This window comes from Salarias fasciatus, chromosome 16 (assembly GCF_902148845.1).
Source record: "Salarias fasciatus chromosome 16, fSalaFa1.1, whole genome shotgun sequence".
NCBI lineage: Eukaryota > Metazoa > Chordata > Actinopteri > Blenniiformes > Blenniidae > Salarias > Salarias fasciatus.
This window is the reverse complement of record NC_043760.1, coordinates 4,244,632-4,384,316: the sequence shown is the minus strand read 5'-3', so window position 1 is coordinate 4,384,316 and position 139,685 is coordinate 4,244,632. Positions and strand designations below refer to the sequence as shown.

Below are 139,685 nucleotides of genomic sequence, written 5' to 3'. Positions count from 1 at the left end.
GTGAGAGCTCCCGGCCGTCCCGGTGCTCCAGTGTGTGAACCAGGTGCAGTTTGTCCAACACGTGACCCCTGTGTGTGTGTTTGTGTGTGTGTGCTGTTTTTTGGCCCGGCAGTACCGAGGCTCCTACAGATTGCGTATCTACGAGAAGCCCGACTTCAGCGGCCACATGATGGAGTTCATGGATGACTGTCCCTGTGTGTCCGACCGTTTCCACCACCGACACATCTACTCCTCCAATGTAATGAACGGCTTCTGGATCTTCTACGAATACCCAAACTACCGGGGCAGACAGTACTTCCTGCGGCCCGGGGAGTACCGGAGGTACCGCGACTGGTGCGCCACCTGTGCCATCGTCGGCTCCTTCAGGAGGGTCACTGAATTTTAGCCATCAAGTGAAATCTTGCTGTAAATATCAAGCACTTTGTTTATTAAAAATGTTGAATTTTTACATGGCTTCGTGGACGTGCTTTCATTCACTTGTTGCTCTCACTGAAATCTTGGTGTGTGTCGTCTGGTCCAGAATTACCACTGAAAGCAAGAAACATGTTTTCTGTTTCTTTAGGGTGAATTTTCCCCTTTCCAGACTAACAGTGACGCCTTGTTCACTCAGAAGCAGGTAATCTCAGCTGAAGTCTTCCTCCTTCTGTAGAAGTTAAATTGATTTGACTCACGTGGTGCTTTTCCACCACTTCATACTGTCGATCACGTTCACACATGAGTAGGTGTAGTGTCCTGCTCAAAGACACCTCGGCAGGGGAGATGGGGGACTCAAACCTGCAGCCTTCAGCCCGAGGGCCGACCACTCCAGCGACAGAGCCACTGTGTGAACAAAAGTAAATGTGCCAGCGATCGGTAGCACGTCTTTCTGCATTGTTGGATCTCGCAGCGTTCTGGTAAACGCCGGCCCTCTTTTCATACGGATCACAGCACTGAACACAAAAGTCACCCGCGGTCCCCACAAGAGGCCAAAGTTCTCTTCAATGCAGCGGTTTCTGCTGGGTTCTTTACACTTTTGGACCTCTGTCAGATTCCAGAGTCGTTGTTTGTTTGCAACATAACAGCAGGTTCAAAAGCGATGAACGGGTTATTATTGAGATGAAGCCGGACAAAAGACTTTGGCTGATAATCAATCAGCACTTTGATAATCAATTTACAACACTTTGTCGCATCTGATTCATTTTTAAAGTGCCTTATGAATAAAGATGAGGTGATGTAGGGTCGACGGAGGCTGGGTGGTGGCGGTTCAGTCAGCTGCCACTGCACACAAAAAGAACAAACTGAAAACACCACAAACACCACAACTCAAATAATAAGAAATAGCACTGGATTAATATTTGACAGTGAACAGTTCATGAAATATGAGGGAGAACTGAACTCAGCTTTTCTGTAGATGAAATCTGGTCCCATATTTCTGTTTCATTCTTCAGCAAAAGGTTCTTCAGAAACACTGGCTGTATGTTTGAGTCACTTCTCTCCTGTAGGACACATTTTGAGCCAATCAGATGCCTTTATTATGCATGTTTATGATATCTGACAAGACAGTGAAGCCTGGTGAACCACGACGCTCCCGCCTGCTTCACTATGGGATCTGAGGAAGAACCTGAGCTCTGTTTAGAGCATCATGGGAAAGACAGTGAATACTTCTAAATATAGCGTTTCCTTGTTTTTTAATTTTTAATCAAAAAATTTTAAAAACATTAAAAACAACAAAACCACAGCAACAGAAAGAAAAACATTTACACATAGCTTTTATTGGATGCTGGAATTAAAGTAACAGTAAAATGTGGCAAGAGTGCAGTGAAGACACAGCGGCTGGACTGCAAATGATAAGTCAGTTCATCATATAAGATTTTTTTAAAAAAAGCATCATCCTGAAAACAAATATACTAAACTACATTAAACATGATGGTGAAATGGCAGTTTTTTCTGATGACTGTGGTCTCTCTCTCTCTCTCTCTCTCTCTCTCTCTCTCTCTCTCTCTCTCTCTCTCTCTCTCTCTCTCTCTCTCTTATTTCAATGACTTGTGAAAAAAATGTTTAATCTGAAAACCAAAGTGCACAACTATGTTGATGTGCACCAACGTTATTTGGTTACCTCTCTTATTTGAAATGCAAAAACCTTGATTACTTAGTTCTGATAATTCAGATTGAGTATTGATGTTTGATAATTGACCAAATGTTTTTCCAATATTAATTCTTTGTCGACTGTGCACCATCGCCAAAATAATACATTTACATATGATATCTTTCAAGATTTTTCCTTGTAGTTGTAACCCTGCTCCCAAACCACAACAGTGTGCAACAGAGTACAGTTAATGGGATTTCAATTTCCTGAAGAGGAGAGACTATGTACTCTGTGTGATTTAAATGGGGTGGAGGATGAGTTTCATTTTGTTCTGTATTGTCCTCTTTACTCTGATTTACGGGAGATTTTGTTCAGACAGGTGAAACATAAGAACCCAGATATATTCTGGTTTTCAAATTATAAAATGTTGAGTCAGCTTTTTGAAAAGCGTGTTTTTGCTTTAAGTCATTATATCTGTAAAGCCTGGGATCGAAGACAAATTAAGTTGTATCCTCCTGTGTGATGTGGATATTGTTATGTTATGATGGATGGTACAGTTTCTGTGAATTTATGTCGGCAGCCATCTGAATATTGTTTTGTGAAATGTGTCTTGTAAGCCCATGAGGGCTGGGCACTTATGTGCAAGACACTATAATCAAATCATATCAAATCAAATCAAATCAAATCAAATCAAATCAAATCAATCAAATCAGGTTTCTGTTGTTTTTCATGAGGCTTCATGCAGCCTATGGAGAGACGTGATGTTTGGTTTTGGGCAGTTTGATCAGATGGAGCTGCTTACAGGGACAGTTATTCCCCCCCACCTTCTATATACAGTCTATGCATCCTACCCCCGTTTTTCCCCTTTTTTTCTTTTTTTCCCCTCCGTTTTTTCTTTTTCTTTTTTTTTTTTTTTTTATCCTTTTTACCCTTGGAGGAACCTTCTTCCACTGGAACCTTCATTCACACGGTCACAGCCGGACAATTTACCTGTTACACCACCTGCAGATCCTGCGAAGCAAAGACAACAACAATAATAATTCCTGGTAAGATGCAATTACAATATAATATCTGAGCCTTTCCGCACATTGAGTGATACTAAATATCCATTAACTGAGGAGTGTAATATATCTATCTGACGGTATTTGTCTTCTTGTGGTATCTGTTAGCCTCGGCTAACTTGTTTAGCACACAAGCTACGCTCAAGTTTTTTTTATAACCCAACTATGAAAACGTCTTTCGGGCGAATTATTGTTTAATAAAGTAATTAAATATCTTCTGCAATCAACTAATTTGGCATAAACTGATGATGAGCTTTATATCACATCACATTACATGATGTAATGAGGAATACAGTCTCCGGTGTTACGAACTAACTGGTTCCCCAGTTAACTGGTGACCGAGTCCCGTAGCGTCAGTTGTTGTTTCTTGTATTGACTTTATTCTGCTTCGTTCACTTTCTGTTCTCCAACAACCTTGAGCTCCTTTGACTTTCAATCATGTACAGAGCTCTTACATTCCTCTTTATTTCACTTTATGTTGCCTTATTTCCTCTCATCTTCATTATTTTTTACCTTCTCCTTTGGTACCTCTTGTACAACTATTGACCTGTAACTACATCTTCCAAAATGATTCCATCAGATTAATAATAATCATTAAATAAAAAAAAACCCTTTCAGTTCCCTGCTATTTTTGCATTTTGTCTTTTAACTTCCTCTGAGGGATAAAATAGCGCCCGGTAAACGGCAGATTACTGTATTTTAAATCATCTTTGAAGCTACAGTGAAACATGGCAGACGATGCTGCTGCAGGTACTTTCAAGTTTGAAGTCACAAGAAAAAAACCCAAAACTGAGTAGGGATGCTCGGACGGCATCATATCGCGTCGTTATTCCTAATTTTGACACGGGAGGCCAACTCAAAGAAGTGAGCAACTGTTAGAGACCGACTTTGGAGAACTATGAACGTATGAACAGAGCAGACAGGTGGGTGATGTGCTGCCATACAGAGGCGCAGAATTCACCTTCTTCAGCTGGGACCACCAGGGACTGGTGTGGATGCTGCGTCTGTTCCTGCACTGCTGTTTTGGCACTTCTGATGCAGCCTCTGTATTCTGGAAGGTAAAACTCTTCAATCACAGTATGAATTACTAGCAGTGGAGGGAGAGGAGTGGTCCTTCACTTAGTTAGAAATCTGAATTTTGAAGGAAGTAACGTGACATTCTGAGTGCATTAAATGGTTCTGTATGTAAAATGTAACTGAGTCAAATGTCGTGAAGCACCATCAAGTGTTTCCATTACTCATTATATAACTTCTACTTAAGATTTTATAGCAGTTAATATCTCTTCTTTTGTTCATAATATTATGTTGCAGGTATAAACTGAAGTATATTAACATGTTTATGGACACACAGATACCTGCCTGTCATCTGTCTGTATTAATTTATGTAATATTTCGGGTTTCAGGGTGAAGATGCGGTTTCCTGTGGCTGATCAGCAGCGGTGGTGGGATGTGGGGATGTCAGAGGAATCGTGGACCAAAACGATGAACAGACGTTTCCTCCTCTGTCCACCGAGCCAGTGATGAGTCGCTGATGCCCAAGGTAATGGCCAGTCAGTGCGTGACTGCAGCTCCATGGTTCTCTAAACAGCATGAGGGAAAACATTCACCTGCCCATCGAGGCTCCTGCAGTATTGTAATGCTGCATGACGCGACGGAGAGACGGAACAGTCTTCATCCTCACACTTTAGGCAGGACAGTCTTGATCCTCACCTCGTGCTGTCCGGTTGTCAGGTTGACTCATTAGTTGTTTCAGTTGATTCTGCTGCACAATGAAAGTAGATCCCAAATAAGTAAAACAGACGAACATGCACTGCTAGACTGAGCTGGTTCTCCACGGATCGCCAGTTCACTCAAAGCAACACGCTTCCCATGACTGATGGTAATGTCAGCTGTAACCTAGGGACTGATATGAAAAGTTTGACCGAGACTGATATCCAGTGTTATTATTGTGGTTTTAGCCAATAGCTGATATTTACAGAGATCAATATTAGTATAAAAACAAGTTTCACTGATGATTTTATATCCTGAAAACCATGCAAAGACTGAATTTGAAAAAAATCATTAATTTTTATTTCTTCTAACTTATGTTGTGAAGCACTTTGTGGCTCTTCGCCTGTGAAAGGTGCTATATAAATGAAAATTGCTTACTAACTTACTTACTACTTGCTTTAAATAAAAAATACAAAACAACTCCGTTTTATCGTTTTATTAATTTATCCATTTTAATAAATTTCATGATAACTTTAAAACCTATTGCAAGTTCCTCCATGAAAGTTCAGTTTTACAAAATTTTTAATCATAAATGAAAATACCTCCACAAGGTTTCATTAGTTAAATTAGTTTCAGCTGAAATCAGCTAAATAGTCTAAATCAGAAATATCAAATATCCCACTTAAATTGTGAAGTTAAAGTTCAAACACTGAAACAAATGTTTTGATGAAGCGATCAGTAAAAAAAACAAAAAAAAAAAAAACGTATATTAGTTTAGTTTTTATTTTTGCAAAGGGCAAACCAATAAAGTCGTCGAGTCACATCTGTCAAAATTGCTAAATCAAAACTATCAGAATCACGACTGAACTACGGCTTGTTGTTGCTCATTGCTCAACTTAAAGCAACTCAAACCCTCACATAACAGTAACTGGATGGAAATTAATATTTTCTGTTTATATCAGAGCAGTTTTAATTTTCTGATCGATACTGATATGTTAAAAAATGACCGATGTCGGCCGGTACTAACATCAGTATCAGTGCTGATGTATTGTGCATCTCTGCTATAAACAACAATCTGCCTCATGAAGCACAGACCCTGCATTCCAGAGCCATCTTTAAAACTGTAATCCAATATAAACTGATCTGATGTTCAGAGTGAGCTGCAATACAAAACCACACTTCTGTAGGATGACAAAACAACGCAACATGGCAGAGCACCTGTTTCAGCAGGAAATACAGTAGATGCTCAATGCATGAACGGATGGGTAAAAAAACAAACAGAATGAGGTCAGGCAGCAGATGGGAGCCGGCAGAAATGAAATAGTTTGTAGATTTTAGCTGATTGAATGATTGACGTGAAGCCGTTCGACCTGCAGGTTTACTGATGCACATAATGAACACATGAATTGATGTGATCCCCTGGAAACACTGAACATCTGATCAGTCTGATCAATTCGCTTGTTTGACATCACTCATAGAAATCTATTATCTCCTATCCCTCGTCTCATTTTTGAAGCAGTTTGAAGGTCTTGATCATTAAATTAAATGAGTCTTTGAAGCAATATTTTTACTTCTTATTGGTTTTTGAACAGACAGGACAGACTGGATGTTTTCCTGAGAACACTGCAGGGTGATGGGCTGAGAAACTTGGAACCGTCCTGGCACAGAGTTCACTGTGGCTGCAGGACTGAGATCCAGGACTCAGGCTGTCATACATGCAGGTGCTCTCTGTGTTCTCATGACTGATGTGCATTTATGAAAGCCACGTCAAATGAAAATGTTTTTGCAGTATAAAAACAACCTTTCTGCAACACTTCCTTGTCTTTTTGTTTAAAACAAATCTGTATGTTGTTTAAATATATTTGTTGTCCGTTCTGCTCATACAGTTGATTGTTTTCCAGTGAGAGACATTTTAGTTATCGTGCTGATTTATGTGCCACCCCAAAAGAAGCACATGTATGAGTGGTTCCTGGTCCTGAGCCGGTCAGAGATGTGGCCTGATGCTACTGTCTGCCCATCGCTGATGATCTGACTGTATGCGGAGAAGCTTCTGTCTGAGCATGGAGCGCACACAAAGCTAATGCCCATAATAGACAATGCCGATGACCGCTGCCAGAAATGTATGGATGGCGATCTATTGTTACACATTTATCGGCCCCGTTCAGCAAAAGTCATCCTGCTAATTCATCAGCTTTGCACATTTGAATAACAACACATCATGGCCCCTGGGATTCTGTATAAAAGGGCCCTGGAATCATGGAGTTGGCAGAGCAAGTTGAACCATCCACTGGGAACAACCTAAACCACCATCATGGGCAAGGTAACCTGATCCCCTCCTGACGTGTTCGGTCGGTTCGGACACGCAGAGCGACGCCAGTCTGACCTGTAATGGCTTCTGTTTCAGATCGTCTTCTACGAGGAGAGGAACTTCCAGGGTCGCTCCTATGAGTGCATGAGCGACTGCTCCGACATGTCCTCCTACCTGAGCAGGTGCCAGTCCTGCAGGGTGGAGAGCGGCTGCTTCATGGTCTACGAGAGGCCCAACTTCATGGGCATGCAGTTCTTCCTGAGGAGGGGCGAGTACCACGACATGCAGCGCATGATGAGCATGGGAATGATGTTCGACTCCATCAGGTCCTGCAGGATGATCCCCTTCGTAAGTGACACGGTGACAGCGGGAGATTCGGGGGGGGTTTGTTCTCCAGCTGTACTCACAAGTTTCCCGGTTTACGCCTACAGCACAGAGGACAGTTCAGGATGAAGATCTACGAGAGGGAGAACTTCGGAGGTCAGATGAACGAGCTGATGGACGACTGTGACAACATCATGGACCGTTACCGCATGTCCGACTGCATGTCCTGCAACGTGATGGACGGCCACTGGCTGATGTACGAGCAGCCCCACTTCAGAGGCAGGATGATGTACCTGAGGCCCGGAGAGTACCGCAGCTTCAGGGACATGGGAATGAGCGGCATGAGGTTCATGAGCATGAGGCGCATCACCGACATGTGTTAGACTTCTGTCCCTGAAATAAACATCTCTTGTAATTCATAACCACAATTGTCTGCGAGTGATTTGATCTGTAAAAGATGAAATATGAAGTTTAAAATGCTGCATGCACAAGAGACTTAAACAAAACTGCCTGTACCTTAGGAGTCAGTACAAGAAACTGTAGAGAGGCACTAGAACTTCAGACTGAAGGTGAGATGTTGCCCACAGCTGACATTGTCTTCTCATTGAAGGGCGACTTCAATGTTCCAGGAGTACAGAGAAAAATTAAGACTCGAAAATCCTTGTTTTAGCTCAAACACTATCATATTGCAAAGCTGGGGTGGCACAGTGGTTAACACTGAAGGTCAAGCTTCCATACACTGGTGGACTGTTTTAGGTAAAACACATCATTTTCACATTTTAGTTTGAGAAAGATTTCACACTTACAACATTCTATTTTTTACTGTGAGAAGTGCTGGAGGGGAAAATGGACTGCTTAACGGAGCGCTTATATCAGAGCTTTAAGATGCAATCCGATAAAATCCGAAACTCGTTTTTTGGCTGATATCGGACCGATATCCGATGTCAATATCGGATCGGGACACCCCTAGAAACAAACACTCTCTTCTGGTCATTTCCATGACAGCACTTACAGGTTTATATTTTCCTCAAGGACAACAAGAAAGCCAAAGTTTTCACATCAGTTTCATCTCCTACTTGTTCATCCCTTATAACAACTGATTCTTCTTCAGTTACTGGTTGTTTTGGTTTTGTGCTTTATTGCATAACTCTTGAGAATAAATAAGAATAAAATAAATCAAAATTTTGACTGAAAGGATGTTATATATGGTGATAGCAATATCATCCTTAAACTTCGGTCCTCGACCAGAGCTCTAAGAGCAGTGGTGGGCGCAGTCCGCTAATCAGCTAACGCTAATTAGCGAAGTTAACATTTTCATTAGCGGATTAGCTGTTCAGCTAACTTTGAAAAACATTAGCGGACAAATTAGCTTCTGCTAAATTTACACATTAGCGTAGTGGTAGCTCTGGGAACCAATGTAGACTGACTCTAGTTTCCGAGGGTACTTGAACGCCTCTCATATGTATTTCCCTTACTGTGCAAAGTAATGAAAAATCTTTTCTCTGCGGTTAAAAAACGCCGAAAATTGCTTCATAAAAACATGGATTTTGTAATACATATAACTCCCGAGCCGTTTGTCTGATTGAAACGATTGGAAAAACTGCTAGAAAGCCCTGGAACTCAAGATTCCGGGGGTATTTGAACAACTAGCGAACGTGCTTGCATCATGGCACGACGTCAACAAATGTCACACGTGCGCATTTGATGTGCGGTCTCGTCAATGGAGTCCTGAGTGCTAACTCGTCAGTTTACTGAGTCCATAGACAGAGTCTACAAGTCACTCATATAATAAAAGTTTGCGGTTAGCGGTTATTGTTAGCTTCACCTGAATCTTTTTAGCAGTTTATTAGTTTAGCGTTATCAAAGCTAACTTTTCAGTTAGCGGAAGAATGGTGATCGAAGCTAACTTTTTGGTTAGCTGTGCCCACCACTGTCTAAGAGCTTGAAGTTCTCTACCAGAGCTCTGGAGTTTGAAGTCTGCTGCCAGAGGTCCGGGAGTTTGAAGTTCTCTACCAGAGCTCTGGAGTTTGATGTCCTCTACCAGAAGTCTGGAAGTTTGAAGTCCTCTACCAGAGGTTTGTGGTCCTCTACCAGAGGTCTGGGAGTTTGTGGTCCTCTACCAGAGGTCTTGTTGTTTGAAGTCCTCCAGTTGTGCCCTGGAGTTTGAAGTCCTCTACCAGAGGTCCGGGAGGTTGAAGTACTCTACAGGCACTTTTCTACTAGTCCCCGCTTGGCCCTATTCTGCACGGTTCACTTTGGCCTCGTTTTCCATTATACAGAGTACCGGCTTGGTGCGGATGGTGTCGTCATAGCAACGCGACATGAAACTCAAGTTTTTATGATAAACAGAAAGTTTCTCCACCAGTGTATTTGCTCGCCTGTCGGCAGCAGCAAGTGGCTAAACTAGTGGCTAGTGGCTTTCCGGTACAGTGTCCTGGTGCAGTGCGGTCGGTGTAGCTCCTGCTGAATCCTCTCCTCAGCATGTAGTGCACATGTCTGCACCTCGTGACTCCTCCGATGGGTCACTTTTTGAGCATTTTACCAGATTGCTGTTGCGAGTTTTTAAGAATGGCGGGTGTGAGTCTGACCACAGTCACTGTCACAGCTCTACTGCAGATGTCACACTCTGGTCAGTCAGTGGACGGCCTGAGTCCTCTACCAGTTTGAAGTCCTCTACCAGAGGGCCCAAAAGTTAAATATATTCCACCAGAACTCTTCACTTGAAGGTCCTCTACCAGAGCTCTGGAGTTTAAGGGCCTTTAGCAGAGGTCTGACAGGTTGAAGCATTGATTGTATATGGATAAAACTTGTATGATGTCATCCGTAGTGTTCTGAATCCTGTTTTGTTGATTTGAGCGGGACGTCTCCATATCGAACATATGAGAGCGGATGTAAATGTGATTGGGCCAGCCTGTCACATGACCACGTCACATGGACAGAGGAGGAGCTGTGATAGGGTGATTTATGCAAAACTGTAACTCATAAAATCAACATATTGATTTATATGAAAATCAGACTCTGGTCAACCAACATGGTTGTGGAAAGAGACCAAAGCCTGTTCTGAAACTGGATGCTTTATATATTTATTTGCAAATTTGGGTTCCAATGAGACTCAGGCTCTTTTTGAAACCAGCATCATCGCCCCCTGCTGGAATTTACCCAGAATGACAGCTTCTCTGCATTATCTTCGCTTTTCCCAGTGGTGCATGGTGCTTGGCTTGAAGTCCTCTATCAGAGGTCTGAGAGTTTGAGGGTTCGGTCCAGTATCTGACGCGTTTGATTTTCTTCCTGGGATCTACAGCAGATACTGTCCTTGTGTGGGGGTCACTGTGTGATCCTACTGCAATCGGGACCACATTAGCTTAAATCCTCCTTATCTGCTCTAGCTTTTCTTTCAGCGTTTTCCCGTTTGTTCTTTCTTCAATCCTCCCAACCAGTGATGATCCACCACTCATTTGGGGAGCCAGTTATTGCTACTGTATTTGCACTAGTGTGGTATTGAAGCGCTAGCATGTATAACATGCTAAAAACATTAGCTTCAGTATTTTCTTGTCGTGGTGTATTTAAGTGTATATTTTGGCACTGTTTACACGATGTTTCGAGTGAAAATTCAACATGTTTCTGTTTTCCTTTCAGAGAAGTTTCACATTTACACGGCAAAGTTCTGAAAATGATTTCTGTTTCCCCAGAAACAGCAGGAACATTGAACATGTTGTAGTTTCCCTTTTTTTCATGGTGGTCCTTTAGTTGTGCTGTTGTTTGTTTTTGTAATAAAACCACACACATGCTGCATATGGATGTAATGCCAAGTTGGACTGTTATTACAGTGACTTTCAGTTCAGGAGGATATTGGCTGGGACTAGGACCAAGAGAATCTGGACTGAGTGTCATGACACTTTGGAGGAAAGCATTGTTCTGAATGTACTCCATCTACTGAGTGTATGCTGAATTAGGGCTGAACGATTTTGGAAAATAATCTAATTGTGATATTTTTTTTCTTGAATATTGCGATTGTGCAATATTGTGCAAATTTGCGATTATTGTTTCTTGGGCCTCTTCTTCTGTAAATGTTAATAAACAGCCAATAAATCAGTCTGTTAATAAACAGTATTAGATTTATTTAAAGTGCAAATTGCAACAACATAGAAAACAAAACTGTGGCTTGACCCATTCAACATGTCAAAATTCTTCACGTGCTATGAAACGTGATATGTAATAAGTAATTAAAAAAAATTCAATTATAATGATTTTAAAGACGAGCGAGTACAAGTCACTATATTCCCTCCAGTACTGAAAAGAAGCTCTGACTGAGCACTTGTGGCAGTGAGACAGAGATACTTGTGGGCCATATTGCATAGTTGTGGAAAGTTGATCTGGTGCACCTTCCACCACGCTAATGGGTCCTCCTCTCCATCAATGTCAGGGGTCATGAGGTCGCTGTTTAACTCTGCTTCAGCGACATCTTCAAGTTGCATTGGAGGTGCTGGAGAGGCCTCAGGAGTCTTGAAGAAGCTGCCAAGAGATTTCTTTACTTCTTCGCCACAGGGCTGTGCACTGTGAAGCACTGGAGTGGCTTCAGTCCGAGTTCTCTTCTCCTACTAGATGAAAAAGTAAGTTAGAATACAAATAAACATACAGTGTGTTTGTGATGTCTGACCTACATCATTTTATTAACCTGGTTCGGCGCACGCCTTGCTGATCCGGCATTTCAGTTCTGAGTCGATCTAATGGCAGGAATGTTGTTTGCAGTGATGTACTGGGTTTTGAACCTGGGGTCCAGGAAGGATGCAACATCCAACAGCTCCTTGATGCTGTGGTCGTTGTACTTATCCTTGAGGTAATCCAAGATCGTGGTTTTGATTGACCTGGTCAGGTCAGTGTCCTCTTAGTCTTCAGCCAGGACGGATGTGGTCAGAAGGTTAAGAAGTGGTTTGAGGGAAGAGATACTCACATACTTCTCTCCAGAGAGAGCATCTTTAAATTCTAGGAGAGGATGCAGTGCTCTGTGGACAGACTCCAAAACCTCAACATCCTGCCAGGTAGGGATGAGGGCGCGTGCATATCGGTCACCTGACAACACATGAGTAATGGCTTTGAGCTGCTCTCGCACCCTGGCGACAATCGTTTCTTTAGATCCCCATCTTGTTGGGCATTCAGTGATGAGGCTCTGCTCAGGAAGTTTGAGCTCTCTTTGTGCTTCAGTCATTGCTGCCTTCTTCTTCCAACTGTGGGAGAAGTGTCCCACCACCTTTTTGCACAGTCCTATGGCCCTTGACACCCTGTCATCTTTGACTACATGTCCTGTCATAAAAAAATACAGGACCAGATATTATTATTATTAATGAGTATAAAACAGCAGCAATGTGTACAATTTGACTTGTGTGTTCAAAGTGATCGACTGCAATAAATACACACATTTGTATTCTCTCTCTTCACCTTACATTGTCACACACACACACACGCAGTCTCTCTCTACTCACACGCTCACACTCATATGCGGACATATACGCAATGATGCTAATTTACATACCAATGGCAAGATGTAATTGGTGTCCAAAACACTGAAGCCGGATGGAAGATGGAAGTCTTTGTCGATGTAATGCACAGTTAGACTCTGGTATGGTTCCGTTGTACGGCTTGACCACAGATCTGTTGTCGTGGAAAAAAACTCCACTGTTTTCAGCTCCGCTGCCACTTTCTGTCTGCACTGTTTGTGTAGCTCAGGTATGGCTAAAGTATGTGCCTGAGGGTAGTCTGTACTGTTTGTCCATTTTGTTCACCATAGCAGTAAACCCAGGCCCGGTCACTGTAGCAGTGTTTCCCCTAGAATTGGCCCCTTGGGGACGGGGGCGGGGGTGGGGGGGCACACTGGTTTCGCGTCGGTCATTGTCGCCGTCGTACAAAAACTCCAAATAAGGAATTTGAGTCATATGTTCTTCTTTTTTCATTTCTGATTAGAGCTGGCCAACGATTACATTTCTTAATCGCGATTAATTGCACCCCAATCCTGGAGTTAATCGCAATTAAAATGGCTCATTTGAAGTCTGCCGATTCCATTCAAAATGTGTGTGTTACATAAATAATTTTACAATTGATCAAATATGATTTATAATGCCTTAAAATACAAAGTCTTTACCAAGATTGCCCTCCAACACACACACACACACACACACACACACACACCAATAGCAGAGCAGATGAAAAATGGAAGTTTCTTATGAGCGCTCACTTCCTCAAACTTCATTCTATCTCCAAGGCAGCCTAAATTCAGTCACGCCGAATTTTGCCTCATCCTTACCTTTATTAAGCCTGATTGTGTGCTGAAGGAAAATGTACTTTATTTTGTGTGTTTTCAGCGCCTGAAAAACGTCCAGCTGGCCGAAACGCTGCACCGACAAAACTTGCGATTTAAGTTTCACTTTCATTTTCGTCATATTTGCGCTTGTTATTTCAGTTTGTGCCTCATACCAGCATTTTCCTCGTGATTTTTCTGATAATTCGACCGAGTTCAATATGGCAAATAATGAGGAATGGACCGTGTTTCACCGCTAAAAGCGCATGTGTGTGTTTTTTTTACGCTCAGCTGGAGCGCAGTGAAGCTCTCCTACTCGGGGCGCAGGACAGGTTCGGCTAGCGGCCCCCCTTGCGCGTTGTGTGCGGCAGTCAGATGGGTTAATATGGGAGGCGAGAAACTCCGTGCGCAGCGCTTCCGCGTTCGGTGCGTTGCCCCCGTACGGTACTCGCTGCAGCACTCCACTGTGTCTACTCCCCCCGTGTCACACTGCCCCCCTCACCCCCACAGTCACCACACACACAAACACTAGTTCGCAGTGGCGCGTCTCGTGGAGCGGCCTTTATGCAGGAAAACTAAAGTTTGCGTGTAAAAAAAGTAACAATTATTTTAATTTAACTTGACCTTCTGGGGGGGCGGGGCGCCCCCCTAATATAACGATAGGGGAAACACTGCTGTAGTAATGGGCATCATGTCTTTCACTATGAACTCTGTTACTGCCTGAGTTAATTCCGTGTGCCGTTTTAAATTAAGTTCATATGGAGTAACACTTTCAAACAGCTCAGTCAGTGATCCCTGTCGACTGGGACTTCCTTTATCTGAAGTTGAAGCACTCGTTGTTGGCATTCTTGCCATGCAACTCTAATACAAGACTTTGTAATGATTTTTCAAGGCCTGATATAGATTGGTAGTGTTACCACGTCAGGTAGCAACAGCGGCAAGGCAGGTTCGGCACAATACCCGAGTTGGCCCAACATCTTTTTTTAAAGCCAAAATAATTTTACACAACTGACTTGCTGCCTGTCTTTGGTACCAAGCTTTGGCCTGGGTCAGCTCCTGTTGAGCCTGATGCCATCGCGCAACAGATTAGCGCATCGCCAGTCTCTTGTCCTTCGTTGGAATTAACGATTGCCAGCACCGGCGGTTGGCAGCTAAATCTTAGAGCAATACTGCCACCTACTTTTCCGGAATAGGTTACACAATAAAGCGCTCTACTGTGTCAGCTCGCTCACAAGTCTCACCAAATCACGTGATCAAAACATCCGTCAGATCAAATTGCAGCCTTTGCGGTAAGCAAATCTCGTTTTGTCATGTCGCGATATTATCGCAAATGCAATTAATCATTCAGACCGATGCAGAACTACTGTTTAGTATGGCCATGGAGCACAGGAGCAGAGTTTCAGCACCAGTAGAAGGACGAGGACCAAGAGGACGCTCAGGAGCATAGGTTCAGGACAAAGAGTAGGGTTTCAGGACCAGGAGTACAGTTTCAGGAGCAGGACTAAGACCAGGACCAGGAATAGAGTGCAGGACCAGCAGCAGAATTTCAGGCTCAACAGCAGGTCCACAAGCAGGGGGAGGACCAGGAGCAGAGTTTCAGGACCATGAGCAGCGCCTCTGCCCAAGTCACTCAGAAAATCTCTTTTCTCCTGTTTCCATGGAGATGGAAACATTTTCACAAAGCTCCATCTTGATGGCCGTTTTCTTGAAGTTGTGTTTTCAGTGACTTTGAGCTCCATTTTCATGTAAATTGACCCCACAGGTCCTTACTGTTTTGTAAAAGTTAGTGAGAACGATCAAAAACTCTGTTGTAGTATTTCCTAAACGGCCTGGTCACAATCTTCCTGTGAAATGTATTGTGTGTTGTTATTGTCTTCTAATGTGGTGTAGGCTAGTGTTTGAATGCATTTGAGAGTGTGTTTGGACAGCCAATGGCTTACTGAAACAACAACATGCATTTATTTCTGCATGTTTCATTGATCATCTTCGCCAAGACGATTTGATGTAAGGTTTTTTGTAGGAAAAAGGGCGTTATATCTGGTCAAAACAAGATTGTTTGAATTTTAGGAGCTTCATTTTCAAGGGAAATCAGAAATATATTGAAATACTGTGATGTTTTTTGATAATGGATGTGATTACTTTTATTTTGCAGGTTGTTTCGCGCAAATTCGAGCTGTGGGGGCCGAGCTGTGTTCCGCAAAGCTGGAAGCTCAACTCGTTATATATTTCTCTATTTCAGCTGATTTTTGACTTAATGGAGAGTTATTTTTTTAAATAAGCACAATATAAGCCAAGGCCATGTCTAAAATATATCTATTATGGTATTGGATCAGTTTCTGACCAAAAATAGCATCAGCAATATACTATCTATGAAGTTACAAAGGCTGAACTAATATAGTATCTCCATGTCCACAATTTCCGGTAGTGTCCGTACCCCTATCCAGTTCCTCATTCCTACTATGTATTTGGCTTGAGCTGAATGTTCTATTTTATATACCTGGGTAGCACTATTTGAATGATGATATGTTGTGGATATAGTGCACACAATTAATATTACAACAGTTGCAAATGGGATCTGTTGTTTGCAATTGTAGTGTCCGTACCCCATGTAGTGTCCATACCCTCGCATTTTGTTATTCCACTTAGAAGTTGAAATTCTTGATATTATTGGAACATGTGAGCATGTTGAAAAGCGGTGTATTTATCTACAACTCTCAAGACAACATATTTTCCTAAAAGTACATCTTTTACCCACAGAAAACTAACGCAGAGAATCGAAGCAAGGACTTTGAATTCCAAAATTCCTCTTTTTGAATAACTCGCATAATGCTACGGGAAAATTCTCATTTGGTAAATTTGGTAATGGTAATTGCCAGATAATTTAAACAACAATTTCAGTGACTTTATGTTATTTCACTGCACTACCAGTTAGAGGTCGGCCGATTCATCGGATTGGCCGATTCATCGGCCCGATAGGACGTTTTACAAACTTCTGAGTGTCAAGATTTCAGAAATAATGCAGTTGTTGTTCATTTGATACAAATCAGTTAAGAAACATAAATTACAGGAATCCAGCAATGTGCAAATTGTATGTGCAGACATTTATATTAAGTTTGCAGAAAAGATAATTTATTTTCCACATATTTCATCACATTTGCACGTTATAGAGTCTTTTGTGGTCATTTGATGGGCAATAAAGCAGAGTTCTGTTCATATATTTTACTAAATTAAACAAACAACTGAGTTTATTAAGTTGTAGTGATGCTCTTCATCTGTTTTAAGTCTTGTTATGCTATCCAAGTCATGCTAATGTAGAGTCCATACCCCATTTTACCTCGACATCTTTAACTGATCACCATTTTACTACCAAATAAGATTACTGGATGAATTTTTTTGTATCTGATTGCTCGAAAACTGTAGTATAGTGAAAATAAAAATTGGCACAGTTTGTTGAGGCTGAATTTTTTAGTCTGCTGTCCACCTGGAGTCAATGTTGATTGTGACCAGGCCGTAAATCTTTCAGAGTTGAATAATTTTGTCTCAGATGAAAACGGGTGTTTTGAGACAGGTACGTTATTAGAATGATAAACTGAAAATGCCAATCAACCACATGAGATTACAGCTGGAAGTAATCAACCTCTTTCTGCCTCCTCAGTATATTTGACTTGACAAGTGAACTTTCTACAGTCACACCAGTACAAACATCAGTTTCTCAATGTTTCCAAACATAGAAAGGAGGTAGAAAACTCCCGTTGCTCCCGGAGCATCACTCCGCTCAGCATCGTTGGACAAAAGACTACGAGCAAAAACAACGTGCGGTACCTTTCCCATTGTGTCTGCTCGCCGTCGTTCATTGTCAGGTCAAACAAGTGTAGTGGTGGGTCAGCATGTTCGAACACCGGAGAGCAGAATCATTCAGGACGAGTGAAAACACGAATAATCTCTGATAACCGAGCTCAGTGTGGATTTTCATCGATTGCCATGTAGATTTATTTTGATCCCCTGTTAACACACCGATACCTGTAAATGTGTAAATATCCTTGGGCAAGGCACTGAACTCCAAACTGCTGGTGGTGGACGGACTGAGCGCTGTGCGCGGCAGCCGCCTCCACTGGTATGTGAATGTGTGAATGTGATGAACGATATAAAGCCGCTTGGAGCTGCTCAAGTATTGTAAGTGAAATCCATTTACAGTTTATATGTGTTACCAGACACATACCTATAAATATACATGTTTGCATAGAGAGAAATACAGAAAGAGGCATGAATTTGTTTGTGTGCATCATGTTTTTTAAATAGTGAAAATTTTCTTAAGAAATTGGCTCTAATAAGTTTTAAATAATATGCGAAATGGTTTATGAAATCAGAAGTCATGTTGCTCACTGTTTCTTTGAACTCTTTTAACATTATACCAAATAAATAAACACGTGTTTTATTGTCATTATCATCTCTGTGAGATGCTTTAATTTCCCATCATGTGACATTTCACTTGAGCCTCTGCTTGTTGTTTGTTGAGCTGTTTATTGCATTCTACCTATTTGTGCTGAGTACAGTGGTTGAAATGTTCCCACCTCATGGTCCTCAGTGAGTTTACTCCTTCAAAACTAGAAACAGTAGTTTCAGGTGAAATTTAAAAACCTCTGAAATGGTGTGAGTGTCATGTTGGCTTCAAACAATTGACGGATGAAATCATTTAAAAGATTAAAACTAGAGTTTTATTTAAAATTGTGCTTTTGGTTTGACATGGCTGCTCTAATAACAGGAATCCATGATGCGCCTCATGCTCATGAACCTCGTGCCGCTCATTCCCATGTCCCTGAAGCTGCGGTACTCTCCGGGCCTCAGGTACATCATCCTGCCTCTGTAGTGGGGCTGCTCGTACATCAGCCAGTGGCCGTCCATCACATTGCAGGACATGCAGTCGGACATGCGGTAGCGGTCCATCATGTTGTCACAGTCGTCCATCAGCTCGTTCATCTGACCGCCGAAGTTCTCCCTCTCGTAGATCCTCATCCTGAACTGGCCTCTGTGCTGTAGGTGGAAACACAGGCAGAGTGAATCACTGGGATCTCTCTTCAAATGCTGGATGCATTTCACATGTTGACAGTGAGAAGTGAAGGTACTCTACCATGGGGATCATCCTGCAGGACCTGATGCAGTCGCTCATGCCCATGCGCTGGTAGTCAGAGTACTCGCCCCTCCTGACGAAGAACTGGTTTCCCATGTAGTTGGTGCGGTCGTAGACCATGAAGCAGCCGCTCTCCACCCTGCAGGAGTGACACCTGCTCAGGTAGGAGGACATGTCAGCGCAATCGCTGCTGGTCTCATAGGAACGTCCCTGGAAGTTCCTGTCCTCGTAGAAGATGATCTGAAAAGTGAAGAGGAGAGGTGGTTATGACGGGTCCCTGCGGGTGACGGACCGAAAGCGCTCGCCGGCTCTCACCTTGCCCATGGTCATGGCTACAGTTGACACCGTGTCGGCTCAGAAGGACTGCACGCTTTCCTCCACGTCCCGCCGGCGCTTTTATACCTGACCTCCTACCCAAAGGAATCATGACCCCATTGTGCAAATTCCTGACAGGGCAACATGGAGCAGAGGCCCCGCGGACAGCTGGATTCACACGGACCTTCAGCCACTGCCGATTTGCGGGGGTTGCATTTGTTGAGAAGAGGCCCCACTTTGCATTGTCTTTGCCGGTGAATAACACAGAGCCTGTTTTCCACCGACACTCCCTCTGTGGAACGCCTCAGTGGAAATGTGACCACTCCTGTTTCAGAATGAAAACAGGTAATATGATTTAGATGTTGTTTGGAAAACCTGAAGGGATACACAACTAATAAACTGAAAGAAGTTGTGGGCTCATTGCATCGATGATATGCATCAATGAAAAGGTTATTTGTGTGATTAAAGGAGATAAAATCCACTAAATTTTCACCGTGATTTGCTGGCAGTTTGACGAGCTGTGGACACACTCAACGAGGCCACAGAGGTTCCTTTACACACAAGCTGTATTTTCTTATGTAAAAGACATTGTTCGTTCGGAGATTCTTTAGTATTCATGAGAATGAAAAAAAAGTTAGACTGTAAATTGTGTTCTGATAAAATATCAAAAGGAGGGGGGATAGTTGTTACAACACCAGCAGCTTCATTAGCAGCTTAATCAGCCAGTTAATCAGCAGACACTTGGAGCGGAGTTTGAACCGTGTCACCAGGTAAACCGTTCAGTGCAGATGTGCTACATGCTAACGAGTTTCAGGGCTCACACACCAGTGATGCTACATGTTAAATATCATTCAAGTCTCACTTATGCACCATTTAAAATGTTCCTTTTCTGTTTGAATTGCAGGTTTTCTTTGACGTAAACATGAATAAAATCTCACCACATGCTTTAGTTAAAAGAAAAAAAGAATTAGCCCATAGCTCCAAATATATTTCCCTTTAGAAGATTAAAATAGCAGTATTCTGTGTTTTAAATGTCAGCAAAAGAAAAAGAGAAGTCACCCATTCTTGTTTTATTTGGACTAAAGTATGGATATTAATAATGACTTAAAATTCAAGAAGAAGAAAATAAGAGGCAGTGTGTACTTCATGTTACTTCTTCGGTTCTCCTGGTCTTCCTCCTCTGTCCATATTTTCCTGCCGAGTTGATCTTCCCCTCCTTCTTTTGTAACTGACACATCTATGCAGCTTTCAGTACACGTTGCTTCCCACTGGTCAGAAACACCACCTAAAGAGGGGATTGTTTTAATGCAGAATGTTGTGTATGCTGTCAGAGCATGGGGGCGCACTGCAAAGGATTATGGGACATCGCGTCCCGGGATTTTATTTCTAAATTTAGCGAGTTGTGTGCTTCTCTTATTTTATCACCATCTGTTTTTGTTTCATCTTCATTATTGTCTTATTCCATCCTGTTTTGTGTTAACTGTGCGACACCGTGAGTGAGAGCGATGTTACGGTCAACCACCCCCCTCTGTGTTCAAGTCCTTTAAATACACCCCAATAGAATTTCGTGTCTGAGTTGTACATACTGGCAGTGCTCCAGTAATGACCTGTGGAACACATTGAATGAAATCTGGGCATTTTACCTAATTGTATAAAATCCCCCGGACACAGAGGAGGACGTGTCCTGGAAACAGAGGACATATGGTCACCCGATGAGACACTGATCATCAGCGAGCTTGGTCCCTCGTTCTGCAGTACGTACAGCACAGTACAGAGCTGCTGTAGACTGTAAGGCTGTTGGAGGTTTGCATAGCATCGACTCAGAGGCTGTGTGGAGGTGGTTAGCAGCAATGCATTGCCTTCCGCATATCTTTTGCATATGGAGTCTCACTAAGACTTAATGACATTAAGTCTTCATATTGGTACTCAGTATCTGGAAGGAGCTAAAGTCTAGTTCTACTTCAACAAATGGTGTCGAAACATTCCCACTGAGAACCATATTTTGTTTATTTTCCTCATGAAATGCTGCTGAAAGAGCTTAAAGTTTAAAGTTTATTAATGGAATGCCCCTTGAGATGTAGCATCTGGTTTTCGAGGGGGTCCATAGACACATAAACACAATTTACAAAAACATACATAAATGCACATACCCACACACACACACACACAGGACAGACATGCTCCTTTGTTCCCTCACCCCCCAATCCTCCATGAGTTCTAAAACAGGTGATACATCATTGACAGAAGTTCAAAAGGAAAAAAAAAAAAAAAAAACTAAAAACATAAGCAGGAAGCTTTAAGGTGTAAAAATAATAAGGATTGGAATTGACCCAAAGATGTTACATCGCGAATGGATAAAGGTAACCTATTCCAATCATATGGAGCCCTGTACTGGAAGGCTCTGCGACCAATCTCTTTGTTTGAACGTGGAACAGTAAAAGTTAGACTATGAGTGCTTCTTAAAGAATATACAGAAGTAACTGGAACCAAAAATCACTTAAGATACAGAGGACAATAAAAAGAAATACATTTGAAAATGAATAGTATCCAGTGATATTGTTGCCTTTCATATCGTTGCAACTAGTTCAGCTTCTCAAACAAAATACAGTGATGACTTCTATAAGGGCATTAAAGTATGAATCGACATAGAGAATTGAAGAGAACATTTAAAGGCTTGAGATACAAGTCATGAGTGTTTTGATAGATTGTGTCAGCATAATCAACAATAGGGAGGACAAGTTGAGTAATTATTTGCTTCCTGACTTCTTGTGTAAAACAGTTTGCAGACCAATAAAGAGGAGTTACAGTAGCATATTTTCGTCTTATGATGTAATCTACGTGAGGTTTGAAGCGAAAGTTCAACTTTACAATCAAACTGAATCATCAAAGCTTCAGAAGCAAACTGAAAATGAAAGACAGATGAATTACAAAAGAAAAAGAGAATTGCTCTTTGGACCAGACACTCCTCAGCTCAGCTGGATGTCTCCAGATGTCTCCTGTGACCCTAGACCTGTGCTGTCTGGGCTCAAACACAATCTATTGTGTTTTATTCAATTCAACTTTATTTATGTCGCACTGAATACAACAGAGTCCTTTCTCAGAACTTTTACAGAGAAAAGCCAACGATTCCTCTGACAGAGCAATTCTGGCTCAGAGACCCTCAGGGTCAGTGTTTGACCTCCCTGCATGACTTCAGTTGTTTACAGAGGTTCTGTTGCCTTAAAGTGTTCACTGGTTCTGGTCCTGGTGTTGAGTTTAAGGTCCCATTGGTTCTTAGGTTCTGGTCCTGGTGTTGGACTAAAAATCCTCTTTGTTCCGTGGTTCTGATCTTAATGTTGGGTCCCCTTTGTCCACTGGTTCTGGTCCTGATGGGTGGTTAAAGCTCCTCCCTCTGTTCTGTGGTTCCGGAATTGATTTGATGATCCGCTTTGTTCTCTGGTTCTGGTGTTGGGTTGGAGATCCTCTTTGTTCTCAGGTTCTGGTCCTGGTGTTGGACTCAAAGTCCTCTTTGTTCCCTGGTTCTGATCTTGATGTTGGGTTGAAGGACCCCTTTGTTCTCTGGTTCTGGTTTTGTGTTGGAGATCCTCTTTTATTTCAAGTTCTGGTTCTTGTGTTGAGTTGAAGGTGCTCTTTGTTCTCTGGTTTGTGTGGTTTCATTACAAAAACCAACAACAGCTCCAACTAGTGGACCAACGTGAAGCGAAAACACAAAGGATGAGTTTTTACTTGAATCATTATGGCGTAAATCTGGCCTTGATCCATCATTTACATTTCATTTTCTTCCATAAATATGGAGATGCATTTATTTGTGACTTTCAGAGCTGGTTTTTGATGAGTGTACGGGCAGTTTTTGAATATCTTTAAAGTTGAATTATCATTATTTGACATATTTTTCTGGAAACCGATGCCACAACGCACCATTGGCGTCAGAGTGAAATGGTTAAATGGGAAACAGATTTCACTTTTAAAGGCGTCCTTCCACTACTTGTGGGTCTCCAAAGCAGTTCACACCGTCAGTCACACTCATGCACCAATGGAGGCGGCTGACATGCTCAGTCCATCCATTGGGAGCAGTTTGGGGCTCAACGACACTTGGACATGAAGACAGATGAGGAATTCAACCTGCAACCTTTTCATTTACAAACTACCAATGGAACTACTGTTTTTTCTTCAATTAATATGCATTTGAATATTGTATTTTGATTCGTTAACATAATCCTTGTTTGGAATGAAATATTTTACTGTTATCAGCTGCCGGAGTGGATGTTATTGTTCCCATGCATCCATCTTTTCTGCCACTTCACCTACTTTATTCCAGACAACACAACAGCATGACCAACAGGAGGATCGTTTGATACAGTAGAGAGAAGACATGACAAATAGTCCCAGGGCTTGTGGAGTTTTTAGTTTTTAATTTTTATTAGGAAATGAAAAGATCTAGCACATGTCGGTGATGCGCCTCATGCTCATGAACCTCATGCCGCTCATTCCCATGTCCCTGAAGCTGCGGTACTCTCCGGGCCTCAGGTACATCATCCTGCCTCTGAAGTGGGGCTGCTCGTACAGCAGCCAGTGGCCGTCCATCACGTTGCAGGACATGCAGTCGGACATGCGGTAGCGGTCCATGATGTTGTCGCAGTCGTCCATCAGCTCGTTCATCTGACCTCCGAAGTTCTCCCTCTCGTAGATCCTCATCCTGAACTGGCCTCTGTGCTGTAGGTTGAAAGACGACACAGTTTGAGTAGGCTGCTCTGTCTTGGGATCAGGTTGGACTGATGGTTTGTACCTACCATGGGGATCATCCTGCAGGACCTGATTCCGCTGCTCATGCCCATCATGCTCATGTAGTCGGCGTACTCGCCCCTCCTCATGAAGTACTGGTTGCCCATGAAGTTGGGCCTCTCGTAGACCATGAAGCAGCCGCTCTCCACCCTGCAGGACTGGCACCTGCTCAGGTAGGAGGACATGTCGGAGCAGTCGCTCATGCACTCATAGGAACGACCCTGGAAGTTCCTGTCCTCGTAGAAGATGATCTGAAACAAACAGGTAGGCTGTCAGCAAGGACTCCAACACACCTGATTCAGGTGAACTGCTGGTCTGTGGAGTCAGACATGAGCGTTTGAGCTGAACCAGGTGAGTTGGAGCTCCTGCTGCTCTATCAGGCTCTGGGTCTTCTGGATCTTACCTTGCCCATGCTCATATCAGTGGTGGACATGCTTGTAGGTGAGCTGCTGCTGATGTGACTGCTACTGCTGCACTGCTGCCCTGTTGGATTTAACCCTGGCTTTTATACCTGCCCGAACCCCGGCTCGGTCAGAGGGCCCCCTTTGTCTAAAGCCCTGACCCAGCACATGGTATAGAGCACTGTACCGCGGCGCTGTGGTACTGTGTCGTATCATCACATGATCAGGCCCTCGAAGACTTTAGAAATCTGATACTTTGACAAAGTGACAAAGCGTCCACCGTGTCCATTCAGGCCCGTTCAGCACAGCAGAGCTAATGCAAATTACATCACAACGGGCAGACTTCTAACATCAGTAACTGTATTAATGTACTTTGAATCTCTCAAGTTGATCATTACATGTAATATTTTTGAGTGGAAGACAGTTATGTTTAATAAGAATTACTTTTCCTCGAAGTGCTGCATACAGCTTTTGTTTTCTAAAGTTTTTCGGTTCAGTGTCTCACCTGACTTCACATTTTTTGTAGCCAGTTAAAACGAAAACCTTCAAACTGCACGCTTCCATCCAGGTTCACAGTCTGCTCTAAACCAGATTTGCTTCATGCAGCTGTTCTCCAGCTTTGCATCTCTTCAACGTTTTTCTAGTGAAAACACTGAATTTTGAGTGTTTCGTATGTATTTACATGACAAAGATGCTCAAAGCCACTGAAAACACAACTTTTTCAACACATCCAAGGTGGAAGTTTTTGAAAACACACTTCGAAAACAAGACTTTTTTGAATGTCTCGGGCTCTCTTCCAAGTAGACGTCACAAACTCTACTCCATCTCCTGAGACTCTGCTTCCTCTCCTTAAACTTTGCACCTTCTCCTGGAACTCTGTTCCTGGTCCTGAAGCTCAGCTCTTGGTCCTGCTCCTGATGCAAAATGCAAAAACGATGCATGCTCACTTGAAAATCATTGAAATGGGAGATCATGTTAAAACTATAATCCTGCATTTTACCTCCAGTTTGAACACTGTGAAGGCCTGAAGTATGACCAGTATTAGACCACTCTGAAAGTCTTTGCAATTTAAAGTCTTCCTGTGGTTGTGTACGGCCCCTCCACTGGAATACTGGATGGAACAGGAACTCTTGTCTATCTCTGTACCATCAGTCCACAGGCCGGACCAGACCCACTCAGAGTTTGTGGATGTGGATAAGCATCTATTTGGACTTGCTGTGAAGGCTTGCAATTGAGAAAAGCCAACCAACAAAACACTTGATCTAATTGGAAATTGAAGGAGCTCTCTTTCCTGGTTGTAGCAGAAACAACATTTCAAGTTTGAGCCTTATTTGATTAAAATGGTGTTTGAATGTCTCTGACAGTTTTCACATATGAAGCAAATGTCTGTTGAAGTCAGTCCAAGCACACAACTGTCAGTGAACAGTTCAAATGAAATACTTTAAATACATTAAAAGCAGATATTTTGTTCCTCTTTAACAAGCGTGACTCTCATGTTTTTGAGATCCAGTTTCACCTCAGGTTTTCTCTCAGCTCCATAAAGACTGCCAAGTTGGATTGTTATTATGGTGACTGTCAACTCTACAGCTACCAAGTTCAGGGGAATATGGACTGAGACCAGGATCAGGAAAATATGGACTGGGAGTCATGACACTCTGGAGGAAAACATTGTTCTTATTCATGTCCTGATCATGTGCAGAATTACTGTTTACTATGACTGTGGAGTGCAGGACCACGAACAGGACCAGGAGGAGGAGCAGAATTTCAGAAAAGAGTCTCATAGAGACAGAGTCTGAGGGTTTTTGAAACATTCCACTTCGCAAGCTTTTTTCAAGAAGCTGTATATCCACCGTTGTGTGAACAGACTCTCAAAACCTGAGGACGGTTTAGTCTTTTTACTTGAAAAGTGCTCCTGAGTGCAGAGTGCTCTCTGCCTCTCACTGGCTGCCATCCATGATGTTTGAGATATGGGAGTATATCAGGATATAGGTAGATCGGTGGTGAGCCAGTCATTTGAAGGGAGCTAGAGCTTGGACTGAACATTCATATATATTACTCAAATATGCATGAATGAAGATAAATAATGCCTTAAATGAAGTTTTTATGAAGCAGTTGCACATGAACAATGTGTGTTAAAAAAAGTTCATAAGTCTTGGAAATAATGAATAGAGCGTAGACGGAAGAACGGAAATGCGAACCTTTAAAACCTGTAGCATCAAAGTTAATCGAGAAAGAAAGAAAGAAAGAGAAAAAAAACACAGAAACCGGATTCTGTTTACTTGCGGTAGATGTAAATACATCCCTTTTTCCCACTGTCCAATCAGAACCCTTCCCAACCCCCAAAGTTAAAGCGGAATTAAACAGAGGCGAATAAATGTGCTTCCTATTCAAACCTTAATGGGAATACTATTCCCATGGAAACACGAAACAGAATACTTTAATTATTTAATCTGGAATAATTAATTGAGAATGAATAAAACATCATGCAACCGTGGCCACTGATATTTTACCTGACATTTGAACCAAAATATCAACATATCAAATCTGTTCAAGAAGTTTTTCCTGTATTGAAAAGTCCCAGTGTCAGAGTAGATGTTTTTAGTAAATGTCTATAGTTTATATGATGACAATTTAAATATATTGCTGTTGTATGACTCTGGCTAACACCTCTTACTGATACGATCCTGCCTGAGTCTCAGCTGATGTTCCTCCATCAGTCATATATCTTTTGTTACATTACAGATGTACAGAATCAGATCAGTTGTTGTTTCACAGTTTTTCATTAAGAAGTAATGGAGATAAAACTGTCCTGAAAAAAGATTCAGTTCAGATTTTGGCTGTCAACATCTTTCGGGTTTTTTTCCACTGATTTTATTTGTCGGTGTATCAAAAAGTTTGACAAAACACTGAAGTAGTTCAGAGAGGTTTTATTGGAAAGGTGTTCAGTTGCAGGAATCCATGATGCGCCTCATGCTCATGAACCTCATGCCGCTCATTCCCATCTCCCTGAAGCTGCGGTACTCTCCGGGCCTCAGGTACATCATCCTGCCTCTGAAGTGGGGCTGCTCGTACATCAGCCAGTGGCCGTCCATCACGTTGCAGGACATGCAGTCGGACATGCGGTAACGGTCCATGATGTTCTCGCAGTCCTCCATCAGCTCGTTCATCTGACCTCCGAAGTTCTCCCTCTCGTAGATCCTCATCCTGAACTGGCCTCTGTGCTGTAGGTTGAAACACAGACGTTATTTTAGGACCACAGAGCTCCACACCGGCTGTGATGGACAGCAGAAGCTGGTTCCTACCATGGGGATCATCCTGCAGGACCTGATGCACTCCCTCATGCCCATCATGCTCATGTAGTCGGCGTACTCGCCCCTCCTCATGAAGTACTGGTTGCCCATGAAGTTGGAGCGGTCGTAGACCATGAAGCAGCCGCTCTCCACCCTGCAGGAGTGGCACCTGCTCAGGTAGGAGGACATGTCGGAGCAGTCGCTGCTGCACTCATAGGAACGTCCCTGGAAGTTCCTGTCCTCGTAGAAGATGATCTGAAACAGAGACCGTGACAGCAGGTTGGCTAAAGGCCACATGTATTCCTCACACGACAGAAGTTGGATGGTTTGAGATGCTTTGGTACCTTTCCCCTCATGTTCATGCCGGTGTTGGTCATGATGGCTGTGCGTGAGTTGATGCTCTTCCTACCTGGGTTAACCCTTTCCTTTTATACCTGACCAAACGTGATAACCGTGGACCCCTCCCACCGCAGAGCGCCTTGCTCAGCACTTCACCGTGGAGGCCCACTGGGCTCACATCACATCCATTTTTTTCACTCACTGCGGTCTTTAGTCACGGCTTTTCTCTCAGAACACAGAGCATTTCCAACAGCGCTCGTAATACGTGAATAGACCGAACCACCTGACCGTTAAAAAAACACTGTATGCCACACATGGTGGCAATGTTTGAGGGCATAATCAGAGACGGCATACAGACCTGTTCATAAGATGATCTTTTGAAACGTGTCAGGAACACTGGATCAGGTTGGAAGCCATGGATCTATTCATCTTTTCATGTGTGCTTCCAGAATTCACCCAGACTGGCTGATTTGGAAAAAAAAAAAGAAAAGAAAAAACATGAAGAATAGAAAACGTGGGAAAAATTAGGAAGATCAGTTGTTGCCAGAACCTTTTCTTGACTCGTTTTAGATTATGATCAAACAACATTATTTCATGTACAAACATATCGTTTTTGTGTTTTATTGCAGAAAGGTTTAGTATTTAGACAACATCGTTGTTAAAACACGAAAATGGCAGAAAAACTTAAAGCTGTGTGGTTTTAATGTCAAACCATTTACAGTGCTGTAGAGAACAATACAGTATGAGCATTACCAATGGGAGTTCACGGACATTCGTGTGGACAGTTTTCAGAGGCTCTGATTACGGGTGTCGTGCAAAAGGACACCCAACGTTCAACAAGTTTTGTGTTATCACTTGAGAGCATTGGCATGTAAACAGGCCCTTGATTGACTGATGAATAAGTCTACGTATATTTTACTTACTTCAGTATTATTTAAGATGGCTTTGTTTTAATTCTTATGAGCTGCTTGTCATTCACAGCCTTTGAAAAAGTTTTATTTCAGGACAAACATATCTGTTTGTCTTACAGAAACCTGCTTTCCTGATGAAATAATCCAAATCATTTGTCATCTTTGTAGTTTGAAACATGAACTCCTGTTTTGTCCAGTGAATTTATTTTTCTACATAAACAAGCAGCCACGGTAAATGGTAAATAATTGGATATTTCACTGGTATACTCTCTTTCCATCACTTGACCAGTCGTGAAGGCATCGACCATTCAGACACAAGACAGCTCAATGTGCTTCACAGAGATCTGAAAGAAGGTCAAGGTCAGGGTTACTTCATTTGAGTAGATTTGTTAAAGTCCTACTCCAGTCCTCTTTCGTAGCTATTTTAAAGCATTCTCAGTGGTGTTTAAATAGTGATTACAAAGTTTTAAACTAAAATCACCAAATCTGTGCCATTTTCCAGGACTTTGTATCTGCAGAGCTCCAGTAGCTCATTGGCAATTTGCCTCTGGGTGGAATCAACGGTGCTCTGCATCCTCCCCTATTCACGTTGGAGACCCCCCTCCTTCCCTATTCATGCAGGAGGATTGCAGATTATTTGTAGAAAATGAAGCACATACATTATTATTATGTTCTTATTTTGTATTTGCATGGCCGATGCCTCCACTGTGTGTGAATATGTGTCAATGGGTGAATGTGATATGCTGTGTAAAGCGCTTTGGGCTCTGCTCAAGCAGTGTCATAAGCCCTATTTAAGTGTTCATTTATCATTTGGAGTTTATTTGCTATTTATTTCTGTTTTGTTTTTTCTAGTCAGTGTGGGCAAGGTGGAGCTTGTGAGGTGCAAGCTTGTGGCTCGCCTAACAGGTTTATTGCAAATGAAATCCAGTCTGCCTGAGCCTGCATTTTATGGTCGGCCTATTGTTCATCGAGATGTTAATGCAGAAATACTCATAAATGGAAATTTTAGCTTGCCTTTCTCAAGATATGTCCTCTACCCTCAGTAAAATGCCACATGAACATGTGAACAACATGAAAAATATGATTTTCATTGGAGCGGGCGTTCAAGTACTTAAAAACTTTCAAAAGATATAAAAGAAATCCATTAAAACAAGCAATTAGGAATCTCAGTCTTAAGCCATTAAGGGTATAAAATACTATAAAACCTGATCTGTGTACTTTTTGGTTCCTTTCATTGGATCAACTTTACTTTTTGCTTTTCCCATATTGGTATTTGGCATCCCAAATCACCACAAATATTCTGTCCTATGGTCAGAAAGTAGAATACGTCACACTCTCCCAGGAATCTTCACGAACAATGGAGGAGCTCTGAGCATCCAACATAGATTAATATATTACTGCATGAGTTGACAACTTCTACACATGTAGCACAGAAATAATGGATTTCTACATAAGTTTAAAAGATTAATCAATTAATTTCAAGGAGAAATTTTCAAAAATTACTTTAAAATCATCGGTGTGATGCCTTGAAATTGGCAACAACAAAGTTTCAGAATCCACTTTTAGCTCCTTTTCCCAAATGGCCACCAGTGCTCGTTCAGAGCCAGAGCTTGACTGAGCACTTGTTCATTGTTTTTTGTTTCCACTGGCTGAGCATCGGCTCCAAGCTCTCAAAACTGATGCTGAACGAACGCCACTTCTCTGCTGGTCCAGACGGAGCATCGACACATCATCAGCTGGGGTCGGGTTCAAGGAGAGCGTTTGGAAATGCGTCACTGCTATCTTGAAAACCATAGTGGAGCGACTAATTTCATATTTTTGATTTGGCGTGAACACAAAATTCAAGCAGCAGTGGACTGAGGCTGAGACTCAGAGCTTCCTGGCACTGTGGTTTGAAGCTGAGGTTCAAAACAAGTTGGAGAAGCCTCTCAGACGGAGCATGTGTTGGAGGAAATACAGCAGGAGGTGGCTGCAGCAGAACACCAGCGGATCCTCCACCGGTTCAACTCATTCACCAAGTAAAGAAAAAAAAAGGAGTGTTGTTGAATAAATGACTATGTACATAGGAGTAGGGAAAATGAATAAACAGAAACTGTCATGAAGCTTAAGCCCAGCCAGGTGCTTGTTTTGAATTCTTACAAGGAGTCATGAGCTTCAAAGATTAATCAATTAATTCCAAGGATTTTCGATTTATTATTTCGTGGGAATGAATTAGTAATTCGTGTGCACGATTTATTATTTCGTGGCCACACTTTAATTTTTTTCTTACCATGTCATGTCCGGGGCTCCGTAATTTTGTACTGACGGAGCTGAGCGGAGCGGACCCAGACAGAGCCGAACGTGGCGCAACGGAGGCTGTGGAATCAGCTGCAGTCATTACAATAGCAACGTATTTGCTGCGGGGGTCCGAGCGGAGCGGAGCTGAGTGGACCGGACTGGAGACGGAAGATGTGGAATTTTGAGGTTACAAGCTTTTTCTTCGGGGACCCAGATTTTTAACATTGTAAAACTTCATGATCCCCCACCAACACACCTTTACCAAAAATATCGAAGGAACTTCAAAGCACATTACATGTGGATTACAATTTCATGGTTACATTCTTTGACGGTGACGTCCATTTCTCAGAGGATGAACCCTTTGGGTTTACGCTCAGCTCATGGTGTTTGGGGTATGGTGCCGCTTCAGCTTGCTCCATGATGGGCTCTGTTATGGTCTCTGTGGTGGTCTGTGGTGGTCTTCGCAGTGGTCAGTGTTGTGGCTCAGGGTCTCTTATGTCTGCGGCATTGACGCCTTTTTTATATGACGTGGGTCCACCTTTTACAGCTATTACAGCTTCAACTTTTCTGGGAAGGCTGTCCACACGGTTGAGGAGTGTGTTTATAGGAATCTTTGACCATTCTTCCAAAAGTGCATTGGTGAGGTCACACACTGACCCCCCGATGCACACTGGATGCGGTCCGGCTGCGGAACGGCTCCGGTCCGGACACCGCAGCTAATCCGTAGTCATTAAAATCAATGCTGTGATGCACACCGGCCGCGGTCCGGCTGCGGTCCGGCTGCGGTCCGGCTCCGGTCCGGCTCCGGTCCGGCTCCTGAGCCTCTGCGGAGCTCCGCTCTCTTTCCGCAAAGATCCTATTTTTCTGCATGCCGGAGCCCTACCACGTCAATTCAGACAGAAGGAAGTCGGGTGCCCGGAAGGAAACGCGATACATGTTCCAAAATAAATGACTTCAAAATAAAATCTGTCATGTTTTTGCCTTAATATTCTATTTTTTTACTTCTTCTGGTAGAATACAGAACAAACAACGTGATGTCATCATTATACGCTTTAGAAGAATGAACGCTTTTGTACTTCGTCACTGCTATAAAGTCAAATGACTCCAAAATGGCACAAAACAGCTCTGTGACCGGAGCAGCTCTGTGTTGCCAGATTGGGCGGGTTTCAGCCAAATCAAGCTTCTTTTTTGAACACGTTGGACGGGTTGATGAAATGATTGTGTTTATGACGTGTTTGTTATTATAAAAATACGGTTTTAACTTGCATTTTCAACCGAGATGGCGGTTTGGGCTGCTTTCTATTGAGTTAAACGGGTCATATTGTTTACGGGTGAGAGCGACATATCTGGCAACCTCCTCCAGCGGACTGCAGAGACACCGCAGGCGGTGTGAATCACAGTGCTGCGGTGTACCGGACCGGAGACGGACCACAGCCGGACTGCAGCCGGACTGCATCCAGTGCATCCGCTCTAATTCATCCCAAAGGTGTTCTGTAGGGTTCAGGGCAGGACTCTGTGGAGGCCAGTCGAGTTCATTCACACCAGACTCTGTCATCCATGTCTTTATGGACCTTGTTTGTGCTCTGGTGCACAGTCATGTTGGAAGAGGAAAGGGCCCGCTCCAAACTGTTCCCCACAAGGTTGGGAGCATGGAATTGTCCAAAATGTTTTGGTATCCTGAAGCATTCCCTTCACTGGAACTAAGGAGCCAAGCCCAAATCCTGAAAAACATCCCCACACCATGATTCCTCCTCCACCACCAAATTTCACACTTGGTACACTGCAGTCCAAAATGTACCATTCTCCTGACAACTTCCAAACCCAGACTCGTCCATCAGATTGCTAGGTGGAAAAACCTGATTCATCACTCCAGCGAATGCGTCTCCACCGCTCTATAGTCCAGTGGCGGCGTGCTTTACACCACTGCATCCGGCGCTCTGCATTACACTTGGTGATGTGTGGCTTGGATGCAGCTACTCTGCCATGGACACCGATTCCACGAAGCTCTCTGCGTACTGCACTTGGGCTAATCTGAAGGCCACATGAAGTTTGGAGCTGTGTAGCTCTGAGTGTGCAGAAAGTCGGCGACCTCTTAGCACTATGCGCCTCAGCATCCGCTGACCCCTCTCCGTTTACATGGCCGACCACTTCGTGGCTGAGTTGCTGTTGTTCCCAAACTCTTCCATTTTCTCATAACAAAGCTGACAGTTGACTGTGGAATATTTAGGAGTGAGGAAATTTAACGACTGGATTTGTTGCACAGGTGGCATCATGTGACAGTTTCACGCTGGAATTCACTGAGCTCCTGAGAGCGGCCCATTCGTTCTCAAATGTTTGTCAAAACAGTCTGCATGCCTTGGTGCTTGATTTTATACACCTGTGGCCAGACCCTGTGATCAGAACACCTGATTCTGATCATTTGGACAGGTGGGCAAATACCTTTGGTAATATCGGGTAGTTCTCCTCTGTAATTCGTCCGCGTCTTTCTGATCGAAGGTTCAGTCCTTGAATTATTTGTTTGTGATCTGCAGTGTTCACACTTTCCCAGTCATGAATTCACTCAACAGACAGGATTTTTTTTTTTTTTTTAAGTTTTATTTATTCTTGGCTGACGGATGTATTTTTACATATCCATGATGCGCCTCATGCTCATGAACCTGGAACCTCCCATTCCCATGTCCCTGAAGCTGCGGTACTCTCCGGGCCTCAGGTACATCATCCTGCCTCTGTAGTGGGGCTGCTCGTACATCAGCCAGTGGCCGTCCATCACGTTGCAGGACATGCAGTCGGACATGCGGTAGCGGTCCATGATGTTGTCACAGTCGTCCATCAGCTCGTAACTCTGACCTCCGAAGTTCTCCCTCTCGTAGATCTTCATCCTGAACTGGCCTCTGTGCTGTAGGTGGGAATGCAGACGTTATTTTAGGACCGCAGAGCTCCAGACCTGCTGTGATGGACAGCAGAAGCTGGTTCCTACCATGGGGATCATCCTGCAGGACCTGATGCAGTCCCTCATGCCCATCATGCTCATGTAGTCGGCGTACTCGCCCCTCCTCATGAAGTACTGGTTGCCCATGAAGTTGGGGCGGTCGTAGACCATGAAGCAGCCGCTCTCCACCCTGCAGGAGTGGCACCTGCTCAGGTAGGAGGACATGTCGGAGCAGTCGCTGCTGCACTCATAGGAACGTCCCTGGAAGTTCCTGTCCTCGTAGAAGATGATCTGAAATAGAACGCAGTGTGAGGACAAATCTCAGGAACCGATAAGAAGAGAGAGCTGTAGGAGAGTGCTTACCCTGCCCATGGTCATGGTGGTTGCTTTGGTTCTTCAGAGAACTGCGGTACTGTGACACTGATGCTGCTCCTGGGTGTTACTGTTACTTTTATACCTGACCAAACCCAAAGAATCTCTGGCTGCCATTGTGTAAAGCCCTGAGCCAGCAACATGGTATAGAGGCCTATAGAGTGCTGAGGGGCATTTGTCACGTTTCTATGTGACCAGATCCCCTAGAAGACTTTAGAATGGCTTTTTCCATAGGAACGTCTACACAATGAGCATTTTTTAAAGCAACAATGCAGAGTAAAAGACAACAGACTCCTTTCAAAACCTGCTGTATGGCCCCCGTCATAGGTCATAGGTAAGGGAACAATTTACAGACACGAGTGTCCTTTTGTCTGACCTGCCAGTGCGTTACACACATCTGTCTCAGCTCCGCTGTTTGAACATGAAAAACATCATTAATTATTAGATGTTATCAGGTGAAACCATTAATTTATTAGCACCACTGTCATCAGCTCATATACTGCAGCCCAGAATCATATAGTTTTCAGGAATGTTTCAGACACTTGTTACTATATAAATAAATAGAAGTGTTGAAAAAGAATTACTTAAATCACAACTCTTTCTAAAGTTTTGTCTGCCAGATAAATAAAATACTATAAAATATTTAACATACATAGACGACGGTTTTCAGACGTGTTCATGAGTGTGAACAGACAATGGTTTCATCACAGGTGGATTCGAGAGCAGATAACTGTGCCAGTATTTTTAAAAACAAAATTACACCAATATAATCCACTAAACACTGATGACATTAAATCACAGTTATTAAACTATGATGCTTTTGTTGACCTCCTAATGGGACCAAAATAAAAGGCAAATAAGAAAAGTGATGCAACTTACATGCTACACAAATAACTTACAGCTTACGTACCTCTATTTTTTTCACATTTTCAAAGAAAAAGCGATTATTGTAATAAACCTATAACACTTATAGTATTCTTATGAATCTGAATGAGCTACAAGTGATTCATGCACTCTTAGATTAACTTTTTGGAAACATTTTTTTTTTCAAGAAGAGGAGCTTGTGTGGTTATACAATGCTTAAATTTCTAAATTCTATACTCAAAACTAAACTCAGACTGTTGTACACACTTATCTGAGCTGAAACCAGCGACAGTCATGTTGATGATGTTTAAATAAACTAAAATAAAGTGCTCAGTTTCTTTCAAGTCAACAATGCTCGAGCCTACAAATCCATAAAGAGGGGGAGAATTTTTTCCATAAAAATGATCATCTCTGACTTTTCACAGTGTCTGTGAGGGCCATCAAACTCACTTTAATTCAGGGGCCACATATAATTCAGTGTCATCTTTCCTGGGCAGGACTGATGAAATAATGCCGTAACCACCTTTAAAATTAAACGGGAAGGGTTTTCTTGACACAACTGAAGAAAATGTCCATATTTTCACAAAACCAAACAATTTCCATGGAAAAGGACTCAAGTCTCAACATAAAGCCAATTTGAATGACACCGCCTGGTTCAACATCCGGTAAAAACTTCCCCTGTAGCGGTTGTGGTTTTTCCAAACTCTCCCTGACAGCAAGGCTTTGAGGCTAGTTTAATGGCAACACGGTACCTGGCCTTGATGGCAGCAGCACTTACATCTTGTCTTGGCTCACAGTGTTGTGTCTAAGACTAAAGAAATGAGTTGAAAAATCACTGTTCTCTTTGAAATGTATTGCTTGATGGTTTGTTGTGTTGAACTGGTCTGCTCATTATTTGCCACTCATGAATGGAGAACAATGCCCCACACACAGACACACACACACACACACACACACACACACACACACACACACACACACACACACACACACACACAAAAGCTGTTTTACAACACCTTCATGATCGCTTTAAAATGACACTTAATCTGCAAGAAATGTAACACATTTTTATCTACATGTCATTTGATGAAGTAATGTATGTTCACAGTGTTAAAGATTGTTAACAATTTAAAACATTTCTTTTCATCTTTAAGCATATTTTAACAATTTTATCGGGGCCTTTGAATGGCACGTGTCTTTCTGATGTCTTTTTAATATTTATATACATGTGACATTCTGTGTTAAATTATATAAACAACCTTTTCATATCTTCAAAACATTAGAAGACAATTTTGATTGCATCTTTGGAAAACATCTATGTATGCTGCACATTTCTTTGACATAAACTAACACAGAAAACTCAGACAGTGGACAAATTTTTTCTTTTATTTGAAATCCACTTCATGTCCTCCATGTGCTTCACCAGTGGAGAGATGATTTCAGCGAGGAAAAGGAGGACTTCCTCACGAAGATCGCACAGGCGCGTGACGACCTTCCCTCGGGACGGCCGCTGGACTTCGGAGTGCAGAAGCAGCTGTTTGAAGTGTGCGTCCATCTCACTGCAGAGGATGGAGAAGACACGGGCATTCATGGGGCACGACTTTTTAGGTTTCTTGATTTTTTTATTGCTTCGTCCAGTGCAGTGCGAAGCTCTTGGGGCATCATCTCGGTTGCCTGGCGGTGGATTATACACTGTGTCCAAACAGACGCAGGGGCAACTTCTTGCACTTATATTTACCCGGCTGCTGTGTCTTCCTGTCGTTGCCCTTGGCAGTGCATATTCCACAGCAGCGGCCCCGATTGACATTATTTTCCAGCACGAAATCATTCAGAACCTTGAAGATTTCAGAGGGTGACCAAAAAAGAAAACTTGTTCATGCACACTAAGCTCTTTAAGATCACACACATTAGGACCATTTGAACTCCTAACTCCAGAGTCTTTCTCCCTTCTCCTCTTATTTCCTAACAATGAATCCATTTTCCCCTCAAATTTTAGAAGATAGCTAAACAGAGAACTTCTTTTCTGGTTTTAAATTTCTCCTCACAACGCATCTCCCCTGTGCTCATGTCGTGCTCCAGATGTTCTCACATTGTTCTCATGATCTGCTCATTTGTGACGTTTTGCACGGCCCTCCATGACTCAGAAACAGAGTAAAGATTACAAAGTGAACTCTAATACTAAATTATAATAAATTAACAAAGTATGTGCTTAAAGCAACACTAAGGAACTTTTAGTTTTCATTGATTTTGGCGGCGCCAGTGGACAAAAGCGGTAGTGTTTTGCCTGAAGGAATACTACAGTTCCCACGAGGACTAGCGCGTGGCGTAGTAAAATGCTGCTCCCGGTGGCATGCTGTGGGACTGAACTCTCCTACATTTGTTTCCAGTGGCTGTGTGAAGGACGGATAACGACGAGGTAATGAATCTAATGGTGGCTGAACAATGTTATATCGTGATGTGACACATGCCGTAAAGCAGTCCGCACATTTGGAGTTTTTTAGTGTGCAGGGTTCCTACCACCCTCCTCACAGCTGCTTAGTCCAAGTGAAAGCAATACTGACGCCCTCAAGCCGTGACAGAGGGGTCATTCAACTAGTTGTAAGTCGATGTATCATCACAAAAGATATTAAAATGTTTTATTAAGGTTGAAAAGTTCCTTAGTGTCACTTTAATTTCCCATAAATAATTTGAAATTGAAGAGCAGGTAAACTGCTTATAGCGATGGGAAAAAAAATCTCCCTGGGGGAGGCGGGTTTTATTAGAGATTCCACCGATCACTGATTAACAATATAGTATAAATAAATGACATCAAATTAAAGCAGCCAGCCGCTTGATGGCTGCTGCTCTGGAAGGATTTTATACTGCCCATCCCTATCTGGTTTGTAAACAAATTGTATGTTAGCTTTCAGAATATTTACTGATAATGAAGAACGGTGAAGAACCCCACCTAAAAATTTCCCATCAGCCATCACTGGGCATGACATATTTTCCAGCTACACAACCGTCCTGGACTACATTCAAGATGCATATTGTTCCCACTACCAAACATATCAGAATCCCGTATTTGCCTGAATATAAGACGATGTTTTTTTCCAGAAATGGTATTCGCAAAAATGGGGCCGTGCTATAATGGAGGACTAGATGTAGCCAAAGTACCGGTGACCTGTACTGCCTCTGCTCCATGCAGTGACTCCGCCGCCCCGTTAGGGGGAGCTAGTGAGTTGGACAGAGTGTAAGCCTACAGCAGTGTGAGAAGAAGACTGAGCAAGGCGGTATGCACCTAAGTTGTTGGTCGCCACCCGCCATTGTCCCAAGGAAGAAGAAGAACACTGAGCAAGTGTGGCTGGTGTTTGTTTTTCTAAGGTTCATTTCAAACAGCGCATCGAAAATATATGTCTGTAAGTACTCAAGTATACTTAGTTGATGTTCAGGATAGAGGTGAAATTGATACTTGTGAGTTTGGCCGTTTGTTTTGAAGTTTCAAAGCAGATGCTAATTCCGTTAGCATGTTAATGGCGTTTCCATTAATAGTTAGCATTGAGCTAGCAGCTTTGATTTTAGATACTTGTTTTGTTTTTAGACAGTGATGTATTTTGTGATACATCTTGTGTATTTGTTCACTTATATGTGTATCTGGTTTGTTTCAGTTTTACAGCCTTCAGGAGAAAGTAATAAAAGCTCAGACCAGCTGAAATCGCCTGCTTTCTTTCTGAAGAACTGTTCTCTACATGCAAAACTGAATCCAACATTCACGGAGGGCTGAATTGTTAATGTTCATGAAGTTGAATAGAATTTTAATTTGATGGTTATAAAGTTATTTACATCACTAATGCAGTTATTGAACCTTTGAGGTACTTAATTGTTGCTTATTTTTGCTTATTTTGAGAAAGAGAATATATTTTTTATTTAATACTGCAGTAATATTTTTTTAATCTTAAATCACGTGAAATGTTATCTATGTTGTGAGTTTTAGAGTTTAAATAATTGTACAATAAAAGGTTCTCTTATGAGTAACCTTATTGTCTTCAACATATTTTTATTTTTGATATTTGAAAAATAGGGGCTGTCTTATAATCACAGTCGTCTTATATTCGGGCCAATACGGTATTTTCCTGCCAGACCACCTCAGGAAGTGGTTTGAATGAAGATATATTGGTGCCTGGTGCCACTTGTCTTTGGGGCTCGTCACTTACACGTACTCGGATCGCCTGAGATGCATTTTAATGGCAGGTGTAGGACGGGACAAGTCAGATAAATAGGAGGGCTTAAGACCGCTAAGACGCTTAAAAGCTAGTAAAAGCTTTAAATCCTTTCTGAAATGCAATGAGCACCAATTCAGTGATCTTGAGACAGACGTAATGTGCTCCTGGCGTCTGGTCTTCATCAGCATTTGTGCTGCTGGATTCCGGAAAAGCTGAAGGCTGCTGATACTCTGCGTGAGAAGACCAGAGAGCCTAGCATTACAGTGGTAAAAACGACTGCAGTTAAAAGCAATGAAAATGATCCACCTGGCAGTGACTCAGAAACAGGAAAAGAGCAAAGCTCACTGTTTCACTTTGTGAGCAATAAAATCTTCTCCACAGGGCAACCTCCGCTGCAGAGCATCTAACACAGGCATCTTATGATGGAAAAATATGTTTTTCATATCCAGAAATAGTAAAAGGCTCCTTCTTGTCTTCAACAGAAATACAGATCATAGACATGATCGTTAAACAAACAATAATGAGGTGGATGGACGACATCGGAAAGGACGTCTGGGACCAGTGGTTGGCAGATCTGCACACAGTACCTTGTTTCAGCGTCTCGATGGATGAAACACAGACGTCACAGACGCTGCTCAGAAGAAAACTCTTCCAGAGGAAGTGTGTGAACTACCACTCCATGGCCAAACAAGAGGTGAGGATATTCTGAATGCACTTTTAGCGTTTTATGTGCCATATCTTCTCAGCTAGTTCAAACTTGTGTCGGTACTGATGGTGCGCCGAGAAAAAGGTCTGGTTGGCCTCATGAAAACAATGAAAAGCACATTTTCATCAGCTTCCACTGCATCAACCACCTGGAAACACTGAATTCCAGTCTGTGATGCAAAGGGTTGTGCATGTGGTGAGTCACATTGTTTCAAGAGCACTAAACCACAGACAGTTCAGACAGTGAAATCCAGACTGTGACACAGAGTAAAGTCATTCAGTGTTACACAGTGCAGTCAGGTAGTTGTGCTGAGGAAAGCTGCTGGAGCAGTTCCTGAAATCGGTGCTTTGTTGGTCAGTCAGGGGGAAACAGCAGCCAGAGTTGAAAGAGCCAAACTGGATCACACAGCTCAATCATAGCTGTCACCTGAAGGCTTTCCATGTGCAGCTTCCAGGTAGAGATGTGATGCTTGCCAATGGGTCGGTTGTTTGAACGACGCGAACCGGTTCATAGCTTTCTGCGAGCTGTATGTATGTTCAGACTGCCCACGCTTTCTTCACGTTACCTGTGTGCCTGATGAGTCCGAACTCTCAATTCTGCCTTTATGTGAATGACTCATGTCACATTTTGCTGGTTGATGTTAAAAACCGCTTTATCAAAGGGGATAAATAGTAGATTTTAGCAATGGAAACACACACACACACACACACACACACACACACACACACACACACACACACACAGACACACACACACACACACACACACACACACACACACACACACAAACAGACAGACATAAAATGCTCTGTCAAAGGACACACAGCAGCATTTGGATGCAGTTTTCTGGGGACAACAAGCCAGATACAGCACTATGCCACATATGAAAACTCAGCACCCAACAGTAACAGTGTCAGATATCAGAACATAAAGGACTGAGTCCGGCACTACTAAGGCCGATGTCTGTGTCAGTCTCTCTAATGCACATCAAAGGATGCTCAACAGCTAGCAGAGCCTTTTTAATGGCTCTTTGAAAGGAACGGTTCCTCAAGACCTGCCTCCCTTCAAGGAGCCAGAAATCCCATCTCTACTGCCAGATGATGCGCTGAAGACAGTTGGAGGTTTCCATAACAAAACAAGGGGTCAGTGGATACCTACACAGGATCTGTTGATGAGGCTTTGGAGGAGCTGAAGGGTGAGAGTGAATCCATATTCAGTGATGTGACTGAACATAAGGAGATTTTGTGTTTTACTGAACAAACCCTTCCATTTGGAAGTGTCATCTCTCACTCTGACCATCACACAGTTCTACCCTGGTAATCACTCTGCTCTGGAGACAAAAACAATTTAGCTGCAAACAAATGACATTTGCCAAGTTGAACTCAGACCAGGTGTTGTGAGGTGTCTTTCTTCAAGAGCTCAACAAGTCAACATTTTCAAACCATGAATGCTGTCAAGAGTGTTATTAAGGTAAATGTAGTTTTATGTAATTATATTTTTCAGTGTGATTATATCAATACTGTCACAATAAGGTGATTTTTTTTATTTTTACATCTTGTTATTTCAATAAATTTCCCTTCATTAACTGCCGTGAGGAACATCAATTGTTGGTTTCTTTGAATAAAACTTCCCACATCTTCCAATCCGCCATGGTCAGGAATTTCCCTTGGTTGGTCATGTGCAACATTTACAGAGAACCTATTTATGTTATTTGCAGCAACATCCAAATCATATTCCTGTTGATCGTTGGTCTCAAACTCAACTTACCTGGGAGCCGCTACAGGTAGAGCCCGGTGAGCCTGGGCCGCAACAAGCATTCCACAATAATCCCATTGATCCAGTCTTCTCAATCATAAATATTAACAGTTCCTCAGCATGAAGGGTTCTCTAGAACGCAACTTTCTCTTGCCTAGTCCTCCTCTTACACAGCCGAGCCACTTTTGGCTTCGGGGACGAAGCAGTTGAGATCCTCTGTATGGGTTGAGATTCCCATCAGTAAGTTTGGACCTCTATTTGGCTTATTAAAGTTCATGGTGGAGAAAAGCTTTTCACATGTGTTCCCAAAAAGGGACATGGCTCACTTAAACATTCCTGAAAAGCTCCGGGAAGGTGGGGGGCAATTCTCTCAAAGATTGAAAACTTGGCTTTGAGTTCAGAATAGCGCTGCAGGTCAATGAGCTCCATTTGAAGCACAGGAGGAGAAGGGGTCAGCAAAAATCTTAAAAGTGTGTCTTTGTGCGTCTTGAAGTCTGCAGACTGTGATCAGTTTCTCCCAGCAGCTTTACAATGGCATCACCATATTTCTCGCCACTCAATGGTGTGCCCACATCCGGGAGGGCCTTGCATGCTGGGAAATGGCAGAGGCTTGTCAGAGAGCTGGGCTTTCCATGACACAAGTTTAGTGGAGAATTCTCTCACGTGGTCAAAAGCAGCACTGACAAGCTGCCCGGGTCTTTGAACTTCTTGTTCAGCACATTCAGCTCCTGTGTGATGCCAACAAGAAAAGCTAAGTCCATGAGCCATTTGGGATCACTTGAGCACAGGAACAGCCATCCCATCCTTCCCCATGAAAACTTTCTGTTCTTCTCTCAACTCAGCCCTCTTCAAGACATTTCCTATGTTGAAAATCTTCATCCTGAACTGAGCAAACTTACCGGATACGGTTGATGCATTTTACGACGGATGTCACATTATCAGACTTAAGCATTTGCTGCAAAGGACCCGCTGATGAATAATGCAGCGCAGAGCCTTCTCTCCACCTTCCTCCTCCAGTTTTCTTTGAACAAATGCCACTAGTCCATCTATCCTCCCTGACACTGATGACGCTGCGTTGGTTGTCATTCCAGTAAACTCATCCATGGCAAACTAGCATCAATAATGGAATAGCAGGAGGCTGGCAGGCCCGACCAGTTGGGTATGACATTGAAGGCGGGTGGCGCACCGCCACCACAGGAGATAAAGCTTGAGGTGGGTAGAGCGCCACCACCACCAGAGATGGAGCTCGAGGCGGGCAAAGCGCCACCGCCACCGAAAATTAAGTTTGAGACGGGTGGAGAACCGGCACCACTGGAGATGAAGCTTGAGGCAGGTGGATCGCCACCACTGCCGCAGACATCACTCTAGGTGTCTGGCAGGTCTTGGAAATACGTTATTGCCCGCTGAGTCCAGTGGTGACTGGAGCTTTCATCAGGTCCGCGGGGGAAGGACTCAAATGCAGGACTAAAAGGCTTTGGCTTGAGTTGAAACTCTTTATTCACCAAACACGAGTGAAAAAGCACTGGAACACTAACCGACACGTACATCAAGTAAAATCAATCTTTATTTTTTACAGACTTTTCATATTACAAAAACAACACAAAGTGCCTTACGATATTAAAATAATAAATCTAAAATCAATATATAATGAAATAAAAACAGCCACCACTTTCACCTTACCTCCACCTCATACATGCACAGCCTGAACTTTACAATGATCCAACAGTCACACAGGAGAGCAGAGCACAAATCTGAAAGACACAGGTGTAACACAAGGGTGATGAGCACAAGGAGAAGTCCATTGGCTAGAAGAACTTGAGGTGAGGCAGACACAGACAACAGGTGGGGTAGATGTAACACACAGGGAAGGACAAGGACAAAGGGAAGGATGGGAGACCTGGCCAGACGGGTGGGACCCAAAGGGTCCTGACAGAGAATCAGTGTTTGGGATGTCAGGCGGGAGGAAATGCCTAGGTTGGTTAGCGGAGCAACTGAAAGCTCTGTTCCCCATGGTGCAGAGACAGAGAGGTGGATAGGGGAGGAAAACTTGAGGGAGCGAGAGGGGATGGCGTTGTGAGTGAGATTGGACAGATGGGGGGGGTGGATGGCTTTAAAGTTGTACAGGAGGATTTTGAAAATGATTGAAAGATTGAAATGAATGATTAAAAGTGAGGTTATTGATTTGGGAGTGGAAAAGGAAGAGAGCTGTGGAGGATGACACCCAGACTCTTGACCCGAGGGGAGGGGTCACTGAGGAGTCGTCAATGGTGAGGGGGAAACTCTCAGCTTCAGGCAGGGTGGATTTGTGTGGATGATGGATGGATGAGAAGAAGTTATTGTCTGGGTCTGTTTCATATTCCAAGTCCTGTGAGTATATTCATTGTATTCAAAGATGATTCCAGTTTCAAATGATTATTTCAATCATAATTCCGTTGCTCTCTGCGACCCGGTGGTTGAGGAATCCCTGGATTAGAAATCAGCTTCACTTGTCAAAGAAGTACAGCCTCTCCAATAGGGCCTGGGATCGTGACGTCATCACTTGGAGCTGCGGCCATGTTGGCCGCTCTCTCCCGTTGTTTACATGGACCGCAAACGCATTGTGTACAGACGTGCTGTCATCGTTCGTGCGGACACATTCGCTATTTTTTTCTATCTACAAATGCAACCCTGCCCAGACGTTGTTGTGTTGTTGGTTGTGATAGCAGAACACACGATCGCCAGGGTAAAAAGATCCAAAACGGACTTTGTTTTTATCATTTTCCTGCTTGGAAGCGCCATCAAGGAGAACGAGTTTCTGCACTGACTAAATCTCGCCGTCTCGCTTGGATCGCGGCTGTAAGACGACCAAACATAACTTTTCATTGCATTCGAATGTGGGACTTATATGCGCGGAGGTAAAGATTCCTGTCTTCACAAAATTCCGCTATCAGCTGGATGCAAGAGATGTGGAGAGCACCAGAAAATTTGCCCACCTCCTCATTCATGTCGAAAGGGTAATCATAACCATCCGCAACAAATACACTGTTATCTGTGAAAGCAACAATTCACATGGTTTTGCCCTGCAAGGATGATGAGCTGACTTTCCTTGATAAGATAGTTACTGTATGTTGCGCGCTGACAAACATGAGCCCAAGCTGCTGAAATGAATACCTGTTAAGTGGAGCTATAAATGTCTGTGGTATCCTTACCCACTATTTTTTAAATAAAGACACTGAAATGTATTTCAGTTGTTTGGGTTTTTTTTTTTTTTTTTTTTTTTTTTTTGGTGTTTATTGAAATGAAGTGTCTCGTAACACATGCAGCCTGCGGTCATAAATATATTCTGTCAAAATGAACAAAATGGCCGGTAGTGCAAACAGAACATTTAAACATAATGTTAAGAGGAGAAAATAAAGTTAATAATACAGAATAAATAGTAGTTTTTCAAAACTACATAAAAGGGTGTGTGCAAAACTTGCAAAATGCTTGACATGAAAAAAAAACTGTGCATATTAAGACAATGTTATTTGTAAAAATACTCTCAAAATGAACACAAATAACAGTAGTGCAAACAGACAAATAGAATAAAAGGAGAATATATAAATATAAAAGGAGAAAATTTCTAAATGTATCCTATAAACTCAGCTAACAACACAACCGAAGAAAATACAGTAAGTTGATAACCATTCAAACCGTTAATAACTGCAATTTTTTTCAAGATAACGGCTTCTGGCCTCCTTATTAAGCGTAAGTTGATATATATCCGACCCTTTTAGGCATTTCAGCATTTTTTCTTGCTTTCTGCAGCTCTAATCATACATCTTCTCCTGCTCGTGTCTGGGTTTGTTATGTGTTTGTTTACACTTGTGAGCGGCCAACATGACCGCCACCCCCCACAATGCAAAGCGTGATCCCAAGCCCTATATGTCAGGATCCCCTCTGCTCCCCCATGACCCCTCTGCTCCTCCATTACTCCTCTGCTCCCCCACATCCTCTGAGTCTTTCCGTTTCCCTTGTCTCCTCACCTCTTTCCAGTCTTTCAATTAATCAGTGGTGTCTCGTCTCCTCCCCTTTCCCGGTGTAGTTATGCTCCGTTCACTGTGCAAATCTGACCCAATTTTAATTTTCTGCTCACAAGTGATCCATAGCTGAACTTTTTTGTGACTTTTTTGAGCGAATGTTCCAATTCTGATTTTTTCACACCAGACCCATGCCTCCTTCATCTGTAGTGCCAAGTCGCATGAGCATCTGTTATTTTTGGAGGCGACCGCGGTCTGAATGCTCAAGTCGCACAGACACGACAGACTGACGTTATGGATCTGTGGCGGAGGAAGTTGGCACAGAGAAAGCTTTGTTCTCTTTTTCCTCAAGCTCCTTGTTTCCCTCATCGTTTTCTCTAAACTATGTCGGCTCTTCTTACGCACACACTTGAAAATTGATATATACTTGCTGAACTGTGTGACGTACGTATACTCCCATAAACAGTGAACTCAGTTTGACTGTCTGGTCGTTTCACGTTCACACTGCAGTCTGATAGAAGTTGCATTTAAATGTAGTGTGAATGTTTATGCAAAAAAAAAAATCGAATCTCAACATGAAACTGAAACCGAGCATCAAGACCTGTAGGTTGTACGTCGCCTTAGTCTTCCCATGTATGTCTGCTTCCATGCCTCCGTCCAGCGTTCCTCCTATGCTTCACCTCACCGGTTTGGGATTCTGCTCGCTTCCTGACTCTTCCTGGCTTCTGCCTGATCCTCATCTGATACCTCTGCCTGGATTTGTAGCTCAGTAAAGATCTCTGAAGTGTTCATCTCATTCCAGTCTACTTTTGGTTCCATGCCAACCATTATACCGTAGGTTTAGTGTGGAATATAGCCGAGGTAATGTGAAGCACAGGTCATGTTATTGATCATTTCTAACCCCACCTGAATGATATGTGACCATTTTGCATGTATGGGCTCATAAAAAATAAGTATTGGATACACAGATGTTTTTAGCCAATGATTTTGAATCCATGGAGATGTCTTCGATCCATAATGAGAACAAATTTATTATCAGAGTCACTACTTTGGTTTTGAATGTGCCAGAAGATTTTAAGTTGGATTTTCAGCAGTACCAGTCACCGTGAATGTAATTCTCCTCAAGGTCGTCTAAATGAGGTCAAACACGAGCACACAGCAGTTTACAAAGGTGAACCGTTTATTGGAATGAAAAGATCTAGCACATGTCCATGATGCGCCTCATGCTCATGAACCTCATGCCGCTCATTCCCATCTCCCTGAAGCTGCGGTACTCTCCGGGCCTCAGGTACATCATCCTGCCTCTGAAGTGGGGCTGCTCGTACAGCAGCCAGTGGCCGTCCATCACGTTGCAGGACAGGCAGTCGGACATGCGGTAGCGGTCCATGATGTTCTCGCAGTCCTCCATCAGCTCGTTCATCTGACCTCCGAAGTTCTCCCTCTCGTAGATCCTCATCCTGAACTGGCCTCTGTGCTGTAGGTGGAAAAATAACACAGTTGGACTAGGCTGCCCTTTCTTGGGATCAGGTTGGACTGATGGTTTGTACCTACCATGGGGATCATCCTGCAGGACCTGATTCCGCTGCTCATGCCCATCATGCTCATGTAGTCGGCGTACTCGCCCCTCCTCATGAAGTACTGGTTGCCCATGAAGTTGGGCCTCTCGTAGACCATGAAGCAGCCGCTCTCCACCCTGCAGGACTGGCACCTGCTCAGGTAGGAGGACATGTCGGAGCAGTCGCTCATGCACTCATAGGAACGACCCTGGAAGTTCCTGTCCTCGTAGAAGATGATCTGGAACAGAAGATGGAACTCAGCTACAGCTGCTCATGTTCTCATTGGACTGAATCTGCTGCTGTTACCTACCTTGCCCATGTTGCTGGTGGTGGTCTGTCAGATCTCTCAGAGAACTGTTTCTGAACTGATAGCATGCCTCTGTGAACAGGTTACATTTATACCTGGACACACACAAAGAGTGTTTGCCACTCCATTGTTTAAAGCCCTGACCCAGCATCCTACTATAGAAGCCTATAGAGATTCGAGTGTATACACATCAGGTCACAAACACTGTACAGAATTTTCCTATTTTCACAAGAACACAGCGTATTTCTCTTGTTTTTTAATTGGTTTGTCAGGTCTTTGTTGTTCTTCACTTGCTTACTGCAGAAAGAGCTCATTGTTGGTTTTTAACAAACATGATTGACTTACCAATGAAAAAAAGTACAGTAGCAGATTATTTTGAAAGAAAAATGCAATTTATGGCTTTTGAGTAATAAGCGCACATTATTGGTGCAATTGTAAGTACTTTGTGGCTATTGTAAATTAAAACTATCGCATGACAAGATTTATTTATTTATTTTTTTTGGTAATGCACTGATATCATCACCAGTATCAAGTCTGATACTGCACGGAGTACCTCTACAGGTAAAAGGTCCCCGTTACAACCAGACGAGTATTACATGACGTCGTCCATCAGCAATGTTGGCAGCAGGTAGATGAGAGAGGTTGAGCGATGACTGTGGTTTGGAGATTCCTAAATATTAATGAGACAGACTGTAAATTATGATTCAACAAAATATGAAGAGGAGAAATATAGTTGGTACAATCAGCAACTTAATCAGCAGAGAAATTTGGAAAATCATAAACGATGTCACCCGGTAGTTTTACTGCTCAGTGGAGTCATGCTACATGCTACATGCTACATGCTTCACATGATTAAAGTCTGATTGATACACTCATTAAAGCTCGTGTCCGGAGTTTTGAAAGAGAGAGGTTTTTTTTAATCCAATGTCTCGAGGTTCCGCCCTCCCTCTGCTTTCATGAGCGACCAAGTCACGCCCCTTTAATTGTGCACGCTATTATCTGTCGGGTGAAAATGAGAGCCTCCGAGTCTTACAACATCCGACACGTTTAGCCATTTATGGTGGATGTTCAGCAGACAGTGGATATATCCGAGGTGAGCGCGGCGGCTGCTGCGTAGCTAACTCACCTCTGCCTGGGCGAGCAGCCGTGCTCTCTGGCTGCTTCACACTTTGATTGACAACATGAGAATGCGGAAGCTCGAAATCTATTGGCTGACGCTGACCGGCGCTTTTTCAGATAACATGGGGGTCTATGAGATGATAAATAAATTTTCATAAATAAATTTTTATATTGCTTGATGCTAATATTATATTGTAGTATCGAACCAGACTGACACATTTAAGCTCTGTTGAAAAATGATACATACGTTGGAAACGAACGGAAACTCCGGACACGAGCTTTAACAGAGAGCTCAGTCCCTCGGTCTACAGTCTTAAACCCCTTTCACACTGACGTACGGAGTCTGCTGATCACCGCCGTGGTGGATCGCAGTGTGCGATGGTGCAAGCTTTTACGATCTCAGTCCAAAATGGCAGCCCATGTGAATGCACTCAGTACGGAGTCATACCAGATCATTTGGGATCACACGTGATACTAAGTATTCCATGACTATCTGATTTGGCATTTTTCCTTTTCCTTTTCCTTTTATTGTGCGCCATCTCGTGATACTCAAAGATGCCGTGCATTTCAGCCTTTACGTATAACCCCACAGCAGCAGTCCGCCACAGAAAAATCATTTTCAGCAGTCTAGGAAAGCTTTGGACTGTGGTGTCTTGTTTTTTGCTTCATTTTGTAGCTCGTAACGCCACGTACCAGACAATTTGCCTTCCCGCGACAGTATGTCGTCCCTTGTCAATGGGGATACCACTGCATGTATAACCCCACACCACTGCCCAGTACAGCAGCGATCCGCAGACCTCAGTGGATGTCAGTGTGAACGGGGTATGAGAGTTGCTCGTAGCGTAGATTCAGGTGACATGTAACCTTCATGTGTCATTTGTGTATGCAGTATAAATTAGGCTTATGGCATTTAATAATTACTCATAGCGGTACTTGTTCCTTTAAAAAAGTGATATTGGTGCATCGCTTGTTTCAGATGAATCTTTGGAACTTTACTTGTACCCGAGTCTGCTGCGTTTGGGTTAAAGCCCGTTATTCCTGACAATGTTGACAGGACTGACGCTGCAATGGAGGAAAATGTTGCCTTCCGACTAGTAGCTGTTTGGACGGTTTCAGAGCACGTTACATCTCTGTTCGTGCTGATTGGCGTAATTGAAATTGCTTTCTCTAAAGATGGAAACACTGAGCCTGTTTGCAAGCTGATCATCAATTCCAAGAGTTACAACATTCAAATCAATCAACTTTTATGTACAGATGATTTTTCCATACATGCTGAAAGTAGAGAACCTTTGTTCTCTCTCAGATATGTCAGGTAAGAACAGGGAAGCCTGTGAATTAAGAGATGAATAAAAGCCAATACAGCAATTTAAAAAGCGGTTCCATCTGCAGTAATTGGAGATGTGAGAGAAATCAATACAACTGGAAATCAAAGCCAACCTGACACCCAGTTTTATGGCTTTTTCAAATGTATTGATTAATCAGTGTCGTTTTAATTAAAACTTCAGTCTCGTCCTTGTTGATCTGTAAAAAGTTGTCTAACATCCAGGATTTGATATCTAAGGGCTGGAGAAGAAGAGCATCAATGAGCCCTGTATCATCAGGAGACAGGGAAATATCCAGCTGTGTGTCATCTGTGTGTCTGAGAGAGGAGCCGCCTCCTGATCACATTCCCAAGTTATAGAGCAAGGGACCCCAGAATGAGCCATGGGGAACACCAAGCCTGTACATGTGTTTTCATTCAGAACATGTTTCCATGAGGCCATGTGGCAATCTGCTGTATGAAGGCCATGCTCAGACCCCATCGAACTAGGACTGAAGTCTTGGACAGGAAGTAAAATGGTATTTGAGTCTGACATCATTAAACATGAATACCCCCCCCCCCCAAAAAAAATAAAAAATAAAAAAATAAATAAAAAATAAAATAAATAATTGCTGAAACTTATAAACACATGCTTTTTTTATGTCACTCTTTAAAAAAAAGTCTAATAATAATAATAATAATAATAATAATAATAATAATAATAATGCATTAGTTTTATATAGCGCTTTTCTGGACACTCAAAGACGCTTTACATTGCATTATTTATTCACTCCATACTGGGTGGTGGTAAGCTACTATTGTAGCCACAGCTACCCTGGGGAGGACTGATCCAAGTATTCCAAGTAATCTGATTAACTTGTCAGATTAAGATGGTAATATCAGTTAGGTCAGAGAAAGTCTTCACAGCACTTCACTCTTTCCATATTTTGTTGTTACAGCCTGATTACAATATGGATTCTATTGGTTCTTTTCTCAAAATACTCCACACAATATTCCATAAAGACCACGTGAAAAAAGTTTGTGTAATTTTGGCAAACCAATCCTGAATAAAAATGGAAAAATCCCCCATTCAGAGTTCTTCTCAGTCTTTTCCATGAGGCTCTGAACTCAGGTTCTGCCTACTTCCTCTGATCCTCCTCCAGATTATTCTACAGCTGTAGTGAATTCAGCTGATTGCACCTGATGTGGACAGACACCCAGGATCTATAGAAAGTCTCGCAATGGACAGTGCAGGCAGAGATGAACCAAACAAGTCAGAGGAACAGTCAGACCTCCCAGACAGGATTGTCTGTGGAGACCGATCGTCCAGATCTGGAGAAGTTTAGAAAAGTTTCTGCTGCTTTGCAGGTCCCAGTAAGCTCAGAGAACTCCATCATCTGTCACCCGCCATCACCTGTGAAACCAATGATGCATTACTTCTGGAAATTTCCTGTAATTTGTGAGGAGGGAATATTTGGCCTGTTGATGATCTAAGATCTCTGTCTTACACTGCTCTCTTTGACTTGGGTACTGGAGATAATTATAGCTGATAGCTTAGTGAGACCTCAAGCTTTGGGAAAAACTGGCTGACATTTATTCTTTTCTTCTAAGAAAAATCCTAATTCATTCAGTGGAACGTTGAGCCAATGTGGTAGAGTCCCAGAACATATCCCAGTGGAACACCTCTTGATGAATTACATATACTTAAACCATCAAAATCATCTGTCCTTCTTCTATACTGCTTTATCCTGTTCAGAGTGGCAGGGCATTGGAACTTACTATGGGTGAGGACAGGTACACCTGGACAGGTGAGTACATGCATTTCTGGACAGGTGAGCAGCCAATGAAAGGACAAACTGAGACAGACAGTTTTAAGAAAGCCAGAGTGCTTGATGCAGAGACTTCCCAGCTTCAGTCAGTTCCTTCTCACTGTGAGGTGAAACCACTGTTTGTACCCTCCTGCTGACTTTGTTTTTCTTCAAACTAATCATTGTCAAGCTAAAAAGGAATGTAGGCTTCAAAAAACACCAGTCGAACACCAACTCTGGATAGAAAAGATGGTTTTGTTTTTATTCAAGTGAATTTAGTGGCAGGAATCCATGATGCGCCTCATGCTCATGAACCTCATGCCGCTCATTCCCATCTCCCTGAAGCTGCGGTACTCTCCGGGCCTCAGGTACATCATCCTGCCTCTGTAGTGGGGCTGCTCGTACATCAGCCAGTGGCCGTCCATCACGTTGCAGGACATGCAGTCGGACATGCGGTAGCGGTCCATGATGTTGTCACAGTCGTCCATCAGCTCGTAACTCTGACCTCCGAAGTTCTCCCTCTCGTAGATCTTCATCCTGAACTGGCCTCTGTGCTGTAGGTGGAAATACAGATGTTATTTTAGGACCGCTGAGCTTCAGACCTGCTGTGATGGACAGCAGAAGCTGGTACCTACCATGGGGATCATCCTGCAGGACCTGATGCACTCCCTCATGCCCATCATGCTCATGTAGTCGGCGTACTCGCCCCTCCTCATGAAGTACTGGTTGCCCATGAAGTTGGAACGGTCGTAGACCATGAAGCAGCCGCTCTCCACCCTGCAGGAGTGGCACCTGCTCAGGTAGGAGGTGAGCTCAGAGCAGTCGCTGCTGGTCTCATAGTGGCGACCCTGGAAGTTCTTGTCCTCGTAGAAGATGATCTGGAAAGGATGAGGGTGTGAGAACCGGGATGACAGGCAGCTTCGTCCTGCGCTGCTGTGGATGGATCACCTACCTTGCCCATGGTCATGTTCTTTTGGCTGCTCCTCTGCTGTGGATGCCTGTCCCTGGTACCTGTGACTTTTATACTCGCTCGCTGAGAAAAAAAGCACAAATGTATGGAGGCCTTCTATTGTTGCAAAGCCCTGATTCAGCAACATGCCATAGAAGCCTACTGAGCAGTCAGGGCACTAAAGGGTTATTATCTGCCTGTGAACCACTGTGGAGGGAATGCTTGTACTCTATGCATGCAGCATTGTTGTTAGACAAAGAGAACATTCTAACTATATGATGTACACCGCAGCTCACATATTTTACCTGCTGGTCATACAAGCGTATTTAAACCTTTGGACTATTAAAAAACATTATTCTTCAGTCAGGATAGGATTTATCATGAAAAAACAACGTATTACTACACAAACGTTTACTGAGAATTGATGGAATTTAATAGAAAATCAAATAGAAAAACTGGCAAATGATATAGAATTAGCTTTTCCTTTCGAAGTAAATGCATGAAGTGGTGACAGATTGATTTAATGTCAACATGGCATCAAAACATTTTCAGTGTTTCTGCCATTTCTGTGACATTGTTTTCAGAACACTGTAAAACAGTGAAACAAAAAAAACAAAAATGAGGTATTTTCACTGAGACGTTGTCGTGGAAAACGTGGAAGAAAGCTTCTGGTGGAGCCAGGAGAGATTGGTCAAAATATTCCAAGGTGTTGAAGCTGTTACAGACACTATTAAAGAGTGACTCTAATGGCCCAGCAGCAACAACCACGACACGACTCATGCTGATACGCTGAAGGGACAGAGTTTGACTCTGATAAACAGCCATGATCACAGCAGGGGGGCTTTGTAAAGTTCCAAAGGACAGACCTGCAGTCTTTTAAGTTTTGGAGTAATTCTTGAGATCTTGTAGCGATGCTACTGTAACAGTCAAAATAGTGCCTCACCCCTTTAAGACGCATGTGAAAACAACTTCACATCGTAAACTTAGTTTTTTGTTTGCTTGCGTTGTACTTTTTGTAAATGAAAGGATGTCTGATGCCAAGCTTTGATTTTACCATAACTTTTCAACTATTCGTGACGGTTCGGACACCTTCGACCGGGATCCTTGGTAGCAACCGTAATGGTGGTGAGTTGATTTGGAAGCATGCAATAAATGACCAATTGTCAATACTCCCAGATATGTATAGTTTTTGACTTCACTCTCATCATCAACGTCTGCGTGTGGACCTGAAGACTCACACTACATCAGTAATATTTTCCTAAACAGACCGTTTCATACATATACATGTATCACAATATGGTGCATGGGCATGTCTCAGTGTCTCACATTTTCTCCTCTTCAGTAAAAAGACTGATGATTAAGATATTGAGTAGGGATGCTACTTGCTAATACCAAGTCCTGATAGGGGTAGAGCTGGGTGACATGGCCTCAAATCAATATTGCAATGTATTGAGCAGTTCACTTCGGTAACGATAAATGGACAATAACTACTGTGGCCGGGGGGGATTTTCACTAGATTTATCAAGATTAGGGAACACAACATATCTATGTATCCTAACTTTCACAGCAACATTAGTCCAAATCCAATACAACTATGCTGTTAATGGAAATATCTTCTCTGAGGAGATCATGAAGGAAACTCCACTGACTGGAATTTAGTGGACATCGACCTGTCCCCAAGCTACAAATGAGCCTAACTTGTTTGTTTCCGTCTTCTCCTCCTAGATCCTATTCAGATGAGACTAAACCATCTGTTTTCTCCCCCTTGTTCTTGAATAGTTTCCATCCACACAGCATCACTACAGGAAATATCTACATCCACAGATGAAAAGGACTCAAAATGCTGTAGTTCACTGCCAGGCCTTTAGATGGCGCAGATGTGCAGAGGGGTTGACACAGCACCTGTCTGGTCTGCTGACTTTCTTTTGGTACAATTTATTAAGTTACTGTGATTTTAAAAAAAAGTTGGTGGAGTCATGTGGCGAAGCATCTTAAAGGGACATGAACACAGCCTGCCTACACAGCCAGAATGGACTTTCATTTTCATTGGGGTTTTTTTTTTTTAATATCGAATATAGTGACAAGGTCAAAATGAAATTGGTTTTCGTGGTAAATTTCTTTATCAGTACATATTCGGTTTATCACCCAGGTCTAGATAGGAGTTTGTATTACCGTACCCCAACAACATGTGAAGGCTATGTGCTGCCATGAACCACCTCCCAACAGCCTCAGTGTCAATGCTATGTCACCTCCAACAGCCTTGAAGGCTCCGCTATACGACTGTCCCTACAATACACACAGCGTGGTATCTATCTTCACACTGCACTGTGTGTACTGTAGAATGTAAACTGAGGGACCAAGCTGTTAATGAGGGTATCAGTCAGGTTTTAGTCATGTTTAGCTTGAAGCATCACTGGTGTGTGAGCCCGGAAACTCTTTAGCATGTAGCATTGCTGGTGTGTGAGCCCTGAAATTCTTTAGCATGTAGCACCGCTGGTGTGTGAGCCCTGAAACTCTTGAGCATGTAGCGTCTCATATGGCTCAGGGTTACCTACTAAGAAGTTAAACTGAAGAGCGACATCGTTCTAACTCAAAAATGATACAAATGTCTCTACTGGCTAAGTTGCAGATTAAGTTGCTGGTGTTTTACCAGCTATCTTTCTCCTCCTCGTGATATTTTGTCAGAACATACTTTACAGTCTGTCTTACTTTTGTCATTCTCATTAATTTCATAGAATCTCCGAACCGCAAACATCAGTCATCCTCTCTGGTCTTCCTGCTGCTGACGCTGCTGCCAAATGACGTGACGTAAAACCCTCCAGGTTAAATCAGGAAGCTTTTTATGAGTATGTGCCCTCCATGTCAAATCGGAACTGATACCTGGCAGACGTATTGGTATTGAGTCCCTGGTTTTTGCAATCAACTGATTCAGGAGCTCCCACCATCTCTTTCTGACTGCTATATACTCATAAAGTATGACAATGAAAATCTGAATTATTGAGATTTAAGATACACTCAACAGAGAAATAGTGTACAGTGAGTCAGGGATGGAGGTGTTTTGTTACGACTCTTGTAATCCTCATTCCACATCCATCTTTGCAGTCTGTGAGGTATTAGTTGCTCTGTGTGTGAGCTGACATTCATGCTCACACTGAATGGTGATCAATACACACTGGTCGTCAGCAGGCTCTATACTGGCCTCTTGCAGAGGATGAAGCACGTATAAATGACATGAGGTTGCCTGAGGGATGCACATCTGACTTCTTGACAACTGTCTGCTTTGATATCACTTCCTGTTTTATTTTGAACCCATACACCGTACATATTACTAACCGTCCAAACTGTCCGTTCTAACCGTCCATCCCAACTGTCCCAGCCGTCGTAACAGTCCATCCCCACACCCCCCTTTGTGAGTCTCTGCTGCACATGGAACATATTTTATGGTCCTACATTTGAGCGCCTGCATTACTCTGAAAACTTCAACATTGAGTTCAGTGTGCTGATGCTCCACTTTGTGGAAACCAAATTTAGACTCATTTTATCATCATACTGGGTACATTGATGTTCAATTTGAGTGTAAAATGTGTTGTAGAACTAAATAGCTGTATTCACACCCCCAGGTTTGGTCACAGGTCATGGTCAAAGATGAAATACTTGCTGGAAAAATGAATTTCAATTTGAACAATTTTATTATTCAAGTTAAACACAACATTTGTCAGTGTGCAGTTTGCTGTGACTAACAGGACTCCATGATACGTCTAATGGATCCAATCCTCATGTCCATGGGACCCATGCCCATGTCCCTCATGCTCCGGTACTCTCCGGGCCTCAGGTACACCATCCTGCCCCGGTAGTGGGGCTGCTCGTACAGCAGCCAGTGGCCGTCCAGGACCTGGGCAGACTGGCAGTCGGACAGACGGTAACGCTCCTGGATGGAGTCGCAGTCGTCCATCAGCTCATGACTCTGACCTCCGAAGTTCTCCCTCTCGTAGATCCTCATCCTGAAGGGACCTCTGTGCTGTGGGAAGACAGTGAGGATTAAAAGTCATTTGAAAGGCTGTGTTCTTTGAAAAGCAATTGTGGGACATTGAAGGAAAACCCAGAGAAAGTCCATTCATGCACAGGAAGAACGTGAACACTCCAAACAGAAATGACCAAAGCTTTCTAATTATGACCTATGTGGGGTTTTTTAGGGTCATTGCAACATCTTGTTGCCACCTGTCCAGGTGAACCTGTCTTCACCCATAGTTAGCTGGGATTGCGGTGATCTGGTCTTTTTCAACCCTCAATTGTTGTGCTGCTGTGCCTCGTGAACCCTGCCTTGTGAAATATGTGTATTTTGGTCAATTTTCGCAAAAGGATAAGTCATATCTTTCAAAGTAAAGTGTGATCAACTGCAAATTCTGGTTAAAATGCACAATGCTGAATGTGCAAATGACTCATATCTGCCTACCTGCTGTTTGTCAGCATTGTTCTTCTCACCTCACTTCATCTGGCTGTTTGGAGTACTTGAGAGATATATCTTATATCTTTTCTCAATCTGTCCATCGCTCTCTGAACTCCATTGTTCATCTGTGGAGCTCAATCTTCAACACCATGCGCCACTGCCAGTGTTCCAGCTCTAGCAGGACAACGCTCACCTGCCCTATCGGATGTACGTCCACCTTTAGAGTGAAAACGTAAAAAGGAGACGGGCCTCAAGTTGACATGGCGCTTGAAGTCACTGAAAAGTCAGCTTTTTGGAAATGACTCCCAAGGTGGAAACTTTTTCAAAACACTCTGACTCCGTCTCTGTGTAAATGGGCACAAATGAAATTTTCTGAAAACGCTCAGGCTCCGTCGACTTTTGATGCCTGAAGCTCTGGAAATGGTCCTGGTCCTGGGTCCTACTGCTTCTCCTACTCCTGGTCCTGCGCTCCATGGCCATAGTAAACAGTAGTTCTGCACATGTTCAGTCAATGGACAAGAACATGTTTTCCAGTAGAATGGAATCCCAGTCAATATTTCCTGGTCCTGGTCCATATGCTCTTGGTCCTGGTCCCGGTCCATATTCTCCTGGACTTTGTAGTTTTACAGTTGACATTCACCCTAGTAACAATCCAAATTGGTGGTCTGCCTGTACGAACGTCCATGTTCTACTGATAATGTTGTGAGTGTGTCGTTCTCTTACCATATAAGCATGAAGTGCTTCTGAAATCGAAATTCTTAGACAATGCGTTTTCACTTGATACGTTGTGGTGGAAACAGGCCTAAGTCTGATTTCAAACCACTGAACTACTTCTCCAAATAAGCTCCTAATGAAGTCTCACCCCGGCTCACTTCTCACCCTCTGAGTTTTCACACCATCCTCACTGAGATCAGTCTCAAACCTTTTGGTTGTCAAACTCTAATAATTCAGGTCCCAGGAATCCCCTTCTGGTGTAACCCAGGGTTGGTTCCTGGGGCCCCTGTTCTTCATTAATTTTCACTGCTGGGCAGAATCATTAGGACTGCCTTTTAAGCAAACAGCCAGTAAAGCGAATCCAGCATGTTGATGCTGTTTAAGTTTGTAGTTTCTTGTTCTATTCAATGACTTTCATGAAGTGATGTGTGAATCAGTCGAGTGATCTGAGCTCAACATGATTCCAGTCTCACTGTCACGGACTGCCTCACAAATTTTAAACCGTACGAAAACAAGAAGTGATAAAATAAAATGTCCATCTGTCTTCTAAGGGTGGAGATCTGTACCGAGGTGACTGTGAAGGCAGGCACACACACACACACACACACACACACACACACACACACACACACACACACATACACACTCGCACAAAGTGCTAACCACTAGCATATTTCTTTTTCCCAAACAGAGTGAAGTAACTTCTCTTGAATCAGCCCGTAACTAGAACTGATGTAGTTGTAGATCATTTGTGATCAATGTGTGTGTGTGTGTGTGTGTGTGTGTGTGAGTGTGTGTGGTCCGTACCATGGGGATCATGCGGCAGGAGCGGATGCAGTCGCTCATGGTCATGCCCATCAGCCTCTGGTTGTCCGGGTACTCGCCCCTCCTGGCCAGCGTCTGGTGGCCCATGAAGTTGGGCCTCTCGTAGACCATGAAGCAGCCGCTCTCCACCCTGCAGGAGTTACACCTGCTCAGGTAGGAGGTGAGCTCGGCGCAGTCGCTGCTGGTCTCATAGGAGCGACCCTGGAAGTTCCTGTCCTCGTAGAAGATGATCTGAAAAGTCAGAGAAAAGCACATTTAAACCTCCCGTTGGGTGCAGATCAGCGGTAAAGCAAAGCGGCGCCCTCTTACTCTGCCCATCTTGCTTTCTGTCCGTTCACCGATTGCACTGCAGCGCTGCCACTAACTCTTTTATAGGGGTGATGATGGCTAAATGATGTATGGAGCCTTTGTGTTGAAGCTCTGACTCAGCAGTGCAGCATGCAGGCCTCTGATGTTTGTTAAATCGCTCTGTAAATGCTTATTATTCCCTGCTGTATGCGTCTGGTGCTGTGCCAGCTGCAGCTCGCCCGGCGGGCTGCAGGTGGGTGACAGCAGCTCTTTGTGTTTTCTGCGCTCCATTATCTCACGTTGCTCCTCAGATCCTCGCCTGGATACCTCAACTCCATCAAACCACCCCTGATAAACTTCCTGTAAGCCCTCCGCTGAAGACTCACCACGGGACTCAAACCAGCATTTACCGAGAGTTCTCCATACTTCTGAGGAGCTGCAGAGCTGCTGTCTCTCTGCAACAGTTATGTTAATTTGACAAACCTGGCTCAATGAGGGAACAGGGGAAACGAATTGCTTTAATGCAGTTGTTTATATTCTTCTCTTTTGAATATTAATTACATGATTTTTACAAATATAATGAAAAACTACTGCAAAAAAGACAAAACAAGGTGCGTTTATCTGCAGAGTAGCATTGCAACACAGGGCAATTCCAAGATCTTCAGGATGAGACAATGAAATTCAATTCAAATCACAGAAACAAAACAGGACTTCGCAAAACTAAAGAGATGTTAAAAGAAGAACAATAGAGACCTTGCCCTCAAGGGCTCGTTTCCTGAAAAAAGGCAAATAAAACAGGAGAATAAATAAAGAAGTAATTTAATTTTATGAAGGTAATAAAAACACACTTAGAAAAAAATATTTTGCTTTTCACATGTCGCTTGTCGTCCCAAATAACCACAAACATCCTCTTTTGCCTGGACTTTCTTTCATTTTTCAGGTCATAAAATGAAGTCCAGAGGGATTTTCTTCAGGTTGCTTAAAATGTCCATATTTTCCTCAACTGAGCCCCGATTGATTCAGCGAGTACCTGAAGGCATCCTGAACACAGAGGGCGTGGTTGATGTAACATTCCTCTCTCTCATGGTGTCACACAGTTAAAACAGAACAGGCTGGAAAGACGATAATGATGAAGAGATGGTGATAAAATAACAGAGACACAGAACGCACTAAATTTAGAAATAAATTCCCTCGTTAAAATGTTGAAACTGAAACTAACCGGATGATGCATGAGAATGATCACTGACTGTTGGTGCTCTGTTCTTCGTCTTCTGGACTCTGTTTTCTCTCTGGAGAATTGAATATTCCTGGTCTGAATCTTCTTCCATCATAAAGTCAAGTGGATGAGCCCACACATTGATGTCAGTTTGTTTGTCTCTGTCGTCTCCCTGTCTCTGTTTCCACCCTCAGAAAGCGAACCCTCCTCTGAGTCTGGTTCTGCAGAAAGTCTGTTTCTGCGTGTTTTTATTTTCAAACACACACTCACTACATCCTGTGACTCACTTTTCAGTACCTTTTAAAGAAGTCCATGGTATGAGTCCTGCATGGATCGGGGTCCAGCCTGTTCTCCTCAAGTCAAGCTGAAAACTATTCCGCTTTTCAAACTCAGTGAACCTGAGATGATGGAAAAGAAAAACAAGTTCAATGAGAAACTCCCGAAGCGATCCTTGATTCAGTGTCTTGTTTGAGGATTCTTTCACCTACTAGCTGTGGAATCAAACCACAATATATTTATTTTTTGTTCATTTAAAAGGGACATTGCAAATTTATGAGCATGTAAATGTAAATATGCCAGAGTCAGCTGAAAGCTGCTTTCCACACTAATGATAATAGAAAATCCACCAAGAACACAAAGCTTTAAAACTGGTCCTGACAAACCTGGTTTTGTTTTAGCCTGCCATTACAGGTATAAAATGTGGGACAGTGTCTTTCTGGAGCTGGGATCCTGTTCCAGACCTCTGTAGCCTTGACTGACAACACCTGAGAACCGAAGCTTGTGTATCTGTGGGTCTGTGGCAGGTCTGCTTCTGGATCTTAACTTACTGAACTCGGAGTCCGTCCATGCAGAATCTTCTAAACAGAGCAGCCAAGTCTAAACTTGTAAAGTGTTCTATATGAGCAAAAGTTATACAATGGAGAAACATTTTTCTGACATTTTCTGACAGTAATGCTTAATGCCTAAATTTCTGAAGATCAAAATTTACAATTTACATGCATTTTTAACATATTTTATGAAAGTTAAATTTGATTTAAGGGTGATGTCAAAATATTTAAATGTATGCACAAGCTGGAGCTCCCCACCTTTTAGCAATATTTTTAGACTTGATGACACTTTTGGATGCTTAAAAAATACCCTACAGACATTTTTTGGGAGTTTAGAAGAAGACATGACTTGGTGATCGACTTGGCCACAGAGATTACTGCAGATGTCAAATTTTCAGACGCATCTATATCAGACTTTGCTTTTATGAAAATTACAGTATTACCTGTGTAAAGCTGTGTGTCAATATTATAGCCGATATTTGGCAAATCGTTAATAAATAAAGAGTGGGTCCGAGTGTAGAACCCTGAAGAACTCCAACTTGACACCACTGACAGATACACAGTTTGTTCGATTTGGCAAAAATGATTTAATCCAAAGAATAGCTTGGTCAGACTAATTGAATTTTTTGTAGCCTTAACACTAAAATTTTGACGGTCAGCCTTGTCAAATGCACTTATTAAGTCAAGGAAGACCTAAATAATGTTTACCTTTCTTTAAAAGAACAATTCATTGCAGTTTCTGTTGAGTGATTCGAATGAAAACCAAACTCCACAAGGTCAAGAGGAGTTCCGCCTGTATTCTCGAGTTATCACTTGTTTACCAATCCCTTTCTCAATAATCAAGTAATATATTGATTGACCGATAATTCCTAACATCTGTTTTGTTCCCAGATTTCAATACTGGGCTGACTTTGGCAACTTTTCAATCAGCATTTCTCATTTGCTGATTGATCCTAAGTCTTATTGGAAATGTTAAAGAAACTTTTGTACCTTCAGGAAATGGGTGTCCAGACCATAAACATCTTTGGCTTTTGTCTGTTTTATACAATTTATAATAGAGCTACTTGAGACTCATTAATTCTGCATTTGTAAAGATATGGAAGGACTTATTGACAGGGTGAAATAAGCTTTTTCTGAGTAGAAAACAGTTGTGAAATTTCCAGAACAGAATTAAAAAAAAACAAAACATTCAGTTAATGATCTTTTGCTGTGATCCGGTTTGCGATGTCACAACCCCAACAGTTATTGCAAATTCAACCGATCTCTGTGAATTCTGTACAACCTTGCAATTTTGTCCCATCAGCCTCCGGTGAGTTCCACTCATCAGAACTTGGATAAATTCAGGTACGACAGAGATTAGATGAGATTTGGGTTTTTGAAAAACTTTTCCAGGATCTTGGTTGTGAGCATGTTCAGATGCTGTTTTGTGGTCTCTGGGTATTGAACTTTGTTTTACTGAAACTCCAGATCAAACAGTTTCAGCTTGTCATTCAGGGGTGACGGTGGATCCTGAAGTCAGACCAGCTCAGAACCTGTGATCTCGATCCCAGAAAACTGGGCCACAAAAAGCTTTGATCCAGACTCCAAACCACCAAGTGAACTGTAAAGGTTTCTGAGAGTTCCTTCATTGGAACACCTCAGCAGGATCACCGCTTGATCATTGCAACATTGCAGTTACTCTGAAAATTAGATTTTTTTACAGCTTCAACAAAGGCTTCTCAGCCAGGAAAACAAGGAAGAGCCGTGTGAAGGCAGAGATCATGGGCTGGGCTGCTGCCGTGTCACTGCTTTACTCTGAATTTATTTTAGCCATCTGCTGAATTTGCAAGGATGTGTTATGCTCTCGGAAAGGAGAGAGGTCTGTGCTGCTGCTGCAGATGTTGAGTCTTGGTTTGGATAAAATCTAACTAATACAGTTCCCTAGTGTTTGTTCCAGTAGAAGACTGTGTGTGTGTGTGTTGACATGATACACAAACTTGGTTTCTGAAATCATCAAACATTTTTTCTATTTATTTATTTATTTATTTTTAACCCATCCTGTCCAGCATGGAAGCAGCAGAATGGAGGTCAGGCTGCTGTTATGCACTTGACAGATTTGCTCTTCCAAGAGGAGCTTATAAGTATCAAGCTCCTCTTGTTAACATGCTTTCTTGCTTTATTTTATTTATTTTGAGTACTGAGACATGATATTGCTGGACTTGACAGGGGGACAAAGAGTGAAAGAAACAAATAAGTGAACAGAGAAGCAAACAACAACAAAAGGGGGTGAAGAGAAGGAAGAGAGTGCAAAGATACGATGGTCTTTAATATCGACACTCCAGACAATCGGCTACTGCACCTGCAGTACGATATGACAGAGGACATCGTACGGGCCTTTGCTGGAGAATATGGCTGGTAGTGAACTGCGGTGTGCAAACTGAGGATCAAGGTATGAAATTACAACAGAGAATCAGGAGAGGCCTGTTACAGATAACTACTAGTCTGACCCGCCACAAGAAAACAAGGTGTCTGAGTCCACATGCAGAATATGTAGTGATTAAAGATCAATGTGATCATGTAAATGTGAGAAAAAAATGTCAGTTTTTCAGGCTTGAATTTTGTTTAAACCAATCGACTGCTCGTAAATATTAATGTTATGAAAATGAACTCGGTGGATTATATCATTCTATGATGTATCTATAGCCGGGTGACAGGAACCTCCATGAGGGGCTCTGTCTGTGAATGTCTGTGTTCTCCTCACCCCTCAGTATATTCTCTGCAGCGTGCATGTGTGTGTGTGTGTGTGTGTGTGTGTGTGTGTGTGTGTGTGTGTTTTCATTTGTAAATCAAACAACAGCCAACTAGTGATACAACATAAAAACTACGTCGTGTTTCTGTCGTTTCTGTGAAAACTGTGTGTTTTTCACAATGTTGCCATCAGAATTGGAAACCTTTGTGAAACAGCAGTTTTTCACTTGAAACATTGTCGTGTAAACGGGGCCTGAGAACAACTTCAGCAATTCTCAAAGAAAAAGCTGAGAGTTTCAGGAGCTCCAGAATCATGGAAACATTCTAAAAACTTCATCATGGATGGATGGATGGATGGATAGATGGATGACGGATTGATGGGTCAATGGATGATGATGGATGATGGACAATGGATAGCTGATAGTAGATGAATGGATGGATGATGACTGGATAAATGTGATGTGGGTGGAGAGCAGGTGGTGTTTATGATGAATGGGTTAATCTTGAGTAAACACACGGATTCCTCTGCTGTAGCTTTTTTCCACTTTGTGAATCAGTTGGATTGTGCGCTCCATCGTTCAGGTTGTAGTTCAAGTGTTTGGACACATGGTGACAGTGACTCCAGCTGGACTAACTGTCAGTGAGTAGAAGAAGAGTGAGCAGTGGATGAACGGCCAACGGGTCATGCCGTGTTTCCTGTTCTCCACCTCCAGGTACCACGTGATGGATGGATGAACTCCATGGAGGACGGACTGGATGGAGCCAGGAGATCGTTTGCTTCGTGAACAAAGGTAAGTGGCAGTTAGAGGTCATAAGGAACACGCCGACGTACGATCAGATCTGGGATCGAACCTGAAACCCTGTGATTGAGGCCATATTGTACACGGCAACGATGCCAAGTGACAACGCGAAACATTGTGTGTGTTTTGTGTGTCCATTTTCACGACAACGGTGCTCAGAGCCACTGACAACTTTTTGAAAACACTCCGACTCCGTTATAGATGGACAAAAACAAGACTTTGTGGACTTGGTAGTTTTCGAGTTGACAGTCTCCGTCTTAACGATCCAACTTGCTGTTCTGTCTGTACTGATGTCCCTGTTCTGCCATCGTTCATGTTCACAGTGTGTTGTTCTCTGCAGCATGTGTGTGTGGTTTCATTACAAAAACAGAAAACAGCACCAACTAGTGGACCACCATCATTTTAAGCTTTGCTGCCGTTCCCTTGGAAACCGATCACTGGATGATTTGAAGATGAGTGAATGGAAAACAGATTGATGGACAATTGATGTGTTAACTGGAGGGTCCGTCCACAGGGGGGCGCGTTTCGCTGAGTGTCAAACAGACGGAGCTTTCTGGGGTTTTCAGTGGTTTTGTGATCCTGAACACACTGCAGCACACTGGGGGTGAGGGGGGTCAGGAGGCGGGGGTGAGGGGGAGTGTGGGGGTCATGTGGGGGGGGGTGTAACACAAAGCTGGGCACTTTACTGATGAACGGGGGGATTTGACAGCTGCTGAGCTGGCTGAACAACACAGAGACCGCCAGCGGCACAAACAGGGTCCAACCAGAACCTTCTGCTGCCCCAAACACCCCTGTGGGGGAGGGGAGGGGGGAGAGAGAGAGTCAGATAGAGGGAGGGAGGGAGTGTTACAGAGGGAGGTTCACATGAAGCTGCTGCTCCCTGCTGGACGTTTATAACATCAGTCTGTCTTCCTGTGTCGAGCAGTGCCCTCGTCCGTCCGTCCGTCCGTCCATCCGTCTGTCAGCTCTCACTAACAAACCCCTCCGCTGCAGGGAGACTTTCCTGATTGTATGTTCAGTTTGTGATCTTAAATGAGAAAGATCCAGACGACGGATCGCAAGCCGAACGCTGACTTGTAGTTTAATCACCCTGCGGTGTTTTGTAAAAACCTGATGAACGAGTTCTCTTCTCAGCGCTGAAAAGTCTTCACCAAAAATGGAAGAAACCAGCGCATGGTGGCATGCGTGATGTTGTCCACCTTCAGCGAGCAGTGCTTCCTGTGCGTCTGTGTGGCCTCAGGGCCGAGGGGCTCAGGCGGCCTGGCAGAGCTCGCAGACGTGAGACTGAGGAGAATCCAGGCTGCAGAAGATCAGCTGTGAAAACATCTGTTTGGATTAGTGACAGCTGCAGAAGAGGAAGTGGTCCAGGTCTCCGATCATCTGAGCACCACGTGTCTGGACCAACCGGGAGCTTCGTGCGGTGACACCCCGCCTTTCCTCCTGCCCAGTTATTTATAACTCCAGCGGATATGATTGGTCTCTCTGGTAATCCCAGGAAAGAATGCAGTTTCTGGCTGCAACGGTTACCTTGTATGGTAACAATGAATGGGTGGAGGATGGAGGGTGGGGGTGGGGACACACACATTAAACCCGGTTTAAAATAGCAGTGACGGAGCTCATTTTCAAAATGGATTGCAAATAATGAGAGGTCAGAGCCATAAAACCGTGGCAGCACATCACGAGACAAACGTTTTCCTGCGGTGACGACGTTCCACCGACACCACCTGTTTGAGGAACGAGCACGGGTCTGAGTCTGACCTTAAGCTGCTGACTGACACCCAGTATCCACAAAAACCATAAAGTCTCAGTCATACTTCAAACAGAAACGATAGACCAAGGCTCTGCAGCGACCCACCTCCACCACCAGCCTCTGTGTCGGCACTACGTCACCTCCACCATCCTCTCAGTCTGCAGTTCATGTACTGCAGTGCGTTTCGCTCCTGGATCCACAGCTGTGCGTTCCAGTTGATCTCCGCCGTCCTGCCAGGCGGTTAGCCGGCGGTGTCCTTCCACCGTTTGGCACCGGGGAAGCTGCTGGGGGTCAAGGGTCATGCTCAGGGAAAGATTTGATTTGTCTGCAGATGTCCCGCCCCCCTCCCTTGTTTATCAACTAGTTGTCAGTCATACATTTGCACTTCCCTGCAAATACAAGTTTTCAGAAGTATATTTTTTTACACTTTACACTCATATGGTCCTTCTAGCTCCTTTTTAATGATTACAAAGACGTGTCGGAACAGCCACTGGAGAAGTGTTGGTTACGGGTAAGTAATTAAAAAAAAAAAAATTAATTCTAATGAATTCTAATGACTAATCACACACACATTCACACACCTGCAGAAACACACAGATGCACACACACAGTCAAATGTGTTGCGTTTTTTTGGTTTGCTTTTCAAGAGTCACCAGATGGCAGTGTTTCACACATATATATGACAAAACACACACACACACACACACACACACACACACACACACACACACACACACACACACACACACACAGCCCTGTGCTGAGGGGAGCCTGGTGTGACGTCAGGTCGGGGTTGAGGAAAAGAAAGTGTTGCTATGGAAACGGCTCTGATCTGTGTAATGTGTGAGAACATGAAGACTGGAGCAGAGCAGCGAGCAGAGGAAGGCAGCCGGGGTAAACATCCATATCTGCCCCACAAACAGCCTGCAATCAAACCAGGGTCCCTGCCGCGAGGCCGCAGCGCCTCCGCGCTTCACACTCCTGTCAACATCAAGCACAAGTAAACCAACACCCCGGATGGCTGGTCTGAGACCTGATCCAGGATCTAACCTTGGACGTGGTCTCAGACCGGATCTGATCCAGAACCGAGCCGTGGCCCTGGTTTGCTGGAGTGGCGTTGCCACTGCAGGTCTCTTGTGTTCCTGGATCGGCCTCTGAAGTCCTCATCTGGACAGAGCCTCCAGTAGAACCTCTGGGGAGGCGGTCCGCGGTCTCCCGGCTGTCGCACACGTGTCGTCCTCGCTCACATGGGCTCATCGCTGCTGCTCTCGTTACGTGTGCATTATTTGAGAACATTTTCACCCTGATTTTCTCGGTTGGAAACGTCCTGATTTGTGCAGATGTTTGAAACTGGAGCGGTTGTGAAACTGACGCGGGCCCTCAACTGTTCTGACACGAAGATGTGGGCCAGTTTCGTAACAGATTATTTTATGATGAAGCCAAATTTGCTGTGAGATGAGCAGAAGCATACACTCACTGTGTCGTCTTCACTTCCCGAGGAGCAGACACAGACCGGGCAGGCGAGAGAAGCAAGAGAACCTAAGGTGGTCGTGAAATAAGCAACAGTACCCTCAGAAGAACAGTCTTTCTCCTCTGGTTTCTGGTAGGAACTCAGGACCTGGAAGACTTGATAAAAAATTCTTTGAATCAAACATTTCCCCTTTAAGGCCCTAATCTCACAAAGTCTCTCTCGAACATCACAGTGAAGACAAACACGTCACGAGGTCTGTGTCAGATCGTAGAACGTGTCCTCATCTGCTTTTGGTGTTTGTTCTGCGGAGAGGTTTGGATACCCGCCAAAGCAAACACAGGAGGAGGAGAGGAGGAAGAGGAGGAAGAGGAGCGGCAGGAGGAGGATCGGCCCAGAGAGGAGGAGGAGGAGGAAGAGGAGGAGGATTGCAGTGCGACTCTGCTGCTCTCTCTGTGTTTACAGTGCAGTACGAGGGGGGATCCTGGGAGGCTGCTATTTTTAGCACTGCTTTCATCACTGCTGTCTGAGCGCTCTGCATCCTGCTGCTGCTGCTGCCTGCAGGATGCAGCAAAATGCAGGCAGCGGGATCCAGGTATCAGGATCCAGCATCAGGACACAGGCGTCAGGATGCATCCAGTCATCCATCCATCTATTGTTGCCTCATGGGGGGAAGCTCATGTGTCCAATGGATGGATGGATCTTTTTCATCTGTTGTAACCAACCAGTTCTACAGTCCAGGTTAGGACTGAGTGTGACCTCTGTGAAAAGGAGTCAAACTGACTTCAGAGGAATGAATTGAATCTATCACAAGAAATAAAGTAAACAGATCATCTGTCAAAGAGAACAATCCCTCATCCCTCTGTCCCTGAGCAGCTCCCACCAGCTCGTCATGAGGGAACCATCCTGGGACCACCTCAGGGTGTTCCAGAGCTCCAGACCTTTAATCTGAGGCAGTGAGGAAACACCTCAGTACACTGAAGCAATCCAGCTGATTCCTGACACTCATGACTTCTCATGACAACCATTTCAGGTGGAAATGCTAAAGTTTTGTTGCAGTTTGGGGATCTCTTTACAAGACAGCGGTGCTCTGAGTCACTGACAACACAACTTTTAGAAAACGCTCGGGCTCCGTCTCTATGTAGATGGATCAAACTCTGCTCCTGGTCCTGGTCCTGGTCCTGGTCCTGGTCCTGGTCATGTGTTGAATTGCCATACAAACAGTAGTTCTGCACATGCTTAGCAGATGGACAATAAGAACAATATGTTATGACTCCCAGTCCATATTCTCCTGGTCCTGGTCCTGGTCCTGGTCTCAATACATATTCTAACAAACCTAGTGGTTTGTCCATGCGAATGTCCGTGTTCTCCCATTGTTAATGTTTACAGCGTGTTGTTCTCTCCAGACATGGTTTACGGAACACTTGGTCTTTAAATTTAACATTTTTGTAAAACAATTACCCAAAACAAGTGAATGGGCTTCAGTGTGGAGGAGTACAAAACATCCAAGAGAAAACCTGTGAAACTGTGGAGGTAGCAGAGCAACAAAGGCGGTCTCCTCCGATGGATCAGGTTTCCAGGTGAGCTCCAATAACCAGCAGCAGAGAAGAAACTCTCATTGTTGGAGTTGTGGTTGGATTGGGCACATAGAGACTTGTTCCCTGTCCTGACCTCAGTGTTATTAACCGGGAACCGGGTCTGGGGGGCCCATACAAGAACTGACAACTCAAACCAGAAGACCTTCACTCTCCGTTTTGCTCAGATATATTTGGACAGCGGCTTTCTTCAACTATCACTTTGATGGAAATCGTCATGGAGACCAAACATTCAAACAAGAAGCCTGATGGAGGTTCCCAAAGCGGAGGTCTAATGATAGACCTGAACAAGTGGAAAACACACATTTCTGAGATGGCCGGCTCTGTTTTCCTTTCTCCAGCCGTCCATCTGCGCTGCTCCTCACCGTCACATGTCTCTGCTGCAGGGTTCCTACTGCAGCTATTCTTGGAAACATAAACTGAAAAACGGCTCCAGAGCAGCACACCGAGGTTTGTTTACAGAGCTCGGTTGCGTCACGCTGGCTGATGTATGTCAGAAGCTGCTGAGGTTCTGCAGGACGCCGCGCTGGAGAATCCAGCTGATCTGAGTTTCCTTCTTCACAGAATGAGTTCGACGACCCTTCTGAAGCTTCTTCACACACGACAAACTACTGTCCCCATTTTACAACAGGTTGCTTTGCTTCATGACACACCTCTCAGTGGAAATCACAGCAAAACTGCTCCAGACTCAGTCTAGTCAGATACAGTAAAGAAAGAATTTCATATGATGTCAGTTAGAAAAATAGCTCCAAACTTTTGCAACGCCAACATGAAATAATCATGACAATCTACTACAAACTATCAAGTCCACAACGAGCCCCACTGTACCTTTAAACTCTGTAAAACTAATCAATCTGCTTCTGGAATCATGTTCACTGAACATTAAGCAACTAGAAATAGATGAAACCATCAAAATCCCACGTCTAACCAAGTCCATGAGCAGACTTCAGAGTTCCGTGTTCAGTATGGAGAACAACCCGAGGTCAGCGCAGACTGAAGAGTGCTGGAAGAGTTTGAAATGTGCTGTCTCTTGAAGCTAATTGAACTTAGCGTGCCTGTCCGCCCTGAGACGGATATCTGGTGTCCCACTTTGTGTCCATGAACAGGAGCAGAGAGAGCCGAGTGGGAAATGGGTGAATTAGAGAATTCCAGCTGGACGCTCATCTCATTACTCGGGCCTGCTGTCGTCACGCTGCATCCTCTCATTTCCGCTGCTGCTCGTGGAGGGAGTCCATCCGCCTGGAGGAAACACCAGCGTGCTGCTCCGTCCTCCTCCACCCAGAGGCTGCTCTCCTAACGGGATTAGCACGCTTTAGCGTACGAGCCTCACTGCGGATGTCCACAGCACAAATCGTTAGAAAGAGGCTGAACGGAACCTGAACCTGCCTGAGACTCCGAGTCCCGCTGACAAGTCCTGCTTCTTTACAGGAACCTTTCAAAACCTCAGAGTACTTCTACCTGCTGATGAAAAGAAGGAAACTGATGAGTTAAACTCCCATCGTTGCACGTCTGCATCTTCATTGTTCAGTGGCTCTGAGTGCTGTTGTTATGTAACCCCCAAATACAATGAAAGTTTTACATTTTCACTTGAAAACTTGTAAACTTGATGGTGTACAATACAATGGTCTGTTTTGTTGTAAGACTCTCTGATTCTTACTGCTGCTGCTTCTTCTATTCTTGGACATTACAGCAGGTTGACTCGCTGCTCCGTCTGAACAGTGGTTTCCTTCTATAAAACAAAGAAAAGAGCCGTGACAAATACACTGCATTATTGATTCCTCTTGAGTAGATGATTTCATCCTCTCTCAGCGTCATCACTGCTCCTCGGACGCTGCACAGCGTCTCTTCGTGCTCCGTCACACAGTTTTGGTCAAACAGCACCCGGAGCTGAAGATGTTTGTGGCTTCCAGCTGTTTGCAGAAATCTTTTCTCTGAGTTGATGAAACACCTGCAGCAGAGTGTGTGAGCGCCTCCAGACAGGCTCAGCTGTGTTTCACACCACACTGCATTAACTTCATTATTTCACTCTGAACGATCCCAACGTGAGGACACGATGGCTTGGTCCACCCAGGAGCTGGAGCTGGAGCTGGAGCCCTGGATTATATTGAGTGCTTTTATTTCCTATTGCCCCTGAAGGCAACAGACACACTGACCAAACCAAGTCAGCAGTCGACCAATGAGCAACAGGTGAGGCAACCGGGGGGCAAAGAAGGAAGACTCAGGGAACAGATGGACAGCAGGGACAGGATGGGCCAGGTCAGGGTCTAAGACCAGCTGGGTCTGGGATGGACCCTGGTCTGGGACAGGTGTGGTTCGGTTTTTAAGATCAGCCGATTCTAGAACAGGCCTGGGTGTTGATCTGGGATGGAACTAAATTTGGCATGGGCCTGGGTCTGGAATGGGCCTGGGCCTGGGTCTTGGATGGTTCTGGGTCTGTGACGGGCCCTTGTTCCACCAAAAGTCGAGGATGCAGATGAAAAGTTGAGCTGGGAACTCACCAGACGGTTTGGGTCTTGGGTCAGTGGTTCCACTTGAGTCCAGGAGAACCGTGAGTGTGAAAGACCTGGTGTGTGGCCGGTCCCAGAGGGCCGACGCTGCCGGTCCTGGGGTGATGATCGTTTTCAAAAAACTCTGTTTTCTGTGGCTCTGAGCAGCGCTGTGGTGAAACTGGATCTGAACTAATATGAACAAACTCAGACCAGGTAAAGCCTTGGAGCTGAACCAGACTCCCTGAAGAAAGACCTGGACCCGATGGTTTGAGGAGCTCACCTGAAGCTTCAGATTCCCTCCAAATGACTCATCTATGATGAGAACATCAGTGTCAAAAGAATGAGTCACAGAAATGTTCTTTTTTAAATGCTCTAATCACACATTCAAAGCAACACCACCTCCTTCCTCCTCCTGCTCCTCCACCACCCTTCCTCCCGCCGCCTTCCCTCCTCTTCTTCTCTCCTCCTCCTTCCTCCTCTGTCCCTGGATGACCCTCTGTGCATTGGACACTGGGAAAATGGCATGTGACTGATTTGACAGTCAAATATCTGCAGAGGTCTGGGTTACATTTCCTTACAGCCACAGATGTTCACAGGCGGAGAGCAACAGGAAACTCAAACCTCTTCATTTTCACAATGAAAGTGCCTTCACCTGCAGAGGGGGCGGGGCTGGGGGCGGGGCTGTAATATATATTCTCTCCAGTACTGAATGCTGTCTGTTTTATTTACCTTCACATGTATTCTCCTAAATACTGCTCGCAGTTTGTATTTGGAAACATTTTTCAGTTTTTGTTTCAGAGAAGCGTCATGTCTACACAGTGGCATTTTCAACGTGATGTCCATTTCCTGAAAACAGTGTCGTTTCCATGGCCGTCCACTAGTTGGTGCTGTTGTTTGTTTTTGTCATGAAACCACACACACATGCTTCAGAGATCATTACACTGTAAACATCAACATACATTCATATGGACAGAACACCAAGCCGGGTTGTTTTACAGTGACTGTCAACTAAAACTACCAAGTCCAGGAGAATCTGGACCTGAACCAGGACCAGGACCAGGAGCATTAGGATATGTATTGGAACTAGGACTAGGAGAATATGGACTGGGAACGCAACCAGAACCGGGAGAATATGGGCTTGAAGACATGATGCTTCGGAGGAAAACATTCTTCTTGTCCATCTACTGAGCATGTGCAGAACTACTGTTTCATTGGGCTGTGGAGCACAGGACCAGGAGCAGCAGTAGAATGATCAGCAGGAAGACCTGGACCAGCAAGAGGACCAGGAGTTTGTGTAAAGTTTTATTTCTGAGTCTGCGCAGAGTCTAAGTGTTTTCTAAAAGTTGTGTTTTCAGCGCCTCTGAGCATTGTTGTCTTGTAAACGGACACTGAAAACACAGGCGGAGCTCCGTGTTTTCTCCATTGACACTGTATGAGAGACGGAAGGAGCTAACATGACGTCAGCCATGGCGTTCTGAAATCCTGTTTTCAAGCTTTCAGCAGGACGTCTCCATATTGAACACTGTAAACCGGATTTAAATGTCATTGGTCAAGCCTGGTGCATGGCCAAATCACATGGACAGAGGAGGAGCTGTGACTGGATTTGTGCAAAACTTGAACTCAGAATATAAAACCAGCGGATGACTTGTATAAAAATGAGAGTCTGGTCAAACTGATACGGTTGTGGAATCGAGTGAAAGACACTAGGCTTTTAATGTGTTTATTTGCACTCGGAAATTCAGCATTTTTGAATGGGTTCCAATGAGACTTGGCCTCTTTTTGAAATCAACATCATCGCCCCCTGCTGGAACTCCCCCAGAATTACAGCTTTTCTGCACTTCTGCATCGGCTTGATTTTTCTGCACTGGAGATTGGCGCCTGGTTTTCACTAGGAAATGTTCAAACCGGGTTTAAATGTCTTGTAGTTTCAATTAAGTTGATGTTACTTCCAGTTGAGCAGAAATCTTTTTCTTTTTCTTCTTTTCAGACAAGTAGGTTTTTACAACAACTGTCTTTTAAACTCAACTCTGTAGATAAACCATCCATAAATATCATGGTAGCTTCTAATGTAGCAACAATGTAGCTCCAATGGAACGTTGAACTTTTTCTGTCTGAACATCTAAACAGTCCATGACTTCCTTCCTGGTTGTGTCTTCTGGGAGGAATGTAAATCATCACAATGAAGCATTCTGATTTATCCGTTTGAAGGTCTAATGTCTGTGATTTTCTGAAGTCTAATTCATGCATTTTCTTCTGAATTAAAGATGAAATAATTGGAAGTGAGGCTTTAAATAATTCAGAGTTGTCAGTGGGAGCTGAGGTCAGCAGGACGATCGCAGCAGATGTAGAGTCGCTTCATCACACAGCCTGGCCATCAGACCATCAGACCGTCAGACCTGGCATGAGGCCAGCAGAACCCAGAAGAGCGGCTGTTCCTCCTCCCTCTTCCTCCTCCTCCTCCTCCTCCTCCTGCTCCTGGATGAAGATCCTCTTGTTTTATCGCATGTTACGAAAAACTGTGATGTGGGAAACGTCCACCTGCAACTTACCTGTTTCCCAATTGTTGATACAGTTCTGGTCCAGCTGTAGTCCAGTTGTTGGTCCAGTTGGTTTCCAGTTGCTGGACCAGTTTTGGTTCCGTTGTTTTCCAGTTGTTGGTACAGTTGTAGGTTCAGTTGTTGTTTGGTGTTGGTCCAGCTGTTTTCCAGTTATTCATCCAGCCTTTTTTCAGTTCTTGATTCAGTTGTTTTTCAAATTTAGTCCAGCTGCTGATCCAGCTGTGGTCCAGCTGTTGATCCAACTGTTAATCCAGTTGTGGTCCAGATGTTGATCCAGCTGTGATCCAGTTGTGGTCCAGCTGCTGATCCAGTTGTGGTCCAGCTGTTGATCCAACTGTTGATCCAGTTGTGGTCCAGTTGTGGTCCAGATGTTGATCCAACTGTGATCCAGATGTTGATCCAGTTGTGGTCCAGCTGTTGATCCAGTTGTGGTCCAGCTGTTTGTCCACTTGTGGTCCAGCTGTTGGTCCAGCTGTGGTCCAGCTGTTGATCCAGTTGTGGTCCAGCTGTTGATCCAGTGGTGGTCCAGCTGTTTGTCCACTTGTGGTCCAGCTGCTGATCCAGTTGTGGTCCAGCTGTTTTCCACTTGTGGTCCAGCTGTTGGTCCAGCTGTGGTCCAGCTGTTGATCCAGTTGTGGTTCAGCTGCTGATCCAGCTGTGGTCCAGCTGTTGATCCAGTTGTGGTCCAGCTGTGGTCCAGCTGTTAATCCAGCTGTGGTCCAGCTGTGGTCCAGCTGTTGGTCCAGCTGTGGTCCAGCGTCGTCGTCCTTCAGTCTGACCTGTCGCTCCTCAGCTGTTGTCGGTCTGCTCTGTGGCTTCAGAGTTCCTCGGTGTTCTCTGTTCAGGGTTCATAACTGATCTGAATCTTGATTGATCAGATTTTTAGTTGGCGACTTCATGCACCTGAGTGTGGTGCAACAAACAGGAAGTGACAGTGGACAGCTCTGTAGAATACTGAACATTTCAGAGAATCAGTCTTCAGTCCAGTTCCTGACTGAAAGCCTGAAGAACAGTTTGACTCTGGAGATGATTTTACATATTAATATAAGGAGAGAGGGAGGCGGGGTCAGAGGGAGGAGGGAGAGAGGGGGGAGAGGAAGGGAGAGAGAGTGAGGAAGGGAGCGGGAGAGGAAGGGAGAGAGAGAGAGGAAGGGGGAGAGAGAAAGAGAGGAATAAAAGCGTTGGAAGCTGTTGATTACAGGCAGGCAGGCAGACGGACGGAGGACAGATGGGTGGATTCATCCTGGATGATGGAGGGATGTCGCTCCTCCTCTGCTGTCGTGCTGCATGTCGCTGAGTGTTTGTGAGAGCTGAGAGGACGACTGCTGCTGCTGCTGCTGCTGGGAAACACACACCAGCCGTGCTCCTGCTGCCTCTGCTCCTCCACCTCCTCCTCCTCCTCCTCCTCCTCCTCCAGCCTCTGAGCTGGCTCTCACACCGACTGAGGCAGCAGCAGCAGCGACCATGAGCCGAGGTAGGAAGGACTTTCTCTGTCCTCCTTCTCCTGTGTGTGTGCATGTGTATATGTGTGTGTGTGTGTGTGTGTGTGTGTGTGTGTGGGGCGATCATCAGCTGTATTTCTCTTCGGAGCAGTGTGATGTGCTGTAAACTTTCCAGTGTTTTGAAGCACCTCACAGGGGACTGTTTCCCGTGACAGTGTGTATTCATTAAACCTGCCTCTGTGTGTGTGTGTGTGTGTGTGTGTGTGTGTGTGTGTGTGTGTGTGTGTGTGTGTGTGTGTGTGTGTGAGTGTGTGAGTGTGAGGACAAATGCTGGCTTCATGGAGGTGTGTGTGAAGACGAATGCTGGAAATATAACATGTCGCTGTAACGGCATCACTTGAAAGCTAAAATTAGCAGAAACACACACACACACACACACACACACACACACACACACACACACACACACACACACACACTGATACCTCATTGTTGCTGTGATATTCATCAGTAGAATTGATTTCAGTGAAAAAATGGAAGCGCCCCAGGATATTAGCATTTAGCAATAATAGCGCGAGTTAACTGTTGCTACTTGACTGATCTCCTGTTTACTGGAGGAGGAGCCTCGTTCCTCTGGACTAACTCAGCCCTCCTGTCAGCACCGTGGAATATGCTCTACTGGAGACAGCATTAGAATCAACCTGTAGCCACCGTAGCTCTACATCCAGAGCATCTTCCTCCACTGACATCCAGATTATAGAGCATCTTCCCCCCGCCATAGAGAGGTTTCACATGGATTTTCTGTTCTGTGCTGTGAAATGTAACAAACTGTTTCCCACCTGAGGGTGGGGTTGGGATTGGTATCTCCTCTACCGCCTCTAGCTCATCTCACCCTGAATGTGAGAGTCCCCTTGTGAGTGAATCCACCTGTAGTCATGTTTAAATCTGCGTCCCGGCTGCCTCGCCTGCTTCTCCTCATTAATCTCCTGTCGGCTCGTCTAATTACATCCCATGAAGAAGCCGCCGAGTGTCTCGGTTATTTATGTCCGCCACAAAGACCCGGGACTCCCGGTGGAGCCTGGGCCTCCAGGAGGCGCTGGGCGGAGCGAGTCGGAGGATCGGTGCATCCCTGCCATCGGACGGCTGCTCATGGGATGAGTAGCTCCATTACTCCAGTCGCAGCGGGCTCCTTCTGAGGCAGGATTAGCTTTAGCATTAGCTTACTCTGTTCCTTGAGCATTGCTGATATGTAATCGATAATTTAGTTACAGCTACATTTTAAGTTGATGACTCATTACTTTAGTCAGGCTGGAGATGTAACAGCGTCACCTGAAGCAGCTTTAGCTCCCTTTGCTAACTGTTAGCGTCAGCACAGCTCCGACATATCTCGCGTCTCTCTTACCTGCCGCTAACAAAGCTTAGCATCACTCGAAACAGCCATCTTTTTGTGTCCCGCTAACCGAGCAGACTGTTAGCCTTTGTATATTAGCATGACCATTATCCAAAGCAGCTCCCGTGTCTGGGAAAAGGAGGGCCTTGTTGTGTGAGCTTTGGCTGTTTCTACTCATACTCCTGAGCTTAGCTTGAGCGTTAGCATTAGCATTATCTAAAGCTGATGTCTCTCTCTGACCTGTTGGCTTTGTCAAAGGCGAGTGTCATTCATGCTGAAGTAACTCTGTGCTTCCAGTATTTATATGGATATGTCCCACTGGGAGTTAGCATTAGCATTAGCATATATCCACAGTAGCTGTGATTAGCATGAACATATTTAAACTGCAGTTAGCTTCACTCTACCAGAGCTGTCTGCATGTTGGTAGTTTGTGTCAGCTGATTTGTTTCTGCTTTTGGTGTCAGTTCATGAATCTGTTTGTTAGAGAGCATCTTCTGCCACTAACATCCAGGCTATGGAGCATCTTCCAGCACTAACTGCTTGTGACATCAACTCACTATTTGTTTTGTTTTGTGACTGAGTTCTGAATGTCATTTTTTCATAAATGAAAACACATTTGAGGTCCAGATTTTAAGTCCAGATTAAACCTGGTGACTCAGATCATTCAGTTGTTTTTTTTTTCCCCCTCAGTTCCTCTCCGTCATGTTTCATTGTGCTTTTGTAAAAAGACAGATTGAGCTCAACCACAGCGCATTGAACTCACCCAGCAACACAACAAATTACTTCTAATTTCACTTCCCCACCTCAGACAGATGCACTTTCAGCTCCGTCTCATTGTGATTTCACATCCGTCACACGCCGACGTGCTGGTCAGCCATCCTCTTCAGATTCACTTCGGCTCAGCATGTCAGATTGCTAACCCAAGCTAACGACACGCTATCAGAGGCCCAGCACATTTCCTCTGTCTTTAGTCACATTTTAGGCGTTTCATTAGCACAGATGTGACTATGAGTACTAACCTGTCATAACTCAGATGTAGTAACGATGCGAGTAGTTATAAAACACCATGAAGTCTAATTTATACTCTGGGGCTTTTTAAGGGTTCTGATTGGCCAGAAGGAAGAAGTTATGTATTTACATCTACCAGAGGTAAACAGCCTCCAGTTCCTGTGTCGTTCATTTCTTTTTTACTCAATTAACTTCGACGCTGCAGCTTTAAAAAGTTCCATGTTTATTCTTCCGTCCGTCCGCTTGTTTCATTATATCAGTTTCCTCTGAGGTTTCCGTTAAATACATCGTCTCCGTTTCAATCCGACCTTTGTACTGGGCGGCCATCTTGGTATATGAGCGCCTCTGGGAACGAGCACGAGCAGAAAGACTGGAGTTAAGTTAAAGCAGAATAAAAGATTTAAATGATGAGCAATTATTTAATTCTGCTTTAAAATCAGAACAAACCAGCAACTTTATTCGTAATTAAGTTTAATTCGGAATAACCATTTCATGAGGAGTTAGGCGTTTACAGGGTCACTCTAAAGCAGAATTAACTTTTATTCAGAATGAAAAGTCTCACGTAAACGTGGCCATTCACCACTCGTCTCAGGACGCCCAGCGCTCCAGTCTCAACATAAATATTTCAATAAAAATTAACCTGATATCTTCAAATCTCAGTGAAGAGTAACAGGAAACATTTCAAACTGAGAAAAATGGTGATCTGTTCTTAATTTGATCCGTATTGACAGGTGTGAGTTTATGGCGATAAAATGTTTCCCCATGTTGTCCTTCCCGAGTCCAACACGAACACATTTTTTTTTTTTTGAGCAGTTAACAAAATTCCTATCAGTTCCCAATATATTAAACACGGATGCAGCAACTTAGAAAACAACATAGATGTATTTGGAGAGCTAGTTGACTGCTCTGTGTTCAGCCTCGCTGCCATCTTGGATGAGGACTCCTCGTCCTGCAGTCCATCAACTCCTTAAGAAGGACTGTAGAAATAATCAGGGGACTTCGTGAACACATGATTGTTCTTCAAAGGAAAGATTTCTGACACCATCAGCTGCAGCTTCAGTGGACCGAAAACAGAAATAATAATGAGAACGTCTTCAACTTGTGTTGACTGATATTAACTTCTTTAGTGTTCTGTCCATATGAATGTCCGTGTTCTCATATTGTTGAGTGTATGGTCCTCTGCAGCGTGTGTGTGTGTGTGGTTTCATTTCATCAGCAGCACCAACTAGTGGACCAGCATTGTCACTACATCTTTCAGTGTTTCTGCTGTTTCCATGTGTTTTTAAAATGTTGCTGTGTAAACATGAATGTTTCTTGCAACACAAACGTGAAAACGATGCGTCACGTCGTTATCGGAGCCTCAGAAAGAAGGTCATCCGTCCATCCATCACCCGGCAGCAGAATCCCTTCAGGTTCAGCTGCAGGTGTGAACACGGAGCTGCTTCTGGAGAGGACAGAGGTGAACACAGGTCAGGAGCAGAATTCCCAGAGAAATCTGATTTCGGACCAGTTTGTTTGCGTCGTGTCGAGTCCTGACGGGAGACGAGCCGCAGCCCTTTTATGGGAAGACGTGAGCCTCAGCCTGCTGCAGCCTAATCTCTGAGACAATATGAGAGTCTAAATCCAGCCCATGAAATCCCTCCAGCAGGAGCAGGAGGGCGAGCCGCGCTCTGCCGGAGCGCCACATTCCTTCTCCTACTTCACGAACCCGCCATGCTTCAGCTCCGCAAGCGCTTCCTGTCTCGCTGTGAGACTCACTCTGGAGCACGGCAGTGAAGGAGGAACCTCACTCTCCAGTTACCTCCGCCACAATCAGTCCAGTTCTCTCACTTGTTACAGCAGATGAAAAGTAATTAGTTACTCTGTTGAGTTTCTCAGTTAGTAGTCGTCACATGTCTGTATTTTGTGAGGTTAGCATTAGCATCAGCTGATCCATTAGCTCTGTTGGAACCAATGCCATTCACTCATTAAGTTCCTCTGAAGCAACATCAGTTAGTTGGAGGAAGATGCTTTATAATCTGGTTGTTCGAGGAGGAAGATGCTTTATAATCTGGTTGTTAGCTGTGGTGATTCGTCTCATGCATGCATAATAACAGCATTTGAGAAAAACTGCGTCCGCCCTGTTTTCCCTGGAGTTGGAGTGTTTTCAAAAAGTTGTATTTGAAGTGACTCTGAGCTCCGTTGTCATGGAAATGGTCGCCAAAATGCTGTGAAAGTTGTATGTCTTTATTTTAAAGTTTTTGTTGTGTCAGTGCAGCCTAAAGTTAGCAGTAATCCAGAGGAGCAGAACAGCGACACACGCTACCTTTGATCATGCTGATGCTAATTGCCTGACTGGAATCCTTTTTGCATTCCCTGTTGCTGAAGAAAAGAAACCTGTGTCCGACCGAGGTTTTTGTGGGGAATATGAAGCGAGCAGGAATGTGACGCCTTCCTGTTGGGTTATTTTCGTTTGCTTCAGTTGGTCAGCGTGACAAACTGAAAACACACTGAATAAAAGAAGCTGCGAAGTGTTTAAAGCCACTTAGTGCCGAGTGAATCAGAGCTGATGACCTCTGGGGGTGAATCCTCATCAGGATGAGTCCTCACAGGCGCCGTCTGCAGTCTGAGTGTGTGTGTGTCTGCGTGTGTGTGTGTGTGTGTGTGTTTTTATGTCTTTCTGTTTGTCTCGCTCTGTCTCTCTTACTCTGAGTGTGTGTCTGTGTGTCTCTCTCTCTGCCTCTCTCTCTGTGATGGACCTCTCCTCTGTCCAGGTCAGCCTTCCTTCATCCCTCCTGACAGTCTGAGCTGGATAAAGAGCTGTGTAATTCTGTGTGCCGATCCAAAGAAACATTCATGAAACATTAAACTCCAAACGAAACAGAAAAACTGCGAATCCAGCTCTATATTTAGAAGATTATCTCGGAGCTGTAAGTGACTGATGTTTGACACAGAAAAGCTGCTGCTGTCCGTTTAATCACCCGGTGACAGAACTTCCTGTGAAGAGCGCTCCGGAGCCGCGTGCTTCCTGTGCGACGCTGTTTGTCACCGAAGCGCTGCCGGTGACGGGCCGTCACGTCCTCCTCTGCACTGTTCCCTCCATCAGCAGCTGTCAGACTGTAGCGTCCTGCACCCACACCGAAGACCAGTGACTGCAGCGCCACTGACTCATTCAGCAGGAAGCGCACCTGCTCAGAGAGAGTCCTCCACTAAACTCCTCAAAGTACCAACAACAACCCCATCTACCATCTATGGACAACACCCCAAATGTCAAACCTAAGAAGACAGAAAACAGCTTTCTCCTGTGGTCCTCAGTCAGCTGAGAAGCTCGCTTCCTGATATTCTGCGTTCTGTTGCGCGTCACATTTCTCTGAGCGAGGACTCGGGAGTCCTCGGCTTTCCACACATGGTTTTTGATCAGTTTATCTGTTTATCGCTGATTATCGGGACAAATTTACTCTGACCACAAGAGGATGTCATGAGACAGAAGATCATCTGGAGTTTGACGTCCGTGATCGGAACAAAACCGGCCCGACTGTCTTTATGTGTCTCCTACTTCACTGCTTCTACTGGGGACATTTAAGCCTCGTTTTCACAGCGTGTCTTTTGGCGGTGCGGCACGGTACGGGTCGGGTTGTCGTATGTTTCCACTGAGTAAAGTTGTGGATAGTGTCTCAGGTCCCGTACTCAACCCGGACCACTTCCCTGCTCTCCCCTGTTGAGGTGCCAGCTGCACCGTCACTCTGGACAAACCTGCCGTGTTTAATCAGTTTATCAGCTGGAGAAACTCTAGGTTGCGTTCTGCATGAGCTGCTTTACACACACTGATTATTTTTACTCTGTTTTTTTTTTTTTTATGTCGGCGTCACACAGCGCTGGTCTCCTTACGACGTTCAGGCGCTTCTCTCCAGAACAGGAGAGGAGCAGTTTGCTGCTCAGGAAAAGAAAGATTTCCCAGCTGTATCACAGAGAATGGAGGCTCCCAGCTTCCCTTTGGGCTGAGCAGAGCCGCCAGAGAGCCGAGCGCCATGATTTCTGTCACGTTCCTGCGTCCTTACATGGCCGTTCACAACCCGTCTACATTCACACCGTGCTGACTGCCGTGGAGACACGCAACTCATTAGCTGTACGGGAACCCATCCTGTCCAGGACCAGCATGCACCCTGCAGTAGCGCCAGAAGAGGAGCTGTGGAAACAAGGCTGTACGCCCCGGTCACCTCGCGACCGCTTCAGTTCAGAAAAGTATCACGTTTACAGGACAGTGTTCTGAAAACCATGACCGTTTCCATGGAAATGGAACACTGAAAACCAGGTTGTCTTCCTGTTGGTCCACTAGCTGGTGCTGTCATTTGTCCACGGCTGTGAGACCATGACCAGGACCAGGAGCCGGTCCAGCACCATGAGTAGGATCAGCATCAGGAGCAGCACCAGGACCTGGACCTGGACCTGGACCAGAGTTTCCTCCACAACCGAAGCGCTGTCACAAAATTCTGTTTTCATACTTTCAGTGTCTCAGCACCGTTGTCGTATAAACGGAGCCCGAAACACCACAGAAGTTTAGTGTTTTCACTGAGACGGTTGTGTGTAGGCGGTTCCTCAGAGCCAGTAAAGCACGACGCTGCAGTCCAGCCGTTAAAAGTACTTTATTAATCCCCAGAGGGGAAATTCAGATGACCAGCATTGTAGCTTACATCAGACACGTCAACAGACAAAAGAATATAACAGAATAACAGACCGCAACACCGAGGCCCAGGCGACATGGAGCCACTGCTGTCGGCGCATGCACGATGATTTTTATGGTTTTTGTTTTATTTACAATTTAAAGGATGATTCCTGTCAATCACATTACAAGTCAGAAAGCAAGAAGGCAAAGTGAAAGTGAAGTTTAGTGTTGTTTTGAGGCAGAAAGTCCTCAGACTGGGATCGACCCGTCTTCACCGCTCGTCTCTCTGCAGGGCGAACACACACCAATCCCTGGAATTAATCCAGGAGCTCCAGAGTCCCTCAGCTGGACCGAGACTGAAGACATGAAGCCACAGCAGCAGCCGAGCCGAGGATAACCGTCTCTCTCTCTCACACACACACACACACACACACACACACACACACACAGACACACACACACACACACACAGCATGGGAGACAGCAGCTGGGTGTGTTTGAGCCCAGCTGAGTTCAGTCAGCTGCAGCAGTACAGTGAATGTAAGTACAACCCAACGTCGACTTGAGAGAGCTGCTGTCTTAGCATTAGCATTAGCATTAGCATTATAGAGCATCTTCCACCTTCTAACTCCTACATTATAGTACATCTTCTTCCTGCTGACTGTAGCTTCTATAGCCTCCTGTAGTTTCTGCAGCCTCTTGTAGCTTCTTGTGGTGTTTCATAGTTTTAATTATTTGTATTGTTGTTCCTCAGATTCCACCAAGAAACTGAAGGACGTCCTGGAGGAGTTTCATGGTGACGGCGTCCTCTCTAAATACAACCCGGAACAGGTGAGTGCACCTGAGTCCACTTCAGTCTCCCTGGGTTCACCTGACTTTACCTCAGTCTACCTGAGTCCTCAGTCGACCTGAGTGTTCTTGATATATATTTATTTTGCAATGTGTTGCAGTGTGCGTTCATTGTATGTCGCTTTGTTGCCATATGTTTTGAAGTGTGTGTTCAAAAAGGGGGACCGGAGAATGTGCTCCAACTATAGGGGGATTACACTCCTCAGCCTTCCTGGGAAAGTCTATGCCAGGGTACTGGAGAGGAGGGTTCGACCGATAGTCGAACCTCGGATTCAGGAGGAACAATGCGGTTTTCATCCTGGTCGCGGAAGAGTGGACCAGCTCTAGACCCTCCATAGGGCCTCAAGGGTTCATGGGAGTTCGCCCGACCAGTTCACATGTGTTTTGTGGACTTGGAGAAGGCGTTCGACTGCGTCCCTCGTGGTGTCTTGTGGGGTTGCTCTGGGAATACGGAGTCCGGGGCCCCTTGTTAAGGGCCGTCCGGTCTCTGTATGACCGGAGTAGGAGTCTGGTCCGCATTGCCGGCAGTAAGTCGGACCTGTTCCCGGTGCATGTTGGACCCTGGCAGGGCTGCCCTTTGTCACCGGTTCTGTTAATTATTTTTATGGACAGAATTTCTAGGTGCAGCCAGGGGCCGGAGGGGGTCCGGTTCGGGGACCACAGGATTTCATCTCTGCTTTTTGCAGATGATGTTGTCCTGTTGGCTCCATCAAACCTGGACCATCATGCACTGGGGCGGTTTGCAGCCGAGTGTGAAGCGACAGGGATGAGGATCAGCACCTCCAAATCCGAGGCCATGGTCCTCGACCGGAGGAAGGTTGCTTGCCCTCTCCAGGTCGGTGGAGAGACTCTGGCTCAAGTGGAGGAGTGTCAAACGGATGGAGATGAGATTGACAGGCGGATCGGTGCAGCGTCTGGAGTGATGCAGTCACTGTATCGGTCCGTTGTGGTGAAGAAGGAGCTGAGCCGAAAGGCAACGTCCCGACCTTCACCAATGGTCATGAGCTTTGGGTCATGACAGAAAAGGACAAAATCCCAGATACAAGCGGCTGAAATGAGCTTCCTCCGTAGGGTGGCTGAGCTCCCTTAGAGACAGGGGGAGGAGCTCAGTCACCAGGGAGGAGCTTGGAGTAGAGCCGCTACTCCTCCACATTGAGAGGAGCCAGCTGAGGTGGCTCGGGCATCTGTTTAGGATGCCTCCTGGACGCCTCCCTGGGGAGGTGTTCCGGGCATGTCCCAACGGAAGGAGACACCGTAGAAGACCCAGGACACGCTGGAGAGACTATGTCTCTCGGCTGGCCTGGGAACGCCTTGGGATCCTCCCAGAGGAGCTGGAGGAAATGTCTGGGGACAGGAAGTCTGGGCATCTCTGCTGAGACTGCTGCCCCCGCGACCCGGTCCCGGATAAGCGGTGGAAGATGGATGGATGGATGGATGCTGTGTGTTGTAGCGTGCTGCAGTGGGTGTTGCAGTGTCTCCCTGTGGAGCTGCTTCATGATTCTCTCATTAATGGTGTGTGAGAGGCATCAGGCTGTGTGTGCGTCTGTCCCGGGACCCTCCTGAGTCGGCCGTCTGTGACGTCCACACTCAGACCGACTCCTGTTCAGATCCGGGAGGACTGTGCAGGTTGTCTGTTGGAGGAAACACTCAGATGCTCGTGCTGCTGAACCGGCGGAAGGAGTGCCGTTCTGTCTCCTGCACATGTGAGAGCATCACGTGACATCGCAGAATGACACCAGCTAGAAGTGTCAACAAGTTTAACCGTGTTGCCTTTACATGTCTTTTTTCCCATGTTCTGTTTTTTATTGAGTTTTTTGTTTGGTTTTTGCTCATGTTGTGTATTTGTAGTTTAGTTGGGTCTCTCTCTGTTTCACACACACACACACACACACATACACACACACACACACACGTGTCATGATTCACATGTTTCATGTGTATCAGCAGCTTCTTCCATTAAAAACTTAAAAAGCTCACAACTCCTCTTATTTTGAAAGGGATTCACTTCCTGTTGTTTTTTTCACCTCGTCTCACTCACTTCCTGTTTACCTGCTCAGGTGAGTCCTGCAAACACAAAGCAGATAATCCTTGTTCGTTTCTACCCTTTCCTCCCCTCTCTCTTTCCCCCTCCCCCCTCACTCCCTCCTCCACCTCTCCTCCCTCCCTCCTTCCCCTCTTCACCTTCACTCCCCCCTCACTCCTCCCCCTCTACTCCCTCCCTCCTCCACCTCTCCTCCCTCACCCCTCCCCCTCCCCTCATTTGCACCTGTTAAACAGAAGCAGGATGTTCTCAGCCAAGTAAGCCTCGAGGCCTCGGCCAGTTCTGCATGCTGTGTGATGTCTGTGGCCAACTGCATGGGCATCCTGTCCACGAACCCCACATGACCCACAGTAACCCCACATGACCCACAGTAACCCCACATGACCCACAGTAACCCCACATGACCCACAGTAACCCCACATGACCCACAGTAACCTCACATAACCCTTACAACCCAGCGAAACCCCCACAAAGACCATATAACCAACAAATACCCCATATACCCCATTCAACCCACAATAATCCTCCGTAAATCTGTAATCCTGGGCTTCACCCTCCATCCTTCCATGTAATTGGATCAACCCGTCGTATCATAAGTTACTCGCTGTAACATCACTTCAGGTATGAGCTGCGACCTGCTGGTGGGTCGACTGGACTCTGAAATGTTTTGAAGGAGTTTCTAGATTTGATTCGGCCAATTTGAAGAAGACGGTACCACAGAACGAACATCGCCTCCATCACATCTGTACCTTCTGTTTCTGTCCACTCAGTGTCCTCTCAGTCTGTAACGCCGTCGTGTTCTGACCTTTCGGTTCTCGCCTCTCTGTAGCCCATCGACTACGATGGCTTCCAGCTCTTCATGGCCACCTACCTGGAGAACGACCTCCCTGAAGAGCTGTGTCAGCATCTCTTCACGTCCTTCAAGAGCAAGACGGAGGCCTGCTGTCCAGAGCAGTCTCAGGCGGGGACAAGTTCACTGGGTAGGCAGCTTCTGTTGCCTTGGCAACCAACCAACCAACCAACCAACCAACCCAAACAACCACCCACCAAAGAGAACAGCCAACCACCAGCGATGAGAGTAACGACTTTAAAATAAACGGTGTTAGTAATGGCGTTACTATTTTTAGTCAGAAGTAATCTAATGGCTTTTTCCACTGTTACAACACCTTTACTCATTACTGCCAATAATACGAGGAGCTATAATTCACTGCTTTCAGCTGGTTTGTCCTCCATCGTGGACATAAAGAAGGAACCGCATTGGTGCAAAGAAAGCACAGGCATTTTGACGCATATCTATGTCAATAGATGTATGTCAGTAGATGTAGAAATGCTATCCACAGTTACAAATCTAATTCGAGTGGTGTCTCGTCTCTTCACACAGCAGCATTTGAATAATTTAGATTAATGCAGTGCTTCCTGTTTGTAATTTATTCTGTCAAATGTCCCTTCATTCCTTTAATCACAGATTCAGTTTCATAATAAATAATAGAACCTGCATCTGAAAGTTCCATTAGGTGGGTGTTGAGATTCTTTAACATATTTAAACATGTGTTTCAGTCTCATAATTATACTTTTAAAATATTGTTACTCTAACTAATTACTGAAAGTGAAAGTAATTTGCCCAATACTGGCAACCACCTGAGCAACTGACAAACCACCCAACCAACACCCACCTGACCAACTATCCAACCAACCAACCAACCAACTCACCAAAAAATAAACCAAGACAACCAGATCTTGGTTCTTTAAGGCTCACTATTCCGCTGGTTTCTTCTGCTGGAGCTCCTGTTCAGGGTTCGAACCTTTGCTCCTGCTCCAGTGCAGATCCATGTGGAGCAGGCATGTTTCCATGAAGCGTTGAACTTCAGTGGTTGATGGTTCTTTCATTTGCCCGCCCTTCCCACAGATCCCCGCTCCATCGACGCAGGCATCTCCATTCAAACCGAAGTGGCGTGCGCCCCCATCACAGGTACGAGAACCTCGCGGCTCTGAATCATGACCCCGTCAAAATGTCAGCGGTTGGAAAAGCCTCTTAGCCTGAAAAGAATAAAACAGAACCGGGTGGTTCGTGCAGAGCGGTTGCTCCTGGTGTTCTCTGCTTCGGGTTCTCCTCGGTGTCTGTTTCCTCAGGGGTGAACGGGAAGAGCATCCGGTCCTCGATGGGCCGGCACACCCCGGAGCTGTGTGGAGCCTCCACCTCGCCCTGCTCCTCCTCCCGCTCCTCCTCCCAGCGCTCCGGCACGGAGGCCCCCGCCGCGGGGGGGCTCCACTGCTCGCCCTGCGCCCAGGTCAAACCTGCCTCCGCCCCCGACCCCGCCCCCTGCCGGACACAGACGTCCCCAAACCTCCACCCAGGTGGGACGAACACACGGCCTCCATGGGGGGGGGTTGGTGTTGGTAATGAGTGTGATGTCTGAGGGAGTGTCAGTGTTCCTCCTACTGAGTCCTGCCAGCTGAACATGGAGTGTACTGCAGGAGCAACACACACACACACACACACACACACACGTATGAGAAAACAAATAGATAAATGTTCTGTTGTTTTTCTCTGGTTCTGTCATCTGTTGCAGTGAGTGTCTTGCTCTGGTTGTCTTGCTCTGGTTGTGTTGCTCTGGTTGTCTTGCTCTGGTTGTCTTGCTCTGGTTGTGTTGCTCTGGTTGTGTGACCATGGTTGTGTTACTCTGACAGAGCGGACTCACACTGAAAAGTCTCGGCGGTCGTCTTCTCCTCACAACGGCTCCACGTCTCCGTCTCAGGTAGTTTTCCTCAAAGACATCGTCTGCTACCTGTCTCTGCTAGAGCGGGGCACGCCTGAGGACAAGCTGGAGTGTGAGTGACACACACACACACACACACACACACACACACACACACACACACACACACACACACACACTAAGAGGGACATGCAGTAACATGAGCTCTCTGTCTCCCTCTGCAGTCATGTTCCGGCTCTACGACACCGATGGTAATGGAGTACTGGACAGCTCAGTAAGTGTGTGTGTGTGTGTGTGTGTGTGAGTGAAAGAGAGAGAGAGAGAGAGAGAGACAATGGAAGAAGGTGACATTCGAAATAAAATAATGTAAATTATTCCAGATGTTTCTCCAATAGTTGGATGTTTTGAAATCAATTTTGTCATCGTCCCTCAGAGATGTCCTGCTGGGTCTCATTCAGTTTCACTCCGTGTCACTCCATCCCTCTCCATCTCACTCTGTCTCACTCCACCCCACTGCGTCTCGCTTCTTCCCACTTGTTGAATTTTTGGTGAATCAGAGCCACAGATGAGGCGTCGATGCTGCACAAGGAGGATTCGTTTCAGGATTGCAGGGTTACAGACAAGTCAGCTGACTGAGAGTAAAGACTGACGCTCACACAGAACTCCTTCTCTGCCATGTCTCCCATCAGCCCGGTTCATGAGTCCTCCCAGCTCAAGTCAAGGCAGGGTGTCCTTCAGTCGCGGCCGGTGGCGAGGGGCGCTGGCGGCGGGAGTGCTTGTTTTGTCCGCCTACACCGCAACTTGCGGGCGGCGTTAGTTCACTTCCGCATTTGCGGGAGCGCTTGTTTCCACCCCCGCGTATTCCAGGCCGGCAGTGTTGAACTAACCAGTTTATTAAAAATAATCGTGCCCTACCTGTTGTGCTGTCTGGAATGCGCCTGGAATGCGCGGGTGTGAAAACGAGCGCCCCCGCCAATGCAGAAGTGAACTAACGCCGCCCGCCAGTCGCGGTGTAGGCGGACAAAACCGGCCGCGACTGGTGTCCTTCACACAGCGTCACAATAAACCTGAAGTCACAATAATCCATATCACCACTGTGTCACTCCACCTTACTCCACCTTACTCCACCTCACTCCATCTCACTCCACCTCACCCCACATCACTCCGTCTCACCGTTTTGTCCCCTGCCTCTTCACAGGAGCTGGACCGGATCATCAATCAGATGATGCACGTTGCCGAGTACCTGGAGTGGGACTCCACAGAGCTACAGCCAGTGAGCGCACACACACACACACACACACACACACACACACACACACACACACACACACACACACACACACACACACACAGAGAGACCTGATCCAGACGCTGCTGCAGTTCTTGTTGTTTCTGGTAAAACTCCACCAAGTGGCATGACAGAAACCCCTGTGTGACCTTTGACCCTGGACATGAGGGTGATCCAGCCGTTGATCCTGCAGATACTGAAGGAGATGATGGAGGAGATCGACCTGGACCGAGACGGGACGGTGACTCTGGAGGAGTGGATCAGAGGAGGCCTCACCACCGTCCCCCTGCTGGTGCTCCTGGGCATGGACACGGTGCGTCTGCCGCACACATCTTCACCTGTCACTGCTTCCTGGAGTGTGATGAGAGTGTAATCAGATTACTCCTGTCCTCCTTAGAACATGCAGGAGGACGGGCAGCACGTGTGGCGTCTGAAGCACTTCAACAAGCCAGCCTACTGCAACTACTGCCACACCATGCTGCTGGGCGTCCGCAAGCAGGGGCTGTGCTGCTCCTGTGAGAAGCCAGAGCTGCCCCAACACACAACACTGCTACAACACTACCACAACACTGCTACAACACTACCACAACACTGCTACAACACTACCACAACACTGCTACAACACTACCACAACACTGCTACTGCAGTACCACAACACTGCTACAACACTACCACAACACTGCTACAGCAGTACCACAACACTGTTCCAACACACAACACTGCTACAACACTGCCCCAACAGTACCACAACACTGCCCTAAAACTGCCACAACACTGCTGCAACACTATCACAACAATGCCACAACACTACTACAGCAGTACCACAACAATACCACAACACTGCTACAACACTAACACAACACTACCACAACACTGCCACAACACACAACATGACCCAAATACTGCCACAACAGTACAACAACAAGGTTCCAACACACAACACTGACTCCAAGCTGCTGCAGTAACTGTACTGTAACTTGTGTGGTAGACTGAGATTCTCTCTGGTTCTTCTCCTTCAGTATGCAAGTACACGGTTCATGAACGCTGCGCGTCCAAAGACATCGCCGCCTGCATCAGCACCTACGCCAAGTCCCGCAGGCACACCAACGTAAGAACACGCCCATGCCGTGAGAGGGACACGCCCACCCAGTCCCTGCAGCGGGCTCCTGGATTGGGTTCATTGACCGTCCGGGTTCTGCTCTCACTCCTGTGATGTTCTCCTCCTGCAGGCTATGCAGCACATTTGGATCGAGGGAAACTCGCCCACCAAGTGTGACCGCTGCCACCGCAGCATCAAGTGTTACCAGGGCCTGACGGGCCTGAAGTGTGTGTGGTGCCACATCACTGTGAGCCGAGACAACACACACACACACACACACACACACACACACACACTTGCAATCCAGATGTCCTGTGGTGTGGTTTCGTTGTCATTGCCGCTCTTGTCCACCAGATGGCAGCACTGACCTGTAGTTCACTCACAGCTGCTCTGAACATTGAAACTCTCCAGACAGTCCAAAAAGCTTCCTCCCAATTCAGCCTGACCTTCACTCAGACCTTTACTCTGATCCCCCCAAATCAAATTCAGATCCCCCCGGTGTGTAGCACTGCATTATGTCAACATGTAATACATTTTCACCTCATTTTCAATAACTTGTTACAAATCACAACAGATTTTTTTAAATGTGGGTGTTTCAATTTTTAAACAAATGTAATAATTTGATGCATTATGCAACAAACCATCCAAACTGATGCCTTAATTATTAAAAACACATAAACAACATTAAGTAGTAATGTGTTCACATGCTAGAAATAAAGGCTAAATTAAATATTACTGACAAGAATTACAGGTGGTCTGAAGTTTTGCAAGACAAACATATGCAATCTGGATTATTTTATGCAATTATTGTAGATGATCCAAAGCATAAAATACACACAAAAATGCAACTAAAATAATCTTTATCTCAGCTCCATTTGTGTGTTAATAAAGCAACAGCATAAAACAAAATGATCAAACCGCCTATTAACAAAATACTCACAGTGTGCACAATAACTTTTTGAAAAGCTTCAGCTGTGTTTACATGGTCACTATTTGGCGATCAGATTGAATTCTTCCCGATTACAGGATCAGATTGGCTGAAATAAAGCAATCGGAATATTGTGACCACATTCATTTCAGTGTGATCAATCCCATAATGCTTTGCACTGTGACATGCACACAGAATCCCAGAGCTTTCGGATGATCTCTGTTTGACCTCATTCATCTCAGGATGACCTCTGATTGATCTCAACATCCTGGTTACCTCAGGATGACCTCTGGATGACCTCAGGATGATCTCAAATTGACTTCACGATGACCTCATTTTGACCACAGGATGACCTCAGATTGACCTCCAATGACCTCAGATAACCTTCGACTGATGTCAGGTTGACCTCAGGGTGACCTCAGATGACCTCCTGGTGAGTCTCAGACGTTCCGTCCTCCCCCCTTCTGTCTGCAGCTCCATAACAAGTGTGCGTCCAACGTGAAGGCGGAGTGTGACGGAGGCGCCCTGAGGGACCACACCCTGCTGCCCTCCTACATCTGCCCCGTCGTCCTGGTGAGACTTTTTGAGGAATCTGTAGTTGCCATGGAGACTTGCAGGTCTTTCCTTGCTAAAGGTGCATTAAGGAGTTTTTCAACTTTAAAATTACTTATTTTCCAGCATAAATATGTTACAAATATTCAATAATGTGTAAAATGTGCCCTGACGTATTCATTGCAAGTATCTCTAACAGCGCTGAATTGTCGCTTGAAAGTTGCAGTGCCGGTCCGGCACCCTCCCGCTGGCCTGATTTCCTTAGCTTTCGTTTTGTCCGCCACAACTAAGCAGTACTGAGGATGGATCTTCCAGAAAGTAAGAAAAGACCGGCTTCTAGCACTGCCACAACTCCAGCACAGACTCCACCAGGAAAAAGAAACTTAAATTTTACTTGAGCGCTACTAAAAGAGCAAGGAAGGAGTTCCCCTCTTCCATGCACCTATATGGACGCAAGCCACAGACACAAGTGTTTACTAAGCTGCAGTTACGCCCAAGGCCTGCAGGGGCCGCTGTTTCGCATGAAATGTGCAAACTCCTTAAAGGAATACTCCGAAGATTTTGGACCCACGCCCTATCCCGATCATTTACAGAGTGAGATAAGCTCATAAATACCTTTCTTGTGTCTGTTCGTCCAGTGCCTGGCTAACAGCTGTTAGCATCGTAGTTAGCTTAGCTCAACTACGGCAGGTGAAGAGGAGACAGAGCCAGACTGAGAAAGTGGACAAAATCCTCCTTCCAGTGGTCCAGGGGACGGCGTATTAGCACGCGAAGTAAATCCAAATGGTTATAAAACATTTTAAAAGACGTGTTTTCTTTTTAATCCCTTAAAATAACGTTTTGATCCACACAGACCTGAGCATGTGCAGTGCTCCGCGGAAGGGTATACCGGAGCACAGCAGTAGAAGCATAGACTCAGCCGCTGTGCGCCGGTATATCCTTCCGCAGCGCACTATGCTTGTGCAGATCTGTGTGTCTCAAAACGCTATTTTAAGGGATTGAAAAGAAAACACGTCTTTTAAAATGCTTTATAACCATTCGGATTTACTTCACGTGCTAATACGCCGTCCCCTGGACCACTGAAAGGAGTATTTTGTCCACTTTCTCAGTCTGGCTCTGCCTCCTCTTCACCTGCCGTAGTTGAGCTAAGCTAACTACGATGCTAACAGCTGTTAGCCAGGCACTGGACGAACGGACACAAGAAAGGTATTTATGAGCTTATCTCACTTTGTAAATGATAGGGATAGGGCGTGGGTCCAAAGTCTTCGGAGTATTCTTTTAATGCACCTTTAAGAACTTCTCACTTTTCTGAAGTTCTCAACCTTCAGTCAGAACTTATTGTTTTGTTTCACTGGTGTGAACCATCGTGTCTCCTCTGGAGACAGACATGTCTCCATGTCTCTAACAAACACCCTCCGTGTCCTCAGGAGCGCCACTCGGTGGTGAAGCGGGGGGAGGGCGAGTCTCCGCCCAGCACGAGTCCCGACGACCCCAGTCAGACCTTCAAGTTCTCCCCTGGAGACGGCCAGGCGCTGCAGGTACTCTGGAGTTACTCTCTACTTCCTAAAGTAATCCTGAATCTCAGGTGTGGTGACAGAGTGACGGGGTGATGGGGTGACGGGGTGACGGGGTGGGGGGATGACTGAGTGAAGGAGGAGCTAACAGGAGTCACTCCCCTCTGTAGGTTTCTCCTCTTCCTGGGACTCATCCACTCCTCGTACTGGTGAACCCAAAGAGCGGAGGAAGGCAGGGGGAGAGGTGAGGACACACACACACACACACACACACACACACACACACACACACACACACACACACACACACACTAGTTCTCCTCTTCGCTTCATTCCAGTTCTCCATGGTGGATCGGTTCTCTAAGTCCGGCTCTCTTTGAAACACACAGATCTGTTTGGAGCAGGCAGCATCCAAAGGAAACATGTTTCATTTCATTTCAAACCAGCAGGGGGCAGCAAACGACCGAGAATCAGTCAGGATCTGCACTCAGATGGAGGGTGGTGGTGCGTTCAGGATCCTCACTGGGTTTAACTCACTCACTGTGCACATTGTATTGATTGTCCAGCTGTGTAGATTGTGCACATTGTATTGACTGTGTTTAGTGTGCAGATTGTGCCGATTGTCCTGTTTCCATGACGATACTGACACATGTGCAGCCAAACCAAGTAAAGTGAAATCATTAAATTAAAAAAAAAAAAAAAAAAAAAAAAAAAAAAGGAAAGTTTTGGTTTGATGTGAAATGCAGATTAGGAAGACATGTTTTTTCATCTCGTCATTCTACTCAGTCTTGGCTTTGTTTAAATATAGCCATGAGGGACCACGGTTCGATTCCAACAGCAGGTCATTGATGAAACCTCTGTGAGCTCAGACTGGTGAATGGTTCCTCTGCTGGTACTTGGTTCTTGAGCTCCTCCGCCCTTGTTAGGCTCTGCTTGTTACTCTACCCTCGTCAGCATCCTCCGGCTCTGCTGCCGTCGTTAGGTCGGTCTCGTTCCTCCAGTCCTGTCCGGTTCCCCTGGTTCCTCGGCTCTCGTTGGGTTCCTCTGGTTCCTCTGGTTCCTCGGTGCTGCTGCAGTTCTCCTCTGGCCCGCTGAAAGCTGTGTTTGCAGCGAGGATCTGTGGATTATTCAATCAGAGCAGCGATGCCTCCCTTCAGCCTCACTCGTTTCCATAGTAACCACGCTGCATCAGCACCACACAGGAAGTCATCAGCTATTATTAGACTTCACCACAAGTTCAGAGGAACCACCAGCTGCTGCTTTTGGGCCCCGTTAGGGTTCTACTTTCACTGTGTCCCTGGTTCTACTGAGACCCTGTCCCTGGTTCTACTGAGACCCTGTCCCTGGTTCTACTGAGACCCTGTTCCTGGTTCTACTGAGACCCTGTCCCTGGTTCTACTGAGACCCTGTCCCTGGTTCTACTGAGACCCTGTCCCTGGTTCTACTGAGACCCTGTCCCTGGTTCTACTGAGACCCTGTCCCTGGTTCTACTGAGACCCTGTCCCTGGTTCTACTGAGACTCTGTTCCTGGTTCTACTGAGACCCTGTTTCTGGTTCTACTGAGACCCTGTCCCTGGTTCTACTCGGAGACCAGATTAAGTTTTGGTTCTGCTTCTGGTTCTGTGTTTGAGGAATGTGGGTTTTGTTTCCAGGGTGCTGAGGAAGTTCAGGTACCTGCTGAACCCTCGACAGGTCTACAGTCTGGACCGAGGAGGACCGATGGCCGGGTGAGTGTGTGTGTGTGTGTGTGTGTGTGTGTGTGTGTGTGTGTGTGTGTGTGTGTGTGTGTGTGTGTGTTCTCGTATTTCTATCCTTGTTGGGGCCAAATGTCCCCACAAGGATAGCAAAACGTGGAACGACGTGCCTTGTGGGGACCTTTTTCCGGTCCTAAGTAGGAGAAACAGTGTTTTCTTGACCATGTTGTTGTTACTGAAAAAAGTAAAAGTGCAAAAACATTTCTTTAGGGTTAGGCTTTGTTGTCGTGTGGGTTAGGGTTAGGGTAAGGGTCAGGGTTAGGGGCTAGACATGAATGGGAGTCAATGGAAGGTCCCCACAAGGATAGAAATACGAGACTGTGTGTGTGTGTGTGTGTGTGTGTGTGTGTGTGTGTGTGTGTGTGTGTGTGTGTCTTGTCTCTCGCTGTCGTTCCTCTGAACTCTCTCCTCAGTCCCTTCTTCTCTCTGCAGACTGAACTTCTTCCACGATGTTCCGGACTTCCGGGTTCTGGCCTGCGGAGGCGACGGCACCGTGGGCTGGATCCTGGACTGCATCGGTACTTCAGTCTGGACCCTGCTTCAAGCTGACTCGCACAGCACGAATGGAGATCTCACTGTGTGTGTTTGTGTGTGTGTGTGTGTGTGTGTGTGTGTGTGTGTTTGTGTGTGTGTGTGTGTGTGTGTGTGTGTGTGTGTGTGTGTTAAGATAAGGCCGGCTTTGCCACACACCCGCCGGTGGCCATCCTGCCCCTGGGCACCGGGAACGACCTCGCTCGCTGCCTCCGCTGGGGAGGAGGTGAGCAGCTCACACACACACACACACACACTCACACACACACACACACACACGCGGTGGGTCGTACTCCAGCAGCAGAGGCCCTTCCCTCGTTTGCACCACGGTGATTTCAAGTGAAAACACAACCCTTTGACACACTCGTCAGCAGAGTCTTTGGAGGCCGCTCCGTCTCCGTGTCGCTCTGTGAGCTGAGCCCCTTCGTCTGATCTGCTCCTCCGCCCGTCGCTCCGCCCCGCAGGCTACGAAGGCGGCAGCCTGCTGAAGTTCCTCCGGGACATCGAGCACGGAGCCGAGGTGGTTCTGGACCGCTGGAACATCGACATCGTCCCCGACGACAAGGAGGACAAAGGAGACCCCGTCCCCTACAGCATCGTCAACAACTACTTCTCCATCGGAGTGGTGAGGGACACACACACACACACACACACACACACACACACACACACACACACTGGTCGGACTCCAGCAGCAGCTTCTATCTTTAGACCTGAGCAGCTCTCAGGATAAAAACCACAGGACGACGTGGAGACGACATATGTGCAGGTAGACGTTTGGCAGGAGAACGATGCACCAGGCACACGTTACACAACGACCCCCACAGTGTGTGTGTGTGTGTGTGTGTGTGTGTGTGTGTGTGTGTGTGTGTGTGTGTGTGTGTGTGTGTGTGTGTGTGTGTGCGCTTTTGTAGACACGGGATTTTTCCACAGAGATTGAAACTCATTTATCCTGAGTCAAATTTGGAATGTGTTCTCAGTTTAAGGTTTTGATCTGCCAATTTCATAATTTTCACAATTATCCCAACCTGAACGCACCACAAGACACCTGAACGCACCACAAGACACCTGAACGCATCACAAGACACCTGAACGCATCACAGGACACCTGAACGCACCACAAGACACCTGAACGCATCAGAGGACACCTGAATGCACCACAAGACACCTGAACGCATCACAAGACACCTGAACGCACCACAAGACACCTGAACGCATCACAGGACACCTGAATGCAGCACTGTGACTCACTGCTGTCCTCAGATCTGCTCTTCACACCGAACATGGTCTCCACTTCCTGCCATACGTCCATCACATCATCACTCGGGATGCGGTTGCTATGGTGACGTGAGGCTGCCAAGGCCGGGCCTTTGAAAGCTCCAGCTCAGTCGTCCTTCATTTGTTTGACTGGCGAAGTGTGTGTGTGTGTGTGTGTGTGTGTGTGTGTGTGTGTGTGTGTGTGGTGAGCACAACTGATTTTAACAACCCAACTCTTGAATGTTTTACTGCTCAGTGAAAAACTGAAGTCAACAATTTTTTTTTTCAAATAAATACTGAAACTTATTAGAGGTCAAATCTCTCCAGGTCAACAGGAAGTGGGGGTGGGTTAGAAGACATCACTTCCTGTTAAGAGACCACTCAGTTTACCTCAGTTTGAGTGTGTTTGTGTGTATTTCTGTTTGTGTGTGTCACTATCTCTGTGTCTATTTCTTTCTCTCTCCCTCTGTGTGTGTGTGTGTGTGTGTGTGTGTGTGTGTGTCCATGTCCTGGTAGCAACTGAAGGTCAGAAGAAGTATTAGTGACAGGAAGTTGTAGTCTGCCAGCTTCAGACCAGGTTACCACGGTGACGAACCAGCATTTTGACTACTGGCTGCTCTAAAGATGTGATTCAACATGCGCTTCAACATGTGGTCCAAAACATGGTCCAATACCTGGTTGAACATGCGGTCCAACACATAGTCCAACATGTGGTCCAACACGTGGTCTGCCATGTGTCTGCCATGTGTCCAGCTCCATGTTCTTCCCAGTCTGACGGACTGTTTGTGATGTTTGAACTGAATGTGTGAAGCTTCGTGTCTTGTTTTGTTGTCCTTGATGAGATGGACAGAGGCTGAATCAAGCCACTCTCATACTTTCTGTTGTTTTGGGGGTTTTGTTGATGTTTGTCATTGACCGCTGCTCCCCAACCCCCCCCCCACCCCCCCACCCCCCACCCCCCCCCCCCCCCCCCCACCCCCACCCCCCCTGTCCCTGTTAGATCTGACCAACCTTCACCCTCCAGAGTGCTGCAGGCTGTTGGTCCTGCTGCAGGGGGCAGGAGGGCTGGGGGGTGGGGGTGGGGGGGGGTGGGGGGGGGGGGGCAGACTGAGGCTGGGTTTGCGTGACAATTTGGAGTGAAAACACACAGCTTTTGTTGTATTTTGGGTCTTTGTTAACCTTGATGCTCAGAGACACTGGAAAGGACACTTTCTGAAAATTTCTTGGACTCCGTCTCCTTGTAAAGGATGGGAACACTGCTCCTAGTCCTGGTCCTGGTCCTGGTCCTGATCCTGCTCCTGGTCCTGGTCCCAGGCCATATTCTCCTGGTTGTACTCTGTGTTTATCCATAGTTATAATTCAGAGTGTATTTTTCTCTGAACAATTCTCAACATGAAAACTACATCGCTTTAAGTGTTCCTGCTGTTGCCGTGGAAACAGACATGGTTTTCAGAATGTTGCCATGTAAAGGCAAAAAAATGCAAAAACACTGAGTGTGGTTCCATGGTTTTTTAATTCGGAATTGGTTTGTTCTGAATTAGGTAATTCCAAATTATATTTATGAGCTTGGTGTTTACATGGGAAAAACAAAGGATTAAATCCTCTTCTCACTGGGGTCTGCGAAGCGTTCTGATTGGACGGGAGGCAGCCGTGACGTAAAAAGGCCTGCAGGAAGTAAACAGCGTCATCACGATGGAACATGCGCAGAACGACCAGAATGAAGTTGTGCCTAATTACAGTATAATTCCACTTCCAAAGGAGAATAAACCCGCCGGGTCTGTTCCGATTTAAACTTAATCCTGAGTGAAGTTTTCTGGCTTTTACATGGCCATTTTCGAGCGGAATTAGACTTTATTTGGATTTATAGAGTAATAAAAAGTCGCATGTAAACACACGGAATGTTTTTTCACCCATAAGGCTGTAGGCCAAAGATCCTGTAGCACGCTGGAATCATTGAGTCCTTCTCTAATCGTTGTCTACACCATAAACGCTCTTTATTCACCTCCACACCAACGTTTGACCCAGTGGTGGCTGGCCAAGAGTGAGGGAGCCCCGGTGCCCCCGCCCCGGTCCATTACCCACAACAAAAAAAAATTATAAACTGCAAAGAAGGAGCAGATAAACAGGTTGTGACTGAAAAAGCCCAGTGGAGGCAGGTTTTAGTAGCGATTCCACCAATCACTGATTGACGATATAATGAATAACATCGAGTTAAAGCATTTGATGGCTGCGTCTTGGAGCTCCTTTCAGATCGTCCACTAACTGTTTTGTAAATTCACTGTATTTAATTTAAAATTCAGAGTATTGGCTGAAATTGAAGGTTGACGAAGCGCCGCACCTGAGAAATGTACCACCCGCTCCTCAGGTTTGAACACTGACGAGTTAAGTCGGTTAAGAAGTGTCATCAAGTGGAAAACTTCTGCGTCTGACTCACATTAAACAGAGCAGCAGGTTTAGCGTGACGCTAGCAGCAGGTCTCTGTCTGTCTGTCTCCTGAAGCTGTCTTGTCCCCTGCAGGACGCCTCCATCGCACACCGTTTCCACCTGATGAGGGAGAAACACCCTGAGAAGTTCAACAGCAGGTGAGTGGGCGGAGCCACCTGGAGACAGTCGGAGAAATGGTGGTTGACCCAATCAGAAACCTGAGGAGTGAGTCAGCACTTTATTCTGAGCTGACAGCAGATCAATAACACGGTCCATCCAGTGAGGACCGCGATTTTTATATAGCACTTTTAAAAAGGCGGATTGCCAGTCAAAGTGCAAAAATATACCGTACAAGATAAAACAGTCAAAACAGAACAATAACAAAGCAGAGGAGAAACACAGTGTGAAAGAAAAGCACAGATGCCTGAGGTGACCCTGCTCAGCCGAACGTCAGGGTGAACAGGTGGGTTTTCAGCCGGGATTTAAAAACGTAGAGGCCATCCACAAACAAACTGCACCGAGAGGCGCGAACTGCTCCACAGTCTGGGAGCCACGACTGCAAAGGCTGGATCTCCTCTGGCTTTTAAGAAGGATCAAGGAACATTGAGAGTCACAGAACAGCAGAAAGCCGCCACCTCTGAGCCTGGTTCTGCAGGTTTCTTCCTTTTAAAAAGGGAGTTTTTCCTTTCCAAGGTCGCTTATGCTTGCTGATGTGGATCTGTTGAGTTTTCTCTGTAAACGTGTCTAGAAATGACTATGGCATAAATAATAAAATAAATAAAGCTGAATTGAAGTGAACTGAATCATCTGGTCAGCTGACCTCAGGACTCTAGAGGGTTGGTGGACCTTAACAAGGTCTGATAAATAATCTGGGGCCAGTCTGTTCTGCGGCTTAAGAACAAACAAACGAATCTTGAAATCAATCCTGAACCTAACTTGAAGCCAGTGGAGTGAGGAAAGCACCGGAGTTATGTGCTCCTGTTTCTTTGTCCCGGTTAAGAGACCAGCTGCTGCGTTTTGGACGAGCTCCAGACGGTTAAGCTCAGACTTGTCAATGCCGACGGACAGGGAGTTGCAATAATCCAGACCGATGCAGTACAAGCATAGGTGGCTTTTTCTAGATCGGCCCTTTTTAGAAGTGGTTTGACTTTGGTGATGAGCCGAAGTTGGAAGAAGAAGCTAGCCATGACCGCTGCTCTGGTCTGTTTGTCGAGTTTAAATGCTCCTTCAATAACAACACCGTCCCTCTGGACGGAGCATTAGCATTAGCCTGTACACACCTTTACACACACACACACATGCATGCGGACACACAGCATCATATCGAACACACATCCAGCTCCGAGCTCGGCCTGGTTCTCTCGTGACTTTAACTAGTTTCAGACTCGTAAGCAGCTTTGTAGTGTCGGTACGTCTGTCTGAGTGGTGGTTCAGAAGGTTCACGCCCCGTCCTCGTCTTCCCGTCACCCAGGTGTGCGAGGATATTAACTTCACCTTTTCAGTCCAGTGCTGAAGAAAACATGTTTTCCATCCATTTGCTGTAAGTTTCACTGGACAAGGACGAGCTGGAGGACTCCTGCTACTGTCACCGAACCACGTGAGAGCCGACACAAAGCTGGAGGTGACTCACTCGTCAACATGTTTTCCTGCTGGAAGCATCAGCGACTTCTGCAGCAAGAAAACACCGCACTCCAATTCAGCCCTGTGAGCAGAATAAACAGGAAAAGCCCTTTTTTGGAGGGTTTAGGGTTCAGCGACACGATCACGTGTTCCACAAGATCTCAAACAACATTCCACCTCCAGTCCACAGGAGATTGAGTATTTTAGTTTATAGACAAATTAGTTGAAAGTGAAATTGCACATCTGATGGATTTTACCCAAAAAAAATTTCAATTATCAGAGATAATTCAGTAGAAGTTCAAAAGTAGCTTTAAACTAGTACAAAGTTAGCCTAAAACGTGTCCAAGAGTAGCCTCAAACATGTCTACAGGTAGCCTAAAACTAGCCCAAAGGTAGCCTCAAACTAGTTCAAAGTTAGTCTCAAACTTTTCCAGAAATTGTATAAGATAATTTGAAGTTAACCAAACACTAGTGCGATGTTAGCCTCAACCTGGTCCAAACTCATTGATTTGTCATCAGTGCTAACAGCTTTAGCTTCAGTGCTAACAGCTTTAGCTTGTCTCTGGCTCTGACTGGAGTGCTCACAGCTGTTGGATGGTCGCAGCAGAAGCAGAAGAAGGAATCTACAGATTCTGTTGGAGATTGTAGGAGTTGAAAAGTCTTGCCTGATGCCGGATGAGTATTTGCGTAAGCTGGAGGATTCTCTGTCGTCTCTGCATCACGTTTTATGTCTCTCCAGTGTCTCTCTGTCTTCTCTTCACCATGTGTCTGTTGAGCCTAAGTTGTGTCTCCCTCATGTCCCAGTCCTCTGCCGTGTCTCCGTTGTCTCTCTGTCTCCACCTTGTCTCTGCTGTGTGTCCATCGTGTCTCTACTGTTTCCCCGTCATGTTTCTGTTGTGTCTCCGCCGTGTCTCTGCTGTGTCCCCTTCATGTCTCCGCCGTGTCTCTGCTGTGTCCCCTTCATGTCCCCGCCGTGTCTCTGTCAGGACCGTGTTGCCGCTGCAGCTGTTAGCCTGGTTTGTTTGTGTGGCTCGCCGTGCCGGTGCCTCTCTCTGCTCCTTCCTGCTGCTTCTTGTTTGGGTGTTTTGTGCAGAAACTTGGGAATAATGGCGGAAAGGCTTATGGAGGCAGTTGGTCTCCTGGAGGTGGGGGGCAGTGGGGGTAGCGGCGGGTGGAAATGAGTTAATTGCCTTTGTTTTACGGGCCGTCTCATGTGGAACCAGCTTAATGAGGCGAGGCTGACAGCCAGCGCCGCTCCTGACTGATGTGAATCTGCTGATAATCCCCCGATCGGAGCTTTCTGGGGACGCGTGAGGAGGAACCGAAGGACAGGAGATGGAAAGACAATTAGCAGAAAAACACACAATCCACCCGAGTCTTCACGGCTGGATTTTAAGCGAAATAAAGAGCAGGAGGGAGTCGAGTCGAGGGGGTTTCTGTATGTTTGAACCTTTTAAATGTAGATTACTGCTAATCTCTGAGCGCACAACAACTGACATGGTACAGCAGGAACACACACCAACTTCAGAGGACTTCAGCCTCGCATTGTCTCAGAGCTCGACAACTCAAATAATGACGGACGAGTTCCTTCATGAGTTACTGCAGATAAAAAGTAACTAGCGACCTGGTTAAGTAAGTAAAGATTATTTATGAAGTGCTTTCCACAGATAGAATCACAAAGTGCGTGCTCTATAATCTGGATGTAAGTGAGGGGAGACGCTCTACAATCGGACAGTTAGAGGAGGAAGATGCTGAATAATCTGGATGTCCCTCCATCAGGTCATCCTGACAGCTCCCCCTACAGGCCTTGAACTACGCTGCGCACTGAGAGTTACCTCTGGCCCTCTTCCCAGCAGCCATGTTTCACCCTTTTGATGTGGAGGTCACATGACCGTGAGCTGTCAGAGCGGCGACAGCTTCAGTGTGTGTGTGTGTGTGTGTGTGTGTGTGTGTGTGTGTCTGTCCTTCACTCGTGTGTCTGCTGTGTTCTGTTTCTACAGGATGAAGAACAAACTGTGGTACTTCGAGTTCGGGACGACCGAGACCATCTCAGCCACCTGCAAGAAACTGAACGAGTGTATCGAAGTGGAGGTCAGTGCTCCTCGGAGACAGCAACTCCACACGGAACACACACACACACACACACACTACCTGAATTTGTACATGCCAACCATTCCTCGTGCCTTTTCAGGCAGGTACGTTTTTATAACATACCTCTGACATGTTTTCCTGAAGAGCTTCCATTAACAGTGGGGTTTTTTTTTTCTGTCTGAGTCAAGTGAAGGAGGAGAAGAAGCTCTGACAGACGTTTGGAGATGTTTCATCTTCTGCTGGAAGCCGTTTGTAAAAGAGAGCGTCTATTCATAGCTCCATCCTCGGATTAATGTGCCGTGAAGTCGAGGACTGAATTGTTCTGTCACACCGAGCTGCTTCAACGTGTCACCTGGGAGTTCCACGCTCAGCAGGGCGGCAGCAAATCACTGCTTCTCTCAACGGAACCAGCAGAGCACTAACTACACACTTTTAACCCACAAGGCTGCACTAATGTGGCTCAGTCAGCATGATGCAACCTCAGCGAGGTCCATAATCCGGGTCCATCATCCAGATCTGTCACCAGATCCTCTGTTCTCCTCCTCACATCTGGAGAACATCTGTGAACTCATCTCCCCTGACACTGATTCTAATGTTCTGGTTCGTCTTTTATTAAGAGCATGAGGAAGCCAGATACACACTTCAGTGTGTTGTGTTGTGTGTTGTGTCTCAGTGTGACGGCATCATCTTGGACCTCAGCAACACCTCACTGGAAGGCATCGCCGTGCTCAACATTCCCAGCATGCACGGCGGCTCCAACCTGTGGGGCGAGACCAAGAAGAGGCGGAGCTACAGCCGCATGAGCAAGAAGGTTCCGGACCGGATGCCGTCCAGCACCGTCACTGACGCCAAGGAGCTCAAGTTCTGCATGCAGGGTGAGTCGGGTGGCAACACCTACCCCACCCACTGCAACGCCTACCGCACCCACTGCACCGCCTACCCCACCCACTGCAACACCCACCCCACCCTCTGCATCTACCCCACCCACTGCAACGCCTACCCCACCCACTGCATCTACCCCACCCACTGCAACACCTACCCCACCCACTGCAACGCCTACCCACCCACTGCAACGCCTACCCACCCACTGCAACACCTACCCCACCCACTGCAACGCCTACCCCACCTACTGCAACACCTACCCCACCCACTGCAACGCCTACCCCACCCACTGCAACGCCTACCCACCCACTGCAACACCTACCCCACCCACTGCAACACCTACCCCACCCACTGCAACGCCTACCCCACCCACTGCAACACCTACCCCACCCACTGCAACACCTACCCCACCCACTGCAACACCTACCCCACCCACTGCACCGCCTACCCCACCCACTGCACCGCCTACCCCACCCACTGCAACACCTACCCCACCCACTGCATCTACCCCACCCACTGCAACACCTACCCCACCCACTGCACCGCCTACCCCACCCACTGCAACACCTACCCCACCCACTGCAACGCCTACCCCACCCACTGCAACACCTACCCCACCTACTGCAACACCTACCCCACCCACTGCAACACCTACCCCACCCACTGCAACACCTACCCCACCCACTGCACCGCCTACCCCACCCACTGCACCGCCTACCCCACCCACTGCAACACCTACCCCACCCACTGCATCTACCCCACCCACTGCAACACCTACCCCACCCACTGCACCGCCTACCCCACCCACTGCAACACCTACCCCACCCACTGCACCGCCTACCCCACCCACTGCAACACCTACAACACCCTCTGCATCTACCCCACCCTCTGCATCTACCCCACCCACTGCAACAATAACTCCACCCTGACGTTTTCATGATCTTGGTCGTGCTTTTTTCCTGGATGAATATTTTCGGAGCTGCTGTCTCTCTCTTACTAATCTCATTTTTAGCATTAGCATTAGCATTAGCATACCTCAATGCTGTCATCCAAACTGATGCATTTTATCTCGCCTCCCGTTTGCTGGAGGAGGAGCCATTTTAATCCTGAAGAACTAACGTCCAGATTACAGAGCAAAAAGAAGTGAAGAATTGGAGTTGGGTGAAGATATCTATCTTTACTTTGCTGAACTTCTACTTCTGTAACAGTAAAAGTTCCATCTAAAAATCTACTCAAGTCAAAGTGTACAAGTAATTCGTGGAAACTGTGGTTTGAGTAAAACATTTAAGGTGCTTTCAGGAGGTGAAAACTTTCTTCACATCATCTTTTAAAACATTCTCAAGCACAATAAATAATTTCTGAATTCTACGGTCCATCCGTTTTCTTCACCTCAAACTCGCCACCGCAGGTCAAGAACGCTGGAAAGAAAAGAAAAAGAAAAAAAATCAAACCACAATCAAAGTATCAGCAACACTTGAAATGTTGAGCCATTCCGTCAGGACAGACTGTTTCTACAGAAACAGTCTGAACCGAAGGATCCCGCTGGCTGCTGATAGAGGAGAGGAAGTCAGACGCCCTGAAGCCTCCAGTCCTCCATCAGGAGCCTGAACGCTCCTCTTCTCTGTGAGCAGCAGGTTTCCTCAGTTTGTCCAGCTGATCGGCGCTCGGTCAGCTGTTCACACAACAGACTCTCAGTCACTCTCCAGTTTGGTTCTTTCTTTCCTCATTTCATTTGTTTAGTCAAGTAAATGTTAATTTTCCTATTCTGAAAATGACTGAAACATTAATAATTACCCAAAAAAACTACTGGATGAAAGTGATGTGAGTCAATGTCATCGTTTACTTTCCACCTGACAGATGTTTGTAATTCTGATTTATAACGTGTGTCAGGAGGACTGTATGAAGACGTCAGGCGTCCTCAGACTCCTTCAGTACAAACACTTTCCTCTAAAAGGCCATTGATTAACTTCCTCCGACAGATTCTGACTGAAGTGATGGACAGAGTTTGAACGTTGAAGGCTGAAACTCCTCAGATAAACAACTGACTGACAAAAACACTGTGAGCAATGGTTTCCATGGAAACACTGAAGGAGGAGGACAGAAAGTGAGCGAGGGAGAAGAGAGGGGGAGGAAGGGAGAGATGGAGGAGGAGGAGGAGGAGGAGGAGGAAGACGAGGAGCAGCTCCTCAAACTGCACACGTGAAAATCCAAACCCCGACCAAGAAACGGGGAAGTTTCCTTCAGTTCAACCTGTTCTTTTTAAACTCTTTATCAGTCAGGCACACACACACACACACACACACACACACACACACACACACACACACACACACACACACACACACACACCAGACCCCAGATGAGCTGCAGTTCTCCCTTCAGCCTGTGGGGGCGCTGTAACATGACACTGAAAAATGAGACGATCATCTGTTTGTTCTGAACTTGAAGTCAAATGAAAGAGAAAGAAACGGATGAGGAGCGAAGAGCAGATCGGAGCCACAATCAGTTCAATCAGTTCAGTTTCCTTTCTACAGTTTCAGTACAGCTCAGTCAGCTAAAGGAACCGACAACTCCCCTGAGCAAGGCAGGGGAGACGGAGGACCGGAGGGAGTCCTTCAACCAGGGACCGGACCAGAACCAGACTCAGAGGAGACTTTCTGCCGTCCCGGTTTGAGTTCGGGGAGTGTTGGAGAGGACAGACTGGGGGATTCAGACCCCGTCCCTGAGTGGTTGCGTTGCTGAGTTGCCGCGTTGCTGCATGCTCATCATTAAGCTAACTGCTTGTGGCAGACGCTCTCTGGCACGACGAGCTAAAGCTTTTAAATCCAGATAATTCAATCAGCTCGTGAAAGAAGCCGTGGGCGCTCCTGACCTCCATCTCTGACTCACTCAGGCTTACACACACACACACACACACACACACACACACACACACACACACACACACACACACTCTTCACCATCAGATCAGTTGGTAAATGATCTCCTCACCTCACCGAGCTGGAACCGCAGATTGAAGTACCTCCACTAATGCTGGTTCCAGGCCTTGTTCAGACGCGTCCTGCTAGCGTTTCCATTTCAGAGAAGCTTCACATTAAAGGCCCGTTCACTCCGCCAAATGATTTCTGCGTTTTTGCGTCGAAATGTAATTGAAAAACAATGGGGGACGGCGTGTTCACCAGCGGCGAAAATCCCAGCGGCGCATCAGACACATTTTTGTGGCACGTTTTTGCGGCGTGTCGTGTTTTTGCGGCCGACGCTGAAGTTGGGAAATCTGAACTTCTGACGTGGCGTTTTTGCACCAAACTGGTCAGAGAGCGTCTCTATGGTGACGAAGGTCAGGGAGCGGGGACCGGTGAAAGCGACGCTCATCCTGGCGCGGCTCCTCCAGCAAATGGTGAAACTCACCACACTCCGACCGTCTCTGGGTGATATCGTGCACCCGGGTACGGCGTACCCGGCGTTGTCTGGCTTTATTAAGCAAATAAAGCCAAGCCAATGATGCTAAGCTAACACAGGAAATAAGGCTGGAAGCCCCGCCTTCCCACCACAGACGCGCGGCGTCAACGCGGTCTCCTCGGGGGCCCGACGTTGTTCAGCTGCGGAACCTCAAATTGACGCGCGTTCAACTTCTCACGTTTTTCCATTTTTTGACTCAAAAACGCGTTCGGTCTGAACGCGGCTTCACGAGGCAACATTCAGACATCAGTGTCTGCTTTCATGGCAACATGTTTTCATGTTGGTCCACCATTTGGTGCTGCTATTTGTTTCTGTAATGACACACACACACACACACACACACACACACACACACACACACACACACACACACACACACACTGCAGAGGGCAATACTCTCTAAACATTAACGGTGGGAGAACACAGATCCATGTGGACAGAACACCAGGTTGGATTGTTGTTATGTTGTCAACTGTAAAAACTAACTGGATGTTAGAGGAGGAAGATGCTCTATAATCTGGATGTTAGAGGAGGAAGATGCTCTAATCCAGCTCCAGGACGAGATGCTGACAGGATGCGGACACTCAGATTATAAGTCATGAGGCTGTTTGAATGTGCGAGCGGAGGATTTGGAGCGGTGTCAAACAGGAGGAGATCGTCTTCTCTTCAGTCCCCTCAAACAATGAGAGCAGCAGCCATCCCGTCCCAGAATGCACGGCGGCATCGGCGGCGTTATGTAACAGGCTCTATTCTTAGCCCGGCCGTGAGGCGGGAAACCTGGGCGAGGATGGAGCGCGCGGCGCACGGGGCCACACGGCCATCAGGCACTCGCCGCCGGACGCCGCGGGACCCCGGCAGGGCCGCCTGCCCTTGTTTGGTCCGGGCAGGAAGTGGAGGTGCACAGGTGGGCGTGCACAGGAGGTGTTCATGTTGAATGGTAGGACAGAGAGAGAGAGAGAGAGAGAGAGAGAGAGAGAGGAATAAATAGATGTTTGGAAATCTAAAGTAGGACGAGTCACGCTTCAATTTCACCTCAAAGCCGACCAACAGACACACTGGCTCCATAATCCCTGTGTGAGTGTGTGTGTGTGTGTTCATGTGCGTGCGTGTGTGTGTGTGTGTGTTAATGGATGCTCGATCCCATTACACTGATTTCCTGGAAGGCTCTGCAGAGCCTGTTTGCGCCACAGCATGATGTCACCGCTCCTCCTAACCAGGTTACTCCGGCTGAGGAAACACTTCCCAGCCTCCTGCAGATGGATCGCAGCGGCTGCTTGAGGCGCTGCCGATAACAACTAACTGATAACTTTTTAAAGTGGCATTGATGTTTACATTCCTCTGTTTTTTTTTTGTGTGGCATTAGCATTGTCTGAGCGACCAGGACTATGTGAGAGGAAGATGCTCTATGCTCTGGATGCTGGAGGAGGAAGATTCCCTCTTTGTCTCCATCGTCAGTCGTTCTTCTGTCTCTGTTTCTTCAGACTTCAGAATCCTCTCCTCTCTCTTCTTCCTGCTGACTCTCTGACATTTCTCTTGTTTTTGTCACTCTCCAGCTCTCCCGGTCTTTCCTTCTCTCGGCCGCGTCTTCTGTGTCTTTTCCCTGTTTTCTTCATTTGCCGTGACATTTTCTCTTCAATTGTCATTTCAAATATTAAATCCTGCCGGTGACTCAGCAGCAGCAGACTTACACAAACCTTCATCATCATCTTTCAAATGGCAGCGCTGTGTGAAGGCCACTGCAATGCAGCACGGGTTCCTGCACGTGATGGCTCAACACGTGGAGGGAGCGCTCAGCAAACACACAGCAAACACACAGGAAACAGGAAACACACAGCAAACACACAGGAAACAGGAAACACACAGCAAACACACAGGAAACAGGAAACACACAGCAAACACACAGGAAACAGGAAATACACTGGAAACACCCTAACCCTAACCCTAACACACTAGAAACACACGGGAAACAGGAAATACACCAGAAACACTCAGGAAGCACACCGGAAATACAGGAAACACTCGTCAGTCAGGAAAAAAATCTGCTCGTTTTTGTCCACATTCTACTATTTTTTGTTTGACATCATGTCTGTTTACACTCCAGCTCACTTTAGGTTTGGTGTCCTAAAGTGTCCTCTGAGGGGCGCACACACACACACACACACACACACACACACACACACACACACACACAGCTTCCTGTTTCCACTCTGGCAGGCCTTCAGGCTGAGTGTGTTTGGTACTCTTCCTGTTGTTTACATTGTAACACACACACACACACACACACACACACACACACACACACTGGTCCGGCCTGTTTTCTCAGCCTCGGGGGCGTTGAAGCACTTTACTGTCTTCTGATGACAAACTGTCCCCCGTCACTCCCAACCATTCCTCCTCCTCTGTTCACTCTGTCCCAGAATTCCACTGCATCTCCTGTTTTTACACCGTCACACTTCCGCCTCGTCGTTTTACGTTTTTGTTTCAAGAAAGTTTCACGTTGCACGGTGACATTTTCTGAAACCTGTCTGTTTTGTGTTTGAAATAAAAATAAGTGAAACGTTGTTCGTCTCTACAGAAATGGATGAAATAGTGAAAGCGATGTGGTTTTCATGTTGGGCCACTAGTGGGTGCTGTTGCTTGTTTTTGCAAACGGGGAAACAAAACATTCTGCGTTTTCACTGCTTTGGCAGCAGTCCTGCGTGGTTTCATCCAGTCCCAGATAATCTCATCAGATTATCTCTACCTTCATTCAAATCAAGGATTTTGCTGTTTTGACAGGATGAATGAAAACATGAACTCCATGATGAGTCCATTTCATGTGTAATTAGCGCCGTTTACATGAGTCCAAAAAGCCTCCTTCTAATCAGATTGTAAATGTCTCATATAAACAGTGGATCCGATTCACTCTGATCAGATTAGATTTCAGATCAGATTGTCAGAGGTCGTCGACCCTGAGCAGTGATCCTCTTGGTTCCTCTTGGCTCCTCGGTTCTTTGACCCTGACCCGGTTCCTCTCTCACGGATCCCTGTACAGTTGCTTCATGGTCAAGTTGTTTTATACCAAGCTGTGCCTGGAAGGGTTAATGCTGCCTCCATTCATGTTGCTGAATAGTTTCCTCTCTGCCAGTATTTGTTGATGGCTCTGACTCGGTTCACTCCGGTAATTTCCTGCTGTTGGGTGAACGGGCGTTGGCGTCCCGCTCCAGTAGGTCTGCTCGCCATTCTGTAGAAACATTCAACCACATATTGTCATTGTTTACTTCTTTTCTTACAGTACTGTATATAGTGTACTTTACTGTATTTACCATGCACACTCCTGAAATATCTCAAGTTTTCACAAAACAACAAGGAAAAGGCGCTTCAGCCGCCCTGCGGCGCAGTGTAACGTGATATGGTACAATACCGTGGTTACACTTTAAGGTATAGAAACAATAACTTCACGTTGCGTCTCTTTGGTTTTGGTGAACCGGATTGATAAAAACACCCGTGTGAAGAGGACCAGTGTGTTCTCCTGTATGAACAGGAACCGAGGAGGCGGGCCGTGTTTGATTGACAGCGACAGGCACATTGACTGTGTGTGTGGGTGTGTGTGTGTGTGTGTGTGTGCAGACTTCAGTGACCAGCTGCTGGAGGTGGTTGGCCTGGAGGGGGCGATAGAGATGGGGCAGATCTACACGGGGCTGAAAAGCGCCGGCCGCAGACTGGCTCAGTGCAACAACGTCACCATCAGGTCAGCAGCTCTTCCTCCTCCTCCTCTTCCTCCTGCCGCCGCCGTGTGTGTTGACGTGTTCTGGTGTGTGTGTGTGTGTGTGTGTGTGTGTGTGTGTGTTCTCAGGACGTCCCGCAGGCTGCCCATGCAGATTGACGGCGAGCCGTGGATGCAGCCACCCTGCACGGTGAGTGTGAGCTCACACACACACACACACACACCAGCCAGAACATTATGACCGGCGGGCATCGAGCAGAGCGTCGTCTGAAATCCCAACAAACCACTGCACGGCGGCCGCTTTCAGTCCGAGGGTCGGTCGGTCGGTCGGTCCGGGTTCTGCGTGCCCGGCCTCCTCTGCAGCCTGGGCCTCCGGCGTGTCAGCGCCGGGCCGTCTAACCGCCGCTCTGCGTTGCTGATGGAGCTGAAGCCGCTCGTCCATGATCACGTCTTTCTCACGGCTTTTTCTGGACCTTCAACCAGGAGCTGGAGCCGGAGACGAGCTTTGTGTGGCGTTACGTAACTCGTCAAGGCTGCAGTGGTTTCATAACGCTCTGCTGTGAAGGAAACAGGAAGTGACTGTCAGCCGCTCCAGACCCAGACTCAGTCCAGAGAGTCCAGTTCCAGAGTCCAGAGAGTCTAGACAGGCCAGAGACCCAGGGGCTGCTGGAGGTTGAGCTATGGAGGTTCAGTCCAGATGTTCATACCACGGAAACACCGTTAGCGCTGGCTGGCCGAGGACAGAGTGATGTGGCGGGGGAAGCTCCCGGTGTTGCTTGGGATTCTGGTCGAATGCATAAACACTGTAAACGTTATTATTGACAAGTAAATGATGTGAAACACCGTGGAAGCAGCTAACAGCAGAACATCTCATGATCACACAACGCCACGGTCCTGGGCCCTGTCAGCCCCGCCCCTTGTCGCTCTCTAGCCCCGCCCCCTCGCTGTCTTTTTTTTCCTCTCTGGCTCCAAAATTCCATCATGTCAGCCTCATCTGATGATAGTAGAAACAAACGGGTGACGTCAGGAATGTTTCCCACTCGGTCAAAACACTTAAACTCTGAGATTGTTCAGTGGAGGAGGAAACCAAGTGAGAGAGACAGATCCACCCTTTAAATATGTGTGTGTGTGTGTGTGTGTGTGTGTGTGTGTGTGTGTGTGTGTGTGTGTGTGTGTGTGTGTTGCAGATCAGGATCACACACAAGAACCAGGTGCCCATGCTGATGGGTCCTCCTCAGAAGACGCCATTCTTCTTCTTCAAGAGACGGAACCGGAGCCGAGATTAGGACAGACACACACACTCTCACACACACACACACACACACACACACACACACACAGCTGCTTCAGATCCCCTCCTCCTCCCTGACCTCCATCATCACCGTGGTATTCTGTGGTGCTGCACTGCCTGATGAAGAGGAGGAGGAGGAGGAGGAGGACAGCAGGAGGTCGTCCATGTGGGGACTGCTGGTTAAAACACCTGGATGAATAATGGAGCAGCGGCTGCGTGCGGGGCGTCCCCGGGCGGAGCCGGGTGGAGGATGGGCCGGGGTCGAGGAAAAGCCTCATCTATTATTGACTGCCGTTGTTTGTGTGTTGACGAGGAACAACGCCGGGCTGGAGAAGGTGGACACATCCAGGGACTGTTAGTCGGACTGTGATCCCAGGGTGAGGGTTCGGGCTGGGGTTGAACCCTCACCCTCACCCTCACCCTCGTCAACCGGAGGTCCTGACAGATCACAGAGGTCTGTCACTTCAAAAGATGTTCAGATTTAACGAACCATGTTAAATTTAATGTTTCATGTTAAATAAAACTCAGAACTTCTCTTCAGTCTAAACCTGAGAACTGCCTCAGTCTCCGTCAGGCCCCGTTCACACGACTCTTCCTCTCAGAACACGTCGGTTTTACTTTTTTTTCCCAAACAAGTTTACAAGACAGCGTCATGAAAATGATGTCCGTTTCCACGACAGTCGCAGCGACACTGAAGACAATGCGGTTTTCATGGTGGTCCACTAGTTGGCGCTGTTGTTTGTTTTTGTAAAGAAACCACACACACCTGCTGCAGAGAACAGTACGCGCTAAACATGAACAGTGGAGAACGACGACGTTCATAAGTTGGACTGTTGTTACGGTGACTGGTTACTCTAAAACTACCACGTCCAGGAGGATCTGGACTGGAACCAGGACCAGGAGGATCTGGACTGGAACCAGGACCAGGAGGATCTGGACTGGAACCAGGACCAGGAGGATCTGGACTGGGAGTCCTGGAGGAAAACACTGTTCTTATTGGCCGTCTGAGTGCAGAACTGCTGTTTAGTACAGCCGTGGAGCGCAGGACCAGGACCAGGACCAGGATCAGGATCAGGACCAGGACCAGGACCAGGACCAGGAGCATTTTCTTGTTGACACAGAGACGGAGTCGGAGCATTTCCACAAAGTTGCATCTTCAGTGGCTCCGAGCTCCGTTGTCGTGTGGACCGACGCCAGAAGTTTTCTGTTGTCTGTTGAAATGTTAGCTGCCTGATCGGGCCCTCAGAGGTCGTCTGAAGGTCATTGCTCGCGGTTGCTTCCTGGAGGGAGAGCGTCCAGCTGGGTGGAGGACAGAACCAGATCCCCCGGAGGGTGGCAGAGCAGGGCTTCGCCGGGGGGGATAAATTTAGCCCTCTATTTCAGGGGGAGTGGATCTCTCCGCCACTGAAACATGACTCTTAATTACCGTGTCACATCCTCTGACCTGAACAAACCGGAAACATTCCCGTGTTCCCGCTCCGCCTAATTTCTCTAAAGATAGCCTGGGTGTGTGCACGGACTGGTCTGTGCACGTTCCCATACACACCGAACAGGACACCGCTCAGAACGGAACCAACAGACCAGAACCGACCAGACTTTCTGTAAATATTGACGAATTCTTGAGCGGCGGTGTCAAGCCCCGCCCCCTCAGCCTCTCATTGGTTCACACTGGCTTTTTGTTTCTTGGTTTTTTTTGTTCTGAGAGCTCGTTGTCAGTCCAGGTAACCATGACAACGGAAACAAGTGAAACTCTCTGAGCTGCTGAGTCTGAACTCAGGAGAACAGAAACCTGCAAGACTCGATCCATCGTGTGGAAAACCGTCTCCAGCCTGCCAGGCGAGTGAGGTTCTGCTGGTCCAAACTGAGCTTGACCCTCCAATTACCATTAGACGCCCACTCTCTGGCCCCTCCCACTCTGGCCCCTCCCACTCTGGCCCCTCCCACTCCCCGGCTGACTCAGGATTCGGATGAGGCTCTGTGGACTGGTCTGGTGGAGAGAACTTGAAAAAAACAATAGGTCACATCAAACCGAACTGTACAGGCTTTTCTTTTTTACTTCACAAGAAGATCTTCATGTCGAGATGTTTATTTATTACTAAATATTGAATCTGTATTCCTGGAAACATAGAGAGAGACGGTATTTCAATCCAGAGACCATTAAAATTGACATAAAAAGTTAAAATATGAAGACATCTAGATATTGACTCTTCGTATCTGGATAGAGACTCTTTAAATTACCAGATGTGGACTTTTTATATCTGGATTTTTACAGTGAAACATGGGCTTTGTTTCCAGGAACATAACAGATACGGCGTTCCCTGGAGGGCGGCGTCCTGCATCTTTTAGACGTTTCTCTGCTGCAGCTCGCCTCAGTCTCATGATGTCGTCCTCAAGCTTGGAGAAAAGCCCAGGAACCAGCTCTCACTGCTGGGAGAGACCTAAAGCATGCCGGACGTCAGCCCTGGAGCGCCGGAGTTTGACACATGTGCCATCCAGCCTGATTGACTCTACATATGTGAGCAATACGTGTATCGGACCGACATCTGATTCTGGCATCGGTGCATCCGTAGTCTATATATCTAGTTCTATTGAATGTATTTCTAGACAGGAACTCTGTGTTTCTCAGTCGTTTTTCTATTTCTCGATCAAGAGATTCTTAACATCTTCATTTCTGTGTTTAGTTCAAGACTCTTCATGTGTGGATGAAGTCCAGTTTTTAACTTTCAGACATGATCCTCCCAGGCCGCTGTTGCTTCTGTGGCCACCTGAAGTCCTGCCAGGGGCTCGGAGTCAGTTTGGGTTCAGTCAGAGGGTTGCAGAGCCGGGGGGAGCCCGACGGAGCCGGGGGGAGTCCGACGGAGCCGGGGGGAGCCCGACGGAGCCGGGTGGCGCCCGACGGAGCCGGGGGGAGCCCGACGGAGCCGGGTGGCGCCCGACGGAGCCGGGGGGAGTCCAACGGAGCCGGGGGGAGCCCCACGGAGCCGGGTGGCGCCCGACGGAGCCGGGGGGAGCCCGGCAGCTCTGAGCGCTCGGTGGGAGGAGAGTGCATGAATCCAGTCACTTCACACTGACTGCCTGACGGAGCTGATCCGGAAGCTTCCGTCTCACCTGTACCGTCCTCTGAACTGAGTCTGACCGCGTGGCTGCTGGGCCGGACGCAGGATTCCTGACGAGTCTCTTCTTCTGTGGTGGTTTTCATTCACTAACCCTTTACTCTGCTGCGACTCAGTTTGGTTTATAAACAAACATGGAAAAGTCAAGCTGTCTGTGGTTTCTGTTGAGGTGAAGGAGCTCCAGCTCCTCGGCTGACGTTCGTGACGCCTGCATGACAATAAGTTCAGGTGAAATCATTTTTTGGATTTTATGTCTGTTTCTATGGCAACAGTGCTCACAGCCACTGAAAACGCAGCATTTTGAAAACACTCCATCTCCCTCTCCATGTAACCTGTGCTCCTGATCCTGGTCCTGGTCCAGATCCTCCTGGACTTGGTAGCTTTAGAGTTGACAGTCAAAATAATAACAACCCAACTTGGACTGTCCACGTGAATGTCTGAGAATCAGTCATGAATTGATGAAGGATGAATGATGAATGGCTGAATGACGGTGGATGGATGACGGATGGAGCGTTGTGTCGGAGATCCAGATGGATCCGGGTGTTCATTCTGTCTTCAGGGTCGGAGTGAAGCGGCTGCTGTTTGTCAGCTTCATGTCAGTCTCACAAACACACACACACACACACACACACACACACACACACACACACACACACACACACACACACACACACACACCACCCCCACCCTGTGGGGGCAGATTGGGGGGGGGGGGGGGGGGGGGGGGGGGGGGGGGGGCAGTGTCAAGGTTAGATCATCCCCCAAAAGTGGATCGAAGAGACTCTGCAGTCTGTCCCCTCAGGACACACACACACACACACACACACACACACACACACACACACACACACTGTAGCTGTGATGAGCATTGCTGTTGCCCATGCTGTTTATCGTTAATCCAGTAGATTGATTTCAATCATATTTAAGTGACCTGCTTCACCACTTTCAGCATCAACTCTCACCTGCTCTCTCAGTATTTCACTGTATTTTTACTCTTGTGGTGTTTTTTTCACTGGTTACACTCTGTAGCTGACCTCAATACGGCCGGTTACTGTGGAGCGGCGATGACGAGTTAATGACAAGCAGTAATTAAAGTTAAGATAACCAAGTTACTGTGTAAGGCACTGCTGTTAAGTTGTTCACATCTGTTCATGACTTTTAGGTTTTTCACAGTAATGTTTAACGTTTTGTTAGCGAACAAGCTAATGAGTGGATGATTGAGAGTTAGCATGCCTACATTAACTTAGCATCTTGTCAGTCATCTCTGCTAGTCATTGTAGTTTTATTCCCCGTAATGACTAAGCTTGTTAGCGCCTCTGCTGACAAAAAGAACATTGGAATGTGACATTGACGGGGATGAGATTCGTCTCTGGGCCACACATTGGTAACTTTAGCTTCTCACCGAAAAACAAACAGTTCTACTGAAGAGCTGACAGAGATACGACGACACAGAGCTGCACGCTCACGGAGGGGTTGAGTTTCAGCGATAAGCTAATTAGAGGAAAAGAAAGAAGCTGCTCGGCCTGGAACTGTGGAGCAACGAGGAGGAGGAGGAGGAGGAGGAGGAGGAGGAGGAGACAGAGACACAGAGAGCAGGATAAGAAAAGAAAGATGGGTTATACAACCGTCAGCCTTTGGCGAAGCTGCTGCTCAGATAACGAGAGAGGAATTATCTCCACAGAGCTATTAATAGAGAGAGAGAGAGTCCTGTATCCACAGCCTGTGTCGATCGCCCGCACCGACACACTCTGGTTCACTTTCATTGAACTCAGACCAGATCCAGATCCCGTTTACATGCACTCAAACAATCAGACTCCTGGGAGCGTCATGGAACCGCATCGTCATGGAAACACGTCGTCATGGAAACACGTCATGTCAACGGCTTCATCTGATTGGTAGAAGGTTGAAGACAATATACACCTCAATGATCCAATGCTGGAACGACAACAAATGTTCCATTTCGTGGCTTTAGGTCAGCTAAGGCTAAAGCTAATGCTGATGGTAATACTGAAGCGAGAGTTAAAGCTAATGCTAATGTCAGCATTAAGTCTGGCGTCGGTCCAGATGTGTGCATCCTGAACGAAATCCTGCTGTAGACAGAAAACTCTTCGCATGTGATCAAAATTTGTCTGATTACTGACAGTCATTGGACTCTTCTGGTCAATAATGCTAACCAGCTAGCATGGCTAACATGAAGCTCCAGTCTCCTTTTTGTCCTCGTCCTCCCCTGTCCTCCCCTGTCCCCCCGTCCTCCCTTGTCTCCTACAGCTCAGGATTGGCCTCCTCCACCCTCCTCTCCTCCACACCTTCACTCTGCTCACTCTCTGGACCGGTTCAGCGGCTCCATGCGGAGCTGCAATCTGCCAGCTTTATTTAAGGAAAGTGTTTCCTCTCCACCTTCCACCTCCACAGCAGCCACCGCCACCCCCACCCCCGCCCCCACCCCACGCCCCCTGCAGGACGGACACCTTCACTGCCTGAGAGCAGGACACATGGTCCAACTCCACAGGTCCAACCGAACCAGTCCAACTCAGCAGGCTAGTTTGAAGCCCGTTTCAATCTGCTTTGAAGCTGGTTTGAAGTAGGTTTAGATCTAGTTTGAAGTCTGTTTGAATGTGGTTGAAAACTGGTTTAAATTTGATTTTTGAAGTGGCTTTGGAGCTGGTTTGAAGTTGGGATGAAGCTAGTTCGAAGCTAGTTTGAAGCTGGTTTGAAGCTAGTTCGAAGCTAGTTTGAAGTTGGTTAGAAGTTCGTTTTGGTTTGGGATCACCGTCAGGGAACCCACATGATTTGTTTGTGTATTTCGTCTCTTGTACGATTGGATGTTTGTTACTGCTCTGGATTCAAGTTCTCCTCGTCATGTTTCTGCTAATCTGTGGGATTTGTGTGGATTACAGTTTTCATCCCAGCTGCTGGACTCTGTTTGAGTTATTTTTTCACTGACTCTATCGGTGGGAGATTCACGTCCTCCAACAGAACTTCTTGATCTGTGACCTCTGACGTTTCAGGTTGGAACAGCTGCTCACACGTTTATAAATACTCCACTGAAAGTAACTTTACTCTGATTACAGCAGGAAACAAGTTAACAGGAGTTTTAGTTTTCAACAGCTTCATGATGCGTTTAAGGACCATACGGAATATAACAGTGAAACAAATCTGAAGATTTGAGCAGAATGAATCTTGGATTCTGATCGTATATAATCTGGGAATATGTGCTGGGAAACGCTGGTGAGGCTTTTGTGGGATTCTGTGATTTTATTCAATAAATGAAAAAATTACAGAAAGAATTTGTTCACAAATTAGATTTGTCCTTGTTTTTTTCTGTATTTTTCCGAATCTGAATTTTGACGCTGGTTTGACATCCTTTTTTATGTATTTTTTGCTTTAATCGTCGTAATTTATTCATTCTTTAAAAGATATTTTGTACTTTTTATTAATTGGTTTTGTGTTTGTGTGACTGTGTGTTAGTGTGTTTATTTCTGTGTTTCTGTTTTAGTGTTTATATTTCTCATTGTGTGTCTGTGTGTGCGTATGTTTATTTTTCTTTGTGTGTGCGTGTGCGTGTCCCCGTGCGTGTCTAACTCTCCTCTGGCTCGCTCTAAAAACTGAATGAACCTTTCCCATTCATAAAAATAGTCTTCTTGCTGCGCTCTGATTGGCTGCAGCAGCTCGGTTCCTATTGGCTCCGCGCGGTGACGGACGCACCGTTTAGACCAATGAGCGGCGCGTGTGCGTGAGGCTCGCGGGTGGGGGAAAATCTCGGGCCCGCGCGCACAGTGCTCAGAGTGTCGGTGAGCGTCCGAGGAGCCGCACCGCGTCCCGCATCGCGCCGCTCCGCACCGCCCCGCACGCGCTCATCCCGGAGCTTGTTGGATTTTTATTAGCGCCTTGTTCCCGAGCGGAGGAGCGACACGCGCACGAGGTGAGTTGTCACGGTGCGTTCAGGTGCTCCACGCCATCTTATTTTAAACATTTTGACTCCGGCGACCATCTTACGACACTTGTGATGCGCGCGAGTGAACGCGCGCGCGCCTTGTTTTTTTTTTTTTTTTCCTGAATGGACGCTCCGGGCGGATCCGGTTACACTTCATTGAGAAAAACAACTGGAGGAGGGGCGCGCCCCCTCCCCCTCCCCCTCCCCCTCCCGCCCCCTCCCAGGAGTATTCATGACCCCCCTCCACTTATCGAAGTGTCGATCAGAGGGGTCAAGGTGAAAGTTGCTCCTAAAATGCGCAACTTGTGCGCGTGACGCTTCGCCGCGCGTGCAACTTTGTTTCCGCTGTGGTGCGTTCACGGACCGTGTCGCACCTGCTTCAGAGCGTTATGCTCAGTGTAATGAAAACGAGCGCGCGTGCATGTCATTTATTTTATTATTCTCAAAATGATGAAAACATCATTTTGAACATTTTATCGAATTATCACAAAACTGAAGAAGACTTTCAAATATTATCTTTTTATGTTTAACGGTTCGTTTTAAAGTTTAGTTTGGTGTTTTTCTGCTCTGATTCAGATCAGTTAGCTTTCTAAACTTTGTGGACTCCTGGACCAGGACTCTGGATCACTGTCCTGGCTCCTGGACCTGGTCTCTGAGTCCATGTCCTGGACCTGGACTCTGGGTACCTGTCCTGGATCTGGACTCAGTTGCTGGAGCTGGTTCTGAGTGCATGTTCTGGACCTGGGCTCTGGGTATGTGTCCTGGACCTAGACCTGGACTCGGTATCTGTCCCAGTTCCTGGACCTCGTTTGTCGTTGCCTGTCCTAGACCTGGTCTCTGGGTACCGGTCCGGGCTCCTGGACCCGTGTCTGGGTACCTCTCCAGACTCCTGGACCTGGTCTCTGGGTACCTCTCCAGACTCCTGGACCTGGTCTCTGGGGCTCGTGGACCTGAGAGGAAAAAGTTTTTTTGTTCTCCTGATAATTCCGAGTTCCCGTCGAAGGAACACTTTTACCGTTTTTGGGTGAAACGTTCCAGACGTGAGGTCCTGCTGGTTGCTGGCGCCCCCTGTAGGCCACACTGGGATCTGCAGTCCTCCATATCTGACGACTCGACTCTTTTCTCTGTTTTCCAGTGAGCTCACTGACTCCGCCTTCCACGGCGAGCCCCTCCCCCTCCTCCCTGCCCCCATCACACAGACCACCATGGACGGCTTCTACGACCAGCAGGTTCCCTTCATGGTCCCTGCCAACGTGAGTCTCTCTCACACACACACACACACACACACACACACACACTGTGCTGAGGCACGTTGTGGTGTGTTCGGGTCAGTCTGTTTCAGTCTTGTCTCTGGTCCTCACAGCAGCAGTCTTGTGTAGACGAGACGCCTCACGTCCGTCCCATCAGTGAGCGGAAGAGGAAGTTTGTGGACACGGAGCTCGCTCAGGACACTGAAGGTGAGACAGGAGCAGGAAGTAACCGAGTCCTGATACTCGCATCGCTCTGGTTTAGTTTGTTCTCGAGTCCTCAGTCCTCTGCTGTCCTTCCAGACCTGTTCCAGGACCTGAGTCAGCTGCAGGAGATCTGGATCGCAGAAGGTGAGCGAGATACTTTAACTTACACAGATCAAGTTACTCTGGGATCTGATTACTCTGGGATCTGATTACTCTGGGATCTGATTACTCAGGGATCGAGCTACTCTGGGATATCGTTACTCTGGGATCTGGTTACTCTGATATCTGGTTACTCTGGGACGTAGTTACTCTGGGATGTGGTTACTCTGGGATCTGGTTAGTCAGGGGTCTGGTTACTCTGGGATGTGGTTACTCTGGGATCTGGTTAGTCAGGGGTCTGGTTATTCTGGGATCTGATCACTCTCTCTCCTCACAGCCCAGGTCCCGGATGACGAGCAGTTTGTTCCAGATTTCCAGTCAGACAGTTGTGAGTATCTCCTCTGACCTGCTGACCTTTGACCTCCTGACCTGCCTAGTACTGACCTTCAGTTACTCTCCTCTGAGGATCTTTTTTCTTTTCCTCTCAATTTCAAATCTTTTGGGGGAAAAAAAAAATCAGAAACCAGCAGCAGTGTCTCAGAAAGCTTCCCAGACACAGTGAAGAGTTTTTATTTATCAGCTGGTTTTTTGGTGGACATTTTCCGATCCGGTGAGACGGAGGAGGAACAGAACGAGAAGGATGATGCAGCTTAATACAAGCAGAAGAACAAAAACACAACTGTGCCATGCTAACACACTAAACATGCTAAACGTGCTAAGATAAAATGCTACAGTGAGCTCTGAGCTTCGTGTTCTCTCCCCGGAGGCTGGGCTTGAACTGTGTGTCCGCCTTTGGCCATGCAGGGAATCAAACACTGTATCAGTGTGTGGAGCTGCTCATACGTGTGCAGTGATCAGCCGGTTGGCACGGGGCGTCACATGAGCTGGGCTCCTGATCTGATTTCACACTTCCTGGTTGAAGAGTGTGTGTGTGTGGTTTGACTCGCCCTCCCCCTCCTCCCTGCAGTGATGTTCCACGGCCCCCCAGCAGTGAAGATCAAGCGGGAGCTGAGCCCCTCCAGAGCGCCCCCTCCCTGTCAGGACAGTCACATGCTGTTCGGAGAGAAGTGCCTTTACAGCTACAGGTGGGCGGCAGCGGCTCGCTCCTCTTCCTCTTCCTCTTCCTCCCTTCGTCTGAGCCCAGACTAAACCCCGACACTCTGTCCTCAGTGCCTGTGACAGGAAGCCGCTGACTCCGCCCTCCACGCCCGCCTCCCCCCGCTGCCCCCCCGCCACACACCGTCTGGACGAGCAGACTCCGCCCCCGCCGGTATCCGCCCAGCAGGGGGTCCACGGCCCGCCCTTCGCCGTGCCGTGTGCGCCGGTTAGCCGGGATGCTAACGGAGTACCTACTGAACACAGGTGAGTGTGGGGATCGAACCGCCGTCCCGGTCCCGGTGAGCAGCAGGATCGAACCGCCGTGCCGGTCCACGGAGCCCCTCCTCACGCCTCGTTCCGCTTCAGGTTCCAAAGGCAGATGTCGGAGCCGTGTCTCCCGTTCCCCCCGTTCCTGCCGCCCCGGGGCAGAACGCCGCGGGACGGCCGGCCGCCGTACCACCGCCAGTTGTCGGAACCGCTGGTGGCCCCCCCGCAGCACACAGCGCCCCCACAGCAGGCGGCCCCCCCGCAGCAGGCGTCCCCCCCTCAGGCCTTCAAGCAGGAGCTGGTGGACCCCCGCTACAGCGAGCAGGGCTCCCACGCCATGGGCCCCCCCGCCCCGCCCCCCCAGGCTGCGTTCCACACCATGACCATCAAACAAGAGCCGCGGGACTTCTGCTTCGACTCCGGTGAGAACCTTCAGAACGGTTCCACATGGGAACCGAAGAGGTTCAGACTCAGATTAAATTCCTATTATGGGATGTTGGTCTGACCTCAGCTAGCTAGCTGCTGCGGGTGCAGTCCCAGTTGGTACCAGCAGGGGGCAAAGTGAGTTCTGCAGCTGAACATCACTTGTTGTGTCTGATGGCGCCTCCTGCAGGTCACACCCAATGTTCACATAGTTTGTTTTTTTGGGAAACTTTTTCTTAATAAAAAAAAAAATCTTTCATATCAACCGTGAAGAGTGCTTCAGAAATCTAGTTTGAGGAGCTGCTAGCGGCTAGCTGTTAGCCAGCTGCATGAAGTGATGCTGTGTGACTGAGTGTGAGGAATGTAACTGTTTGTTCAGGGTGCTAATGCAGCCGTGTGACTTTTAGCATGCTAAACACACACAGACTCTCTCTCTCTCTCTCTCTCTCTCTCTCTCTCTCTCTCTCTCTCTCTCTCTCTCTCTCTCTCTCTCTCTCTCTCTCTCTCTCTCTCTCTCTCTCTCTCTCTCTCTCTCTCTCTCTCTCTCTCTCTCTCTCTCTCTCTCTCTCTCTCTCTCTCTCTCTCTCACACACACACACACAGAGTCAGGGACTAATCCTCCTGGATCTTCCAGAGTCACACCTTGAAGGTAAAAGTGGGTTTGTGAGCCGCTCTGAGCTTCTGTGGCGGTGAAGTGGGTCACCGAGCAGCTGAGCTCTATCTGGAGGACACGAAGGACTCGGTGACCCGGTCGACCCGGCTCGGCTCAACGTGGTGGACTCAGTCCTGCTCGGTGACCCGGTCGGTCCAACTTGACTCAGTCCGACTCGGATGGACTTGCTGTTTGTTCACACAGAGAAATCTAACAACCCGGAGTAGCTGAGTTTGATCCCACTGCCCACTCACCAGCTGGTGTGTGTGTGTGTGTGTGTGTGTGATGTAATGATAAATCCTCTTAGCTTCAGGTTACGTCAGCGTGACGCTGGAAACTTTCCAACAGAAGGTTTTTGTTCTGAGCTCTCGGATAGCATCAGTTCTGAGCATCAGCAGGTGGTCCTGGTGGTCCTGATCTGGGTCCTGGTCTGAAAGTGCCACAGTTTCCTGAAAAGCGAGCGGACTGTAAACGCAGCGAGGTGCAATGGGAAGCAGCAGTCTGAGTCTGGATCCACTTGAAAGAGCATTTAAAACCCAGATTTAAATTCCTCTCAGAGACAGTTCAGTGTTTCAGAAGCACCTGAAGATCACCGAGGACGGAGAGACCGACGGTCCGCATTCAAATCCAGACATTTATTTATTCTGACAACTTTTTCTGTTCCTGCTCTGGCTTTCTTTTTTGCAGTGGTTCATGTTTTTAGCTGATTTACCGCTTGTTTGATTCATGAGAGCCAATAGAAAGAAGCTCCACCCACCAGCTGTGGGCCAATCAGAATCTCTTCCTCCTGGGTCCTCAAGTCCCTCAGAAACAAGCGGACACATTTGGATGTGACACCATGAGTTTGGATTTAAATTAAATTTTAGATTTGTGATATTTTTCTGTTATTTGATGACGATGTTTCTGTTGTTCCGTCTCTGATCGGCTGTCGAGTGCTGTACGCCTGAAAATGGTGAATCAGAGCCGAGAGTGGCCAGAAGCTCACATGGAGGAAAACTCTGGAGAGCAACAGGTTATCGGGAAATTGGTGAAAAGAAGAACCGTAAAAATTCACGTCAGCCCGATAATCTGTTTAGACTTTTTAGAAAGTCAAAGCTAGTTTTAAAGACCAGTTCAAACGAGCATGAGGCTAATTCGAGACTTTCAGTGTTATTTTCTATACATTTTGATATTAAGACATGTTCCATCAGGGTTTTATTTGAGAAAGAATTTGTTTGCAGGTTCTTTCATGTTTCCACTCAGTGGGGTTTCTGGTTTCTGTCAATGGCGAGTGGCGTGTTGGCAGCATTTTTCTCCGTCATGATTCATTCGGATTGAACAGCAAAGAGTTAGCGCATTTAGCGCTAATTTTCTCTCTGTTTTGGTTCCAGAAGTGCCGAACTGTCAGTCGCTGTTTGGGAGAGCCGGAAGCTTCTACCAAAATAACCACGAAGGTAACGACTGCTCCTCCCCTGTCTACCATGATTATGAGCGTGACGCAGATCAAGCTAGTTTGATCCAAGGCTAGCTGGAAGTTAGCCCGAGTTTGGTCATGAATTTGCCTGAAATCACAGCTAGCTAGCCTGAATGTAGCCTCCCGGATGAGCTCTGAGTGAATGTGGTTTAATAAAGTCTGAAGTTATTTTGTCTGTGGCTCTCAGAGCAGCGTCATCGTCGATGCTAACGTGCCGTTTGACTCTGTCCGTCAGGATTCTTCGACAGAGATGCTCAGGCATACCTGGACGACACCTGTGTGGTCCCCGAGCACCTGGAAGGTGAGAGGAGCCTCCTTCCTGTGTCCCTGTGCTCTGCGAGGAGACATTTGTCCTGCTGAAGCTCACGTTGCTCGTTGCTCTTCTTCAGGTAAAGTCAAGCAGGAGCCCCCCTCGGCGTTCCGGGACGGCCTCCCGTTCCGGGACGGCCCCCCGTCGCAGCGCCGCGGCTCGCTGCAGCTGTGGCAGTTCCTGGTGACGCTGCTGGACGACCCGGCTAACGGACACTTCATCGCCTGGACGGGACGCGGCATGGAGTTCAAACTGATCGAGCCCGAGGAGGTGGGTCCCCCCCCCCCCCGCCCCACCGTGCTCTGATTTCCTGCTGTAGAACCGGTGGGTCTCCTCTTATGGATGGTTCTCCGTCCTCCTCAGGTTGCTCGACGGTGGGGGGTCCAGAAGAACCGACCGGCCATGAACTACGACAAGCTGAGCCGCTCTCTGCGCTACTACTACGAGAAAGGAATCATGCAGAAGGTAGCAACTGAACCAGGAGGTTCAGCAGTGATTTCAAGTGAAAACGCTAAGCCTTCGTTGTGGTTTGGGTGCCGGTTCCACGACCACGGTGCTCACAACTGTTTGAAAGTAGAATTTTTTTGAATATACTCCCAACTTTTCTGAAATGTTGTAACTGAACATGCGCACCGTGTGAATAGTTCCTCTGGGTCCAGGCTAATGCTAATGCTAGCAGTGGTTTCCTGCAGCTGTCAGGAGTTAGCAGTAAACGTGTGTGTGTTCATTCTTCCAGGTGGCCGGTGAGCGATACGTCTATAAGTTCGTGTGCGACCCCGAGGCGCTCTTCTCCATGGCGTTCCCAGAGCAGCAGCGGCTCCCGCTGAAGGCGGAGCCCGACGGCGCCACGGCGCCCGACGACGACACGGTGCCACTCAGCCACTACGACGAGGCCACGCCCCTCCTGCTGGACGGCGTCGAGTGTGTGGCCGGACTGCCATTTCAGGACGCCTACGGATACTGAGACCAGGCGGGTGGGGGGGTGTCTCATACGCACACATGCACACACACACACACACACACACACACACACACACACACACACACACACACACACACTCCTACTGGATGTCGATGCCCACTCTTTCAAATTCATAGCTGCAGAACTGTTGTGCACTCGCCTGGAGGCGGCGCCCCCTGCCCCGCCCACAAACTGGGAGACCGACAAGCCACGCCCCCTCCACCCACTTCCATGATAATCTTTAAAAACTTTCAAACTGAACTATGAACAGACTCCGCCCCCTTTTTGTCCATGTCACCAAACCGCAACACACACACACACACACACACACACACACACTGTTCTCTGTAGATAGGATTTCTGATATCTACTGTTTCTCGTGTGGTTTCGGACTTGATGGTCTTCGTGTTCTTTAGTCGTGTTCTTCTTCACTGTAAAGTAAACACAGCCCAACGGGGCCCCGCCCTGCCATGCCCTGCCCGCACTGGTTACGACTTTGGGCACAAGCCACGCCCCCTTCGCCTTTGCAGATCAAATGTGAGCCACAATCAAATATTTGTTACTGAATTTCACTTTTTAATGCCGACGTTTGGAGAATCTCAGATCTTTGAAGATCTTTTTTACCACACGTATCTCTGAACAGCTGTGGACATTCTGGAATCACTCCGGACTAACAGCTGGTTCGGAGATGCTTGCTAGCTCTGGCTAGCGTCAACTACTGAGTGTTTCTTCTGTACCTGGACCTGATATCTGGAACATCTGCATCAACACAAAGACCATGTCTATCTTTATATACGATCTGTGGCTTCTGTGGGAACCATAACCCCCCCCCCCCCCCCCCCCTCCTCCTCTTCCTCCCCCCGCTTCATGATGTTTCAGTTTGGCCGGAGCATCAGCACGCTGCATGAAAAACAGACGTGTGTTTGTTTTGTGCGCCTGTGCAGCCAGGAGAGCCATGCTTGTGTTTTTTGCATGCTGTGGTCAGCTCCACCTGACAAATCTGTTTCTGAACCGGGGGTGGGGCGGAGTGGGGGGTGGGGTGGGGGGGGAGACAAACCTCTATAAAGTTTCTATTTTTGCATTCAGACTGCTTTTGTTCAGAGTTGCGTTGAAGCTGTTTCACTGGTTACAGACCTGATGGGTCTTCCTTGTCCCCCCCTCGTCCTCTGGTCCCTGTCCCCCCCGCTCCCATTGTCGTCCCACAATGTTTCTTTATACTGCTGGCTTGTTGATAATCTGATCAATAAACTCTCCTTTAAAGTGTGTGTGTGTGTGTGTGGTGTGTGGTGTGTGGTTGTGCGTGTGTGTGTGTGTGTGTGTGTGGCTTTGTTCCATCTGAACCTGACAACAGGACTGTGGGTGTTTCTCAACATTCACAGCTGAGGTGTGAAAACTCTTCCATCGCCTTGTTCACCACCGCTCCAGAAATACTGACCAGTCACTTACACACACACACACACCACACACACACTCTCTGACCGCCGGTCTGAACCTTTTTAAGGCCTTGTTTACATGATGTTTCAATTGAAAAGTTTCGATTAAAACTTTGTTTTTGATCAAGATCGTGTCTCCACAAAGAGTCGGAGTGACTTCCAAAAGTCGCTGAGACTCTGAGCACCGTTGTCGTGGAAACAGACGCTCAAAACTCTACAAATGTTTTCTCTCTCATCCGGGGCCGAGTCACGGGGGCGGCGGTCTGAACAGGGATCCCCAGACGCTCATTCGGCCGGCATGTCCTCCATCTCACCTGCTGGGATCGGCCCGGACCCCCTCCCCAGGGAGGCCTCCATCCAAGATCCAGTACCAGCCCACCGCCTCTCACCCGGAGAGTCCAGGCCCTCTGGAGGGGTGACTTTCCATGTCCAAAGAGCCCATCACTTTGGACAGGGTTACTGGGCCACCTGGACCACAGTGATTCTTCTCACTTCATCTGGACCAAAGTGGTTCTTCCCAGTCCATCTGGACCTCGGTGGCTCTTGTCAGACCATGTGGTTCTCAGTGGCTGTTCTCCCTAAAGATGACCTGCTCCACCTCCTCCGGTCTTAAAAATCTCTTTGAAGCCTGAAAAGCAGCTCTGGTTGTGTTCATTGTGTCTTTAAGGTTCTCATTCCCCTCTCCTTGAGGACCACGGTTTGATCCCCTCCGAGTCTTCTCCTCACTCTAATCTCAGCTTTATTGATCTCTGTCAGACTGGGATGATCCTCAGAACTGACTCACTGCTCTTCTGTTCTCAGCTGATCGCTGTATTGATCCTTTAGCTTTCTGTTATCGGGGTGTTTCTGAGACTTTGGCTTCTTCAGTAAAAACATTTAAAAGACAAAGAAGAGCAGATTTCTCTTTACCTTTACAGAAACCCTGACTTCATCAGAATAATTCCCTTGAAAAAACAAACCAAACCTTTGCTTACGTTCAGGCTGTTGCGCTCGTTTGAAGCTTTGTGTTTCCACAGACTTTCAGTTTGGATTTTAGTCACTGGACTTGTTTTAATGTCGGAGTGAAGACTGCTCTTCTGTTGAGTCAGTCATCAACGTTCAGATGAATGAAACACAGAGGCTTCTGCATGAACACACACACACACACACACACACACACACACACACACACACACACACACACACACACAATATGGGTCAAGCTAACAGGAAATGTTTGACAGGACTGAAGTGCCATGCTGTGTTCACACATTCACTCTGTCACCATGGAGAGTCCACGGTTCTGTTGTGTAACACACACACACACACACACACACACACACACACACACACACACACACACACACACACACACACACAGTGTATCACTGTCAGATTGTTCATGTGTTGCTGCCCTCTGGTGGACAAACTGATAATATCAGAGAAGAAGAAGCTGAGCTGTGAAGTCTCTTCACACACACAGGGTTACAGGCAACACGTGCCATCCACATGCTCTTGGAGGCTCATTCACGTCAAAGAAACTTTAGCCACATCCGTCCTAATGAAACAGTCTTTCCTGGGTTTTTGCAGGTGTCCTGGGCAGAGTTGGGTATGTAATGGCAAGTAACGAGCGTTACAAATAGTTAAATTACTTTTGATGGGAACGAGTAGTGTAACGGCACTACTCCTTCTAGATTGGTAGTTAAACTAGCGTTACAAATGAAACGCTACTATCGTTACTTTGACAATGACTGCAAATAGAGCAACCAAAATATTATTATTTAAGCGGAGTTTTTTTAATTACCACCAGTAGATGGAACGGTGGCCATATGAGCAACTACTCGCTATCTCTTCCGGGTCAGGGCTGATGGAACCGTCACAGTAAAATTGGTTGCCTTATATAAATCTGTGCCCCACTGACAACACTGCACTCCCTCCTACTGTAAATGCCCCTTTTAAATGAATACTCTGAAGATTAGGGACCCACGCCCTTTCCCTGTCATTGACAAAGTTAGACAAGCTCATAATCCCTGTGTCTCTGGTTCCCAGCTGTTAGCATCGTAGTAGCTTAGCTCGAAGCTTAGCTGGAAGTCAATCAGAGCCGGACTACACAAATGGACAAAATCCTCCTTCCAGTGGTCCAGGGGACGGCGTATTGGCACGTGAAGTAAATCAGAATGGCTATAAAACATTTTAAAAGACGTGTTTTCTTTTCAATCTGTTAAAAAAAACGTTTTGATACACACAGATCTGCGCATGCGCAGTGCTCCGCGGACGGATATAAGGGAGCACAGCTCCGCGGAGCACTATGCAGTAACGAGCACTGTAACTTCGTTACTATTTCCATGGAGTAATCAAGTAGTGTAAGGCACTACTTTTTTCAGAAGTAACTAGTAACGGGTAACTCTACTTTTTTGAGTAATGGACCCCAACTCTGGTCCTGGGTTTTCGCAGCTTTCAAGGGTTTTCTGGGTTTTGTAAGATTTAAGGGTTTTCTCTGGTTTCTGGGGTTCCAGGGTTTATTGGAGCGTCCCAGTTTTCTGCACTTTCAGTGGTTTCCAAGTTTTCTTGTTTCTTGGTTATCTGACTTTTCGAGGTTTTATCTGAGTTTTGAAGAGTTTCAGGGTTTTCTAGGTTTACGAGGTTTTCAGGGTTTTCTAAGTTCTCTAGGGTTTCTTAGTTTCTTGTGTTTTCATGGTTTTCGTGTTTTTTTTTTTTTCTTCTTTTGTGTGTCTTGCTGACTGTCCAGGGTAGGATTGAAGGATAAAAACAGATGCAGTGGCTAAAACTGATGAAACAGCCAAAAACAAATAAAAACCAATTGGACAATAAAATCATTAAATAATTCAGAGAAAGTTCAAATGGACTCATACTGTTGAAACCTGAAACCATTTTCTTTGGTGGGAAATTGAAGAACCATCTCTTTTGATCAGAAAGATTCCTGCAGCAGACTAAGGAAGCTACGAAAGCCCTCAAAGGACATGGCTGAACACTTTTATTTGGAATTATCAACATGTCGGATCCATTCCGGCCGGGTGAAAAACGTTAAGAAACTTTAAACTGAGGGGGTCACAGATCCTCTGAAACAGACCTGAAGCCTTCAACAGTCCGCTGAGGACACCTGCTGGCCACACTGCATCACTGCACCCAGCAGAACCTCAGCAATGCAGATGATTTCAAACTGACCTCTGATTCCAAACTGACCTCTGATTCCTAACGCAGAGGATTTAATGTGATGAGGGTCAGAAGAGCTCTGAGTCCTCTTTCCAGAAGCTGCAGGAGTTTCATTAAAATAATCTTTTTTACAGTTCCAACTCTGATTGGATCCTCCAGAGAACAGGTCACTGCTGTTCTAGAGTCCCGTGTCGGTGAGCTTTAGGGCCAATCCCAATTCTACCCCTTACCCCTACCCCTTACCCCTACCCCTATGATATGCGCGTTCACGAGGCTTAAGGGCTATCCCAATTCTCCTTTTTGAATAGGGGTAGGGGAAAGGGGAAGGGCTATTTCACCCCTTTCAGCGAAGTCTGCATCGATGCTCCCTATTCTCTATAGGGGTAGGCGGAGTTTCACATTGGCCAGAAAAAAACAACATGGCGCCCACCACGGAGTCGCACAAATGTAAGATTGCTTTCTGTATACTATTTAAAAAGCTATAAAAAGTGTATTTGCTTCACTGAATTTATAGATAAACTAGCGTGACAGTGTCCCAGTCATGGATTAACGTTTTAGCGCTGCGCAGCACCGTTTCCAATCGTGAATTTGTAACTTATGAAGAGCACTAATCACTGAATTAACGTCATCCTTTATCATGTTTTTAACGTAATATGTTAGACACAGGGACCCCCGATGAAACCCGACTGCTGATTCAGTTTAGAGCCGGGTTCCTCAATTAGCGGACCGCGGTCCACGACCGGACCGCGGCACACCTCGCTGCTGCCCCAGGGCAAATGTAGGGGAAAAAAAAAAGAAAAAAAATCTTTCGCTCCGTGTTCCGTGTCAGCACCGTTCTGCACCGCGCCGCTCTGTGCGTGTCCAGCGCACTCCGTCGCACCGCACTGCTCGGCAGTCCTCGGTATCGCCCCCCCTCCTCCCCCCCCTCTCCCGCAGGGCGCTGAAGTCCGGACCCATGCTTGTATATAAAAAGCAAATGTGGACCTTCAAGATTTGTATTTGAGGACCCCTGGTTTAGAGGTTAAAAAGGAAGAAAAGTTTTTGAAATCAAAATACAGCGCCAAAACACATTGGGAGTAAATTATATTATTCGTCTAAGCTATAATATGTCAGTAATAAAACGTGTTTATATAAATATATCTGTATTACTTTAGGAAATTCATAAAAGAAAATGGCTTGGAAGGGGAAGTTACAGCCCAGCAAGCTTCAAAAAAGTGGGAGAACCTCAAAAAGAAATATAAGGTAAATAATAATACAATTTTTAAAAAAATAAAAGTAATTTCTAATGTCATTTCTATCATTTCTAATATCCATAATTTTTTGTTGTTATAGGAGTGCGGCGGGGCTTAAAGGGCCAAGGGGTATCCCAATTCATAGTGCTGCAAAGATAGCCCTAGCCCTCAGCCCTATTCTAAAAGGGGTAGGAGAGTGATAGGGGTAGGGCCAAGGGCTGAGGGGTAGGGGTAAGGGGTAGAATTGGGATTGGCCCTTAATCCACTGCATCGGTTGATGCTGCTGCTCGGCCAAGAGAACGCTCCGTGAAGTTCTGCACACGGTTCTGGAGCTCATCTGAAGGTCACATGAAGTCTGGAAGTCTGAAGCTGTTCACGCTACAGAATGTTGACCTCTGACCTCTGACCTCTGTATCTGCAAATAAAACTGAGTTTGTTTGTGGACCGTTGGGTCTGAATAGAACATGTTTTGAATGACTGTAACTGTACAGTAGAGACCCTCAGTAAACTGCCTTCTTGTACCTTTAGGGAGGACTGGTGATCCTCACAAAAACACAAACAAGCAAAACAACAAACAAGGTGTTCAAAAACTGAGTTGCTGTTGTTTCCAATTCACTTCCACATTGTTCTAGTCTTAACTAACAGTTGATTGATATGTGGACTTACTGATCAGTTGGCCTTCAATCACTGTATCGCACTAGGATTCACAAACACGTTCTTTCACTGTTTGGAGAAGCAGCGCTTGATCTGATACAGCTGTGGACAGGAAGTGACTGGAGCACTGAATTCAAATAGTTGAAATGTGTATCAGGAACATCCGGTAGGTCTCTGGGCTCCTGAGGGTGTAGTACCAGCTGAGGCCTGCAGGTGGCCACGTTGTGGCGTAGTACGTGTGTGTGACGTCGGCTGCAAATAGTCACACACCCGGCCTCGCAATGCACTCCGGGTAGTCGCCGCCATGTTGGAGTGAAAGCAAACGTTCAGGCGCATGACGCTCTTTCACTATTCCAGAGGGTTATGTGTCAGCGGAGAGCGTGGATAGATGGGAAATGACCACAAAACGGTAAGGACATAAAACATGTTGTGTTTGGTGTGAACAGCTTTGAGATTTGGCGAAGAAGTGTGTGAGAAACATGCCATCTGAGGTGCTGGCTGTGAAATGTGAAGATCGGTTTTGGGTTTGTTTTGCCGCTGACGGGAGGCGGTCGGCTCACAGAACATTCTGCCTGGTGTCTCTTAAAGTGTAGGTTTTCTAGTTTCATATGAGACCCAATATGTTGGGGTGGAGCAAACGGATCTTGCTTTGTGTTGCGTTTTGTGTCTGGGGGTGCCGGTGGGGGGGGGGGCTGTCGAATTGTTGCATCTGGATTTTAAAGTTGTTATAAAACAAACACTCGGTCGTCAAGGTGCAGCTGCAGCCTCAGTTAGTGAGGTTAATGCTTCTTGTTTGAGACACAATTGAAAGAAATCCTCCTCCCAGCGCTTCAGTCACTTTTTACACTCGTTGAAGCGGAGCAGGCGGCTGGTGGATCCGGTGTTAGAGAAAACTCACACTCCCCGGAAAAATCGGACTCTCCCTTCGCGTGAACGCGCGCGACAGGTTTCACTCTGTGGCTGCTTGACGGGGTTTCTGTTGTTCGTTTACTGTTTTTGTTGTTGTTGTTGTGTTCTACTGGTTTTCGGGTTAAATGTGATAAAGTGCCGAACTGGAAACATGTTTTCCTGTTGAATATGATTAGCTGACAGGTTTGTCCTCCTCTTCTCATCCGCATGTCCGCAGTGTCCTAACCCTAACCTAAGTTATTTTGTTTATCCCACACTTGGGAAATTAATCGCCACAACAGCTAAAACACCATATCACAGCAAGTTAAAAACAAACAAACAAAAAAACATAGTAAATTACAGTATTCTCGACCATGGACATCCGGGGAACTAAGCACATCCGGGTATGCGCTCCTTAGCGACCATCGCGGAGGGGCAAACAACCAGGCACAGTGCAGCGAGCAGAGCTTCTTCTTGCTCAGCGTTTGTTATAGTTTGAGAGACATAGGTATATAAAACGATGGTGAAGGGTTGTTGTGTGTTCAACTGCACCAACAATGTAGCGCGACAGTCCCACCTGTCATTTTATATGATTCCAAGCGAGGCAACCAAACCAGAAAGGAGGAGAAAGTGGCTGCTGGCCATAAACAGAACCGCCGACAAACAAACCGCCGCCAGCAAAACACCCAGAAAACTGTGGCAACCGACGTCGGACTACACATATGTGTTCTGCACACTTTGTAACAGGTCAGAAATACAGTTTGTTTCATGGCATCCAATTCCCAGATTATTCTGGGGCGTCTGTCAACACTTTTGTGTTTATATTGTAATTTATCAGTGGTTTATAACTTTACAGATCTATCTGAGCGTACTTCTTAAAACGTAGGTCTGGATGGTGTGGTGTCTACTGTTGGACACGTTTTTTTGTCAGTTTGTTGAATTTTTTTTTTTAGATCTAGTATGATAACTAAATGCCTTTTTATTTTCCAGGAAAAAAGGTCAACCACAAAGATCACCCGGGTTATGTCCCTTCCATATTCCCACACAAACCGGGCACAGAACAGTCAGGCCAGGCATCTGTGTCACGATTCAACAGAGCCCAGAAGAGAAGAGGTTTGTACATTACACTACCAGTGTAACTACTGTAAAACTACTTTTGTGTCATTTTCACTGTACATATAAAGTGAGTGTCCTGTATCTGTTAGTTTTGTACGAGCACAGAATTAAAATAAGATGCAAGAAGCTGCAAGCAATTAAGACAGTGGTCATTTCCAGAGTGACTTCATAAGTTGTAGATGATTCCAAGTTCATGTAGAGAGCTGCATGTTGTTCAAGATTACTCCATAACGTTCTAGAAACTGAATGTGTAACATTTTGCAAAGGAGATAGTTTCATGAGAAAAATCAGAAACAGTGTTATATGCTTATATATTTACAACCTATATAAATATATGCTATATATTTATAATTTAGAAAGTTGTTTTTGCTCTATTTCAAATACTGAATTAATCATCTTACAATCATCTTTTGATTTGTTTGAAATAGGTTACAAATGTCAAGAAATCAAAAACCCTCTCAAGGCAGGCGTTGCAGATTTGCAACAGCTAAATTCTAATGACCTAATTAATCCACATCTACATTTATAAGCCCTTTTTCACTCAAAAGTACCACTGCAGGACTTAGTTGTGCTTTAGCAACAAGCAGTTTTCCACTAGCTCACCAGATGGCAGTGCTGTCTCACTTTCAACACGTCTGACAACAAGATGAATTATGAACATATATACATTAACATGCCAATTAGTAGATTTTATCTCCTCAGTTTTTTCCCCAGGGGCAGCTCTGTTTCAGTGTTGCAGATTTGCAACGTGTGGCCAGACAGGTGCTAATGGATGCCACATGCTTTGCCTATATTTTGAGCAACAGTTTATTCTAGGGTTATTTTCCTATCATCAGTCTTTACTTATTACTTTGAGGTAGGCCTGGGCGATTATATGATCGTGATTGGTGATCGCGATTAATTTCCAGTCGATCACGGTGATCAGCTGAGAGTACATTTACTCCATCAGACATGGTAGAAATGTGCGTAACACAGCCAATCACAGTCGACTTTTTCCTGCTCAACTCCCGCCTGTAAGTTGTCTGAGAGTAAACAGAGATGAACGTGGAGCCGAGGGCAGCGAAGCAGATGAAGTCAGCCATGCCTCGGCGTTATCCTCTGAAGATGAGGCTGCTGTTGACAGGAAAGGCTGCTCCACGCTGCACCGCTGCTAGCTCACCGCTGCTAGCACACCGATCCGCAAGGAATCTGGTCTTTTGAGTCCAGGAACTACTGGTGATACAGTTTAACTAACAATCGTTCAGTTCTTCTCTTTTACTGAAAATGACGGTGCATCGATTCATTGAACATATCATCACTTCTTGCCGCTAAAACTCTTCTAACAACATGCAGAGAGAGCCTACAGCGGCTGCAGTGCCGTTCTTCCTCTGTGGTGTCTGTGTAAAACAAGGTTGAACATGCAAACAGCACACCTAGTGGCATGAAGTGCAAATGCAGTCATGGCGTCGCCTGTGGCCGTGGGTTGAATGGGGATCTCCCTGGGGTTACTCCAAATGTTTCAGAAACCAGAATATTTATCTTAACACGAATATTGACTGCACGTCGAATATTGACTCCAGTGTCGTCTTTTCAGGCCACTGCACCATACGAGCAACATTCTAAGAGGAGAAAAACAATTACTTTTGTCTATTTTTTTTTGTGTTATTGTAGTTTTGTACTGTTACATTTTAAGTCTAATCTGTCCAATCTAGATTCTTTAAATTTTGTACATTTGGTGCAAGTATTAATAATGGCAGCAGCATATTTAGCATCATAACTTGAAAATAATGTTCGTTCTAAAGCACCTTCATTATCCCCAGGCGGTTTCTTTAGTTTTTTAAAAAATCCTCAGGGCTGTAAACTGTCACACTTTAACTAACAATCGTTCAGTTCTTCTCTTTTACTGTAAAAACGGTGCATTGCAAGATTTTATTATCTTGGTGCTAGATTTTTTTTTTCCATTTACTGCACTGTTCAGTGAGATTGTTGTTATATTTTTCTATGCTTATATTATTTAATTTGCATTGCTATTTACTTGGTTTCTTATTAAAATGTTAAGCTATTCTATAGTTCTAGTTTTCAGTGCAGATGCTTTAAAACTGGTTTAAAAACAATATAATATATCGTGATTTTAATCGAGATCGAATGATATGAAGAAAAAAATCGTGATAATTTTTTTTGCCATATCGCCCAGCCCTACTTTGAGGTGTCACTGAGGGTATATCCTATGGCAGGGGTGTGCAGCCCTGCATGTTTTCCATGGCTCCCTGCTTCAACACAGCTGATTGCAGCGAGGCTCGTTATCTGGCTTTCTGCTGGACTTGGTTTTTGAACATCTAACATCACTTTGTTTTTATTTTTCTTGCAGCAACATCCAGTCCGATGACAGGTCCTCGGGGACACAAATGTTTGGAGCGCATCGACAACATCCCAGGCACAGAACCACCAGCAGAGAGTCACCCCTCATGCACACTGGATGCGGTCCGGCTACGGAACGGCACCGGTCCGGTTCCGGCCCGGTACACCGGAGCACTGTAAATCACACCGCCTGCGGTGTCTCCGCGGTCAAGCCGGAGGAGGTTGCCAGATCTGTCGTTATCCCCCGAAGACAATTTGAAACCCGTTTTACTCAATAGAAAGCAGCCCAAACCGCCGTCTTGGATGAAAATGCACGTGAAAACCGTATTTGTATGATTAAAAACACGTCATAAACACATAATCATTTCATCAACCCATCCAACGTGTTCAAAAAAGACGCTTGATTTGGCTGAAACCCGCCCAATCTGGCAACATGGAGCTGCTCCGGTCACAGAGCTGTTTTGAACCATTTTGGTGTCATTTGACTTCTCAGCAGTGACGAAATGCAAAACCGTTCATTCTTCTAATTCGTATAATGACTACATGACGTTGTTTGTTCTGTATTCTACCAGAAGAAGTAAAAAAATAGAATATTAAGACAAAAACACGACAGATTTTATTTTGAAGTGACTTATTTTGGAACACGTATCGCGTTTCCTTCCAGGCGCCCGACTTGCTTCCGTCTGAATTGACGCGGTACGGCTCCGGCATGCGGAAAAATAGGATCTTTGCGGAAAGAGACCGGAGCTCCGCAGAGGCTCCGCAGCTGGACCGGAGCCGGACCGCAGCCGGACCGGACCCGGTGTGCATCACAGCATTGATTTTAATGACTACGGATTAGCTGCGGTGTCCGGACCGGAGCCGTTCCGCAGCCGGACCGCATCCAGTGTGCATCGGGGGTCAGTCATCGCCGTGTGTTGCGGCTGCAGACGTCACGTCACCAATGACTGCTGAACAGCCCCCACCTCACTCCATCAACACCAGCGTCTTCGCACCCTGCATCTCCTAAGCAGCCCCGAGGTCTCACTACACCATTGCAGACATGTGAACGGGAGCAGCTGTACGAAGAGCTAAACGATTTGCGAGCTGAACGGGACGACGCGCGTGCAAGAGTGGAGATGCTGGAAAAGAGACTCGATTCATCAAACTTAACAGCAAGTGCCATTCAAGGCAACGATGACAAGTGCCAGATGTTAACTGGCGTAACATGGGAAATATTTGAAAAACTGTTTCGATTGCTTAGTTCGTTCCTTTGCAGCAAATCGAATCCAGTCTGCCTCTCATTGACCAACTTCTCATAACTTTGGTGAAGCTGAGACATACGAGGGTGTACCCAAAAAAAAACGGAATTTGATTATAACTTTTTATTTATGACATTTCAAAATAAAACACCACCGTCGCCTTCAAAATAATCCCCATCTGCATTAATGCAGCGCTCCAGCCGTGTCTCCCACTTCACGAATGCGTCGTCAGACCCGCGAGTAAAAGTGCCATTTGTTGCCGGCTGCGATTTTTCTGTCACCTCCTCCACATCTGCAAACCGCTGTCCCTTCAGCTCTTTCTTCAACTTGGGGGACAAGAAAAAGTCACTCGAGGCTTCATCTGGCGAATCAGGCGGATGGGAGAGGAGATTCATCTCATTCTTCGCCAGAAACTGCGTGACGCGCAGCGCCGTGTCCGCTGGCGCACTGTGGTGGTGGATCAACCGGGCTCCACTCCGCCACTCCGCGGGCCGCTTCCTCCTCACATCCTCACGGAGCGTCTGAGGACTTCCTGTAGTAGTCCTGGTTTACAGTCTGACCTGGAGGGACAGACTCGCTGTGGACGAGACCCTGGACAGCCAAGAAGCAG

At 46.1% G+C, this 139,685-nt stretch overlaps 11 protein-coding genes across 15 annotated transcripts in view; 4 read left to right on the top strand and 7 right to left on the bottom strand.

Annotated features, from left to right (window-relative positions):
- LOC115403541 (gamma-crystallin M2-like) overlaps window positions 1–385 on the top strand; it is a 731-nt gene extending 346 nt beyond the window's left edge. For all 3 annotated transcript variants that reach the window (XM_030112476.1, XM_030112475.1, XM_030112474.1), the window contains exon 3: window positions 113–385. In XM_030112476.1, the coding sequence (XP_029968336.1) occupies window positions 113–385 (273 nt within the window). The remainder of the gene's footprint in view (window positions 1–112) is intronic.
- A 6,620-nt stretch (window positions 386–7,005) lies between these two features.
- Window positions 7,006–7,870, top strand: LOC115403535 (gamma-crystallin M1). Its single transcript, XM_030112467.1, has 3 exons — window positions 7,006–7,156; window positions 7,241–7,492; window positions 7,576–7,870. The coding sequence occupies exons 1-3, from the start codon at window positions 7,148–7,150 to the stop codon at window positions 7,849–7,851; spliced, it is 537 nt and encodes a 178-aa protein (XP_029968327.1). The 5' UTR covers window positions 7,006–7,147; the 3' UTR covers window positions 7,852–7,870.
- A 10,587-nt stretch (window positions 7,871–18,457) lies between these two features.
- On the bottom strand, window positions 18,458–19,260 carry LOC115403538 (gamma-crystallin M3-like). Its single transcript, XM_030112470.1, has 3 exons — window positions 19,204–19,260; window positions 18,889–19,128; window positions 18,458–18,791 (listed from the first exon to the last, which is right to left on the bottom strand). The coding sequence occupies exons 1-3, from the start codon at window positions 19,216–19,218 to the stop codon at window positions 18,513–18,515; spliced, it is 534 nt and encodes a 177-aa protein (XP_029968330.1). The 5' UTR covers window positions 19,219–19,260; the 3' UTR covers window positions 18,458–18,512.
- Window positions 19,261–23,640: 4,380 nt separating this feature from the next.
- LOC115403534 (gamma-crystallin M3-like) lies at window positions 23,641–24,455 on the bottom strand. Its single transcript, XM_030112466.1, has 3 exons — window positions 24,389–24,455; window positions 23,994–24,236; window positions 23,641–23,916 (listed from the first exon to the last, which is right to left on the bottom strand). The coding sequence occupies exons 1-3, from the start codon at window positions 24,416–24,418 to the stop codon at window positions 23,641–23,643; spliced, it is 549 nt and encodes a 182-aa protein (XP_029968326.1). The 5' UTR covers window positions 24,419–24,455.
- A 2,873-nt stretch (window positions 24,456–27,328) lies between these two features.
- On the bottom strand, window positions 27,329–28,053 carry LOC115403537 (gamma-crystallin M3-like). The gene is made up of 3 exons (XM_030112469.1): window positions 28,021–28,053; window positions 27,689–27,931; window positions 27,329–27,607 (listed from the first exon to the last, which is right to left on the bottom strand). The coding sequence occupies exons 1-3, from the start codon at window positions 28,051–28,053 to the stop codon at window positions 27,329–27,331; spliced, it is 555 nt and encodes a 184-aa protein (XP_029968329.1).
- Window positions 28,054–33,826: 5,773 nt separating this feature from the next.
- LOC115403539 (gamma-crystallin M3-like) lies at window positions 33,827–34,553 on the bottom strand. The gene is made up of 3 exons (XM_030112471.1): window positions 34,496–34,553; window positions 34,181–34,423; window positions 33,827–34,099 (listed from the first exon to the last, which is right to left on the bottom strand). The coding sequence occupies exons 1-3, from the start codon at window positions 34,508–34,510 to the stop codon at window positions 33,827–33,829; spliced, it is 531 nt and encodes a 176-aa protein (XP_029968331.1). The 5' UTR covers window positions 34,511–34,553.
- Window positions 34,554–47,227: 12,674 nt separating this feature from the next.
- Window positions 47,228–47,955, bottom strand: LOC115403540 (gamma-crystallin M3-like). Its single transcript, XM_030112473.1, has 3 exons — window positions 47,896–47,955; window positions 47,581–47,823; window positions 47,228–47,503 (listed from the first exon to the last, which is right to left on the bottom strand). Exons 1-3 carry the CDS (start codon window positions 47,902–47,904, stop codon window positions 47,228–47,230), a joined length of 528 nt encoding a protein of 175 aa, XP_029968333.1. The 5' UTR covers window positions 47,905–47,955.
- A 4,407-nt stretch (window positions 47,956–52,362) lies between these two features.
- LOC115403536 (gamma-crystallin M3-like) lies at window positions 52,363–53,117 on the bottom strand. Its single transcript, XM_030112468.1, has 3 exons — window positions 53,072–53,117; window positions 52,755–52,997; window positions 52,363–52,673 (listed from the first exon to the last, which is right to left on the bottom strand). The coding sequence occupies exons 1-3, from the start codon at window positions 53,084–53,086 to the stop codon at window positions 52,395–52,397; spliced, it is 537 nt and encodes a 178-aa protein (XP_029968328.1). The 5' UTR covers window positions 53,087–53,117; the 3' UTR covers window positions 52,363–52,394.
- A 3,687-nt stretch (window positions 53,118–56,804) lies between these two features.
- Window positions 56,805–59,396, bottom strand: LOC115403542 (gamma-crystallin M3-like). The gene is made up of 3 exons (XM_030112477.1): window positions 59,364–59,396; window positions 59,037–59,285; window positions 56,805–57,086 (listed from the first exon to the last, which is right to left on the bottom strand). The coding sequence occupies exons 1-3, from the start codon at window positions 59,370–59,372 to the stop codon at window positions 56,805–56,807; spliced, it is 540 nt and encodes a 179-aa protein (XP_029968337.1). The 5' UTR covers window positions 59,373–59,396.
- A 16,627-nt stretch (window positions 59,397–76,023) lies between these two features.
- On the top strand, window positions 76,024–113,831 carry dgkg (diacylglycerol kinase, gamma). 2 transcript variants are annotated; one of them, XM_030112464.1, is made up of 26 exons: window positions 76,024–76,246; window positions 83,547–83,794; window positions 84,009–84,085; window positions 86,974–87,124; window positions 88,051–88,113; window positions 88,275–88,499; window positions 88,833–88,973; window positions 89,086–89,135; window positions 90,060–90,134; window positions 90,343–90,462; window positions 90,547–90,664; window positions 91,169–91,257; window positions 91,379–91,495; window positions 92,651–92,749; window positions 94,156–94,266; window positions 94,413–94,486; window positions 95,895–95,969; window positions 96,429–96,514; window positions 96,664–96,753; window positions 96,992–97,152; window positions 100,302–100,366; window positions 103,829–103,919; window positions 104,593–104,794; window positions 111,870–111,990; window positions 112,096–112,156; window positions 113,154–113,252. In XM_030112464.1, exons 2-26 carry the CDS (start codon window positions 83,728–83,730, stop codon window positions 113,250–113,252), a joined length of 2,628 nt encoding a protein of 875 aa, XP_029968324.1. In that variant the 5' UTR covers window positions 76,024–76,246; window positions 83,547–83,727. The 2 variants fall into 2 exon arrangements, with proteins under 2 accessions (XP_029968324.1, XP_029968323.1); XM_030112463.1 differs by lacking the exon at window positions 76,024–76,246 and adding an exon at window positions 86,381–86,401 and having other exon boundaries at window positions 83,728–83,794; window positions 113,154–113,831.
- A 6,330-nt stretch (window positions 113,832–120,161) lies between these two features.
- Window positions 120,162–128,258, top strand: etv5a (ETS variant transcription factor 5a). Of its 2 annotated transcripts, none has more exons than XM_030112692.1 (13): window positions 120,162–120,292; window positions 121,440–121,557; window positions 121,671–121,761; window positions 121,855–121,902; window positions 122,195–122,245; window positions 122,825–122,942; window positions 123,028–123,219; window positions 123,322–123,644; window positions 125,668–125,730; window positions 125,986–126,051; window positions 126,140–126,330; window positions 126,424–126,525; window positions 126,797–128,258. In XM_030112692.1, exons 2-13 carry the CDS (start codon window positions 121,510–121,512, stop codon window positions 127,022–127,024), a joined length of 1,521 nt encoding a protein of 506 aa, XP_029968552.1. In that variant the 5' UTR covers window positions 120,162–120,292; window positions 121,440–121,509; the 3' UTR covers window positions 127,025–128,258. The 2 variants fall into 2 exon arrangements, with proteins under 2 accessions (XP_029968552.1, XP_029968551.1); XM_030112691.1 differs by having other exon boundaries at window positions 121,668–121,761.
- The last annotated feature ends 11,427 nt before the right edge of the window (window positions 128,259–139,685 follow it).

What these genes read in the sequence shown, in the direction of transcription:
- LOC115403535 (XM_030112467.1), top strand. An exon ending in CCTGCAGGATGATCCCCTTC is followed by an intron (nt 7,493 to 7,575) that starts GTAAGTGACACG and finishes TTACGCCTACAG; the next exon opens with CACAGAGGACAGTTCAGGAT.
- LOC115403538 (XM_030112470.1), bottom strand. An exon ending in CCTGCAGGATGATCCCCATG is followed by an intron (nt 18,792 to 18,888) that starts GTAGAGTACCTT and finishes TTCCACCTACAG; the next exon opens with CACAGAGGCCAGTTCAGGAT.
- LOC115403534 (XM_030112466.1), bottom strand. Translation starts at nt 24,418, where the DNA reads ATGTCCACCACTGATATGAGCATGGGCAAG. An exon ending in CTGATATGAGCATGGGCAAG is followed by an intron (nt 24,237 to 24,388) that starts GTAAGATCCAGA and finishes TGTTTGTTTCAG; the next exon opens with ATCATCTTCTACGAGGACAG. An exon ending in CCTGCAGGATGATCCCCATG is followed by an intron (nt 23,917 to 23,993) that starts GTAGGTACAAAC and finishes TTCAACCTACAG; the next exon opens with CACAGAGGCCAGTTCAGGAT.
- LOC115403537 (XM_030112469.1), bottom strand. Translation starts at nt 28,053, where the DNA reads ATGACCAACACCGGCATGAACATGAGGGGAAAG. An exon ending in GCATGAACATGAGGGGAAAG is followed by an intron (nt 27,932 to 28,020) that starts GTACCAAAGCAT and finishes TCTCTGTTTCAG; the next exon opens with ATCATCTTCTACGAGGACAG. An exon ending in CCTGCAGGATGATCCCCATG is followed by an intron (nt 27,608 to 27,688) that starts GTAGGAACCAGC and finishes TTCAACCTACAG; the next exon opens with CACAGAGGCCAGTTCAGGAT.
- LOC115403539 (XM_030112471.1), bottom strand. An exon ending in CCTGCAGGATGATCCCCATG is followed by an intron (nt 34,100 to 34,180) that starts GTAGGAACCAGC and finishes TCCCACCTACAG; the next exon opens with CACAGAGGCCAGTTCAGGAT.
- LOC115403540 (XM_030112473.1), bottom strand. An exon ending in CCTGCAGGATGATCCCCATG is followed by an intron (nt 47,504 to 47,580) that starts GTAGGTACAAAC and finishes TTCCACCTACAG; the next exon opens with CACAGAGGCCAGTTCAGGAT.
- LOC115403536 (XM_030112468.1), bottom strand. An exon ending in CCTGCAGGATGATCCCCATG is followed by an intron (nt 52,674 to 52,754) that starts GTAGGTACCAGC and finishes TTCCACCTACAG; the next exon opens with CACAGAGGCCAGTTCAGGAT.
- LOC115403542 (XM_030112477.1), bottom strand. An exon ending in CCTGCCGCATGATCCCCATG is followed by an intron (nt 57,087 to 59,036) that starts GTACGGACCACA and finishes GTCTTCCCACAG; the next exon opens with CACAGAGGTCCCTTCAGGAT.
- dgkg (XM_030112463.1), top strand. Translation starts at nt 83,728, where the DNA reads ATGGGAGACAGCAGCTGGGTGTGTTTGAGCCCAGCTGAGTTCAGTCAG. An exon ending in GCCTGAGGACAAGCTGGAGT is followed by an intron (nt 88,974 to 89,085) that starts GTGAGTGACACA and finishes CTCCCTCTGCAG; the next exon opens with TCATGTTCCGGCTCTACGAC. An exon ending in ACGAGTGTATCGAAGTGGAG is followed by an intron (nt 103,920 to 104,592) that starts GTCAGTGCTCCT and finishes GTTGTGTCTCAG; the next exon opens with TGTGACGGCATCATCTTGGA.
- etv5a (XM_030112691.1), top strand. Translation starts at nt 121,510, where the DNA reads ATGGACGGCTTCTACGACCAGCAGGTTCCCTTCATGGTCCCTGCCAAC. An exon ending in AGATTTCCAGTCAGACAGTT is followed by an intron (nt 122,246 to 122,824) that starts GTGAGTATCTCC and finishes TCCTCCCTGCAG; the next exon opens with TGATGTTCCACGGCCCCCCA. An exon ending in GGACTTCTGCTTCGACTCCG is followed by an intron (nt 123,645 to 125,667) that starts GTGAGAACCTTC and finishes TTTTGGTTCCAG; the next exon opens with AAGTGCCGAACTGTCAGTCG.